Raw genomic sequence first — 144179 nt, 5'->3', positions numbered from 1 at the left:
TTTATTTCTGGCATTCACACCTACCTGTAAAAGATAGGCCTAATATTCTAAAAGAAACCGACCTTACAACAGGACTCTCAGTACCCTTACCAAAGGATAAATGTTTTTCTTTCCCTTTCATCCAAATTTTTCACATATTGCTTAAATGCAGCAAACATAGCCCCTCAATGACATTAGAGAAAGCGATTACAAATTTCTTTAAATGTTTAAAAATGTTTGAATGATTGTGGGTATTTTTTTTTTCAAAGACAAAAGAAATACTTTGCTTCACCATAGCAAAATCCCCAAACTGAAAACACCAGAGGGTTTTGTGATGGGGTGGTGTGGAAGAACCTAATGTGTTAAGCATTAACCAGGTAGGGGGGCTCATTGCAACCGGAGAATACCTCTCTTTAGCTCCCCGAGTGCGCTTTATGGTCGGGAGAGCATCCACTTGATCTTGGCTCATCCATTTGTGAATTTAGACTGCCAAATGACATCTTCTTGGAAGTATTTCAATATGAATGTGAGCTCACGGAGGTGATATGTTGAGTTAACCTGGTTTTGTTTATTTTGGTCTAGAGTGACCTGGTTTCTTTGACCAAGGCTTCTCAGCAGTGTGGCTAAAGTGGCCTTAGAGGCAAATCTTTGAGGTCAGAGTCTTCCGGATTGATAGAAGCATTGGTGAAGATGACTAAGATAGAGGGTTAACAAAAGAAGTTTACTTAAATTGAATTAAGAAGACCTTTCTCATGGATATTCTTTCAAATTCAGTCTGCTGTTTACTATTGATTCACAAGGTTAATATCTAACAGAGATTGCGGTTATTTAAATGAAAGGACGTGTGAGATTGGTGATGGTGGTGGTTATAATGATGGTGGTGATGAACATGGTGTTGTTGATGATGGTGATGAAGATGTTGATGATGATGGTTGTGATGATGATAATGATGATGATGATGGTGGTTATGATAATGGTGGTGGTGATGATGGTGAAGGTGATGATGATGACAGTGGTGATGGTGCAGAAGGTTATGGTGATGGTGGGCTGATTAGGGTGTTGGCAGAGGTATTAATGATGGTCGTGATGATGGTGGTGGTGTTGTTTGGAATTGGTGATACTAGAGGTGGTGGCAGTGGTGATGATGATAGTAGTGATGTTGCCGGTGTTTGAGGCAGTGACGATGGTGGTGGCAAAACTAGTGATGATGGCAAGCAAGGTTCACATCTAGTACAGATAGCAGAGTGACGGTGGTGATAATGGTGGTGATGGTGATGATGGTGGTGATGGTGATGATGGTGGTGATGGTGATGATGGTGGAGATGGTGATGATGGTGGAGATGGTGATGATGGTGGAGATGGTGGAGATGGTGATGATGGTGGTGATGGTGATGATGGTGGTGATGGTGATGATGCTGGTGATGGTGATGATGGTGGAGATGGTGATGATGGTGGTGATGGTGATGATGGTGGAGATGGTGATGATGGTGGTGATGGTGATGATGGTGGAGATGGTGATGATGGTGGTGATGGTGATGATGGTGATAATGGATGTAATGTGAAAGTGGTGGTGATAAAAATTGTAGTGGGGCAATGATGGTGGTGGTGGGATGGCGATGATGATGGTTGTGGTGGTGGTGATTATGGTGATGGCAGTTATGATGGCGGTAGTGGCAATGGTGATGGCAAGTTTAGTGGTGGTGGCAATAATTACAATAATGATGTTCATGGCAGAGGTTAAAGTGGTGGTGATGATGAGATGAAAGTGAAGATAATGTTGATGGTAATAATGATGATTACTTTAATAATATTCTAAAATACAATGAAATAAATGTTACTTTCTTTGATATTGATAAGAAATATTTCACAATTTCATACACTGATAGGGAAAGTAATTGCATATCAATGAGATGTCCGCCATTTTCGTTATTATTTTAGGCTTAACTTTTTATGTTACATTCCTAACAAATGCTCTGCAATGAAATTATTTCAAAATCCTTTATTATTGATACCTAAATCATTTATCACTTAATTTACAACTTCAATTGCTCAACTAAACTGTTATATAATTCTAAACTTCAGGAATATTCAAGGAAATGCCTAGAGGCTCTATTCTCTGTGAGCACAGCAATAACTATAATGCAAGACACGTTCAACTAATTACATTTGATGGACAATACATCTTGGCATCCACATTAATTACGCGTATCATGAATCTATCAATTACTTAGTATTCATAGGGGTGTTTTGTGTTTATATCAGCCCACCTTCGTGATTTGATTACATTAGGATCGAGCCTCTCATTTCTTTTTCTTGAGCTTATAAGGGGGTGGCATTTATTCACTCTGATGCATTAGAAATAGGACTAATGGTGTGTAAATAACTTTTTTGCTGATTTTATATCAAGGAAAAATAATACTTTCTTTGGCCAAATATCTATCAATCATTCTCAATTAAAACTAGGAATAAGTATTTCTTTCCAATACAAAAATGTTGAATAATCATTCTTTCATAAACAAAATAAAAAACAATTATTACTCTCTATCTTCTATAGAATATTGTTTTGTTTTTTTCTGATTTACAACATAATAATTACAAAACTTCAACATTGCCCCAAGTTTTCAATTCAGAGGACATAACTGTACTGCATCATTGTCTATTTAACATAAATAAATGATGCTGAAAAATAAGAGAACATGTCACTTCTATTTCATACATAAAAGACAGGGAGCGTGCGTGGTTGAGTAATGTGAGTTATAGTCAAGTTTTACGTCAATATTCAATCAGAAAAAGCCATCCAAGAATGATATAATTTTCAAAAGATTGCAAAAATACTTCAAAGTTGAATCGAACCCAAACAGGAAGTTGTTTTTTAATAAACTATAAATCAAATGAAAAGATCTAAAGAATCAGACTGACAAAAGTTTGAAATACATGTACATTCAAGCAGCTAATGTACATCTCCTCCTCACCCCCACCTACTATGCGTGTGAACACTACAATATAATTTGTTTCCACACGAATGTCTCCACTTGCTATTACTGAGAGAGGCCTTTAACCTCGAGAGACACGGAACCCACACGCAGACAACGATCGACTTGTTAGCAAAGCTGACATGAACAAATGTCTCATGATTACCCGACAACATCCTTCCATCGTCTTCGCTTCTTGTGAAAGGTGGCCGGTAATTTTCTCCGGCCGTTTGCCGACAAGAAAGAGGCACGCCAAGCATCTCTCCCATCAACATTCCAAGACGGGGAAGGGGTAACGAAGGGGGAGGTGACAGGAATGAGTGATGACCTTGTTATTGGGGTCAATGGTCCGTGAGAAGTTATCAAAGATCTACCAGCTTTTTTCCAAGTAATTAAAAAAGCAATTTAAAAAAAGTACCATTTTATTGGCAGTGAAATCTCCCCTTGATTTCCACATGTGATATAATTTCACTTTGAATGATGTGCATTATAATGGCTAATTTCAAATGAGTCAACAGTCTAGTGATTGGTTTTACAACTCTGAATATTTATTTCCAGCAGAAGCTTCCCTCTAATCTGTGACATTGTCTGCATTCATCGAGAATATGAAAAAAAATAAAATAAAATCAATTGATGTAAAAAGTAAATATCTACTAATGTTTCTTATTTCAAACTAAATAACAAAAGCCTTGAAAAATAAAAACATGAAAAAATTGTTTTGGTATTATGAAGCATTGAGGCCCAGTAATTTAGTCTACAGACTATAAAACAGAGGGTCATGGGTTCAAAACCCAGCCATGGCATGTCTTCCTTCAGCATGAAATTTACCCACATTGTGCTGCACTCGACCCATGTGAGGTGAATGGGTACCTGGCAGGATTAATACCTTGAATACACCAAGCGCCATAAGCAGCTAGAGAGCTAACGCTAGGGTGATATACAGTGCGCCGTTGAATAGGCAACTAGATAATCTGCATCTCAATTCTCATAAATACTTCATATGTTACCTGCCACCCCAAAACCAACAATACGTCAACCAAAATGAATATTTAGTTTTTTATCGAGCTTGAAAATTCACTTCCTAAGCTTTAAAATGATATATAATATGTTAAAATTGACCAACAATAACCATTACAAGTACTAGTTTGAATGCAGAGGATATTCAGCAAGAGCTTAAAATATAAGGAGAAAACAAGGTTTGAAGTCTGAGGTTCACTCAAGCATGAGATGTGCAATCCTGTGTAATCTCAGTGAAACTTCAAGGCAGTCCGAAAAAGTAGTGCCCAAGAAGCTCTTATATCTTTTCTTTTATTCAAATTCATGACTTCAAATTTTCATGGTATGAAGAAGAATTGCTCTTTCAGATAAGCTATTTTTATAATTTTGGGTTTTTGAAGACCAATTTACTATCTTGGCAATTTATAGAGAACCTTACCTGGCGACTTATTGATGGTTTGGGGGTGGTAGGTCACATATCATTATATTTCTAGAGGTCCTAAGCACCGTTTTGTAGCAACACATTAAACCTATACTAAAAGGATATAAAGCTAATGATAATAAACTCTTTATCTGAAACAAGCCCAGATATCTAGGGAAAAATTTAGAAGCATCATATGATACATTCAGCATCTAGCTTCTCCAGGTATCTCAAGTCCCTAGGTTATTGACTACTCAGCATTATTCTCCAAGTACTCATAATTATCCTTGTTTCCAAAGCCTGGTGCACACTTCAGGATCCAATATGACAAAATTTATAAACAAATCATATTTAACATCAATTGTATATGTTCCAAGAAGCAATATGATATCATTTGAAGTTCGGCATAATGGCAGGAATACTAAAATCATTATTCTCTTCTTTTTTTATATGATAAAACCAATTATGTCTATATTCATTTTGATAATGTATGATAAATATTCCGTATCCATCTATTTAGTCAAGTTTGTTTTTAGAAAGTATAATTTAATTTCTTAAGTAGTGCGTCATTATGCAATTGATTATTATATATTATTGTACTTTTTTTTTTGATAAGATTCTACGATTGAGCCTTTGTATGTGAATGAATTTTCAATAAACCATTACCATTCTGCTTTGCTGCAAGACATGTGGAAGAAGTAAGGTCCAAATCGGCTTCAAGTTGCAGCCAATGATGACGTAATTACAATATGGAATTGAAATTGCTTTTATTCCTACAGGGAGGTTGGAAATAGACTGGTATTTTGATTTCAGTATTCATACCTCTATTCCAACTTTGATCATTAAGATTTTTTAAGGTTAAAATGTTCATATCAGATGTAATTACAGTTTCTTTGACAATCGGATCACCATGTATCGTATAATGTGCACTGGGTTTTAGACAAGGATACACTTGCATGAACCTGTCCTCTTGCTCTTCTTTCACTGGTATCAATGGACATGCACTTTGGCTCTCAAAATCTCTTCAATGACTGGAGGGTTGACTCTCATTAGGAGTGTTCTTAACCATGAAGACGGATATCCTTTTATTAGCATATACAATGAATGCACGACAGTTGTATCCTAAGGTTTGATTACTTTGCCAAGCTAGTGTGATTAACATCTCTAATGCCTCTAATCATATAGATATTGCTCTAACTATTCGGAAGTTAGGGTATGTTAATAAATATATTGCTCAATGCAGAGGCAAGAGGAAAAAGAAATATGCTTCAAAGGATCAATTTTGCTTGACTTTGTACTTGGCTGCAGGTATGTGAAGGTTCCTCCATATGAGAATTAGATAACTGCAGGGCGCCTTTGTAAAGCAGTTTTAAGAACTGAACAGGCCTACCCTGCAGTATAACATAAATAAAAAAAAATAAATAAATAAATAATAAATAATTAAGTAGTCATTGAATTGACAGTAGCTGATCTCTACCCCCCCCCCCCGGCCGGCCGGCCGGCCCCCCTTTGTCACCCTTTCTCCCGCTACCACTATCCTTCCCTTCTTTCATCCATCCTCCTCAACCCCCCTTTCCTATCTGTCTGTCTCTCTCCCCCAGCTCCCACCCTCTTGCACACACATAAACACTCTTGTTTTTCTTTTACCTTTTCTATCTTTCACTCACACACTCCCCTTTTCTCTAAATATCTCTTAACCCCATTTCTCTCTTTTCCCTTCCTTCTCAGACCCCTCCCTTTCCTCCGACTCCCTTCCCTTCCTACCCCACCTCTTCCCCCATCCTCCCTCTCTTTCTCTCTCTCTCTCTCTTCCTCTCCACCCCTTTCTTTCCCCGTCTTCCCTTCTATTCCCTATACCCCTCACCTACAATCTCCCCTTTAAACCTTGCCCCATCCCCTCAAACCTTGCCCCATCTTTCCCTTCGGCCCCTTAAACTTGCCCCACCCCCTTGCCCCTTTAAACCTTGCCCTATATTTCCTTTTGCCCCCCCCCCCAAACCTTGCCCCATCCCCCTTCAAACATTACCCCATCTATGCTTTCATCACTCTCATCCAAGAAGGCTACGCGGTACGCTTCATGTACTTTAGCATGGGTTCCTCATCATGGACCTGTAAACATCAGATCTAATAGAAATCCCATAAACACTGAGATACAGTCACACCATCGAAACGGACTCCTATCCGAACCAATGATATGCCATTAGAAATAATGTAATAGCTTGAACGGTCTGGAGTCAGTTTCAATGGCGTGACTTGGCACTAAGAGGACACCAAGCTACATATATGAGCTTCAAACCAAAGACATCAGTTGTGTGTTCATAATGCTTTCCATGAACAACCGCTATATGAATCATAATATTGCTCATGAAGTTAATGTAAAATTAAATATGGAATGCCAAAATGGGATCCTATTCTTATTTCCATTGGCTAAATACGAAAAACGCCTATGTGGATCAGTAATTTACTTTAAATATACATCTACACAAACATTTTAGTGCTTGTTAGTGTTACCATAGTTCAAATAAAATTATTTGAAAAATAGTAGACATCTTTTATGACAAAAAGAAAAACCTTTGACTTTCATACCGTAGCACTTGATACTACAATTCTTTGAAATATTGTTAGTAAATGTATAAACGGATATAAAAGACTCCTCGTACCCCTCGCTAAACTTATAAGAATACTGGTAATGACTTAAGAGTGTATGACACACATTATGAATTTCTATTATAATAGTGAACCATATAATTGTATTAAATGAGAACACTATCTATACTTGAATGATAACAAAACAATATTCAGAAAAATAACTTATAAGAAATCAATTACATTTATCAAGCAAGAAAACAAAGCGACAAGAAAGATTTTAAAGAAAGGTAGTTGTTCGGATTCTTGTGGAATCGTTAATTCTCTTTATATAATGTGCAAAAGGATCATATAAGCCAAAACCGCAGAGAAAGGCCATCACCCTAAGTACACCATATTTCCTGAATGCCGATTCTACAATTTATTTTCTTCAAAAATTGCATGTATGCAAGTAAAAAGATGGCCTAAACACCTAAATGTACATACAAAATAAATGGCTTGTATAGTGTAGTCACTGAGCTTTGAAAGAAACTCCAAGTGCTAATACTACATAGCAAGATATTTTACTCTAAGCACTTCCCTACACAGGTGAGCCTTTCACAATGACTTTAAAAACAGGAACAGATTGTGCCTTTCTTTTTTAATGGGAGTTGGTTTCATAGTTATAGGGATGGTCCAGGCTGGAAATATTTATATCTCAATAAATAGAGTAAAATTCACAGAGCAAACTGCTGATAATTTGATCAAAATCAGATAACAAATAACAGTTATTGAATTTTAAAGATTTGCATTATTCCGGTGAAAGAGTTCTAGGCATGTCTTTATTTATATTCATTAGATGGGCTGATGATGTCATATCCCCACTTGTTCTTTTGTATTTTATTAAATGAAATTAGGTTTATTCAATATTTTTCTACCAAGAACTAAAACAATTGGATTGACAACACTGATTAAGTGCATTAGTTATCTATTGCCGCAACTTATTTTATAATAATGGAGAAATATCATTTACACATGTATGAAAAAATGAAACATTTATGATTTCATGTAACAACATAAGAAAAAGGAAAGTGGGGATGTTACATCATCAGTCCACCTAATGAATCATCAAGATGATGTGCATATAACTGTTTTCACAAAATATTGAAAAACTTTAAAATTCAATAACTTTGTAATTTGTTATCCAATTTTGATGAAATTTTCAGCATTTTGCTCTGTAAAATTTACTCTATTTATTTAGATATAAATATTTTCAGCCAGGACCATCCCTTTAAGAACTGCAGAGTTGAATTCACTATCCCCAAGAGTTACCTTTGTTTCACTGAAAGGTATTTTGAAAAGGAATCCCCCAATTGAACACCACATGTTATGTGAGGTTGGTTGTATTTTCAGGAAAAGCATGAACAGGGAAGAACTAGTTTTCAAATTTAGATATGCAGATCCCGTGTCAAGATGGAGTAGCTGAAATGGCCCTTGATGGTTGAAGGAATCGCCAGAGGAATTCATGTAAATACGTGGAGAGCTCCCACTTTAACCTACAGCTGCCATCCCAACTCGGTCTGAACCCATTCACACTTGGAAAATAATCAGGAGTGTGTCACAATGCCAAAGTTCACATCAGTGCAGAACAGACTCTATACCATACTTAAAACTAAGCATACAGAAGCTGATATCAGTCTATGTAATTCAGAATCGATTTCATCAGAAACATTCCAATTTAATACAACATTCTTTCTCTCCGCCTGCTCCTCCTTTCCTGGCTCCTCCCCTCCCTCCTATATATCCCCCCTCCTTATTTCACTACCTTCTCTCTCTGATTTCCTCTACTTCTCTCCCTTTGCTCCATCCCTTTTCCTTCTCATTTCCATGTCCTTATCAAGACATTTTTTTTGTTTTAAAGTATTCTTTTAATGTTCCAGTGACATTTACAAACAGCAATGAATTATGTATACAAACATAAACTGACAAATAACTTCATATACATAAAGGTACCAGTAAAAATAGGTAGGTCATAATCAAATCAATTCAGCTGGTCCATTCATAATTTCATTTCACTGAAAGAAAGATAAGAACTAAAATAAGTTTTTAAAAAATGAAAGAAAGAAATCCACACCCATACATCCCGCAAAAAAATAAATCAATCGTATACAGGGCGAGAGGATGTAAAATTTTAATGTTCATTTGGAAAGTGATGACCCTTTTTTTCTATTGCTTGTTAAATTTTTCTTGAGACCAAACACCCCCTTCAAAAAATCTTTGATCTGTGGCTGTTATCTCTCCTTTTCTTGACCTCTCCTCTCCCCCCCCCCCCCCCCCCGGTCTCGCTCCCCTCGCTTCCTCTCTCTCACACACACTCTCTGTCCTCCTCAACTTACTCTCCACATCTAAGTCATCCTATTATAATTTTCATTTAATCTTATTCTTAGGACTTTATTTCATCATGAGCTTCTAGATATCAATCTAGTACCAGAAGGAAATCCTGCAGGGTGGATTCTTAACCAGTAATACTATTGAATGTATCACCCAGGGGATATGTCAATTTTGCTGCCAGGAATGCTGTATTTAATAATAATGTTTATTTACCCAGGGCAGCCACTTCAGTGTCTGCTCTACCAGCCGGCCCTGCATAACATTTGGGCCTACTGTAAAATAATTTACCTTATCAAACATAAAATGAAGACTCTTTTATGTATTTTTTTTTCACTTTTATCTCTTTTCTCATTTCTTCTTTTAATCCCAATTTGTCTACATCACCTCATGATGCTAAGAATGTTTGTTTTGATGCAGATGAGGTATATTGATAATTTTGAATTGAAATGATTTTTAAATGTACTTTAACAATTTGTAAAATATGGACACGAATAATAAATAAATAGATACATAAATAAATTGATAAATGAATAAATACATAAATGAATGAATGAATGAATGAATAAATAAATAAATAAATGAATAAATAAAATTCTACCACTGACCTCTTCTTTTATTCAGAATGGTGTCAGGAGTGGGATTCCTATCAATTTCCTACAGGTCAAGAAACTCCATTCAAGTCATCTAATTTTCATCAGATTCCATTTCTGTCTAATCGTGCATACATAGCATCTTAAGTTAGATCACAAACTAAAAGCAGTTTGTGTTGAATAAAAATATCATGAACCATGAAGTCCAATAAACTGAGGACAGCAACAATTCAGATTCTATGCTCATGATCTTTTTTATGGGGTGGAAGGATATTTATCATATTAATCTTGATCATATATATCCCATGCAAGTAGGGACCAAGCAAATGAAGCTTCTAAGCCAGGGGCCCATCTTACAAAGAGTTGCAATTGATCAGATCAATCGCAACTATAGAAAGCCAGCAATGCACACATCTGAAATGCATGTTTGTTCCAATACTAGTATTCATCCATTCATCATTTTATTGAAAATTTGGTGTGTTCACCTTTGTTTACAAAGGACATTTTGCAAATTTCCTGTAGAAAAAATTATGACGCTGATGGATTTCCATAGAGTTATGATTGACTGGATCAATGTAGCTCTTTGTAAGACGGGGCCCAGATACCAGTATAATAATGAAGTACACTGTTATTGAATGTTCAAAGTATGATGAACTAAAGAATAGAGAAATGCATTCAGAAAATCAGCGTACATACACCCTTAATGCCACACACTCAGCGATAGTATAAACCAACCGGTCTTCAAAATGATCGGGCTCATACCTGATGCATACGGCGGCGAAGTGGTGGTGCTATAATGTGAGTATATAAGTAAAGTGAAGCGCTGTTGTACATGCATGCTGCTCTATTACAAGTCAAACAGCATGCATTCATACTATTGATTAATATTGACATATTGTTGAGCAGGAGTTGGCATGCAGGATAAGTTCCGAGGCAAATGTAAATGTTGGGTGTGAACGGTTGACCTGAGAATGCGACAGACATTTCTAGTCATAAAATGCCCATTCTATTTATATACAACAATGCTTGTACTGGTGATATCAAAGGAGGAGGACAAGAAGAGAAAAAGAAGAAGGAGGAAGAAAAGGATGGTGAGGAAGAGGGAAAACAAAAGGAAGAATCAGAAGAAGAGAAAGAAGAGAAAGAAGAAATAGAAAAAGAAGAGAAGAAGAATAAGAAGAAGAAGAAAAAGAAGAAGGAAAAGGAAGAGACAGAGGAAGGGGACAAAGAAAAAGAAGAATAGAAGAAGAAAACAAAGAAAATGAAGAGAAAAAGTAGAATAGCATCAATAATAACAATAAAAAGAAGAAAAAACTGCAACACGAAGAAAAACAAAAGATGAAAAAAAGAAGAATCTATAAAAAAAATTATTTGAAAACAATCGTACAGTGCAAACGGATACTATGAATGATTGCATTTGGCATTTTCTTTTAGAGACAAGTTCAGAATATAAAAATAAAGTTAGAATTAAAGTCAACATCATCACATAAATTTATGTAATTACCATGATTATCATCATCATCATTATCATCATCACCATCATCACTATCATAATCACTATTATCATATTATTACCATCATCATTGTTATCATAATCATTCCATAATGATCATCAACATCATCATCATCATCATCATATTGTCTGTTTTTTTTTATCTTATCATGAAATTATAAAATAAAAGTCCACGTCTGTATTGTTATTAACATCACTATTGTTTCAACATTCATCATTATATGTTATGATAGCTTCTCCTCTATTCATTTATACTTCATTGGTTTCTCAGTCCTCACTGATCATTTCATACTGTAACACAATTGAAATCAACAACATCAGCTCAAAGTTTAAAAAGGGCATTCCCAAATCCTACATGAATATGGCATTTATTGATACAAACCTGGATCTCCTCTCTGAAGTACATTCAATCACCAGCATCTCATTCAAATCACATTATTCTTCCCCTCAACAATGGGGTACGGGGGGAGATTAAGTGGGTATCTGCAAGAGACGTCACTTTCATCGGGAGGGGGCACACAAAAAATTACCATAGTTTATTCAGATAAATAAGCAAAGCCGATGCTGGCACCCAGACTTGGAAGGGGCATGATTTCACTGCTTGCCCCCATGTTTTTTTCCCTTAGATACCCCACTGCCTAATGCCCATTAAACTGTTATCATGGTGGGATATGATCAGTTTTTATTTCAGGATATAAGGACTAATTGTTTATCTGAATGGATAATCTTCAAAGAAGTTATAAAAACAGGCCTAAATGGACTTCAAAAGGTTGATCTCGTCTCCTTTTATTCCCTTTTTATTTTTTTTGTGGGGGGGGGGAGCTCAACTTGATATTTGGGAGCCTGGTGATATGCAACTCTACACATGAAAACGATTTCCGATTATGGAAACTATATTACGAATAAGAAATTTTAATGAAGTCTTTACATTATAAACAAAATTAACTATAAGACATAATTCATTTCAACAAATATTCCAATATTCTAACAGTCAGCAAAAAAAAACATAAGAGACATTTTCTGGAGTACTGTCATCTATTGCCTTTTTTTTTAATTCCTTAATGACCAAATTTGGAAATACATAGAATCATTTACGTGCAGTTTTATTGAAGAAATCATACATTCTTTTTTCCAATTTTGCACATATATGTGGTGATAATTTGGAGCACAAAGCACTGCCTTCAATGATAATGGAGCTATGCTGCTACATGTAATGTAGTCATGTACATGTACATTGTTCTTTTAAGCCTGTCTCTGAGGGTGTATAAATGTAAATATATGCACCTGATAAATTGCCCCGCTCATCCATACCCTTTTAGACGCCAGGTTTTTGCGGTTCATCGCCTCAAAAAATAGAAAGCTATGCATTTAATAAATGCCATGAACTGACATATCTCAGCTTAAAGGTACAAACAGTGACACCTGTTAGGCGTTTTGAGGGCATTTCGAGTGCTCAATTGTCAGTTAAGTAACATACAATGTATCAAGGAAAAGCTTAAGAAAGGAAGAGAACATTTTGCCTTCTTGCCGTAGTTAATACATCAATATTGTCTCAAAAACAACTCAAGCGTTATCCAGATATGATGTGACAAAGCTGAGAAATAAATATCAGAGTTCAAACATGGTAAGACAAGTTGACTCACCTATGCTAGTAAATGTGCATTGCATGGTTTAAAATAATCCAAGGCTTAGTACATCATGTACTTGGACAGTGTTCTAGCTCGAGACTTCTTGCTGATGGGTGCAATATCTTGGCAATAGTACCTTTTTTAGTCTCAGATGTCTTAAAGTAGCCTAAAGTGAATAAACTGTAGGTAACAACTATCCGACATTGGCAAATCTTTGAAAATAAGCTAACAATCAATATAAGAAAGCTTATTGTAAATTATGAAAATGAAACAAGATTAAAGACATAAATTAATGTATGTACTATTCTTCATTGCAAGGAGTTGTGTTTAAAACACTTTTCATTTGAAATTAGCGGTGGTCCAGAATTAGTCTTTATCGTGATGTGTAGTGGTCAGAAACTTTATCAACAAACTTGATTGGTCCACTGTTTTTGCCACCTTGCAAGAATGAATGTTTACCTCTAAAACATTGTATTTTGATGCCCCTTGTTACACTGAATTTGTTTAAATTTGAACTGTTTAGCCTTTCAACTTGTTTTAACTTGAAGCAAAGTAATGCAAGAATGATCGATTTTTATTGATCTTGTTCATTGAGCAAACCACAACCATGTTATTCAAACAAAATCCCAAAAAAAATCAAATGTATTACATGAAATAATTATCTTATCTCAAAATTCACAAAGTACAATTTAATTGTTATATCTATCTCACAACTCAGAAAGAAAAGAGAGTTATTACTTTCTTTTTACATAATTACTTTATATGTTATACCCTATGTCATTATCAGCTTTTTTCTTTCCATTTTGAGCATCATGCCCTCCCAATGTTGAATGAGTGTGCATATCACATCTCGTCTTATCCCAAATGTACTTTTCTCAGTTGTATTAGGTTGACTTAACTCTGCGCATCATCAATTTACGTGATCTTAGGAAGAGAGATTATTTTTGGTTTATTACCAGTGTAGATTATGGAGTGGGCGGTGGAAATTACCGACATCATTTCATGCGCTAACGGAGAAATGAGCTTTTCATGTTTTCTCAAAACATGAAGATAGTAGCGGAAGATGAAATGAGGCTCCTCTGTCACACAATAAACCAGAAGCTAACATACTAGGATTTCAACCGATGCCATACACATCTTCTGTGAAGTAGTTGGACTTTTGGACTCCAAAACCATTTGCAATAATTAAATCATAATATCTTATAGAAGATACAAATGAATGAATCATGACATAACAAGAGTTCTTACAATGGAAAATAGAAGCAAACAATCCCATATAATCTTCATGCAATACAATTATTAAAACAAATGTTACTGAAATGTATGCGAAAACACCACATAAATGCCAACGATCGATTCTGACACCGCAGCATACATACCACAATGAATTTATATGGCTAATTAGGGCCCTCGGAGTGGCTTATTCACGACACGCCTGAGAGGAGACAAGATGATGAGGTAGCTGGAACATTATTGTCAACCATGCATTGGTAATTAACCTTTACAAGGGACACAGAAGACATATTTAGGAACCGGTGAGGAGTTTCGGCTGGATTCGGACATGCTAACTAATCCATGCTTTCGTCAATCCATTCACCGAGAACACTTATACACGTGCTCAAACATCCTTGTTCCTAATTTTACTGCCCTTCTTTTCATGACCTTGCTCTAGACTTTTAAATCGGTTCTTAATCCGACGAAGCCTTATGGTCTATCTGCTCTCACTAATGGTAGCAAATACTGATGTGAACTTCCAAGAATGGTCAATGAAGCTTATACAGCTCTAATCTAGGCAGACTCTAAATAAAATACCATTATAGATTGATTTGAAGTAATGGAAGAAACATGTTTTTTTCTCAGAAAACTGAGAGGCATATTCCAATGCATATGATTACATTAGTTGAACATTTTTTACCAAATGGGTTTCATCTCATCAAAGGACAAGGACTCTTACATTTAATACTCTAATTTGCTATGAAGAAGTAAATTCAAATAATGTTTTTTAGATTCTCACTTTTTATTGACGTGTGTATGTCCCCTCAAAACAAAAGCAAAATTATAAACTTTATTCTTGAGCTTACAAGGGGAAAATCAGATCAAATCAAATTGAAATGTTTATGACATTTTATGAAAAGGGTTGTACCTTATAGCTTGTAAGAACATGAAAAATGTATCCTTTTAAAATGCATCAAAGGTATCAACATTTTCCTGCGTATATTTATTCAGTACTACACATTTATTGTGGGCCGTTTTATTTCTCAACACTTCAATATGATGATAGCATCAAGAACGTGCTCAATATATCTAACAGCATTAAAAAAAAAAATCATTCCTCTTTCCCTTCTTCTGACCTTGCTCCGACCAAAACTGCCTTCGTCTGAACACAGCTTTTGTGAACTGGCTTGGAATTTGGACAGAACATCACATAATAGATTATCTTGTCACGTAAATATAAGGGTAATTTTTCCAAAGAAATAGAGTTACTGGATTTATCAAGCCAGCACTGTTATCCCACAATCTATCTACTGACTTCACATCTACCCAAGATTGTAACAAATACTTCCATGCAATCCATTATTTTCTATGGTGGAAAACAATTCTTTAATTGTTTGGATCATATTTATAAAGGCATTAATATCAGTGGTGAAAAGAAATACCAACAACTTCGTTTGTGATACTCCACCCCAAAACCAACAAATCTCAAGGCAAGGTTCTCTGTAAATAGCGAAAACTGTCATATGATCTTCAGAAATTAAAATGAAAAAAATTAATTTATCTGAAAGAGTAATTGTTCTTGTTATGCAGTCAAAATCTGAAGCTGTGAAGTTAAATACACAAGATACAATATTTTCTATGACACCTCTCATTCTTGAACATTTCACTGAAATTGCGTAGTACGTGCACATCGCTTTAAACCTTACCATCTCCTTATTCTTTGAAGCTCTCTTCTACACTCAAGCAAGTACTTGTACGGTTTATTATAAATCAAATTTTACAAGTAAAGTATCATTTTAAAGCTTGGATCTTACTTTTTAACCTAATTAAAATCTCTAAATTTACTTTTTGGCAAGTCATTGATGATTTGGGGGATGTAGGTCACCTTCATATTTTGTGTTAAAATACACCTCAGTATTCTCTGATGAAAGAATAAGTATTCTATTAAAAGCATTCTATGATGAATTTATAATTTATTATTTTATAATTATAAATTATAAAATAAGTTCTTTTTATTAGAAGAGAATGATACACCTGAGTTTGACATCTCCACTGTCAACAAAGTACTTTGTTTCAGCTTATAAAACCATGTATTAACAGGGCTCAAGACTGCAACTTATCTAGCCACATCTAGGCAAGGGAGAGATGGAGGAGACCGAAAGAACAAGATGATAAAAGATGTATCACACTTCATCTCTAATTCACTTTACCTTAGTCTGCGATCAATCCATTGGAGGCCAATGACAAACGTATGCATTGTCTGCCCAAAGCAGGTGTGGGTATAGCAAACAACCCTGTGGCACTTCACAGGTGATATATCCCATAGACTATTGGCTCTTTCTAGTTTAATACAGGCATTGTCAATTAATTGTCACTGATATCCAACAAAGCAGTTCAATGTACCTGCCACAAGGACTTATATTTTTGATATTTTTTCATAAGCTACGCGTGTGAAGTAAATCTCCAACATATTTATTCCTGGTATTTTGAAACTTCAATATGGGTGCACAAGGACCTAATAATTTAGAAACATATATCTCCTACACACATGTACCTGTCAAATACGATATTCAAGCATCATTTTAAGGAGGCAACAGAACTTATTGCATCCCTGGTAGAAAAACATCTCCAACATATATGTCACTGACGATAATCATATTCAAAGTTCACTATAGTGGGAACATCTAGTCAATTAAATTATGAAGCACTTTGAATCTGCAAGGAAAGGGTGCTCTAACAAATACTCCATCATGATGGATTCAAACAGGTAGTGGTGGAGAACCCAACATGTGCCTGTTAGAAAGATTAAAAATTCAGACAAAAATAATGAATAAAAATAATATTTAATATCTAGGGAACACATTCCAAGGTAATCAAACTTCATCTTCAGCCTGAAAATTTGGTATTTATACACTTTGGATGTCGAGGAAATTAGAAGAATGTAGAAAATTACAAAGGTATTTAATATAAGGTGGCACAAAATAAATAAATTCATTCATGTCAGAAAATAACCACATGGTAACACTTGATGGTAATGTGGAGGAGTAAATACCTCAACTGATGATGTTCCAGAGCGAAAGATTTTAATCAACAACTTGTGGATTCGAGGATGTTGCAATTAGCCCACTCATTATATATGTATGTGTTGCAATCACAGATAGATGTTATCAAAAGTTATACATGCCATATGAGCAATATCAGCAAAGGCCAGCTGATACCGATGGAAATTGATTTCACCATGACAAGAAGGCAAATTAAAGCCTAACGAGGTCACAGATGAGCTACCAGATTATGAAATTACCTGATTATGGTTATTGCGTTAATTTGTTTCACTTACCTGCCCAGTGGTGTGTGTTATAACCAATATGTACGGCCCTAATTAAGTTGGGCAATCACTGCGCGATGTGTCAAACAAGCAAATCAAACAAAAGGGGGCCACGTAAGTGCTATTATATCTCATCTCTGGGAGCTATTGGCATGGCATCGGAAAAGGGCTTACCAGTATCTCTTTTTTGTCCTGGCATCATAGTAGAAGTTACAGGCCTTCTTCTGCTATTATTCTGTTTCATTTCTTGGTTTCAGACTCTGTGAAATTACAATTGTTTGATACTCGTACGTAGATTTTAAGGTTTACTTATGGTTAATGATTCATGAACACTTTCATTTTGAACCCATTACCAAATAGATTTTTTTCTTCTTCTCTATTATCCACTTACCCCCCCCCCCCCCCTCTCTCTCTCTCTTTCTCTCTCTCATCCTATTGCTCTCTTTCCTCTGCTCCCCATTTTTCCTTCTCTCTCTCTCTTCTGTGGATTCAAATTAATTAATTCATTTACGGTATCGCATTATCATGGTTGTGAAATTGATATATATAGTAAAAAAATATCTGAGGGCCTACAAAATTTTGGAATTTCAATAAAAACCCTCCTTGTACAATTAAAAGGCAATGATTATTTTACAATTTAAACACAGGTCAAAGCCGCATTCATAACACAGCTATACATGAAAGATATCAAATATTTGATTACATTCTGTATATGTTCAAAACCCAGGCTACATGGTATGCTGAGTCAATACAAGCTGTGAGAGCAAGGGTCGTATTTATATTTAAATGTACACTCACTGATATTAAAGGGTACATAAAATGTGAAGTTTATTTTCATATCTTTCTAAAATGTATATTTATTGCACATATTCACTGAGGTGGTACAGGATCATACTTTTCTTCTCACACACAAAAGTTGCTTTGATTTTTTTTTTTTTTTTTTGGGGGGGGGACTTACGTTGAAAAAAATTATTCTTCCTTGTACAAATTTTTGAAAAATGTTGATGTGTAGGCCTATAGGCCTAGATTTGGAAATCAAATTCTGCCTTGTTCAGTCTATTTAAACTGCAGATCATTTTTACTGATCTTTATTTTTTCAAAGGGCACTTCCTAAATACTACTCAGTTGTACCAATAAAGTAAATTTCATATCGGAGGGTGGGGGGCAAAATGATAACCATTAACTACAAATATAAATTAGATGAGGAAGGGGCTTCATGCCCTTCCCTCCCCCATTTAGGGGGGGGGGGCAAAGTGCCCATATTTCCCAAATCCTGGCTACACCATCGAGTTATGGCACTGTCAATAAGTGTCTGTGTCAATTGAATCACAGGTGTTATTCAACACCCCCTCTAGCCCACCCCACCATTTAATCAATTTATCAACATGGTGGGACGTAGGCTTCATATTGCCATGCACACTCGGCATTGCTACTCTGCATAGAATCCAAGCATTCAGGTACCAAGTTCATATGCAGTTAGAAATGGGGCGATTCCATGGTTCCATATTTGCTTTGACAGTGACGATGACTCTCATGGAAAATCCACATATATAGCAAAATTTAAACTTTTCTCAAACCTGAAACCTTATCTTAATCCTCGCATCATTCTGATCAAAATCCAAATCATGACCCCAACCTTTTGTCTACACTTAAGCCTATGAAGAAATTAAGACAGACTGACCCAAACATTATCTCAGGAGTGAATGTCTGGAACCAATTGCATGAAAGTTACCATGAGTGCTCTTTGCATACTTCCATAAAATTGACTGGTAAAAAGAAAAGCAAAATACAAAACAAAAATGCAAACTCGAAAGGTCAGTATCAAAATTACATTGCAACCGTGAAAGTGTCCAGTGAAGAAGTAGAAGTCCCTAATATCCATACAATGTAAACAATGATACATACTATACCAGGACAAAATTTACACCATATTAATGAATTATCAGAACGATAACTATTGCAACAAATCATACATTATCACAGTTTCATAAAGATATTTCTTCTGTTTTCATTCTTGTATTATGACTTCTTTGATTTTTTGTTGTCAATATATCTTGATTGAATTTAAATTTGTATTTAATTGTTATTTATTTATATTTTTTGTTTGAGTTATGTTATTATAATTATGTTGAACTTACATATACTTTTCATTATCTTTCTGTTTTGTTGCAGTGATGTATATGCACATGTTTGATGAAAAACAGCCAAACGGCTGATGGCAATTTTTTTTCATTAAAACAAACAAACCTACAAATCAGTGATAAATCACCATTTCACTGATGGGTTGATCATTTATTATACCGTAATCAAAAAATGAAAATATGTGGAAACATTTTCCCAGTATCACCTCAATGTAAAATATGAGGGTATTTGTTTTAGATCAGTAACTACATGTATGTATTGAGCTATCAACTTCACATAAATGTGACAAAACCAATCAAATGCATAGAAAACTACATTTAAAAATACAAGACTATTTCCCAACAGTTAAAAATCACCTGGTCCAGTAAACATATACTGGAAACCAGTAAAAATCTACTGGAAACCATTTATTGGACCAGTAACACCAGTTTGATGAAAAACGATTTAACTGGTATTACTACTTTGCTTTAACTGGAATGCAATTGTTTGAACTGGTCTCCAGTTGATTTTTACTGGTCCAGTTAAAAATCAACTGGCCCAGTAAAAATATACTGGAAACCAGTAAAATTCTACTGGAAACCAGTAAAAATTCTTACTATTCTTACTGGTTTTTCCTTCTGGGACATGTAATTCTATGATTCCTACCACATGCATAGTTCAGATCATTCCATGATTGTATGTACCATGATATTCCTGAACAATCCCGCATTCCCTTCCAGCCCCGAATATAATTACTATCTGATGGAAGAAAGCCTGAAATGTACAATGTGTCAAGCTTTCAGGTGTTAACACACACACATTCAATATACATTTCAAAGGTATAACAATGCTCCATCAAATGTTGCATACCAATTACACATGTATGCTAATCGAATCACGCAGCTCTATGGATGATGAAAGAAGGGGTTATGTGACAACGTGTGAAGCTTCACAACGCTCACATTCATGCCGCTCTTTGCCGACATCGTAGCGCATTTCCCCCTGCTCTCGATCATAAACCATTTCCCAAGGTATCGTCTTGATGGTTTGTGCGTAGGCGATGTCAAACCTTAGCATCAATCATCTACCCACCTTCAAAGGAAGCCTGCATCCTTAAAGGAATATATCACTTTTTTATGACTTGCCAATTACTTTTCCTACTCAGATATGTGCAGATACCACATTATTCATTGATTTTAGTATTTCAGTTTTTATGAGACTATATACACTCTAAATTTCAAGGATTCAATATACATACAGATCGGCTGTGAATAGTGACCAGATGAATATTTGGTTTATTTCAATCATAAAGATTCATTTTTAAATCACAAAAGATTTAAATTAGAATCTTTTAGCTTTACATGTAAATCTACAAGGTTTATAACTAAATCTAATATTTTGGCTGGTCACTATTTACAGCCGATCTGGATATAATTGAAATCCTTGGAATGTAGATTGTACACCTGCAGTCATTAGTGATGATCAAAATAATGCATTTATAGGGACAGTGATTTTCCGCGATCGCGGAAAACGGACGGAATTCACGGAAAGGGCCTTTTGAAACGGAAAGTGGCATTTCAAACGGAAAATCACGGAAAACGTATTTTCCCTCAAAATACACAGAATAGCAACAGAAATTACTCCAAAATCACAGCAAAATGAGAATATTAAATGGCCAAAAAAAACCAGAAAACACGATCTCACTTCGCTACTATCATGACAATTCACACATCGTGACTGCACTCGACATCAGCACACTCGTTTGTACCCCGCACCGTACCCGTACCCGGCCGGCCGGGTTGGGCTTCACATGCACACATATATCGTTCAACTACATGTACACGGTCGTGTGTTGCTGCCCTCTACGTTTGAAGATGTAACAGCACGATATCGTGGTCTTAAAATCCAAGATGGCGGATTGGGGAAAAGCCGTTGACTGATGATAACGATGTCCAAAAACCCCCAAAATTATTGATGAAATATCATTTCACCGTGAAATAATGCTAATAATATGAAAGGTGAGGATGTATGCATGCAAAATGGGTGTGTAAAAATATTGTATGCACCCGCATAGATCCGATTAGAACGGATTTTATTGTGTTGTTGGTACAGAAGCAGATACAAATTTTGACCAGTGCGAGTGTGCGTGTTGTGATTTTGCTATTCAATGTGTAAACGGAATTGTCACTTTTCCGTGTGTACAAAGTCTATGGGGAAACGGAATTTCCGTTTTCTGACATGCTGAAACGGAATTTGAGATTTTCTGAAACGGAAAAGGCAATTTTTTGAAACGGAAAATCACTGTCCCTACATTTATCATTACAGAAGAATAAAATAGAAAAAAAATCTAAGAATATTTATCATAAATATCATAGTATGTGACATGAACAGTAAATTGTGACTGAAAGCCAAACAAATAGAAATTTAGAAAAGGATAATGAGACAGTGACTATGTATTTGGTATTTTGAATGTGAGGAATGCTTTAACACACCCATTGAAGTCCTATAAATGGGCTTTCAATATTCTCTCTAATAGTCTAAATCTCCCATATGTATGGTTATAAAGAATGGACATATTTTCCTTTGAAATTTTCTAGGCCACAGTTTTTCTTGCAAGGTGAGACAAATAGATGCCATTTAATGTCCCTTATGTTATCCATCCACCCACCATCAAGAGGAGAGTGGTATATTTCACTAGGGGTGCTGTCATTACCCCTATTCTAGAGTCTTAATGGTTTATGACAATCAAGAGACAAGGACTATATGTACCAGGATTGCATGGAATACTGAAACACCTTAAATGGAGCCAAGATGTAAATAATTAAGTTATATTCTACTAGATGTATAAGGTCTTTGAAGAATAAACCTAATTTGCTTTGAAAAATAGAAATCTTGTAGGCTAGTTTCTCTTGTGAGCTGTAAGAGCTAGTAGACACTTGTTTTGTCCTTGTCCATCAGCCTTCCAGAAGGCTGGTATAAATGGGGGCACTGGTATTACCCTCATTCCAGTATCATAATTGTTTGATGACAATGATAAGACAGGGACTTCGTACTAGCGTGTTAACACCACCAATGAACCAGCATAATGACATACAAATACGTGCATCTGTTCACGGCACGCACTGATGCGGAAAGATGTCCCGCGGAGCTGACAGATCACTTACACGACCCTTCATGGGTTTTTTTACAATCGTGAGAGGGAGAGGGGTAGATGAAGAGGGAGGTAAAGAGATGACTGAAAGAAAGAAATAAAGAAAGCGAGAAAGAGGGAGAAAAGAGTAATGAGAGAGAGAGAGAGAGAGAAGCAGAGAGAAAGACATAACACTTTACATCTTTCATGCTCAAAAGAGCAAAGCGGTAGATGAAGGCAGAAACAGAGAGAAAAGTGAGAAAAGGATAAATAAGGAGCAAAAGATGGGTGTAAAGTGAGAGAGAGAAAAGGAGACAGAAAGGAAGTATAAAGAAAAAAAGAGACAGGGGAAAGGGAGAAGAAAAAAAGGGGTTTTAGGACAGAGAGAGAGAATAAAAGATAGTGAGAGAGAAAGAGAGATAAAGGATGGATTCAACCAGTGACAGAACCAACATACTATAATGAATAAATGTTTAAACACCCATATTATAAGGGTATTTACACATTCATTGTTGGTTCTGTCAGTGTTTTAAATTTTTTAACATATATGTTCTTTAAAAAAGATAAGATATAAATAACGAAAAGACCCCCAAAAAATGAATGAATTATTCCTAATTTTGCCATGACACATACAGCTATCATATCACAATATGAACCTACACCATCAACAAGTACCCTACGCTACTCACAAAATTATTTTTAAAAGTGAAGAAATATTTCTATAACATAAGATGATAAAATTTCACATGTAGTCATCAATCTTTGAATCTAAGTTTGAGATACAGCTAAATTATAATGAAAATTATATCATAAAAATGCCCTTTAAGAATACTGGTAGTTCATTTTTCAAATTACCAAGATTTGCATTTACAACATAAACATCAGTAAGACATAAACTTGTGCACAACAATTGTATTCCATAATGCGGGCCGTTTGAAGCAGACTGGATATATAAGGATATATAAACTTACCAAATTTGACATCTGACGATTTTGCTGAAAGTGATAGATAAGAATTGCTTCATCATTAATTTCAAAATACAATATCTTCAAATAGGACTTGTCATTAAAAAAACATGTTAGTTTGGATGGACTTATCATTAGAGACTACTTAGAGGGATTACAGCAAACATATGAAACTACATTAGTACATCTAAGGACCATTGCATTTCATATGGGACCTTTTCTGCCAAGAAAGAAAATTGAGGCTTTATTGCAATCTCGATTCAGATTCATTAGAGATAATGCCAGTTTTTACAATCTCAAAATGAAAATCCAGTAAAATTGATCACCCGAGTGCTTGTATGTACAGTAAAATATATGTTCTGAGTGATTTATTTCTTGCAGGAAATATGTAATAGCTGAGAAATGAGCTACATAGGTATAGAATTCCAACCAGATATTTTTTCCAAGCAATACATATAATGCACTGTCCCAGATGTGCTTTTCTGTGTGGGTGATTTTTACTGAGATTGTGTAGATCAGTATGGATTTCATTATTTCACAAAGTTAAATCTACATACAAAATCTAGATCTACATGTACAATTATCTATGGTGGCAATTAACCATGATTTTGCAAACTTTTTCATGGAATAATAGACCAGTTCAGAGTTATCTTTTCTTTATTAACTATGGGCAAATGTCAAAACATGATAATATGTAAAGCATGCCTGACATATAGCAGGATGCAGAAATTGCATAGACCAGGTGACTAGGATAGCACTTTAATGAAACTCTTTAAGAAGGTATTTGTTGCATTTCTACTGTGAATGCACTAGCATGTTGCTATTAAATGTACTTGGCAAATTGTGAAATACTCGTCACTAACAGACGCGGTGTTGGCTTCAAGTGGATCTATAATGAAAAGCACAATTCAAATGAGTATATAAATAATTAAGAAATCAAAGCTGGTGCTTATCTCATATAGTTATGACTTTCTTCTGATCATGCGCAGAATGGAACAACAAACTGGGGCCCGTCTTACAAAGAATTAATCCAATCATTCGCAACTATGGACGGCCAGCAACGTCAACATATAAAATGCATGTTTGTTCAATTTTTTCTTCTAGATATGATTGTATATCCATAAATTAATTGATTTCTTGGCAATTTGGTATGTTCTCCTTTGTTTAACAAAGGACATTTTGCAAATTTCCTGTAGAAAAAAAAATATGACACTGATGGATTTCCATATTTACGATTGATTGGATCAATCGTAATTCTTTGTAAGACAGGGCCCTGGTGTACTGTTGCTGCAACTACATTCCTCTAGCTTTGACCAGTACAAGGATCTTGGGAATAAAATATCAAGGTTCTATAAATAAGACCAATTTGGTAACTAGACTTTCTCCTTTACACACAATCAAGCTAATACCACTGTCGTACAGTATCTTATGTATCTGGAACTCTTGATAAAATTTCTTATCACCACATTCCTTTCAAATAACCAATTTTTATGTTTGCAATTCTAAAAATTCATGCATTTGCTATAAACAGTACCTTTGGTTAGAGCTGGAGGACTGTTCACCACATATTCTTTTTGCATGAAGCTTTCATCATCAACTGCTAAAGTTCAATGACAAATTTGCTCTCAACCAATGAGAAGCCATCATAACAGTAGCTTGAAACTTGCCACTGAATACTACTTCAGATGAAACAGGGACATGTACATGTAAATCTACTGATAAAAAGACATGATTGATGAAATTTATTGACGATATTAAAAGTCTTCTGAGAATTGCTCTATCTACAATATTCAGGACTTTGATTGAAAGAGACATTCTTGTGATTGGCCATGTGATCATTACTACCTGGACAAGAGGAAATTAGAATTTCACAGGAATGAAATCAAGCTATCTGTCATCATCGTTTGACCTATCAATCGCAAGACCGTTTGGGAGTGAACTGGAAATTGGAAATTTGAGCAGTCTGAAAAAAGGTGACCCCCCCTTTACGACTCCCTCTGGCCTTGGCTAACACCTAAATGTGTTTTTAATCAAATGACACAAAATCGTTTAAAAAGATCATCGATTTTGCCTCTAAGCTTGTTTACGCTTTATAGAATTGGACGAAAATATTCTTACTCCCCCACCCCCTCACTCTCCTTCAAGAGGAACAAAAAGCCCGGACGATGAAAGAGACAATCGGTCTGACTGATTTTTTAATTTCCCTTGCTGGGCATGATGAGCTGGGACAGATGGACATCATTTGGTGTGAGACGGGACTCAATATCCCACACGCAACTGTCTACTCCTACGACCAACCGATGGATTTCCAATCAGGGGGCTTAGGCCAACGAGGGACCTGTCGGCGAAAGGATCGCGCAGCTTGCTTTCCGATCAAGGACCTGTCACCAAGAATAATCACTCAATTAAAGAAGCAGTCGTGACCCTGTATAATATTACCCTCATCCTCTTAATGGGGAGATGAATAGGAGCTCAGAAATTTCCATCTCAAATACCCGACTGCATGAAACCTGTTTGAGGGGCATTTTAGAAGAAAAGGGAGGGGATATAAAAAATTCAAAAGGGTTTGAAAGAATATATATTAGGGAAGGACAAAAATATTCTACTTAACCTGCACTAAAAATGAAATATTTTGTGGTTAGAATGTATTAGGGAAGAATAGGCCTATATATTAGGAAAGAATATATATTAGGGAAGGACACAAATATTCTACTTAACCTGTACTAAAAATGAAATATTTTGTGGTGACAGACATTCTGCCTTTACAGACTTCATTGTTAAGATGAAGACCAACAAAATCTTTTACTTTCATCATTAAGGAAAAGAAGCAAATCATGACCTATTAGCTAATCAACCATTCTTATAATCACCAAATGGATTGTCTTAAAATGGAGACATGGTATTTCAAAAAATATACAATGTGAGGTTCTCAATAAATCAAGTTTTGATTTAATATTCATTATTAGACAGATCAACTATTTACAAAGCATGAAATGTGTTACATGAAGTAGCATATATATTCTTGATACAAAAAAACTTTCTCAAAGATTGGCATTTCAATGGAAAGTATTAAATAACTGTGCTTAAATTGTGGGAGATACCCCTTCCTGATGCTAACATTAAGCCTATCTACCACTGTGGCTGTCACAAACCAGTCCATGAAAATCTGTTTTTACCAAACATAGAATTTCAGTAAACTACAGAACAAAGAATTTCAAAGAGTAAACAATTTTTTCAACATCAAAGTGGACTATCCTTGGGTGGAAGTTTGGAAAAGAGGTTTCAAAAATGCTCACAGAGTAGCAATAAGAGTAACATATTTTGGCATTTCCAATAAATATACAGAGCTAGTAAACACCAAGGTAGATACATCTACATGATAATCCAAACTTGTAATTAATTTGATTTTTACTGCCTTAAACAAAATATTTCAAAAATAATCATTCTGAGGAAAACAAAAGTAATTGAGAAACAAAAAGTACCAGAGTAATGGAAAATAGACAAGATTTCACTTACATTTTTTCCCTCACAAAATGGTACTTCGACTATATCAAGTACGCCCACCCCAACACGAAAATACTAAAAAAATAAAAACAGTAATTAATCTATGAAAATAATCAAAATAGTCTATTTTTCTCTTGCCTGCAATTGCTATATTTAGTCTTGTAAAGAAACAAATTTATCAATCTTCTCCAAATAAGTTTTACTTCGATTGGACTTCTACGAATGAGACCTCAAAATCAATTGCTGACCCAGAATTCCAAATAGCTCTCAGATGAACTAGGTTACAAGACCAATCAGATTTATCAGCTGAATAATAGCTCTCCAACTGAGAATGGAAATAGATCAATTGAATAAATACACAGCATGTAATCACCATGCTTATTAACAACAGGTGAAGTGTATGTTAGCATGATCAAGCCGAACACCCCCAACAGTCTCACCTGCAATACGCAATTCAAATTAGCAGCAGTGTTGACTTTGACATTAGAATATCAAACATTTTCTTAAATGTAATTTATTGGGACAAATTATGTGAAAACTTCAGACAATCATACCCTTCACCTATCCTCTAAATTTCCTATAGCCTACATGCTAATTATAAATACTAATGTGTGTGGAAATTTATTTTTAAGTGTGAATAAAATCAATTTGATGCTAAATAGAACTTCTTGGGTGGGTTATTGTTGATATATTTTGTATTCATACTCAAGATCTGCTTTGTAAACTTAATAAAAATCTCAAAATTGATTTAGCCCATTTAGTGTTGCTTTTAAGGACAGTCTTATTGATTATGAAATAAAAATTTTCATAATGATAACTGATATGGTATACAAATATACAATGACACTTGAGGATCTGGCTAAAACTATTCGCATCGAAGGAACATCATATAGTACTATTCTCCCGATGGCCATCGGCCCGAGGGAGAATAGTACTATGTGATGTTCCTGAGTGCAAATAGTTTTAGCCAGTTCCGAGAATGGGTCATTGTATATTTGTTTTATACCCCTTCCACTCATATATATTCTTCATACGATATTCTTCGTTGATACCCGACTTTTACAGCCAAACGATTTTTAATAAGTCGATGATGGAACAATCGTTGAGAAAACAATAAGCCTTGCCGTATTGATGTCTGTTCAGCGAGCGCACCTGGTTAGTGCAGCTCGCCGAAAGTTTCCCATGGCATGCAGTAGAGAGTACCGTTTGGCTGAGCAGCGCTCTGCTCGCATCGCGCCGCACAGCTCGCGAATCGAGTAGGGGGCGGGGTCAAAAAACGTATAGTTCACTTTTTCCCTAGGGAAAAATGGACTATGCGTGACGTCAGCAAGGAAAATGAACTATTTCATGGCAAACGTTTATCGTAGTAAAACTATTCTTTTTCTCCTTGTGTACACTCTCAATACAACAATCTTAAGTAAGGGATATAATACTAAATATAGCAGTGAAACTATATACTATAAAAATAGTACTTAGAAAATAGAAATAACAACATACTACTACCAATTAAAAATGATAATAATAATAATCAATGTCATAATTACAATAACAATTACAAAATCTAAATACTAAAGATAATGAAATAATGATAATCATAAATTCATAATTATGATCTTTGTTATCATCACAATTTTTGTTGATAAAATAATTGAAAGTAGGCCTAGATAAGTTAGGTAACTGTCCCCATTCCTAAGGGGGCTATCAAATGGGATTCTTTGACAGTGTAACATATAAAAAATGGGGTCCATGTCGAATAAATTATTGTTTAAAAGATTCCCCCACCCCGTTAGCATTTGTCATAATGGATGTTTCTTTGAATAGAACCAGGAATCAATTAGATCTTCTTCATTATAGGCCTATTCCTTTAACCTGGTATCACAATAAATAAACTACAATACATCTAATTTGCATACATTACTTGTTGCTATGTTGTGCACTCCTCTGGATTCTCAATTTTATCAAGAACAGTCTTTAAATCTTTGTTTTAAAAATATGTCAAATTTGAAAATGTCAGGAACTTATCTTGTCTTGAAAAAGGAGTTTTCCAGAGGATTGTCAGACATAGCAACAACTAATGTATGCAAATTGTATGTATTGTAATGAATTAATCATTATACCAAGTTAAAGGAATGGGCCTATTTAGGATTTTCAAAAAATTAAATGAATGCCTGGTTCCATTCAAGGGAACATCCATAGATTTGAATCACTTAGTTACCAATTTTCTATTCTTTACAATGTAGGGTGCAAATTACAATAAGTTTATCCAAACATCGTCTAAATTAGAAAATATCTCTTAATGAGCTAATTAAACTCATTGGAGACTAACTGATTTTGCTATGGACTGATTGATTTTGTTATGTTTTCCATACTCCAGCCTGCATTATGTGGGCTTAGTCTTCAACAGGTTAATGTATCAGTCAGTCTCTCTTGGGTAGGCCCTGGCCCCCCCCCCACTCCGGGGTCGGAGGGACCGCATGCGTGTTCCCAAAATGTTCGGTAAAGGGGTACTTTTTTTGGCGAGACAAGTCCGGCCCGTGAATTGTAAAAAAGGGGGTGATTTGACTTTTCACCCAAAGATTTCTTTAAAAGGGTTTTTTTTTTTTCTCTCTCTCTCTCTCTTTGGACTCCTTCAAAATTTAAAAATCTTTCTAAGGTATAGAGGGTACCCATGCAGCCATATTAGAGGACAAGCAATAAAATCCTGTGCATCACACTATGAAAAGTCATTGTTTTCATGGTTTTGCTATTGTTTTGTCCTCCATCATGACATCAAGGAACCTCTTTGTAATGACAGGCTTACCTGAGATGAAGGGGGGGGGGGGTTGTCTGTCCTGAGATAGGGGGTTGGAATGAGAGCTCACCTGAGATAGGGGGTCATTGAGCAGTGTTCTGGATTTAGGGGGGTCTCCAAGGCAGGAAAAGCCTGCGAAAAGCCGGCGAAAGGGGGTACAGAAATATTGGCAGACATGAGATAGGGGGGTGCTTTCAAAGGGAGGGAACGAGCATAGGCTTACCCTAAATAACACTGAGTGGGGGGCCGGGGGTAGGCTACATTTTCCCCCGGGGGGGCACTCGACCAAAAAAGTGGTAGGGGTATGCCGCGGGCGAGACAAAAAACGGGGGCCTTGGAGCGGGCTAATTGCAAAAAGGAGGGTCCTCGGAATGGGCTTCGGAACTACAAATGTTTGTGAAAACGGGGGTCCTTGGAACGGATCGCCAGCGTGTGATGAGTGCATATGCATCCCTATGGAACGGGCATGCGCGCATGATGCAGCTAGCGCGGCCTCCGCCGGGTGCGCTCGCACAGAGGCGGCGATGGTCGGACAGCGCTCTGCGGCCGCTTTTCACCAAAATTGCAGCTCCTTGTAGCAGATCAATGCGACCGGAATGGCATAACGAAAAATATGCGAAGCTTTGGAGCGGATTTCTTTCTTCTTTTTTCTCGATAAGAAAATGCCATGCTTTGGAGCGGCTTTCTTTGTTCTTTTTCTCAATAAGACAAAAATGCTATGCCTTGGAACGGAAATTTTAGTGTAAAAATGGGGGTCCCCTCCGCAGCACATACCCACTATGCATTATATACTGAGTGCCCCCCCCCCCCCCCCCCCGGGCATATTCCAGAAGTTTTCTTTCTTAAGAACCAAAAACAAGACATTCCTTTTAACTTGTAGATTAATAAATTCAGTTATAATTACTTGAAATGTAGTTTGCAAACATGAGGTGATGCTTGGCCATGTCTAATGAGCCTTTACTAATCTTCTAAATTTATTGTCAGGAATTTTTGTTTAAAAAGCTCTGTATGCAAAAACTGAATATGCTAGTAAACATCTTTAGTTTTGTTTGTATATTTCATCATACATTCTTATCAGATCAAATCACAATAAGAAAAAAAATGGGCAATAAAAAAAGAGAAAAAAGTAGATTTAGACCTAACTTTCTACTTTCAATCTCGGTAAGATATGAAGTAAGAGTTAGAATTTTGTTAAATCAGAAGAGGGGAATAGAGTAAGAGAGAATAAAATGAACATTTTAACTGACAATACAATTATCGTTGTTTGTTTCTTAAAGGACAAGTCCACTCCAACAAAAAGTTGATTTGAATAAAAAGAGAAAAATCCAACAAGCATAACACTGAAAATTTCATCAAAATCGGATGTAAAATAAGAGTTATGACATTTTAAAGTTTCGCTTAATTTCACAAAAAAGTTATATGCACATCCTGGCTGGTATGCAAATGAAGAGGCTATGACGTCATCCACTCACTATTTCTTTTGTATTTCATTATATGAAATATGAAAAATTCTAATTTTCTCCTCATTGTCAAGTGATACAATGATTATTTCCTCCCTGAGCATGTGGAATTAGCATTGCTTAATACTATATGGTTAGGTCAAGTTGGTCCTTATTGTCAAATCTATAAAAAATGAAATATTGTATAATTCAATCAATAAAAAACAAAAAAAATAGCGAGTGATGGACATCATCGACTGAGTCACCTAGTTGTGCATATCACTATTTTGTGAAAAATAAGCGAAACTTTAAAATATCATAACTTTCTTATTTTACATCCGATTTTGATGACATTTTCAGCACTATGCTACTGCTAGTTTGATTTTTCTCTATTTATTCAAGTCAGCATTTTCCTGGGGTGGACTTGACCTTTAAAGGGTACACCGAAACTACGAATGACAGGTAGGCATACATAATGTTCTGAGAAGTTTTCATTTCTCAATATTATTATTTCCTCCACCGAAACAGATCGGAGTGGAGTGACTCTGTGACTGTCGGGTGACTGCGTGTCACGCAAAATCCCTTTCCGATAAAAACACACGTGCGCTTCGCATCAATAGGCCTACCGTACAGACAGTGACCATTGTGCACCTGCTGTATCGGGCAACGATCATGAAAGAAAGAAAAATGATAATTTCATATCAAATTTACCTCCATACGGCGGGAGACTTGGGCTCTCTTCCTGGTCCACACGCTGAAAATCCTTGTTGGAAGGCCTTCCAGGCATTTTTTTCCTCACTTTGAGCTCTAACTCCATATATTTCACCTAAAACTGCATCCACATTGAATTGTCATGTCTCCGTTTGACTACCACGCTGTGCACTGCACTAGAAATTGATGAATCCTGTGTAGCGCTGCATTGACTTGTTTTCGTACATACCCGTACTGACTGTAGTCTGCTACGTCAGGTATAAATTTATCATAAAAAGGCAGCATCGAGATAATTAATACCTTCAAGAAAATCGTATTTTTGGTCATAAGACTCCAAATGATTTTTTCCTGCCGGGGATAGGAGTAGATGACCCCTCCCCTTCCTTCCACCACCACTACCGCGGCGCCCACACCCCTATACGGGACGCGTACGCATACGGGACACATTCCCGCCTCCGACTTTTGTAAAAATTTTCGTAATTGACTTAATATCCCAAAAAGTGAAAATTAAGCCCATCTCCCTGATTTCAATAGTCAGTTGGGTTGTCTCGCCCTGACAAATTATCTTGGCCCCGCCCCTTATAATCATGATAATCTATAAGATTAATTTCCTGAAGCTCGTGATTTATATCGTCTCTCTATCACCTTAGGGCACTATTCGAAGAACTTAAGCATGTACACGAACAGGGACGGGGTTACAGGGCAGGGGCTGCTGTTAATATGATTTCTCAAATGGTGGAAAGAAAAAAAAGAGCAGACACAAATTTGTGAAAATTGTAAGAGAGAGAGAACGAATAAAAGAACATCAAAAGGATGAATATCGGTCATGTAACTTTACAGGCCTATTAGGCCTACTCCCGTAATTTAATTGAAGAAAAACAGGTCATCTTGCTGCTCCCTCTTCTTATAAAAATACAATTACGCCGCCCCATGTCATTTGATGTCTATGTTATAATGTGAAAGCCTATCAAAATTGTATACTCATGTGAATCTTAGTTTAAAGATTGCCGCATTTTACGTTCAAGCGGTGGGCCTTCAGTCTAATTTATGAGCCTCAAGATATGTGATGATGATCACAATTGTAGTTATGTACCGCCCGGGCGGTGCAAGAGTATTTTCACAGGCATGACAGGGGTGGTAACTTAGATGAGTAAGATGACCATAATGATCCAGGCGTCTACTTTAAGTCCCTTCTTTATTCCCTTTTCTCCATCTCTTTCATCTTTTAATTATATCAGCGTTAAAAAAATATTATTTTCCTTTTCACTCTATAAAAAACATATAAAGAGGGGGACACAGCTTACAATTAAGGCATCTCTTATTGATCATGTTGATCTTGGATATTTTGTTGTGCCCTTTCTTGAATTTTCACAATTTTGTGTTGTTATAAAGAAATGTGATCCAAGAAAAAGTGGCCTTCCCCTAAAATTTTCGAGATTTAAGGCCTGTGCCCCCCCCCCCCCATGTAGGGCTAGCTATTATAAAGGTAAAGGGTGTCATGTGTCATACAATGCAGAGGAGTTCTACAAAACGGGGCTCCTATCAAATTATCTAATATATTTCATATTGATGATAATATTGAATTTGCGAAAGCCACACTTGCTCCATTATCATTCCAAAAATCATTCAACCCGTTGTTATTCTTTTTATAGGTTATTCTGGGGGTGTACTTTGCACAATTCGAAAGGCCCAGTCTGTTTATTTCATTCCGGGCTTTCTACCTTTGGTATTCACGCAGATTCCATCTACAAAATCTGAAAGAAAGGAGGTCAATTTTCACCGAAAAGGCTCATCGCATTTTGACCTTTTCTATTACGGAGAATGCCCCAGGAGACAGGCCGTTCGAACTAGCTTCGCACATGCTGGGAAAGCAAAAATGGCGGTCATTTTTCAAACACATTTATTGTTGTGGCAATCGATTTGGCGGCGATCTGACATCGTTTGGTTTCAAAACAATAGCCCCTACTTTCAAACGTTGAAGCATTGATTTCAGAGATTTAATTTGGAAAATATTTGTGTGTGGGTGGGTGTGTAATTTTATTTGCGATTCTTATGTCAAATGGCACGTGCGCAAATTACTGAGAGCGTTCAGGTTTTCAGTTTCGTTTGAATATTAATAGGGAACAGAGACAAAAATGGAGATTAACCCCCCCCCCCCATTCCTCTATACAAACGAAACCACAAAACACATATTTTATCTTCTCGTTCGTTTGTTTTGGTAGATAATTTGCAGTGGAATCAATTGGAAGCCACTAACCTCGTTGCACATAGGCTGCTTTAAAATTTTGTCGAAATATGACAGGATGAACCACCACCCCCCCCCCCTCCCTTGCCAGTTTTATACTGCAATACACACGCATCCGAGTATAAACTTTTGGCCCATGAAGCTTCAATAATAAAAAAAGTCAGGAACCAATGTTATACCCATTTCCTTTTCACATCCATACTTGTCTCGAATTGCGTCTAAATTGCAATCTTCTACACACTTGTAACAAGAACTTTCATATTTTCATTTGATTCCTACTTTTTTTTAAATATATCTTTCTTTCGTTTTTCTTTTCTTATTTCATTCCCTCATTTGATTATTTTGTTATATCATTTGTATTTTGGTTATCAAGGGGGAGTTTCTTCTGTGACAAATCATGTGACAATATTTGATTGTGGTTTCAATTGACTAATTAGATATAGCTTATTTTAAAAAAAATGGAAACTTGTGGTAGCACTCTAACAATCCATTTGATTGCCCGCGGGACTGAAGATGGGGACATGAAGGGATCTCATTATTTTTTGTTATTGATTCATTCTTTTTTTGGTATTTTTAAAGATCGATAACAGATTCTACTTGTGTAGCTTCAGTCCGAGATGGTGTTCAATATATATTTACTTTTATTTATGCAAAAAAGGCTCCTTTTTTCACTCGTTTCCGTTTCTTTCTTAAAAAAAAGTACTAGTTTCTCCTTTTCTACCACTTTCTTCTTCCCCTCTAATGAAACAATCATCTACTTCTTTATTCTGTCACTGAAGATTGGATTACCTTTCATTTTACCTTTCATTATCCTATTACATAATTTATTCAATTAGGACTCATTCAATGGTCATTATTGCTGTCAGAATTGAATTTGTTTCTTTGTTCTTGATTTTGTTTTAATTATAAATTCAATTGAAACCAGATCCTTTCAGTACTCTTTAACAATAGTCAGAAAAAAAGGAATGGTTAACCAAGCCCACTGTTTTGCCTTGGTTAGTCTCTTTCATTCATTCTTTCTTTCACTATCTTTATTATCGTCTCCTTTCTTTCTCTCTCTCTCTCGCATTATAAAATAATACACTATACCAATATCTCTAACTTTCATCCAGTTACTTTGGTCGAGTGTTTCACTAAGCAGTTTGAAAAGTTACCAAAGACTGCTATAGAGTACTTAACATTGAACCCATAGATATTTCCCCACGTTCAAACTATAATCACATTTTATACAATTTCATCAGGAGTATTTTTATAACTGCTTATTCTGCTCACTCATTAAATTGTTTGGAACTTATGGCCCGAATTCACTAAGGTGGTTTTGAGAACTGTTGGTCTATCCCATGGTTTATGCAGATTTCATGTATGAATTATGCTTAATTTACCACATACATTGAAAAAATGTCCAAAACTGATGGTGCGCTTTTGTCAGTGTGCCAAATTGACACTTGTTGCTGTGCTTATTCATGCTATTCTATTCACGAGTCCACTGTGATGAAATGAGTCCTCTCTCCAAAACAGTGGACTCATGAATAAAATAGCGTACTTAACCATGGCAACAGGAGTCAATATGGGGCACTTCAGACAAAGCTGTGCATCAGCATGGGACATTTCTTATTATATGTGGTAAATTAAGCATAACTTATACAGGAAATCTGCATAAACCATCGAGTCAACCAATCGTTTTCAAAACCTGCTTCATTAATTTGGGCCTATGAGATCACCTTCATGCTACACCCTACACGATCCAAGAAAATGCAAATTACATTAATTCTTTTCAATTCATTGTTTAATAAATAAGTTATCATTAACAAAGAACTATTCAAGTCTTCATATGTCCTACTTCATTCAAGATCTTATGAGATGTTGTATATTTTTATTAATAACTGATAAGTAGTTGATCACGAAATACATGATACATACACATGAAAATTATGATATTCACAATACGGAGGGGGGGGGGGGGTGGAGGGAGGATAAATTTTCTGTATGAGGTTATTTATCTATTTCTATTCATGGGACTCTGTAAGCTGGAGCAGTGTTCTACACTGACAAACGAGACTGATAAATGTACTAAAACCCTTTTCCAAAAATTCATCTATCATAAGGAATGAATATTACAATTATATCAAAGATATGAAGTAGTTTAGACAGTCAAGAAGTGGTTCTGTATAACAAAGGTCAATGAAGAAATGGAAAGATTAGAAAGGAAAAGATTCACTTTAATTTGCTCAGGGGGTTACAGTTACTCAAAAGGAAATTTGATTCAAAAATAATAATCCACTATTATGTAGCGCTTGATTCATCCAAACGACATCTCTAAGTGCTTTATTCTATGAAGAAACACAGTTTGATTTTTTTTAAATGCATTCTAGCATAGCTGTGGCAAACGCTAGCTTCTTTAGCCTTGATGGGTTCAGACGCCAATATCCTATCCATGGTCTACATTATTGTGTAGCCATTGACGAACTGTTCAACAAGCACTCTGTCTAGTATCTTCAAAGTTTTCTGATCTTTTAAAGCGTTCTACTGAAGCTGTGGCAAACCCTTGCTTTATGGGTTCAGTATCCCATATCCTATCTATGGTCTGCATGAGTGTGTAGCCATTGATGAACTGTTCAGACAGCTTGCTGTCTAGTATCTTCACAATTTTCTGATAACTTTAAAGCAGCAAAACTCCCACCCTCTTTCTCATTGTCTACATGGCTTCACTCCCCGCTATCATTGGTTTGCAGGAGTGTGTAGCCATTGACGTACTGTTCAACCAGCTCCTCTGTCAAGTATCTTCACAGATTTCTCACAATTTTAATGTATTCCGTCGTAGCTGTGGCAAAATCCTAGCTTCTTTAAAAGAACCTGAAGAGTTCAGTCCTAAACATCTTTAATCGGCATGAGCGTATAGCCATCGACGAACCGTTTTGCAAGCTCTCCATTTAGTATCTTCCGTTTCATGATAAACTCAATACACACCAGGTAGCTGCTGCTGCTGCAAAACCTTGCCTTCCTTCTTAGTGATTTACAGGTTCACTCCCGCTATCTTTGGTCTGCATGAGTGTGTAGCCATTGACAAACTGTTCAACCAGCTCTCCGTCTAGTATCTTCACGGTTTTTTGATAACTTTAATGTGTTCTAGCGTAGCTGCAGGAAACCCCTAGCTTCTGAAGAGCCTGATGAGTTCATTCCCCACTATCTTTGGTCTGCATGAGTGTGTAGCCATTGACGAACTGTTCAACCAGCTCCCCATCAAGTGTCTTCATAGCCTTCCAGTGCAGCTGCATGGCCTTGCCTTGACTCCCCTCTGGATGGGTGATTTCATGGCGGATGTAGGCCAACCACAGACCTACATAACAAGAGGTGAAAAAAGATTCTATATTTGACATCTTGGCCATGATTTATGATACAGTTATCAACAGGAAGCAAAGAGTTATAAGCTACTGAATTGTCCCATTTGATTAGTAGAATTAATTTCATTATACAACATTAGCACGGGTGTATCAAAGAATGATTATGGGCCTCATGGGATTACATTCAGATTTATTCATTTTCCGTTCAACAAAATTAGATCTCAACTCTAGTTTTAGTTGAATCTTAGAAAAAAAATCGAGTGCATTCTCTTTTTAACTAGTAAATGTCATGAGAAAGGCACCCCCAAGACGGTTCAAGGACTTATCCTCAGAATGAAAAGGGAAAATAAATGTCTCTAAAAATACTAATGATGAATCCTGCTCCATATTAAGAGGGTTAAAGAAAGTAATTATACCTGGCGAAGATTCTCCAAATTCCTTTAGAGCGTCGTCATAAGCCTCTGAGATCCTCTTTGCTTTGGGAGTGGGCTAAATAAAGAAAATGAGACAAAGACGAATTCATGAAGAAATTAACAAAGTGGAGAGGAAGAGAAAGACTATATTCATATTGCTCAGAAGTCCATGGCAATTTTACAATCCTAAATGATAAGTGAAATTAATCATAAAAATACACATGGTACAAACATAAACAAATTTTTTTATGGCAAAATGGAGCAGTGCCACATGTTGACATATCACTGCTGAAATTTCATTTTGTAATAGGAAAATATTAGCAGAACTGGAGTAAGAAAGGGACTTGTTCAGATTTGTACTGGCTTATGCACATGGCATGCAGACGATTCTCAGCATATATCGATAAGCTGGGGAAAAAAGTTAAATCATCACCACAAGACCCTATTCTCCAAAATCTCCCAATATTCAATGCACCGTCGTAATGAATACCTTTTTTCATTTCATGTTATAAAGCCGCCAAAATAAAATCACATTGCCCGGATGGGTAATTTGATTGGGCTGATAAATGAAAAAAGAAAAGAAAAAAGAAATATCTGGTGACTGTAACACAAAGCTTACCAATGTCTAGAACATTTTTCTACGATTGATTGCATTGACAACAATGAACAATCATGAAAATCAAGCTTACGATCAAATGCTAACCTTTGTATTGGGACCTAGAATATGCATTAGGACCCATTTAACATCCTATCCAAGGGACAGAAAATGACATAATTCTTACCTGTGCTTCCTCCAGAGCAATGTATTTATTGAAGAATTCTTCACTAAGGGGCTTCTCTGTGGCCATCCTATCAATAATAAAACAAATACACAGTTTTTTATCAATTTTTTTGCAAAGAAAAGTGTCCCGAGAAAAGGGTATTCTCTAAGTTATATTGAATACTTCCTTGGGAAAGATCAGATTTGGTTAAAAAACAAAAAAAACATATTGAACATCTTTAATCTTGACAATGATACATGTAGTTCACAATCAAGTCTTTAGCTTGGAATAAAAAATTATCTTAAAATGCAAGCCTAGACTATACATGTACATAGGACTATAACGTCCATGCGCAGTGAGTCGCCATCGGCAGTTTTCAACCTTCAATTTTGCAACAACAAAAAAATTCTTACCCAAATCTTTGTATCAATTCAATTCAATTCAATTCAATTCAATTGAATTGAATTGAATTGATACAAAGATTTGGGTAAGAATTTTTTTGTTGTTGCAAAATTATATTACCTTTGAATATCCTTCTTAATCTGTATTATACAATGATTTTACCACATTTTAACTATTGTAATATTGTTTGGGGAAATTGTTCTGATTGCCATCTGAGTAGATTAAGAATACTTCAAAAACGTGCAATAAGAATTATCACAAACTCTAACCCTCGTACACATACAGCACCATTTTTTGCCAAATATAAAATACTCACTATAGATCAAATTAATAATCAACAAACTGCTATATTTATGTATTCTTATTACAATAATCTCTTGCCAAACTTTCTTAATAAATGTTTTGTACAAAATAAATCACTTACTGGTCGTCTAACCAGACAAGCGAATGATCTCTTTATTCCAAATTTCAAATACACATTTTCACGAAACACTATTCAATATGTCGGACCCAAACTTTGGAATTCTTTATCAAATGAACTCAAACATTCCCCCACACTCCTGTCTTTCAAACGGAAATATAAATTTTACCTTCTTACTACTTAATGTAGTTTTATATTTGCCTCTCCCCCTTTATTCGTATTTTACTTTCTCTTGCTTTGTCTGGGGTTTTGAGGTCTAGTATCTTTTTCTTTTTTTTATCCATATGTAATTTGTGTATTCCATTTATTTCTTTCATTGGGGATTGACCTTGATAGATCAATATGGCCTTTGTCAATCCCCTCCACATTTTGATTATTTTATGTCTTTTTTATGTAATATATTGTAACTTTTTATATTTGTATTGTTTATTATCTATGTATGTATTCAATTGTAATTATATTGCATGTTTTTTACTCAATATGTGGAAAATAAAATTGAATTGAATTGAATTGAATACTTTTGAGTAACTATTGAGACCAAATTCGCAACGTGGGGGTATGCGGTTAAAATATTTCATAATGCTGTTAGTAAAAAAAGATCAGTTTTGCTACATTCGAATACAACTCAAATCTGTACTATTAAGAGGAAAAGTAAAATCTATTCATGTCAAGGACCAACGTCAGACGTATGTAAGTACCGTGTTAAACCCATATCAGCATTGAATGCTAAGATGAGGGAAAAGTAATGTCATCATTTAAAGGTCCTTGATACATGTAACCCAATAAAGCAAAATGACAAGTTGAAAAAAAATGAAATAAAATAAAATCTGATCAGTGAATGAGCTAGGGAAGGATAAGTGTGTCTTCTTTTCTGTTTTAAGCGGATGCCACATTTGCATGGTTTCATACAAATAAGATGAGTGTTTTTCTTTTTATATAAATTGAAGTACAGTGGCAAACCTTTTACAATTGGTCCCATATATACATATCCCGGTATGTGTATTTGTTGCTCATCGCGTTTCTTGACGTGTTGTCATATGTGTAACAGAATCATCACGACATTATGTAATGTTTCACTGAAGGAGTTGTCATTCAGGTAAGTTTCTCCTGAAAGATTTGTCCTCCAAGAACTCTGTTCCATGAGTGATGTGTTCTAGCATGATGCCCATCATATTAGGTATTCTTCAAATAAAGTAAAATAAAAGGCGAGAGGAATTCAATCAGTATTCTGAAACATTACCTCTTATAAAGCTTCCTTGCTTTTCCCACTCCCTTGGCGAGAGCTGTCCATTCAAGGTAGCGGATCTTCAACGGCAGTGAGATGGCTCGGTGCTCCTTTAATCCAGACTAAATGAAATAAAGAAAAAAAGGAAAACCACAGAAAAGTTTATAAACGTTTGTGATAAGTAGTTCCCAGTAAATTAAATTATAAAATAAAAGGAATGCTGGTAAGTATAAAAGCCTATTAGTTATGTGTTTCATTAAGCTTAAGCTGTTTTTCTGTATTTTAAAGATGAGCAACTTGAAAGGCAAAAAAAAAAGCAAAGTGAATTCATCACTTCATCTAAGATGAAACATAACTACAGACTTATATTCACATTATCGGTTACAAGCATTTTGAATGCAAACTATCTGTCTGTTGTCCCAATCGAATTAAGATCATTGGATCCTTTGGTTGAACGTAAAGGAAAGCCATTGGGCAACTGCTTCATTTTCAAGTAAATAGCATACAAGCAAAGAAAAATGCTAGAACTTTACTCAGACAAAATCAAAGTACCGTGTATATCCCATTTCATCACCATGATATCAGATGAGGGAAAATTAGTGTCATCATTGTAAAGTTCATTAGTGCACATGAAGAGCAGTAATTCCAGCTATAAAATTACCTCATATTGGAGATAGAGATTTGAGGGAGGGTTAGAGCACCTCTCTTTAATTTTATTCCTACAGATAATCAAGCCCAGAATTTATAATGATTCTCATTTTATATCTGTGGAACTTAAAAGATTCCTCTGCAAGCTATACAGACCTTTCTTCCTCTGTTTTGAGAGAGAGAGAAATAAAAGGTCTTAACCCTAAAAGGACTGGGCTATTTGAGATGTATTGAGGACTTCTGATCTCTGCCGCCGTTCGTACCAAAATTTGGCACGCACATTCTTTACCACATAAACTACAAGACAGTATGAAAAAAAATTCTGAATTATTATTATTCGTGAAAAACGTCATTTGCATATTTAACATACAATTTCAAATCAAATTTTCTTCTTTTTTTCCAGATGAGCCATTTTCAGCATGACATTGTACGTCGCGAATTTGGTCTCAAATATTTCACGAGACTTCAAAGAAAAAAATCATACAATTTTGCAGCGCTATCTTTTTGCGTTTCGGAAATAACGTGCGAAGCATTAACCCCCCAGTCCTTTTAGGATTAAAAGGCCATCCAAATGGGATTTATCATCATTTCACACTTAACTCTGTGAAATAACCCCTGGACTAAGACAGTTTAAGCCAACCAAGTGCTTAAACAAAGTTTCTTACCTCAAAGAGATTCTCTATCATATCAGTGTCATTTGTCAGGCACCACTCCAAACCAATGTTCCAAATGTCCAGAGAATTCTATGAAAGCACAAAAATAAATAATCAATTATAATTGATGCTTGGTCCCAGTGGCATAAAAGTTACTATCATGGTTACTTTGCTGTCCAATGGTAACTGCCATGGTAACGCTGATGAACAGCCAATCAGAATCAAGGATTCCATGCAAGCTACCATTGGATGGCAAAGTTACCATAATGACAACTTGTATGCATCAGGGCCATGTTACAATAATGCAAATCAATATTGATCCCATCTTCAGTGGCTTCAATACAAGGGCCTTTCTTTAATTTGCAAAATTATTCTGACATAAAACTGACTTTGAATTTTATCTTTACCTTTTTCCACACTTGGCATAGAAACATCACGATCCAAAAGGTATAATACTGAGTTAAAAGCTTCTCCAAGTTAATCAAATTGAGCCTTATGATTGGCCAACTGCAAAGCTTACAGTATGTTTATAGCATTTATCACTGATCATAAAGGGTATGAAATGAGAACTATAACATTAATAAAGCTGGTCAGAAACGTGTTCAGATTTGTACTGGCTTAATGCACAAGGCATTCATATGATTCTCAGCATATATCGATAAGATGGGGAAAAAAGTTAAATCATCACTACAAGTTCTGACCAGAGGACCCAAAATTCAAAAAGTTTTTTTCCAACACAGAAAGAAAAAGAAAATATTCCTCTCGTAATTAATAGGTAGAAATTGAGTTTATACAGCATTATATCAATTGGACTATGTGGGCTAATAGTACTATTTCATTACCAAACCTAGTCAGATCAAACTATACAAAATGTTACATCCAACAAAAAATAAGAAATATTTGTGTTTATACACAGTATATATATATATATACTTCAAAATTGCCACATTTTAAACAAAATCTTTTTTGGGGGCTCTTCCTGTTCCCTCCCCCTCCCAGCCGTTTAGGGTTAAGGGAAGTTGTAAAATAAGTGGAATAGTACTATACATACCTTTGATTTGACATGAGAGATAGCCAGGTCAAATGTTTCTCTGACCTTTGACCTATGACATTCCTCATCTCCACCTGAAAGATAAATAAATGATAAAATTCAAATCACATCAAACAGCTTTTAAGCAATAAAAAGTCTCTTTTCTGGTTGTCAGAATGAGTAAGCTAATTGCCAATATGAACAAATTAATTAAGCCCAATAGCCAAATTTGATTGAAAGTTGGGTTATACAAACTAAAGAAAGTTACACCATGAAATACAACCAAAGATATGCATAGTTTGTTCAATCAATCATAAAACATTCAACACACTAAATGCTCCTTATATTGAACACTCATATTCAACACAGAAATCCGGAGCATGTATTTGATGGTGCTTCTTATTCACTGTGTATAGTGACAGTTCTTGAAGTTACTTATTCATGAAGAGGTTCAACATGTACATCCATTTATATGGCATATGTTGTCATTCATATTTCTTCAAATTTCTCAAAATGGTCACTTCAAGATGGAGAACTTGGTAGCGAGTTTATTTGAATAACATGGTGGACATTTAAGAGAAATATTCAGTGTATTCAGCAGGAAAGAATGTGATGATGCTAGAGGATGGGATCAAGGGATAAAGACACCCTTGACACCGAAGGTTCATCATGTTGATCTTCCTCCTGAATGCATTCATCTCATAAACATGGTGGAAGTTCAAGAGATGCCAAGAAAAGGAGGGTCTACGGGGGTGCTGCGACATTTGCCCCAGGTTTGATTTCATCTAAGATGTAGGGTTAGGGATGCAATAGGGTTCTATGTTAGGTTTAAGTATGCAATATGGTTCTGTTAGGTTTAGGTTAGGGTGTTGAATCCAAGGTTAAAGTTAGACACTTCATTAGTGTGTGGAATTTGTAGCGGAGTAATTGTTGTCTGATGTCATTGAACCAATAAGTGGAGGGGGGGGGGGGGGTGTTGCAATAAAATATATGCAATAAATTGCCAAGAAAAAGGAAGATCTGGAGTTGTCATGAAATGTGGGCATACGGTAAGCCCTTTAAACATTTATTCATATTTCTTGATATTAGGAAATATAATTCTTGAGATCAAGAATTCAGTTCTGGGTAGCGTTTCATGTAAGGACTTGTTGGACGTTTCATCTGACAAGTCTAGTTTTATCCGACAGTTACCATAGTAACTTTGCTTCTCAGCCAATCAAAATCAAGGAAAGTTGTCAGAACTGACAACTTTTCAGACAAAACTGTTGATGAAATGCTCCCCTAGTCAATTCAATTTTGATCAGTTCAAGAAATAAATTCTTGATTTTAAGAAATAGGAATTAATGTTAAAAGGCTTGGTACCGTTCTATAATCATTCAAAATAAAACAATTCTGGGGGCAATTCTGCGTTATAAATAACTCATTAGGTGGCCTCATGGACAAACAACACTTTTACTCTTATAACATCAATTTGACCCAAGATTCAGAGTTCATATTCAGGCTTTCAATTATCAAGATAAGGAATATGTTGTCATACCTGGATCAAACGAAACTGCTTTAGGAAAGGTTGATAATACAATATTACCACCTAATTAAATTTACACACTAACCGCAGCAAATGTTTGAAGCATGTTACATTAATTGCTTTTAATCAATTTTTCTTTAAAAAATGGTTTTATCTGCTTGCCACTTACCTTCCACTCTCGTTTCAATGACCAAGATCAACCTCTTGATCCATAGGTCAAGTGACCTTGAATGAACTTCAGTTGACCTTACGCTGACCTCCAGTGCCCTTTCGAGTAACCCTAATACCTTCAATGTCTCCACCTGGAGAAGAAATGCAAAAATTATAAATGAACATCCATAAATTAAAGACAGAAGCGGATATATGAGTTACTCGTACCAGTGTCACATATTTGAAAAAGAAATATCTATTTCTAAAAACAATATACGGTACTTACCATAATCAAAGTGATTTATTTTCAGTTTTGTTATGCACATTATAACTGAACTAAAGAATTTTTTTGGTTCCATAGTATGTTATGAGTAAGGGGAAAAGAGTCACATCATTGGCCTGTTGCATAAGAGATATTAGCGTCGTATCTTTGCCATCCATCGTTATCTTTTACAGAATCCTTAATTTTGTTTGCCTGTTAAACATTGTTGCCACAGTAACATAAAACATTGGATGACAAAGTTACTATAACAGTATTAACCCGGCATTGTTCTGCTACAAAGCTACATGTATTACATATTAACCATTTGGTTTTTGTATGTAATTTTGTTAGTTTATATTAGTAAGTGAAAATTACTTGGTCCGGATATCAATCGCTAAAGCTCATTATAACCAGGCATTGAAAGCTCATGAAGGGAACAAATTACTACCCTGTTAAGGTGCTTTGCTATTCAAAGTGATAAGAAAAAAGGAATGACTAACAGAATATCTTCATTAGCCTTGGCACATCATCAGTGACAAATACAACATGCTTGAAGTTGAGAACTCATTCAGATTTGTACTGGCTTAATTTCACATGGTTATCAGCATATATCGATAAGCTGGGGAAAAAAGATCAAAATCATCACTATGAGTCTCTGCTAATAGCATGAACGAATGTATATTCTGTACCAAACTACTATAGTGTCAAAATATATGGACTAGTGCACTATTACATTTTCATTATCTAGGAGGCTAGTTACCCAGCAAGAGTAGGTGATTGCACAGGTCTATTTCAAAAGAGTTCGCTATGCATGATACGATTGTTTATTTCCTTGGGAACTCACCCATTTCATGTACATGTCTTCCGTAGGACTGCTCGTCTTCTCTGCAGATTCAAACACCGCCAAAGACTTCTCAGCCCTCTAAAAAAGACAAACATGACAAGAATTTAACTCATTGAAATTATATTTCTTCATTCATATTGCTAGAAGTTTGAAATTGTTGAAAAGAATGGGAAAAGATTGCAAACAGAAAGAGACAATGGTTTTAAGAAAAATTAGATATTAAGATCTATGGAGCATTTAATGAAAAGTTTTATCAGTTATTTTCACTGACTAATTTGCTTTCAGCCAATCAGATTTAAGGATTTTCAGGAGCTTATAACATTTGTTTGTGAAAGCTACTGACAAAACTTTTCATGAACGCTTCCTGGACAGTTGCTTTGAGAGAAACACTTTCCAATATTCGTTTTTCATAGACAAATACATTTTTCTAATTTCTATTGAGTTATAATAATAAGCGTATTGCTCTTTGGAATAATTTTTTACGTAGCACCTTCATGTAAAATGCAATTCATAACTACAAGTGAAAAGAACTCAAGAATTCTAAGTGGTTTCTGTGCATTGCCTCACACACCAATCATCAAAATGGAATTCTGAGGACCAGTGAACGATGAGGCAATCCAAGATTTACTGTAGCATCCATCCCTTAATGGACTTACCAATTAAAAATGGCCGCCCAGTTACACATAGGATGCTGTAATTATGATTAACAGAAAATTCAAAGTACAAAAAATATAATGTATTCAGAACCCTTATACCTATGCAGAGCTCTACACAAAAGGAAAAAACTAGACATTTTCTATCTATCTGCAAATAATAAAAGGAATTAAATATATTTGAATACCTCAAATTGGCAACAAAGTTGTAAAAGAATTCACAGATTTTCAAATGAAAATTTCAGGATTCACAAGTGGCAAAACCTTCTGGAAAACATGACCCCATTTTCATTTCAAAGGAACAAAATGATTTGAAATCCTCAAATAAAAAAAAAAATGCTCTTGCACTAAAAATTCTATATTCTACCCTGGCAAGAAATTTATGCAATGCTCAGTATCCAATACATAGGCTACATATCAAATATACAGAATACACTTAACGCAGCAGTTAAAGAAATCATTAGTGCTAATTCAAAGAAATTTTTCTCATAACAAAGTATTGAAAATAAATACTGACATCAAAGTTAATACATTACCTTGCTTTGGAGGTCATCTGAACCATCAAGGTCAAGTCGCTCTAGGCAGGTATCGGCATAGTGAGACCATATCTCAATACCAGAGACCTTCTCAAGTCCTTGGTAAAAGATGCTATGACAGTGAACCTCAGACAACCATACATCATCTTCGGTACCTGTAGTGATGAGAAAGCATTAATTTTTCAATTTGATTATTATATAGTCCATATGTTAACATGTTCTATGCCCATTATTATGGGTGATATCTGTATCTAGATTGAAAATATCTTATCCTCACTGCTCTTAAATCTTTTGAGATAGTATGAACAGGTGACTCATTAATTTTGAGACGATAGAAATCTGTTTGACTTACACAAGTTTGGAAGATGTAAATATAAAACACACGTTTGCACATTCTGGGGCCATAACACAAAGCTTGGCAATCATCGTAAAAGAATATCTCTACGACCGACTGCATTGACCACAATGTACAATTAATTGTGAAAATAAAGTGCACGATCAATTGCTAACCTTTGTGCTATGGGACCCAGTTCAGAGAAATGCTTCGACTTGGTAAATTATTTGACATACAGAAAGTCAACTTCAACAGAGTTTACTCCATCAGATTATCAACTAAAAAAAAAAAAATTTCCAACAAGACATAGAGCCCATATCACAAAGCTTAGCAATCAGTGTAGAACATTTTCTTAAAGGGATGGTCCGGGCTGAAAATATTCATAGCTTAATAAATAGAGTAGAATTCACGGAGCAAAATGCCGAAAATTTCATCAAAATCGGATAACAAATAAAGTTATTGAATTTTAAAGTTTAGCAATATTTTGTGAAAACAGTCATCATGAATATTCATTAGCTGGGCTGATGGTGTCACATCTCCACTTGTTCTTTTTTATTTTATTATATGAAATTAGGTTTATTCAATTTTTTTCCTCCAAAAACTAGAAAAATTGGATTGACAGCTGATTTAGTGCATTAGATATTTATTGCTGCAACTTATTTCATTATAAGGGAGACAAATTATTCACACAAGTATGAAATAATGAAAAAATTATGATTTTATGTAATAACATAAGAAAACGGAAAGTGGAGATGTGACATCATCAGCCCACCTAATGAATATTCATGACGACTGTTAAAAAAAAATAATTAAACTTTAAACTTCAATAACTTTATTATTTGTTAACCAATTTTGATGACATTTTCGGTATTTTGCTCAGTGAATTCTACTCTATTTATTAAGCAATGAATACTTTCAGGCCGGACCATCCCTTTAACGATTGATTGCATAACTACAATGTACAAGTAATCTTGAATATCAAGCGTACAATTGCTAATCTTTGTGTAACAAGCCCCTGGTCTGTACAATTTGCTTCATTACACATGAACTTTGGGGTTTCCTTTTGTAGATTTCATGGGCATGCATCATGAGAGAACTCATTCAGATTTGTACTGGCTTAGTTTCACATGGTTATCAGCATATATCGATAAGCTGGGGAAAAAAGATCAAAATCATCACTATGAGTCTCTGAACTACATGCACCCTCAATGCCTAGCCCAAATAATGGGTATATCGACTTCATAAAAAGAATAGGAGATTTATGACATTTTAAAGTTGTGACATTGTAATTGTGAGCAGCTCTCCCCGATATCATGTAATATAAATTACATACTTTTTATTGAATATTATGGCAAAATTAAATATTTTCTATAGAAAGGGGTATGAAATAAATTGTCTGATCATATCCACCCCACAAAATAAAATCATGTTCAATTTTGTTTAAAAAATGACATTTCGGGGGAATGTCAAGGACGTCACAAACTCAGTTTAAATATTCATAACTTTCTTCTTCTTTGACGGATTTACATCAAACCTTCAATATTTTTCTTAAAGGGCCCAGCCACTGACAAATCATGGGGAAATTGAAATTTGCAAAAGGCCAATTGACTTGCATAATATAATCCGTCCGTCATGAGCGCCCGTCGGACTAATGCGATAAAAGTTCAGACAGCACGAATTTGACCAACCTCGTGATGGCTATTTACTTCGGATCATCGCAGTTCCAGTTTCCAACAATCCCAATTCCTAGACTCATAGCAGGTCTCTTGATTGCTAAACCAAAATAAATAACATCTGTGAAGTTACATGTTTCAAAGTGAAAACACGCAGTTTACTTCTGGTTGGTTAGTCTACAAACTATTGCTCTCCGAAAGACCTCCCAGACATGCCGGCGTCTATTACATAACACCCCCATCGCAGTCATGCAGCCGAGTGAAAGAATTGAATCCCTTCTCTGTTCTGAGATAAGCCTTGATTTCCCCATGATTTGTCAATGAAAGGTCGCTTAAAAAAAAAATTAAAAAAAAACTTATTGTCTTGGTGGCTACTTCTTTATTTTCAAATTCATTCCATTATGTTGGTTCCCATAGATAGTGAGTGGGTTAACATTGTAATATCTAAATTTCTTACCTGAATCTACCAGATGACGCCTAGCCAGAGCTTTCCATGTGAGATCATTATCTGGGTGATCCCTCTGAAGACTGATGAGGAAGTAAACGGAATCAAGTATAAGTAAATCAAGAGAAAGAGGTGGTTACTGATGACTGGAAGAAACATTTGTACATTTGATTCTTTCGACAGGGTTCGAACTATAGTATGCACCTGAAACAAAATGATTCAGTCAAGGGAAGAAATAATTCTCAATAATCTTTTCTTGCCTTGGGAGGGTACCAAGAGTTAACACAATAGCCTGAATAAACAAATATTAAAATAACATCAAGGAGGCTTAAACACCCTGCTAGATATTTTCAATCTCAGTCTTTTAGGTATCCACATAGCCCACTCTTTTTAGTGTTAATTAAGTCTAAAGAAGAACTTGCTCAGATTTGTATTGGCTTGACGAATCAAACAAATCATCAGCATCTTCGATAAGATGGGGAAAAAAGATTTCAAATCATCACAGCAAAGTTCCTGAATTGCAATATGGAAGGTCAATTTTTTTTCAAGGAGATCAGAAATAGATATAAAACAAGAAAAGTTTTAATAAGAATGAAGAGAAGGGACTAGCAAAAGTATAACCATACAAGCTTTGAGAGAGTTCAGGCCAGTGGACGTTTATGAAAGTTGTAATCACTAATAAATTGTCATTATCCAGTATGTTACCACAGTAGCGGTCAATCAACATTAAAAAATAGTTTTCAGATCTATTAAGTTACATCTTTTTAGATGACAAATGCTCATGAAACGCCTCCCAGGACTAGCAGTTGGAGACTTTTGGAATTTGAGGGAGGATTCTTGGTTAGGAAGTGGTAGCAAATAGTAATACAAGTTTTTATATCTGGTTTAGTCCCAAACTTTGGGGGGGGGGGGGGGGAGGTGGCCTCACACTCATAGAAATCACCCTCAAACAGTACAATTAGAAACAAGAGGAATAATTACTTACTCTTCATAGATCGCGTTCTCTAACTCTGAGGTGAAATCAAAACATCGCACAACAGGAATGAAGGAAAGTCTGAATCCAATATCATCTAGATGAAGGAAATAATACAACAGATTATAAGGAAGTGGCAATATAAATGAGAGAGATGGAGTGAAGTGGGGTGGTTGAGAGAGAGAAATTAAGAAAAAGGTGTGACAAAGAAGATGGAGAGATGAAAAGAAAGGTGTGACAGAGAGAGAGAGAGAGATGGAGACGGAATGATAGAGGAAGGAGGTATAATATTTGTTATTTTAAAGATATGTTTTATTTCTGGGCCCCTATAACACAAAGGTGGCTTATCAAGATCATTGTTGCATGCGCATTTTGCTCAGTAGAATGACTAGGAACCAATCAGAATTGTTCTTTCAAAGCAGCAATCAATCAATAACCTTTGTGTTATGGGGACTGGTTATAAATCTGAACAATGGACGAGACTCTACATGATTGTGAATTGAGAGAGGCTGTCAACAATGCACCTCAGAATAGATGTAAAACGCTCATCACTGGAATGAAATAATTGTGACTCAATTCTCAAACACCCCTTGTATCCATGTATTGATGGGGTGACTAGCATACATACGAATAGACTACACACATTTTGGAAGAACTTGTTCAGATTTGTTTTGGCTTTATTTCCGTAGATTTTTATCAGCATATATCGATAAGCTGGGGAAAAAAGAATTAAAAATCATCATTACAAGTTCTGTGAAAGTCACAGTTCAAAGAACTTCCCTGTAAAATTTTTAAATCGCTGACAAACTATGTCCCGTTATGAACATAGTCTGAATCAATAACTTATCATCCAGAAATAAAATAGTTTGCCAATTAATCGCTTCAGTTTTCAAGAGGAACAAGTAGGTCATTACTTTTCTGTTACTTCAAAAAATCCTGACATACATGTAGAAGAGCATTCATCATTCTTATCTGAAGTGGAAAGTCATTATCAAAAAATTTCAAGATCACTGAAATTTACAACACTGAAGTGAAATCAACTTGATAGATCAATCAATCGAGTCTATATTGCTTGACAGGTCACTTGCCCACTCACCTGGAATTTCTTTGATGGCAGTGCTGTATACTCGCCTGGCCAATTCTCCCCTCATGAGGGCGTCCTCCAGTTCCGACTCCTCTGGTTCAATCATGGTTTGTTTCAGTAGAGACATTCTTTTCCTCAGCTAAAGGAAATCAACAATGCCAGAAAATTACAAAGAAGTCCCTTCTTTATATTTTTTATCACAAACCTTAACACAGTTTAATTTTTTAAGCACTGCTATCAACAAGATAATAAATAAAAATAAAATAATATAGGATTTGTGTAGCGCACGTATCCACCTTGCTAGCTGCTCAAGGCGCTCCTATATTACCCCGGCTGAGCTAGTCTACCGATTCTGGTGTGCGTTTGAGGAATTACTTCCTGCCGGTACCCATTTGCCTCACCTGGGTTGAGTGCAGCACAACGTGGATAAATTTCTTGCTGAAGGAAAACATGCCATGGCTTGGAATTGAACCTACGTCCTTCAGATTGAAAGATGGGAGTCTTAACCACAAGACCACGACGCCCACAATAGTTGATAAATTGCATGAAGTTTTGATCATTCATTCAATTCAAGAACTTGTTCAGATTTGTTTTGGCTTATTTCCATAAATTCGTATCAGCATATATTGATAAGCTGGGGAAAAAAGATTCATCAACATCATCATCACAAGTCCTTCATACCTTCAACATTGCTACAAAAGCTTCAACATTGTAAAATTACAAATACAACAATTTCAAAATACTATCAAGGCATAAAAAAAAACATTAAAACCAGCACTATCCAACCCATGTATCTTAAATTTGTTTAAAATATTAGGGATTTTTTTTTTATTTGTTTTGTTTGTAGATAAAGATGATAACATACCTTGTCAGCATGAAGGAGTTCCATTCTGAAATACTGCAAGGAAAATTAAGCATGGAATAAAAAAGTTAATTTTCAAAGGTATACCTAGAAATATTAAGCCATTATAAACTTATGTATGCCATAAACTTGAAAAAAAAAGGTATATGACACAATGACAAGGAAAATTTTGCCAATATGTCCATGCAACATAAAATGAAGAATATTCTGATAATTAATGTGAGCTTGTTCAGATTTGTACTGGCTTTTGATAGCGAGTTTATCAGCATATATCGATAAGCTGGGGAAAAAAGTAAACATCATCATAACAAGCTCTACAACAAAACACAAGTCAACTTATTTATATTTACGATAATGTATTTTACGTACTACCAAATTTTTTAGTGTTTTACAACTAGTACGATTCTTCACTCCATGCCCTGAACTTGTACTAGCTTCAGTAATGACGAAAACTTTTCACTGAAAGCACATTATACATTTAACATGCAATCTCATAAAGCTACAATATCTCTTTGTCAGTTATGAGGGTTAACATTACCCAAACTTATGGCCTAGAATTTAACTATTTTCCTTTTGCAAAATGATCCACATTTTATTTTTCATTTAGGAGTTGGGGGAGGGGGATCAAATGATTGTATCATGTATTAGTGTAATCATTCATAACTGACCTCTGTCCAGAGTTTCTGGACCTTTGGATGATGTCGGAGAGAGCGGAGGAAGAGTGCTCGAGCATTTTCCCCAGAATTGTTCTCCTCCAGCTGGAACTTGGCAGCCATGATCCACAGACCTAGGGCAGGATATCAAGTAAAACATTTTAAATACAAAAAAAAATTGCCCCTTCACAACATTTTCAATGTGTATGATCATTCATAACCTTAAAGGTCAAGTCCACCCCAGAAAAATGTTGATTTGAATAAATAAAGAAAAATCAAACTAGCATAACACTGAAAATTTCATCAAAATCGGATGTAAAATAAGAAAGTTATGACATTTTAAAGTTTCGCTTATTTTTCACAAAACAGTGATATGCACAACTCAGTGACATGCAAATGAGACACTTGATGTCCATCACTCACCATTTCTTTTGTTTGTTATTGTTTGAATTAAACAATATTTCATTTTTTGCAGATTTGACAATAAGGAACAACTTGACTCAGCCATATAGTATCAAACAATGCTAATTCTACATGTTCAGGGAGGAATTAAACGTTGTTTCACTTGACAACGAGGAGAAAATTTAAATATTTCATATAATAAAATACAAAAGAAATAGTGGATGACGTCATAAGTCTGCTCATTTGCATACCGACCAGGAACTGTTTGGTGAAATTACGCAAAACTTCAAAATGTCATATTTTATTTTTCATTCGATTTTGATGAAATTTTCAGTGTTATGCTTGTTGGATTTTTTTCTTTTAATTCAAATCAACTTTTTGTTGGGGTGGACTTGTCCTTTAACCACTTGACTGCGTAGCACGTAATATTACGTGCTGGGCGAGCGTACGATCTGTGCGAGGCACGTAATATTACGTGCTTGACCTATCTTCTGTTTGAGGCATCAGCACCGCGCTGTTAAAGCCCCTACGATAAAAACAGCGTGTGTATATCAAATTTCTGACTATGGACGCCAGATGGCGCCATTCCAAAAAAAGTTATCAAAACTTTTGCAGTGATTTATAAATGTTTGTATTCACTCTGCCATAGTGAAAGTGTACGACGCTCAGTTCAAAATGGCGACTCGCAGTGGAGAAGTGAATCAGAAGGATTTTGAAGAAACTTTTGACAATAGGAGTGATAAATTTAGTGAAAGATCTGGGTCAGAAGGGGAGGATGATTTTATTAATGGATGTTGGAAATAGTGATGTGATTATTTAGAATTTTTTCCCCAAAGTTGCTGTCGGTTGTAGTCCCAAATAGATCTAACTTGTTAGTCCCATTCAGTAGCACCAGGGGGGTCAGTGCGCATTACAGCCTATAGCAGTCAAGTGGTTAAGAAGCTAAAGGAATTTATTTTGGTACAATCATAAAAATGGTCCATAAATTACTGGAACAAAAACAAAAAAAAATCAAAATACTTAATACTTAATAACCAAAAATGATTTTAGAAACATTTGAAAAACATTGTTTTTGTCCAAATACTGGCGCACATGAACTGCATATTTACAGTATTATTACCATATTACCAGATCCCCCCCCCCCCCCTCCATTCTCGATGCTCCTCTAACTGATATATCTTCATAGCTTGTTAATTTTTTTTTCTTTCTTCCATGTTTTCTTTGTTTTCAGTAACTTATTATTTATAATATAATACTTCTTTGAATAGTGTATAAGGGAATTTATTTTACGAGCCACATGGCCTTATTTTAGTGTCCCTTTTTTCATTTTCAACTTAATTTTTTCTACCCTTTCTGTCTTTTTGATTGGAAGGCATTGTAGTGATATTCTGTAATTTCTTTTGATGTATTTTATCTGTATCAATATGTATATGATTGCATGCATTTTACTATATTGTAATGACCTGTTTTTATGTGAATATGAAAGTAAATGATCAAACAAATGATAACTTAGTATATGCTGCAGTCAACCAAAGTGTGGAAAATTACCAGCCTATCCCCACTGCAGGTTTAACCCTATCTAGGCTGGGGGGGGGGGGGCCTCCAAGGCCCCCCCCTCAACGAGTCGCACAATATTTTCGCCGCGCAAATTTTTTTGACCGCGATGCTCGCTGACTTTTTACTTTCAAGTCTTGTGCAACTTTTGAGACCAATTTTGCTTCACCTGGGTATGCGGTTCTGAAATTACGCAACGTTATGTAAGTGCATGTCAGACCAAAAATTGCTCAACACGTGATTTCGTGTACAAAGTCAATGTAAATTGTGTTTTCAACCAAATATCATAAATGTATGATTATTTTTAGTTTTGCTGGTCTAAATGAATGTATTTTATGCTGTTTATGATCTTAGAAGAGTCCCTAACGAATTTCATTGAAAAAACAATGAAAAACAAAGGGTCCAAAAAACAAAGAAATACATAAGAAATTGCAAAAAACAATACATAAGAAATTGATCTGATATCACAATTTTTTTCATGTAAACTTACTAAGAGCACCACAAAGAGTTTTTATGTCAAAACTTAGAACATTTGGAGCTTTATTTAGGGAGTTAGAGGAAAAAGTATGATTTTGCATGTATAATTATGCATAAATTAGCATAATTACTTAATAACAATTCGCATGAAATAAATTACTATACAATTTTGTAGATTATATCCCAGACAACCTGCATGCCAATTTTCGGCGCGATCGGCGGCCGAAATCTCAGGGGGGGCCTGGGAGGCCCCCCCCCCCCCGCCATATGAACTCCCAAAATACCCCGGCCTAGATAGGGTTAAGGCTACTGGCTCATCTGCCCTTTCAGAGCAATAATGGAATGAAAGAGAAGTTGCACAAAATTGTTCAGATTTGTACTGGCTTAGTTTCACATGGTTATCAGCATCTATCGATAAGCTGGGGAAAAAAGATAAAAATCATCACCACAACTTTGCAACAATTCTCTACATCAAATAAAGGGCATTTTACTACGTACACAGTTTGTGGAGCATTTTGAGACATAGAGCAAGACAAATCAGAAAATGTTCAATGAACAGAATGTCAAGATCTGTGTTATAGAAAGAACTCCTATTATCAAAGACAATACCCTTATAGATACTGCACCTGGGTATATGGAGAGCCATGTGTGGGGGGTGGATTTCATATCAGTAACCTATTTCACTGGGCCGAAGTGTTCCTTAGTTGATTTTATACAGTGAGGGAAACTTTTAGATTCCCCATCCATGGTTGATGTTAGAAAGTGCATACATAGAAATAAGCTGGTAAGTAAATATGTGATTCAACATTTAAACTATAGATCCACTTTGCTTTTTTTCAGTTAATTGCAAGTATGTTTCTATGTCACCCAATCAGATATTAGAAAACAAAAGAACAAAAGAAAAAAGAAATAAATAATACCTGGATTATTAGAGTGAATCTTCAACATTCTGGTGTAGAGTCTATTCATCTCCAAATATCGGCCCTGACATAAGAAAATAAAAGTGATCAAAGAGACTACATGAAATGAAAGATAAATTTTTACTCTATTATTTTTTTCATATCCATAAGTTTCTGGATGAAATTGTTTTTCTTTGTATTTATTTTTCCAACTGATGGCAGAACCATATAGACAAAAAAGGCCATACGTAGAAAAGACACAATTTTGTTTTCCTCACAATCTCGGTCTGAAATTAACCCCAAGAGTCCATATGTGGAATCAAAGTTCAACTTGCTCCTTGACTTCAAATAGGAGGGAAAATTACAAAATGCCACAAGTGGAACCAAAATTCAGAAGTTTTTAATTTAACAGCAACCATTGTACAAAGAAACTGCAAAACAATCGGGAATGTCAACTTTCTATCAAAATGGTAATTTCAAAATTGCACATTTTTATGTCATGGGACTCTGGCTCCACAAGACAACGCGCATCAAATGGATTTGTAAAACTGAATGATTTTTATGAACTGATTGCGAAGATAAATATCAGGGAATAGTCATGGCTACCAAATTGGATTAGCACCTTTGGTCAAAAGAAAAAAAAGCTCTCAACTCCGTTCTGTACAGTCCTATGTAATAATTCTGCTACACTCAAAGACTTTTTGTGTAAAACTTTTTTTTAAAAGGGGGAATATATGCAATGTAATATCAGTAAAATCATTCCCTGAATGCACTTATATAATTTGGAAAAAAAAAACAATATCATGACTACTCTCTAAACTTATTGTTTCCATGGCCATGATTCTTGCAAAAAGACAGGGTTCCCAGCTTTTTGAAAAACGAAATTCCCTGATGAAGTTTAAAAATTCCCTGATAAAAGTGATAATTATTTAAACCCATTCCCAGTTTCGCACGTTTTATATGTTGTTGCAGTGAATTACATGTATTTTCACTATGAAAACAATAATGTAAAACTAATTAGTACCACCATAACCAGTCATTCAATGGATATTGTTTTGATATGCAAAAAAAAATATAACAGAGTCTGACTGACTACCGTGCTTTCGACTTTTTTCGACTTTTGGGCTGATAAAAATTCCCTGATTTTTCTCTCATTTGAGGCATTTTCCCCTGATTTTAGGTATTTTTAAAATCAAATTCCCTGATGTTTCTCTGACTGGAAAAAAGTAAAACAATTTCCCTTATTTCCCCTGATGGGCTGGGAACCCTGATAGAAGAAGGAATATAACAGGATAAACTTTGTTTGGAGATTTTGTTTCCAATTATTTTATCACAGATAGAAATACAAGAGTACGTCTTTCTTTGTGAAACTTGGCCAAATGTCTTACCCATTTCTTGCAGAACTGCAGATGGGACATCCACACCTTGAGGTCTTCTGGAAATTTGGTGCACGCTCTCTGGACCGAGAAAGAAATTTAGATTAAAATTTTATGAATGCAAGTCATTTTTCTGCAAATACAAATGAAACGGTTATGCCTGGTATTCAAGATCTGTGGGAACGTGTTATACAAGAATGTACTGCTAACTCCAAATGACCAGCAAATGTTTCATTCAAATCAGCCCCCAACAACATGATTTTGTCAATGAATAACAAGTAGATCAGTATTTAACATGGATGATTTCAAGTGCTGACGATGTTGCTATGGAACACCGAGCACAACACTTAGTTTAAATAAGGCTGGTGAAGGATCAAATTATAAGAGTACATGCATGTCATATCTATGGTTGTTCACGCTAATTGAAGTACTATAGTTAGTATTCAATATTGTCGGCCAAACCAAATACCATGGTTTAGTTCGAGTATCATTTTCCATAAACCTCAGCTTTCCCCTAACTTTATCATAAACATTGTCAGCGATTATCCTTTTATATCCCATTATAACAAAGAAATATAAACTACTGGAAACAAATACCCTAAAAAAGCGATGGATGCGCGTGATGATGGCATTCTCTATTTCTTCCCTCTTGTGAAAGTAGTTGTTCCTCTATGGAGAAAGAAAGTAAACAATCGTCGAAATAGAATAAAAAGACAATAATGTCATAATCTCTCTCACTGACCTCCAAAAAGTTTGGGTTTGAAAATATGTGTAATTTCAAAAGAATTTCTTTTTTCACATGTAATTCAAGTGTATTTGATATCTGTAAAAATTACATCAATAGTTTATGACGGCTTCCAAATGACTTTTTTCCCCCTATCAAGTACAACAAAAATCTAGAATATGGAAGTGGTGGAAGATGTTTCAAATTATAATATAAATAAACCATTTTATAGTTACTTCATGGGCATTTTGGGTCAAATGACCTTTCATTTCTTTCATTATGACAGGCAGATTTCAAAGCAAGATATTATGTAAGGCTTACATAGCAGGATGAAGAAATTGAATAGACCAGGTGACTAGAATAGCACACCAGTGAATGCTCTATGAAGCTATGTGTTGCTTTTCTACTTTGAATGCATTAGCATGTCGTTATAAAAATATACTCGGCCAACTGTGAAATACTAGTCGCTAGTGGACATATTGTTTTTGTGGATCTCATGAAAAATACAATTCAAAAGAATAAATGAATAATCAAGACATCCAAATTTGTGCTCATCTCATTAAATATTACACCACCATGTCACTTTAGTACCAATTACCTTCTGATCATGCGCAGAGTGGAACTACGAAATGGCTCGTAAGACAAATTGATAAAAATGTGGATATAGGGGTGAGATTTTGGATTTCTATTCTCCCGTTTTCACTTAATTCATGATTTCATTAGGCCCTACTGTAAAACCTACCTCTCTTCGTTTCTTGATCAGTGCCAAGATGTTGATTTCATACTGGATAAAAAAGGAGGAAAAATAAGACGTGAGCTCCATTAAAAAAAAAAGCTTTTTAAACCAGTGACAATTTTACAAGCTAGAAGTAGAATCATTGCATAATTGTATAAACTCAGAGGCTTTTAATAAATTGCCAGGAATAGAGTCAAGTTTGAATTTTTAACAGAATCAGCCTTTAAAAAAAAATCAATGGCTACTTGATACTAGAGTATAAATTCACATGATACACCTTTAATGAAAATGAAATACTAGTTAATCAAATGACCAGCACAATTTCAGAACATATTTTCTTTAGTACCAACTACCTTTGTTCATATTCTATTTCTAAAGTTTAGAAATATTAGAAATAGAATATGAACAAAGGTGCCATACTCCACTCTCACACCTGTATGTATCTCAAGAAATCTTCTTTCCTTTTCTTCAGTCTTCCGAGACGGTATTCATGAGCAGTCCTCTTCTTCACAATTGCTCTGCAAAAAAAAAGGTAAGGGAAACATGGGTTACAAAAAAAAGATTAAGATCTTCATTTTTGTGTGATACTGATAACATTTTTTTTGCTTGTCCAGATGTCTAATTCATTTTGGTCGAAATAACCTTACATTTGGGATCTTTTTCTTTTTTTTGCTTGGCTTGCCTTGTCAAATTTTCCAGCCCCTGATCCCCCCTACATTTGGGGAGAGATTTCAACCCTTGGAAATATCACACATTATCCCGCAACCAAATTCTGGGCGGCGTGTCCGAATACTGGGCGGAAAACATCTCCTTCTACATCATGTTCTATCAAAATAAATGTACTATCAGTATCACCACGATCACCAGCAATTTTGTTAAACATGATTATTCAATATATGAGTTCGATAATCTGAAACTGAAAGAGGACATTTTTTTCTTTCTCCTGTCCTGGTTGGTGGATTTACAAATAATAAGGTAGGTATTTATTTTACTAGCAATTTCCCCTCAAGTGTCCGAATACCGGGCGCGTTACCCTACCGACCGTCTGTCCCTAGTTTTGTTTTTTTTTAGCGTGCGCGTGGTGGCTGGCGATGGGCCGGTCGCCCGGTCGGGCTGCGGGCCCGCTGCAGCTGCGGGGATGAGGGTTTCGAATTCGAGCTTCCGTTGGGCCTAGGCCTACTTACTTAATTTCAGATTTTGTAAAGAGTCCTACGCGTTCAAGCTGCTCTAACTCCGCTAGTGTTTCTTCGATATTTTGATGAACGAATTCCGCCATTATTGCTTCTCAAAAACTCAAATGTCAGCACAGTGAATGAAGTTTAAGATTTAAATTACGTGGTGTCTGTGGTACATGCCGTTGCGACGCCACGTGGTATAACTTGTGCATGCACTTTGAAGAATCGTCTAGAAATCTAAAATCAGCTCGTCCTAAAGGCCCATTGAAAGGGGGAAAAGATCGGTATTAAATATTCCGGTGATCGAGTGTTTTCATTGACTGATTTTATTTGGCATCTCTTCATCCGGTGTCACCATATACTAGTACATTAGCATTAGAAACAATAGACTTGCACATGACAACCCACGAAAGTTTGAAAGCCTATTTCCAGAAGAATGTAAAGAAGAAAAAGAATTGAATAGGAAGAGACTAAAATGAGGAGAAGAAGGAGGCGGAGCTAGAGAAGAAGATTCGAAGAGAGGCTAAAGAAGAAGAAGAAGAAGACGACGAAAAGAGGAAGAAGAACGAAGATGACCAAGAAGAAGGAGGAGGAGAAGAAGAAATAGTAAAAGAAGAAGCCAAAAACTACTGGAAACTTAAAAAAAATATTAGATCTAGAGGTCAGGGGCGTCGATCCGATTGGGGGGGGGGCAAAATCATGAATCAACGTTCCAAAGAAGCTCGATCACACAAAACGAACAAACTCACCCACACACACACATAGGCCTATATTATATATATATGCATATGTATATATATATATATATAGGTATCTAAAAGAACAATAGATGCGAGCGCGAAGCGCGAGCTGAAAATTTTGATATTTCGATCTGAAAAAAATGACAGTTTAATGGACGTTTTTAATAAAGAACAAGATATATATCCAACAAAAGATTATTGCAAATCCAAGCAGGAGTTCTTTTGAGGTTTAGAACTGAAAACAGGACATTCTATTCACTTATTTAATCGTGAAAAGTATGGGTTTTTGCTACAAAAATGATGCGAGCGCGAAGCGCGAGCTGAAATTTTTTATATTCCAATCTTAAAAGCGGACATTTTAAGCACGATTTTAGATAAAGAACGAGTTATTATATTTCAATCTCGCTTGCTGATTTCTGTGTTACATTACAATCTTATTTTATTTTTGCACATGTGGAATTATTGGGGGGGGGGCAAAACGATATGTTTGCCCCCCCCCCCCAATATTTTCATTGGTGGGGCGATCGCCCCTCCCCCTGCCCCCCAGGATCGACGCCTCTGTTAGAGGTCAAGTGCACCCCGGCCGTGAAAAATGTTGATTTGTACGAATAGAGAAAAATCTAACAAGCATTATGCTGAAAAATTCATCAAAATCAAATGTAACTAAAGTTATGACATTTTAAAGTTTTGCTTATTTTTCACAAAACAATGATATGCACAACTCAGTGACATGCAAATATCTCATTATGTCTAAAACCAACATTTGGCATTTCGTTTTGGGAAAGTTTATTTCATCCAAAGTGTGAAAAAAAAATTGCCCCGATTCTAAAGGATTTTATTCCTACAATTTTTTTTTTATTCTGGGCTATATATAATAGTGGGAAAAGTTAACTTTTTGCTTCCCAGCAAACTCAGTGAACCCTGACTCTTATTATCAACCATAAGCTATAACTGGGCAGAGGCTATACTTTTTTAAATCAAGTTCTTTCTCCATTATACCGTTTCCCTTCTTGATCCTCTTTATCTCTCTTTTCTCTTCTTTTTTTCCTTTTCCTTCTCTTCCTCTCTGAGTTTCGCTATCTCGTCTTATAGTCTTCCTTGGTGAATCATTTTTTAAAGAATGTCGTCAACCTGACGTCAACCGCTTCTCATTTCGTTTTTTCCTTCACTGTAAAAAATATTGGGTACAATTTTAACCAGCACGAGGGTAATTATGTGTCCAACCATTTACCGAATGCGGGAAGCATATACGTTAAAAAATAAGCAGCAATTACTTTAGAATGGGCAGTAGAAAATGATTAAACTTCTCGATTGGACGATTATAAAAAAGATATGCAGTTAAAGGTTGGGGATCGAGTAGACGTATGGCTAATAAATTGAAATAAAAAAAACAAAGCTCTATTATAATGACATAAAGACACTTTTCCGTCAATAGTAGGAGAAATAATTTTGATTGCTTTGTAAAAAGAATATGTCAAGGTATATTTACTATTCTAAATAAGAAATCGGTGAGAAAGAGACTCGAAATTTTACAAAATATTCGTGTTAAAAGCATTGTCCTTTATTACTAATAACAGGAGCAATAAATTTGATTGATTTGTAAATAGATTGTCAATGCCTATCTGCTACTTAAAAAAAAAACATAATTCGGATGCCGAAAGACGAGACTCGAATTTTTTAACAAAATTTGACGGAGTTAAAAGCGTTGTCTTTTAATGCTAATTTTAGGAGCAATAAGCTTGATTGATTTGTAAATAAATTAATGTCAAGGTCGATCTACTACAAGACTCGAAGTTTACAAAATTCGAGTAAAGTACTGTTATATTAATGTCATTTCCTTATATTTCATTAAATGATTTTAGGGGCATCAGAGTAAAAGTGATTTACGTGCGTGACAGAAAGATTTCGCAAATACGTGATAAAAGAGTGGCTGAAAAGTAATTTATCTATTTTATTTATTCATGTTGTATTTAACAAAATTCGATAAAAATTACAGTGGAGGGTAGTCCGGTTCAGTTATAAAACTGTTTTACAACGGAGCCCTCCACGAATAAAAAGAAACATAAACATGATACTAATCAAAAGCAGAACACATACATAGTAAATGAATAAATAACAGAAAATGAATATCATGAAATAGATAACATAACACAAATCATAATTTGAATAAATATTGAAAACATAAACAAAAACACAAAATAAAATATAAACAAAAACCGTGATTAAGTGTGGCTACACGTGGTATACCCCCCTCCCTCCCAAACTAGGCCAGGTTGTGAAAGTTTTTTGAAGTTATTTAGGGATTAGAGGTTTGTACGGACAATGGTAATTTATTGAAAATAGAATTTGCAGTGAATGAGAATGATCTTTTTTTGTATTCAGATTTAGGGTACGTATGGTATATTTGTAGACGATTTTGGGCAGAATGTCTATAAACAATGGGTCGTATAACAGATAATGGTTTCAAGTATTTTGGTGCAGAATCATTCCAAATTTTGTAAATTAGAATACATTGTTGGTATTTAATCCTCTGTTCAACGGATTGCCAGTTGAGTGTAGTTAAGCGAGTCTTTGATAACTAATTCCAATGTAATTTTGGAAACTCGGGGCATGAATTTCAGCAAAAAAACACTACTACTACTACTACTACTACTACTACTACTACTACTACTACTACTACTACTACTATACTACTACTACTACTATACTATGACTACTACTACTACTACTACTACTACTACTACTACTACTACTACTACTACTACTACTACTACAACAACAACAACTACTACTACTACTACTACTACTACTACTACTACTATACTACTACTACTATACTCCTACTACTACTACATACTACTACTACTACTACTACTATACAATACTATATACCACTACTACTACTACTATACTACTACCACCACTACTACCACTACTACTACTAGTAGTAGTACTACTATTACTACTACTACTACTACTACTACTACTACTACTACTACTACTACTACTACTACTACTACTACTACTACTACTACTACTACTACTACTACTACTACTACTACTACTACTAATACTAATACTACTATACTACCACTACTACTATTACTTTTACTATGCCTATGTAGAACTACTGATACATGTAGAATAGAGTTGTCCCGACCCCTACTTATACTCAAACTTTCTAACAAATACCTGTTTCATCCGTTGTGATTACTATATGATCAGGGTTATTGTAATTATAGGGAATTATACGGTAGTTATAATTTTGTGTTTGGCACTCCACCTGCATTGTTCTATCTAATATTGTTTGTGGTATAGCGCCATCAAGTGGTTATTACTCGATCTATTTCGTACACAAGATACAGTAGAGGGAAGCTACGGTAGATAGCGTTTTGCTTTTATATGGGCGGACAAATTTTTCAACGGCTTTTTCATCGACGTACCTCGCCGCCGATACGGTCCCATCATCCGTGCGCGATCCGTGATCGAGATCGACCAGTGGCAGCGCAGCGCCTGGGAACATCTGAACATAAAAGCCTGAAATTCGAAAGCTGTAACTTAAGTTGAATCGGACATTGTTCCGTGCTGAAGTCTGTGAATCTTCGACAGTTTCAAGATCAGATCATCGATCAGAGTTTCCGTTCATCTCCGACTCCGAGAGACCATCCTCGACTGAATCGCAAGTCTTCTCATTTCCAAAAAAAGGCCAGGCACTGCACAACACAGTCACACAAGGATTAGGGGCCGGCAATCAATCACTGTCACTGTGTCAGTCAGAATGGATATCTTCAGTCTAGTAAGTTTTTATTAATTTTTTAAAAACTCTATTTAATAAAAAAGAGTAGGCCGGCCTAGGAGTAGGACTAACGTGTTACTGTTAGACAATCTAACGCAATCTCTGAAAGAGTTCCCCACCAAAAATAACAAAAGATTAATAAGACTTTACCGTAATATACTAGTAATAGTTCCGGTTCGTTCATTTTTCTATCATTTTTTAAATTTTATGATAGCGGTCCCCAAGTCTGTGCACCTAATGATTTGAGTTGAGATTTTATTTAACATGAATTTCTTTTCATTTCATAAAACCTTTCAGTTGATTGATACGAGTTAGTGTGCCAAATATCTCCTAAAAATTTAAATTAAAAGAAACATAAGGCGTATGATTTTCTTGGAAAAAACCTCATTTTCAGATTGAACAAAAAAATGGTGCCCCAGGGCCCATGTCTGCTCACCCATTCACTTTGCACGCGATCAGGGGATTTTGATGAAAAAGTCTCCATTTTGAGGCCGTCACAAGAAATACCCAAATTTCATTATTTTTCCACCATTTTGAATCGGATTTGTGTATGTATTGCATGTGGAAAGTTTATGTTCATTGCGTACCGGTACCTTCCTCTTTTAGTAGAATAGCGCAGATACGCGTGTGTGCAGACAAGGGAGACTGCGCAGACTTAGGGGAACTTGCCATCTCTTGCTTACCTTAGTTGGGACTCGAACTCGCCTCGTTTTATCTGCAGTCAAGATCTCTTCCCGCTATGCTAGCGAGAAGCGCTGATACCAGAAGGGGTATTTTAACGATTATCAGCCAATTGTTTGACTAGTCTAGACTCACAGACCCAGGGTGCTACATAACTTTTTTGAAGCACTTGCCCAGTCGGGCAAGTAAATTTTCAAATAGTTGGAAAATACTTGCCCGAATATAGATTTCACTTGCCCGAAAAAATCCTTCAAAACAAAGTTTTATTGCTTCAAAACAAGTTATAGCCTTATAGTTTTACATACCATACCATTGACGGCTTTAAAAATACATTTTTCAATATGACTACTGATGTACCTTGTAGTTGTATTTCTTTTTTATCTTGAACATCATGACAAAATAAATGGTAAATATGCTCTTTAATTAATTTCCTAATGTCATATATTTTCCATATATTTTGGAGGGGACTAGGACACACAATAAAAAAAGGGGAAATCACTGAAAATAACCAGAGAAAAAAAATTAAGAGAGGGGGAGAGAATGAAAGAAAAAAAGTAAGAAGAAAGACAGAAAGGACGAAGAAATAAAGGAAGAAAGAAAAAAAAGGAAAAAAAAAGAAATAAAGAGAGAAAGAATGGCTGCGGGGAAGAGAAAGATGGAAAGATAGAAAGAAAGGAAGAAAGAAGGGAAAGGAGGATGGAAAGAAAAAAGAAAGAAAGAAAAAAAGTAGAAAAAAAATGAGAGGAAGAGAAAGGAAGGAAAGAAAGGAATGAATAAAAGGAAAACAAGAAAGAAAAAAGGTAAACAGAAAGGAAGGAAAAGGGAAAGAACGAAAACGAGAGAAAGGAAAGAAGGAAGAAAGAAAAGGTATAAGGATAGATGGAAGGAAGGAAAAAAAAGAAAAGAAAGATACAACGAAAGACAGAAAGAAATGAAGGAAGGAATGAAGGAAAGAGATGAAGGAAGGCAGAAAGAAAAAATAAGGAAGAAAAGAAAGGATGGATGGAAAAAAAAAGAAAGATCAAAAGAACAAAAAAAAATAAAATCAGAAAGAAAGAAGGAAAGAAAGGAAGAAAGGAAGAAGGAAAGAAAGAAAAAAAATAGAAAAAACTTGAGGGGAAGAGAAAGGAAGGAAAGAAAGGAACGAATAAAAAAAGAAAAAGAAAGAAAAAAGGTAGAAAGGAAGAAAGAAAAGAGAAAAAGAAAAGGTAAAGGATTGATGGAAGGAAGGAAAAGAGAAAGAAAGAAAATGAGAGAAATGAAAGAAGGAAGATAGGAAGAAAGAAAAGGTATAGGGCCTATAGGATAGATGGAAGAAAGGGAAAAAAAAAAGAAAAGAAAGATACAACGAAAGACAGAAAGAAATGAAGGAAGGAATGAAGGAAAGAGATGAAGGAAGATAGGAAGAAAGAAAAGGTATATAGGATAGATGGAAGGAAGGAAAAAAGAAAGATCAAAAGAACGAAAGACAGAAATAAAGAAAAACAGAAAGAAAGAAAGAAAGGAAGGAAGGAGAAAGAAAGAAAGGAAGGAAGGAGAAAGAAAGAATGAAAGACAGAAAGGAAGGAATGAAGGAAAGAAAGAAAAGAAAGAATGAAAGGGATGAAGAAAATAAGGAAGAAAAAAAGACGGGAAGAAAAGGTAAAGAATGGATGGACGGAAGGAAGAGAGTAAGAAAGAATGAAAGGAAGGGGAAAAAGAAGGAAGGATTAAAGAAAGAGGTAAACAAAGGTTGGATTGAAGGAAAAAATGAAAAAAGATAGAAAGAAAAGAATGACAGCTATAGTAACAGAAAAAATGAACAAAAGGAAGGAAATTTAAAAAAAGAGATTATAAAGAAGGAAAGATAGGCAGAAAGAAAGAAAATAGAGAGGAAGAAAGCTCAAACTATCCAGTCATAAATAAATAAGAAAATTTATCAATTTCCTTGGCTAAAAAAATAGTTACGAAAGAAACCATGTTTATCAACATACACACAAATGCATATGTGGGACTGTCAAACAATGTATTTCAGTGTGTGCGATACAGACGATCATTCGAAACCCGATCTTTTTGAAGCATAACAGAAGTGAAAATTTCTCCTTTTACTGCTTACAAATAACAGAGCTACCCCAATTTTTAGGAAATATGGACATTACAAGAATTTTCATTGGTAAGAAATTGAATTTTGACAGTTCTGTGGGAGATTTCTTCCAGAGCAAACTTTGTTCGTGCAGGACCGTACTCCGTAGAAACTTAACTACCGGTACATGCATCGGCTGCATGGACTAGGCGCTAGCTAGCTAGGTATGCTATACTGCCATTGACTCTGTGTGTGTGTGTACGTCTCTGAGCTGTGTGTTTATTGCAGAAAATGGCGCAAATTTTTCAATTCGAATTATAAACTTTTTTGAAAGAAGAAATTAATGATATTGCTCTTTTTTGTCTCTTTTTCTTTTCTATATTTTGATGGTGGAATATGGGGAATCTTTCTAAAATATAATTTTCATAGGAGAATTTTGCTTGCCCTATTCGGGCAAGCAGTTTTTGTCTTTGCTTCAAAACACTTGCCCGACTCTAACTTTTACTTGCCCCGGGCAATCGGGCAAGCGCTTATGTCACACCCTGAGACCCTTTACTGACTAAATAAACTGATGATGATGTCTATTGACATTTACTCGCACTATCATGACTATAAAGCTACGTATGTAGATCCTGCTCGAAATTTGACGGAATACAGTCATATTTTGGTATGTATTTCCACTCCCCGTTCTATATTCTGTTTCGAGGAGTTTTTAAACATTTTTTTTTAATTTCTCCTCTTACACAGATGCCTCTCGATCTTTTTCCTTTCTTCCTGATTTTCTCCCTCCGATGTATTTGGAGATCAGCCCTATGAAGGCAAATGAAGGAGTTAAGACAGGACAAGTCAATTATCATTGTAAAGACAATGTTTATGTAGTTTAATCGTGTCTATATGCAGGTCCTGAGCATGTATCAATAAATTTCAATCGACACATATGTTGTATTTCAGGAAATCATTAGCTTTGTTGTATGGTTCCGATCAAATCATCAGAAAAGACAGCACTTGACAAAGCAGCTCTATTGAAAACTGTGGAGAATCCTGTGTGATATTGAGTTGCTTATCGCCCTTTTGTACATGTACATGTATATGAAAGAAGTGAGCGACTTATTTCTGTCTCATCTTGCATTAATGTACATGTAGTTTCAGGTCTCTTGATTAAGGTCATAGGTCATTTAGGGTTCAGTGAACTTTGACCATGTTTGGGGAATCAACATTAAAATCTTAAGTTAACCAAGGTTAAGTTTTTGAAATGTCATTCATAACTTTGAAACTAATTGGATGTATTTCATGAAACTTGGACATAAAGGGTAATCAAGGACCTCTGATCATCTTGCATGCGTTTCAGGTTACATGAGCAAGGCTAAAGGTCATTTGAGCTCAATTAGCTCTAATTATTAACTGAATTTGTTGTTTTTGTGAAAAATTATTCATTTTAGGTGAAAGAAACAGAAATATTTCATTACTGTGGAGCCATTATGCAAGATTACCATCTTTTTCCCACATTGATTTTGGTCCCATTTTTCTGCGAAAATTGATTTTTGACACAAATTTATCTCTAGATACAAGAATAGTTCTTATTGTATACAGTCTATTCTTAAAGTAAATTACAACAAGTTTATTTCAGAATGTTTTTTTAAAGTACAATTAAGTATTTGCCTATAAGCATTGTACAGGACAATCTGAGAGTCCTGTAGACCCTTCATCATGTACATTTGATCACAATAAATCCAATGTCATTCCATACTAGTCTGCAGGCATAGACCCTGATTAAAAACTTCAGTCAAGTGTGTCTTTACAAAAGACTAGCACATACATGTACTTCAATTTGGGTCTTCAGTACACAAGTCATAGGCTGTTCATTCAGACCCCTAAACTTGAGTGAAGGGTTTGCACAGCAAACCACTGTAATTCCATGCTTGTTCAATATATTCTCTTTTGAATGAGCGCACCAATAAAAACTAAAGAACAACAACAATAATATGTAAAAGATAGAGATCTTACAATCTACAGTCAATTATAACGCCGCAGTATAACGAGATAGTTAATTGTTACAAATTACAACAATAACCAGGAATTACTTTAATTGTTAGACAAAATTGTTTATAGACAAATAACAACAATAACCAAGAAGTCCTTTAATAGTTGACAATAAACAGACAGTACGCTAATAATCTTCATGAATGCAAAGAGAATTCTGATCAGAACTGGTAGGCAAAATAATAATAATAATAATATTGAGCTTTTATATAGCGCTTAATACAATACAGTTTCTAAGCGCTTTACAATTTAAACAGAACGTGAATAAAACAAGTACAATATAATCAATTTAAATAGAAACAAAGTATGAATATAAGTGTACAATTTTAAAAGGTAATTAATGTCAATCATTCATATAAACAACAAATCAATAAATGAAATAGAAAGAAAATAACAGATAACTGGTAATCATTAAGTGAAATTTACATGAAGAGGTAATGAAATATCAATCATATATTAAAAAACAACAAATCAATAGAAAGATAAAAATAACTGGTCATTGCAACAGCTTTCTTGTTTTGTTGATTAAAAAGATGGGTTTTTAGTAGATTTTTAAATACATCGACAGCAGGAGAATTCTGAATGTGGGCAGGGAGATTATTCCAGAGAGCAGTGGCACACACCGAGAAAGCACGATCACCTTAAAATGTTTTATAGATCACCTTAGAAATCACTGTTGATAAATTGAAAGGAATTTTAAATGTATTATAGCAAAGCAGGATAGGTGAGCACCCAACCCATGGCAATTAACCTTGTTTCATATCTAGGCTAAAACAAGGGTTGTCATGTACACTTTGCAATACATTGTACGTATGTAGGTTAATGCATAGCATGTTTTTTAGAAACATTAATTGAACACATTTTTACATCACCCGGCTGATTGCGGGTAACCAGGCTATCACAATGCTGTATGGCCATACTAAAAAGCCAATAGATCTATGGAAAATAGACAATTTTGAAGACAACTGGTATACCTGGTGGGTGTTTCATGAAAGTTGTCAGCACTGACTAAATTGTCAGTGCTGACAATTTCAGTGAAATCCTTGGTTTTGATTGGCTGAAAGGCAATAGCCTCTGACTGTTACTATGGTAACTGTCGGAGAAAGACAACTTGTCGGTGCTGACAACTTTCATGAAACGGCCCCCTGATGTCACTCAAAGAAAGCTTTGCCCTTGCATGCATGTAATACAGTAGAAATGTATGATTTACTGGTACTTGGTCTATTCGTATATCCAGGGTATTGATGTATACAGTATTACGTACATGTCTGTTGTAATGTCTGTCAATGTAAAGAATCTTCCTCTACCGGTACCTTGAAATTTTCTTGCCCTATCTATGTACTGTATGGGTGCAGGATGGGGCTTTATTTACACCTACATTTACATGTAATTGCATATCTACTGTACATGTGGATAAGTCAACCCTGATGTTGTTGAACATAGAACTATGTAAAAAAATGGGTGAGAGAAAAATAGAATACATTTATTTATGGCCCGTATTCTGAAAGCTACTCTGGTCTAAACCCTAGTCCCTAAACCCTAAACTCTAAAGTTGTGGTTTAAGTATAGATAGCCAACTGTGACAGATATCTCTATACGTCAGCTCATTTGGCACTCAAATTCAAATAAACATCGTATCTCCAAGTGCATACAGAGACAATCTTCCTGTACCTTGAAAATTTCTTGCCCTATGTACTGACAAATTCTCGTCATGGGTGCAGGATGGGGCTTTATTTACACCTACATGTAGTTGCACATCTACAGTACATGATGATGTGGATAAGCCAACCCTGATACTGTTGAATATTGAAATATGTAAAAAAATGGGTGAGAGAAAAATAGAATACATGTATTTATGGCCCGTATTCTGAAAGCTACTCTGGTCTAAACCCTAGTCTAGAGTTGTGGTTTAACTTTAACTATGAATAGCCATTTGTGACAGATATCTCTAACAGTACATACGTCAGCTCATTTGACATTCAAATTCAAATAAACATCGTATCTCCAAGGGCATACAGAGACGGTTTTGTCCCTTGCCTATTAAAGTCTTAATATAGGCCTATAAAGTCATTGAGTGTATAATTCTAGCCAGTACTACATATATTGTATTGATATTCTGTTTTCCTCTAAAGTCAAGTCAACTATTCAGTTTTCAGAATTATAAACTTCGTTCCTTGAGCTTCCTCTCTTATTTCATGTACTTGTACAAATATTCATATCTGTTTTCATGTACTTTTGTTATATATTTTCTATTAAAAAATTACTGTCTTTAAATGTTTTGAGTGCTTTTAATCAATTGCCTTGTCAGTGTCTTACTCTTTGAATTAGATCTGCTATAGCAAGGCTCGACATTAGCGGTGGCCCGGTGGCCCGGGGCCACCAGAAATTCACCTCGGGCAACCATTATTGATAAAATGTTAAGTTTTGGTGGCCCGAATCGGGCAACCAATAATTTTCAAAGTAGCGCAATTTTTCTCCCGATTTTGCACGCATTTATCAACTTTCTACAGTTCAAATTGCAACCCAGTTCGTCATGCGCCCTTTTTGTTGATCTACACACAAATACACTCACACAAAGTTTGCATATTAGGCCTACAGCTATAGCATACAGTAGCTACATGTATTATCCAGCCAGCCGCGCTGGCCGGCTGGCGTGAGCTTTGCATGAAGCCACTGCATACAGCTGTGCTCTAGATCTAGCTCAGCCTATTCAGACTCAGGGAGCTGCGATAAAAAATGTTGCTGCTAAGAAATCTTCCACAGAACTTTGAAAATCTGAGTCAAAGTCACATTTTACACCAATGAAATGACATTCTACAGTCTATATTACGAAAATTTGGTGTACCCTGATTATTTGCAAGCATTAAGAAGAGGAATTATGACCTCTCTTTTGACTACAAAAGACCGATTTCCAAATGAATTAATACACATAAAAACACATAGGCAAGTACATCACAGTCCCACGTGTGCATTTGTATGTATGTTGATACTTTGTTTCTTTCGAAGCTGTGTCTTTTCTAGCCAAAAATAAACAGACAGTTTCTTTCTTTCTTGTTTATAAATGACTTCTTAAACCACTCTTGAGAAAGTAAATACTTTGGGAAGGCATTTCATTGATATGAAATGTGAATTTTTCCAACATTTTGGCAAATATAGGGAAGGACTTTTCTCACACTTTTTTTCCAGATATAACTTTTGCCGTTTTCTTCTTATTTTTTTTCTTTCATTTTTTTTACAGTGGTTAAACCATTTATACCCCTTCCCATTGAATATGCCTGATTAAGAAATATGTTTCTACTGAAAATAAAATAATACAAACTAAAGGATATAAAAATAGAAATGTGCCATTCCCAGAAGGTAAGTGAAAATTATTTGCTTGGCTTTTAATTATATTCCAGTCAGAAAAGACTGTTGCCACAGCTGCTAAAAAAATATTCGTAATGGCTTCTTAATTTCCCCCTTTTCCCATGTTTATATTAATTTTGTTTTATTCATTTTTCTTTCACTTTCTTTTCTTTTTTTCTCTCTAAATTTTTTCTTTTCTTTTTTTTCCCTGTTCTTTGTTTTTTCTTTCTTCATTTTCTTTCTTTTGTTTTATTTCACTTATTTCTTTTATTATTTTTGTTTTCTTTTTGTAATATACTTTTTGAAAATTATTTTCATTTGTTTCCCCCATTTATGCATTGTTCTAATTTTGCAGCATGTTTTTCTGTAATTTTCTCCTGCTATAATATGCTGCAAAAGAGAAAACGGAAATAAACTGGATTTGGGGCCTGCATAATCTAGGTTTTAGGATTGAAAGAGGAAGAAATGAAAAACCATTGTTTTGTATATCTATCTGAGTTTGCTACGCACTATTTATTTACTTTACCATTATGAGTGTGTGTCTATAGGCCTACGGAGATTTTAAAAAAAAGTCCACACAACCTGCGAACAATAAAATTCATTTATTCTCTTTCAATCATTTCATTTTTACAGCGCTAGAAACAATTTATACATGTATTTTACCACAAGCCGATTAGCAAAGTAAAATAACAGCAAACAAGGTTTACATACAAGATGATAAAGTGAAAGTACTTAGTGGTAGTGGCTGCAGAATTAATATTTCAGAAGTTTGTTTTATTAATTTTTAATGTGTTTCTTTATATTTTTAGGGCCACCAAACTTTAATATCGGGCCACCAAAAAAAATTATTTGATGGTTTTGGTGGCCCGAATGGGCCACCACCAAAAAAAGTTAATGTGGAGCCTTGCTATAGATAAAAATTTTCTCAAGCACAAATCATCTAATTAGATGGCTTTATCACATTTAATGGAAATTGTGCGCAGGAAATCAAGAGTAAAAATCATGGGTAACCATGGAAATGAGTCATATTATTTTCCTTTTCTTTCATTTGTGTTCAAATGATATCTTGTGGCATTGGAGAAGGGAAGTCTTCTTTTGAAAGAAATAAAGTCGAGTTTCTTGACATCATTTCCATTGATAATGATGTCAAACATGAGTCATATTGGTTGCATCACATTTTACATTCTGTGACTTCTGACTCACAACGAGACTACTTCAACGTACATGTGCCGGTCACAGTATGATCACATCAGGGCCCTGTTGCATGAAAGGGTAATTTGCCAACCAATTGTAACTACCATGGTAACAATGATCAACAGCCAATCAAAATCAAGGATCCCGTGCAAGTTACCATTGCATGGCAAAGTTACCCTATTAGGTGCAACGGGACCCAGGAGTGTGACTTCATTCAGCAGATAGTGATATTCAATGACTAATATTTTGCCCTGAGCCAATCAGATGTAAGGATTTTAGTAGCTTATAACAGATGTAGCCAGTCAAAATCACAAACTATTTGTTGAACATGAAATGCTCCTCAGGTCGTAGCGAATTCTAAATGTTTATGAATCAGTAGTTTTTTTTGGGGTTTTACGTTGGGACTTGTGGATTCAAAACTGACTCTTGAATCATTACAAGCACATTTAGCCCTAGTATGGTTGTAGTGGAGAGAATTTGTCCAACTAGATCCAATTTCAGCTCTGATGTGAACAATGTACAGTATGGTATCTTGACAAATCATTCATTAGAAATAGCATACAATATTTTGTAATGCTGAAGGTCTCAATGCATTTGATGTCTTTAAAATATGGCAATAAGATTATTTCTCCAATTCAACTTAGGCTATACATGTAATAGTCTCCTGTCTTGAAATGACCATTTTCTTGGGAGGGATCTCCTAAATGATACAAATGTTGAAATATTGGAGGGCATTATAATGGTAAACTGTATGCAAAAACTTATTTGTGAAGGTGTCGTGTGAACCCAACTGTTGTACAGCATAGTGCATAATGTACACTTGAGTCCAGGGTCATGACTTGTAATGTTCATCAGAAATCAAGGCTGCATATGACAGTGCGTGGCCCTGAAAGCAGGATTGGAGTAGCAGATTAAGATCAGTCGTGATATGAAAAACAGCTGTAAGAATTCACATTCATGGGCATTGGGTATTAATTAATAACAAGTAAGAAGTAATCTGTATCTTGGCTTTATCAGAAATCCTGATAGATTGTTGTCTGCTAAATGACCCTCTTGAAATCCATTTTTTGTCTGATCATTTTTATTTCATCATTAGTTGAATCACAAACAGTAGCAATGTCTGATAATAATTCTTCAGACTTCAGCAAAATCAACAAAATAGAATATCATTAATATTTTCAGTGCAGTATTTTTTTCATACCAAACCAGACAGTTCATTTTTTCCTCGGGGGGGGGGGGGGGGGGGGGGGGAGTGGGCACTATTCCTATTCACAGCCTACTGACTAAAATAAATCTACAATATAAGATAAGCATTAAAAGGGAAGTTCACCTTGAAGAAAAGTTTGTGGTAAAAGCAGAAAAAAATAAATATTTATGAAGGTTTAAGGAAAATCCGTTGAAGATTAAGAAAGTTAATAACAATTTTAAGTCTTGGATTTGTGACGTCATAAATGAGCAGCTGCCCCATATTTTATGTAATATAGAATGCATGAATTTCAATTTTTAATGGTTCCTGATGACTTATTTTCGTTTTCTATTCATGATCGGGTGTGATATGAATCGTTTATTGATATACAAAAGGTACAATAGTAACCATTTTCATTTTGAGAAAATGACTTTTCATTGATTTTTTACCATTTGCTGTGTAGGAATGCTGCTCGCATATGACGTCATTAATCAAATAATTAAAATTCTAATAACTTTTTAATTCGTTGATGGATTTTTCTCAAACCTCCGACAATATTTTTTATTACTTTTTCTGCTATTTTTACAATGAAATTTTTGTTAGGGTGAATTTCTCCTAAACATTGCAATGGAAGGAATTTTCTGGGGCTCCTTTTTTTTTTTTTTTTTAAACTTTTCGGGGCTCTTTTAATCATTTTGGGGCGAAATTGCCCCTCTTCTGCTCCAAACTCTGCTATGGTGAATTTCCTATGGCTGTATATAGCCTAGTCTCCACATTCAGGCTCTGTATTATGAACTACTACTGTAGTACATACTGTACATGTGTATATACAAGGCTCGACATTAGCGGTGGCCCGGTGGCCCGGGGCCACCAGAAATTCACCTCGGGCAACCATTATTGAAAAAATGTTAAGTTTTGGTGGCCCGAATCGGGCAACCAATCATTTTCAAAGTAGCGCAATTTTTCTCCCAATTTTGCACGCATTTATCAACTTTCTACAGTTCAAATTGCAAGTCAATTCGTCATGCGCCCTTTTTGTTAATCTACACACAAATACACACACACAAAGATTGCATACAGTAAACTATTATCCAGCCGGCTGCGCCGGCCGTCTGACGAGAGCTTTGCATGCATGAAACCACTGCATGCAGCTAGCTAGCTGTGCGCTAGCAGACTATTTAGACTCAGGGAGCTGCGATACGAAATGTTGCTGCTAAGAAATCTTCCACAGAACTTTGAAAATCTACGTCAAAGTCACATTTTACACCAATGAAATGCCCTTCTACAGTCCATATTACTAAAATCTGGTGTAACCTGATTATTTGCAAGCATTAAAAATAGGAATTATGACCTCTCTTTTGACTCAAAAAGACCGATTTCCAAATGCATTAATGCACATAAAACACATAGGTGAGTACATCACAGTCCCACGTGTGCATTTGTATGTATGTTGATACTTTGTTTCTTTCGAAGCTATGTCTTTTCTAGCCAAAAATAAGCAGACAGTTTCTTTCTTTCTTGTTTATAAATGACTTCTTAAACCACTCTTGAGGAAGTAAATACTTTGGGAAGGCATTTCATTGATATGAAATGTGAATTTTTCCAGCATTTGGCAAATATACGGAAGGACTCTTCTCACACTGTTTTTTTTCCAGATATAACTTATGCCATTTTCTTATTTTTTTTCTTTCATTTTTTTTTTATAGTGGTTAAACCATTTATACCCCTTCCAATTGAATATGCCTGATTAAAGAATATGTTTCTACTGAAAAATAATTATAAATTTTCCCCATTTTTTATAAATTTTGTTTTATTCATTTTTCTTTTGTTTTTTTCCTCTAAATTTTTTCTTTTCTTTTTTTCCCTGTTCTGTGTTTTTTCTTTCTTCATTTTCTTTCTTTTGTTTTATTTCACTTATTTAATTTATTATATTTGTTTTCTTTTTTTAATATACTTGGTGGTAGTGGCTGCAGAATTAATATTTCAGAAGTTTGTTTTATTTATTTTAAATTAATGTTTTTCTTTATATTTTTCGGGCCACCAGACTTTAATATCGGGCCACCAAAAAAAATTATTTGAAGGTTTTGGTGGCCCGAACGGGCCACCACCAAAAAAAGTTAATGTGGAGCCTTGGCTATAGGCTATCGAAAATGCCTCATTCTGATTGGATAAGAGAAAATTTGTCAGTGAAAATCACTAACTCGATACTGTACATCAAGACCTCCCAAAAGAATATTCAATTGAATTAATTGATTTTATTACAGTACATGTATGTTTTTGCATTGTGCTATATTTTTAGAAAATATTGATTGAGGACTTTCTAATCATTTTATTTCTTGCAGCACCTTTAACACATCCATCTTCTGCTACCCCTAGGGAGTGAAAGGGAAAAAAGAAAGGGAAACCACTTTCTTGAGAAGTCCCCTGGAGGATCCCACCAGGAGCAGGGATTCAAGATGCAAAGTGAGGCCTCCTGCATGGAGCTGGCCCTGGAAGGTGAGAGGTTATGCAAGGCGGGGAACTGCCGAGAAGGAGTCCGCTACCTGGAGGCTGCCGTGGAGGTCGGAACCGATGACCTTAAGACGCTAAGTGCCATCTACAGCCAGCTAGGCAACGCCTACTTCTTCCTTGAAGACTATGGCAAGGCCCTGACCTATCACAAGCATGACCTGACCCTAGCGACGTAAGTACAGGAAAACGATCATGGCTTGTCAAGGCACCTTGTCAAAGCTCAAAGCTGCGTCTTTCCGCAGGGATCCAGCAACCGGCTTTTTGTTGACAATCCTTGAATTTCATCATAGACAATATAATGTACATGTAACATGAATGCAGGAAAGAAGCATCGCTCCTTTATAGCAGGGGTCCTGCTAAAACACACAGTGCAGACTTTTGACAAGTTGCCTAACTTATAGTTTACAGTAACTTTAAACCAGTGGTAAGAATTGCTCAGTAGCAAATAAAAATACACTGATTTGCAAGAATAAGGCTATTGACCACAGTTTATAAGTGATTGAGAGGCCGTAGGGTCACATAACACATCGTAAAGAAGCAATAGGTCATTGCTGCTGAGTGGTGTTGCAATTAGGGCTGAGTAAAAACGTTTTCCCGCTGTTCAAACGACCGTTAAAAGTGTAAGCGTTTTCATTTTGACAAATGGCTGATCTTGTAGGGAAAATATTAATTTTGCCAATGTTGCTAAATTTTCTTATTGTGTCTTTACCTCCATGAAATATGACATGAACTTAAACTGTTCTTTCAGAATGAAGAAAGAAGGGAATATACTACATTTTATTGGTAATTTCCAAATAAATCAAAATAATTTAAGGAATAGATGGGCATTTCATAGAAGTTAATATATGAATTGTGAAAATTCAGCAACTTCGGAGGAAGCTTTTTTTTAAAACCTTTTGCCGGTTAATCCTAACCACCAGATTATTAATAGCATTCAACAATTTTTCAAAATAAACCTAATGGTCCGTATTCTGAAGTCGGGTTTAATTTAAACTCAGGTTTAAAGTTGTGGTTTAAGTATGGATAGCTAATAGTGTCATAACTCAATACAGTATGATTTCAATGTGTCAGCTAAGTTTTCTCTCAAATCATTCTTAACTGTTTCTTCACCATGAAGAGTTAGAAAAGAGTAGGCCTGGGACGAATGTCATTTTTCCCATTTTAACAATCATGATGTGTGGGTTGTCATGATTGTAGCGAAGTGAGATCATGTTTTGTGGCCAGTTAATATTCGTATTTTGTTGAGATTTTGGATTAATTTATGTTGCTGTTCTGTGCATTTTGAGGAAAATATGTTTTCCGTGATTTTCCATTTACAAAGCCACTTCTCGTTTCAAAAGGCTGTTTCTGTGAATTCCGTCCGTTTTCCGCGATCGCGGAAAATCACTGTCCCTACATTTCATAATCGACAATATTTGGGTTATATCGTGTTAAGGCAATATATCTATATAATCACAATACCATTATCAAATATTAAATGTTTTTGCAATATTGTATAATTTCGATAATATGACAATGTCAGGACTAAACCTTTTGTCTCTTTTTCTTTGTAGCTCTATTGGGGACAGACTTGGAGAAGCCAAAGCCAGTGGTAACATTGGCAATACACTGAAAGTCCTTGGAAAGTTTGATGAAGCCATCTGCTGTTGTCAAAGACATTTAGATATATCGAGAGAACTCTCGGAAAAGGTAAGGATGATTGTATTAATAGAGATTTACCTTATAGTTTCATAGTAATGTAATAATTATATTATAATAATCCATAATTTATTGTTCAAAATAGAAATCAGAAATGGAAATCCCCCAAATTCATTTGCCCAATTGACCCTCGGCCCAGCAGTCCTAAATTGTTTGAATGCCAAACAGGGCAGCAGCAACTCCCATCTTTTAATGTCTTTTGGTATGATGCTGCCGGGGCTTGAACGCCAGACCTCCCGGTTGCGGGGTGGATGCTCAACCAACTGAGCTAACACACAGGTGATTTCATTTACCCAGGGAAGCCACTTCTGCTTACAAGCGTGATATGTTCTCCCAGTGGACCCTGCATTACATTATTATTATTATTATTACCCTTCTCCATTTATAAATTCCATGCACGTTCAGTGACTGAGAAGAAGGTAGAAGCTCCCATTTTGTAAGTCTTTGGTATGACTCGGCCGGGGATTGAACCCACAACGTACTATTCATGTGGCAGATACTCTACCACTGATCCACCATGTCCGGTGACCATGACCATGTGCCTTTTATAATACCCTGTTAAGGCTGTCACAGTGCACTAACTATATAAAATCATAATTAAGAACTTTTTGTTATTATGACTTCATACCACTTTTTGTTGCAATTCAAGAGTGGATTTGACATGTTTGCCAACAAAGTTTGTAAGAATCCATATCACCGTCAGCAGATACAGTTACGGTAATCCAAGCTCAAAACGTCTCTGCTGTGATTTATATAGCATTAAATTCTGAAATGGAATACACGCAGTGCATGTTCTCTGTATCCTGTGCACTGAGCTTATAGGCCAATTAAGTCCACCCCAGAAAAATGTGGATTTGGATCAATGGAGAAAAATCAAGAATAACAATGAAAATTTCATCAAAATCGGATGTAAAATAAGAAAGATTTGATTTTTTAAACTTTCGCTTATTTTTCACTAAACAGTTACATGTGTATTTGCACAATTTAGTGATGTGCGAATGAGAGGATCGATGATGTCCCTCACTCACTATTTCTCTTTTTTTAATTGTTTGAATAGAATATTTCAATTCTTACAGATTTAACAATAAGGAATAACTTGACTGAACCATAAAGTGTTCGAACAATGGCAATTCCACATGTTCAAAGAGGAATAAAACTTTGCTTCACATGACAATGATGAGAAAATTAGAATATTTCATATTTCAGATAATGAAATACAAAAGAAAAAGTGAGTGAGTGATGTCATCATTCCCCTCATTTTCATGCAGACAAGGATGTGCATATAAATGTTTTGTGAAATTAAGCGAAAATTTAAAATGTCATAACTGTCTTATTTCATATCCAATTTTGATGAAATTTTCAGTGTTACACTTGTTGGATTTTCTCTTTTTATTCACATTAACTTTTTGTTGGGGCGGACTTGTCCTTTAAAAGTCATCATACTCATTGAATTGTTTTGGCAATTCAAAGTAAGTAATAATTGGTTATAAAAAGCATGATAATCAAATTTATTTGTTTGTCTGATGTACATGTACTTTTTGTATGGATGCATGCAAAACTCTCTGTCCCAGACAATTTTTATCTTATTCAAGGAGTGTTAATACTAGGATACAAAACTTGTTTACCAGTATATCTTGGTGAGAATATTCACAATGATTCACAATGATATACTTGTGTATTTTGTTCTATTTGGCTGAAATGTAAAAACCAAGACCTCATTACTAAGCTGTTCCAGCCTTCAAACGAAATTATTCATGATGGTACTACACAGGGGAAAAATTGATTTTTTTTTTTTTGGGGGGGGCTCCATTTTCAATTTTTTGTAAAATTTCAAGGGCTTCTTTTCTACCTTTCGGGGGCTACTATTTTATTTCGGGGGTTCACTTTTCGCAAATACGTTGTACAGTATATTGTGAGACCCAGGACGATTCGCCCATCCTGCTTGTTTACAAATTAATTTAATGTTTAACTCTGTTTATTTAATTGCTATTTATTTTTTCTTCATTATTATTGTTAAATGATTATCTAGTTTTTATTATTGTTCATAATTATAAATCTAATGTTTATTTGTTATTGTTTGTATCTTGTGTATTCAATTTTGTCCATCAAATTGAATAGGACAAAGTTTATCAAATTTGAACAGAATTTGTACTTCGAGGAATCGTTTTCTTAAGTTTTAATCTTTTATGTGATAAAAACTCTCTTGAAAATTATTTTATGAAATATTGAATGCATTGCTGCCTGACAGCTAATGTCAACATGTCAACTTATTTTACAAGCTGAGCTAAGCCTACGACAGTGCAGTGCAGCCACTGAACGTAGCACAGCTCACAGTCAACCATCACTGCAACATAGGCGGTGTGAATCTGCATTAGTGCCAATACGGTACATGTATACTCAGGCACTGACAATTACTCACGGAAAAATCCCCACTGAAAATCCTAATTTTGGCCTTCAAATTGCGGGATCCATGGCATATTTCCACAGCACCTGAAGGCTTAGTTCAGATTTAAGAACTGGGGTTGGCGAAAAATACGGTAAAAAAAAAAAAATTTGTTCAGAGTTCACAATCTCATTTTCTTGCAAATTTAAGATGGTATCTTCAAAATGCAAAAAAAATAAAATTTTCACTATCAAAATTACAGAGGGACCGTGTGCTTTCCAGCCGATTTGTGGCCGCTGAGCTAGCAGTGCAGCGCTGCCTAACCAGTTATTGCTCACAATTATTTTGCGGGCGACTTTCAGATTTAATGCCGCCCCGATAGCATGATGTGATGAGCGTTGTGGCCCAGTTGATTAGTATTCTGACTTTGAAACAGAGGGCCGTGGGTTTGAATCCCAGCCATGGCGTAATTTTCTTTTAACAGCAAGAAATTTATCCACATTGTGCTGCACTCAACCCAGGAGAGGTGAATGGGTACCCGGCAGGATTAATTTCTTGAAATGCACTGAGCGCTGAAAGGCAGCTCGAGCTAAAGCCGGGGTAATAATAATAATAAACATTGCTCCTCAGAATAGAATATTTCTTGATAGATGGCGCTATATAAATACCTATGATTATTATTTGTATTATGATTTTGGGTTTATTATGATTCCGGGGCGAATTTGCCCGCGCCCCCCCATGATTTTTTGGTGTTACTAGAAGGGGAAATACATTTTTTAGAACTGAATTCATTTGTCTAAAAGTGGTCACAAAATCATGAAAATCATTTTTCAACTTCAGAGTGTCATTTTTGTTCAAGTCTCCAGAGCCATTTTACAATAAAAAAGAGAATGATATCACTTGTAAATTTCTATTATTATTTTATATATGCATGCTGAATTTGAAGTTATTGTTTGTTGTGTTTCACTGGGCCACCTGTATCTTATTTTAAAATTCACAATCCTCATCAAAAGTCTTTGAAAAGGTTTTGTACAATGTAGCTTGCATTTTCATCTATACATTCATCTATACAGATGTATTTTATTTTGCAAGAAAGTGAATTGAATATCATTACAAATCTGTGCATATTTGTAATTTGTTTGTTTACCTTTGTAAAACTGAATACATTTTGATGATTGATATGCAGATATGCAGAAGTGTTTCATAAATGCATGGATAATGTCTGCATATCTCAATATAAATGAGTGGTCACTATTATAAAAGCACTCATACCAGAATGAAATCTAAAAAAAACTGTTTTATAATCAAAATATGTTACATACATAATCTTTCTTGAGTTAGTTACAAGTATCTCAACCATTTATTTCAAGAGTGATCAGAGAAATGTGGTTGCCTTGGTGATTTCTTTTTCCCCTCCTGTACTGAATAATTCTGAGAGGGTCATGTACATTAACTATTGGGTGCTACATGTATCTTAATCTGTTTTCAATCAACTACTGTGGCTTGGTAGTTTATTGTCGAAATCTAAATACATAATTGTCACTTATTATTCAAACATGTTGACTTGATATGGATTGAGCCATTTAAATTCAACAAGATAATCATAATCTGTGAATGTTGGTTGATGTTTATGTACATAATACATGTATACACATGGTCTTGTTGAATATTTTTCAAGGAAGGAAATGTCAATTTCATAGGAGGTACCATCCATGCGAGGGTGTGGGGGGGGGGGATTTCCCCTTCCATGGTAGTGACTTTATTTTTCATTTTCCCCTTGAAATGGTGCAATCTGGAGCATACCTCGGACAAAAAAATTAAGCTTCATACCTGTTCTTCTTTGTATTACACTGTTTTACCCATAATACTTAAAGGAACACATTTATTGTTCAATACATGTACATTCATATTAATATAACCATGGACCCTACCACAAAACATGATATAACATACATGTAAACAATCATAACTTTCCATCACTGACCTTCATTGTTCTCTTGCCAATTATTGTACAGGAAATATCATTGTACATTTTGTATGACAAATTTTTAAAAGTTTTAATTCACTGAGATGATACATGTACTGTACATAAAACATGTTAAGCTTTGGATGGGGATTTCCAGGGCTCCTCTTTAGTTTCCAAGGCTTTTTTTAGCATTTGGGGGCTAAATTGCCCCCAGCCCCTCAAGTTGTCCAGACAATATTAAAGTTAAATTTTGTTGTTGTTCTGTGGTGTATCCGCAGGTAGGAGAAGGCAGGGCGCTGTACAACCTCGGCAATGTGTACCATGCTAAAGGAAAGCATGCTGGGCGGAGCGGGCATCAAGACCCGGGAGACTTCCCTCAAGAAGTTACAGACTGTCTCAAGCAGGCTATACAGTTTTATGAGTAAGTATTGACAGAATTATCTTGTCAGCATGGATGCCCTTCCTTTCACAAACCATCATTTGTGGATTTTTTCACTCAGCAACGTACAGAGGATTCAAGAACAGAGGAAATGTATTGTCTAATGAACATCCTATAAACAAAGCACACCAAAAAAGAGTCTTTGTCGAAAATTGGTGGATCAAAACAGGAGTTGAGTCCTTGATTCTGGACACGTCGCAGAAACTTTGGACAAAACTGTGTTCCGTTTCATTAATTTTTAGCAAAGACCTCCTACATGTAGCTGTTCTTTGTCATTTGACAAGCATTTTCAATTTATTAATCACGGGCTCGTCTTACAAAGAGTTACGATTGATCCGATCAATCGCAACTTTGGACGGCCAGCAAGGTCAACATCTATTATGCATGTTTGTCCAAAATGTTTTCTAGCTATGATGAATATTCATGCATTCATTGTTTTCTTGAAAATTCACTGCGATTCCCTTTGCATACAAAGGACATTGTGCAAATTTTTCGTAGAAAAAATTTATGACATTGACACTGATGGATTTCCATAGAGTTACGATTGATCGGACCAATCGTAACTCTTTGTGAGACGGGGCCCTGTTCTTGAATCCTTCGTTCGTCGCAAGCGAAAACGACGTACAGGCAAAAGCTAAAATAGCATGCAGTACATCCATGAAGAGTATTGGTAAATATGTAGAAAGTCATGTACTTTATAGAACAATGCAATAATTAGAGGCTCTTTGTGTTGGGGATATTGTTCTAATTATCTCGTACATATACCTACAAATAAGGTAACCACAATGGGAGACAGTTTTTTTCCCTAAAACCTATAATGAAATTACAATAAATACATGGTAGTTACATGTATCAGTCCCATCTATCTTGAAAATAGCATCATTCACTTTGAAGCATTTATATCTATAGATAAGTAATGTTTTGATATGCATGCCACAACCATAAAACCTATTACAGAGCAATCAATCAGAACAGGGGTGGATCCAGGTGTTTTGGAAAGGGGGGGGGGGCACTCTTTACCGAGGAAAATTTTGACAAGCAAAAAAAAAAGGGGTTTTAACCACAAATGAAGGGTATTTCGTCCACGAAAAACTTTGACAAGCCAAAAAAAAAGAAGGTCTTCCCTTTAAAAAGGGCGGCACACTTCTGTTTTAACAGCATTTTTACATACAAATTTTAATTGTGCCGCTCAAAAGGGGGGGGGGGCACAGGCCGGCTGTGCTACCCCTGGATACGCAAGTGAATCAGAACTACAATGTTACGAAACCATTCGAGGTATGGATGATGGATCGATTGTTAAATGCCATAAATCTGTATTCCTGCTTTTGAAATGTTTTAATGATGTGACACATTCTTGTGTAACTACATACAGTAGTTCCGAAAGAGCAGTACATCATGTGTTGTCTATCCTGAAATATCAATAATTGTGTTTCTTTTGTTATTTGAGGCAAAAAATACATCAACATTTGTACTTTGCTGTCGAAAGAAAGGAAATATACTTTGGCAAACTCAGTACAGTATTAATAGTTGCAGAAAAGGAATACAGGCGCACAGTGTATAGGATTGCAGAAAATACATTTTTCTTTAGGGATTGAATTGGTTAACCTTGGTAAAGTTCTGATACCGTTTCTATTCTTATGGGTAGAACAAAGCCTACATGTACTTGTCCATCAAGATTTGTCTTCGTTATGGAAATATGCAGAACTTTACATCCTGAGAATAAAATTGAAGATAATTTTCTCATTTTTGTCTTGCCTGAACAAAGTTCAGTAGAGACCAAGTTATCACTTTTCTTTTTTGTCAGTCTAGTCCGTTGGGCTGTACATGTAGTCTGTTACAAAAATGTTATTGTTCAACTTGCTCTCATTTCTTTATTTCTGCATCAGTCTTGATCACACTTGTTCAAATTATTCTTTGGTAATATTGTTGAGGTTGATGGTGTCAAAGGTAATATGTAAGGGCCAAAAGGTCAAGTTTTTTTAATTTAAATTGTTCTCATTTCTTTATTTCTGCATCAACTGTGTTAACACTTGGTGCATCCTTGGGTAATACCATGTGTGTTCATGAGGATGGTGGGGTCAAATGTAATCTACATACCACATGTACAGTAGGGGTCAACAAGAGGTCAAATAATCTGAGGTCATGTTTATCATTTACTAGTATTTGAAGTCTTTACTCTTGCTCTTATTTCTTTATTTATCCATCAATTATAAATATTTTTGGACAAAAAATCATTGGGTAAAACATACATTATGTATCACACGTGTGTTCATGAGGATGATAAGGTCAAAGGTGAGCTAGGGTTCAAAAGGTCATATTGCGTATTTGTAGACTTATGGTTCGTGAACTACCTTTTTTATGCTGCTAAAGCTTGTTATTGGGAATTTATACATGGAAGTGAAAAATTAAACTGAAAAGTTTATTGTAATCAAATAATCATTAAAACATGAGCATATTTCATTTCAAAAGGCATTGTATATTTAGTTTCAATTTCATACTTGAAGAAAAAATGGCTACTTCATGTATCTGAGAGTACTTTGATTTTACGTTCATCACTATGATTTTCATTGAGTATACAGATCCTGGTCGCAATTGGTCATTATATTAAGGATAGAATGATTGATATTGATCACAAATCACTATTTCTCACATTTCTAAATATACATGTACTCTCCATTCGTAATTTCTCATAAAAAATTCAGTATACCACCCTTCTTCTGACTGGTCATCCAATGTTACCGGCCCATATGGGGAACGTTCTCTGTTTCGTTGCCCCCATTCCTCTGCTCAGGTTTGCATCTTCTGTGAGGGCGAATATCCAGCACAGAGCCAGGGTGTCGGCTCAAGTTATGCGATCTAACGTTACGGCAATGTGTACCAAGCACTGGTTTTGCCACTTAACATGTGAATTGCACACATTTGAAATGCCATTTCTGAGCCTGTGTAAACACGGTCTCCATGCGGCGTCCTATCGGACCACTCAGCTGTGCCTTGATTGTATCTCCGTGCAGAGCACGACGTACATGTCGGTCTGTCGGAGTACCGGTAGCGTGGACGGTGTTTTTGATGAGTGGGTATGTGAAGTTAAAACTATGTTAAAAGCCTGGATGTGCATGCATCAAGGGTACATACTCAAAATGCAGATTTAGGTCGATCTCATGAATATTGTCAATTACTAATGATGTTTCCCAGCATCTGTAAATCTTAGACACTGTATTGTTGTCAAAAGTTAATGTGGTGGTTATTCTTTGGCTTGCAATGATAGCCTATGATGTAGATGTACTTACTGAAAGTCTGTTTAAAAAAATTTAATGCTTTAGTATTACATTTTGATACATGTTCATGTACATGTATGTACATGATTTTAAATTCAATTTCTATTCAAGAAATGAATTACATACATAGTTACATGTATACCTGGGGAGCGTTTCATGAAGGGATTTTATCCGACAAGTCCTGTTTTATTATGTCAATTACATAGTAAGAGTACCTCTCAGCCAATCAGAATCAAGAAAAGATGTCAGATCTGACAATTTGTCACACAAAAATGTTGATGAAACACTCCCCAGCAGGGCATTTTAAAAATTATTTCCAATATCCATATTTTCTTCACTCTCAAATAGATTTCTAGAATCGATAATCGATAGAATGAGCAATTCAACCATTGCCATTCCATTAATCCCAAGTAAATTATGTTCATTTTTACTATGCAAGTAAAATATGTTAACTTTTACTATGATATGAATTATGAACAAATTAAAGCTTCAGATATCTGTAAATTTGATATCTAGTATTGATGAAAATCCATCTCATGTGACAAAAACTTTTGTCTTGGAAACATGTACATGTACTGATGAGTGATAAGTATATTCTTATGTACATCTGGAACACAAAAAAAAATTCATGTCAATATTGTTGAACTGTTTGTAGAAATTTCACTGATTTTTTTTTTGCATTAGCTATATGTTTTTAGCTAAAGATGCTCACTCTTGCATATTAAAGCATTTGTACAGTATGGTACATTCATAAATGATTGAATTTGGTCATGATTCACTCTACATACACATGTATGCAAACACATCAAGAACATCAACAAGTTTAACATGAGAACACACCCCTAAAATTGAATGATGAATTGTAAAATGCTGTGCTAACATTTCTTAAAAAATAAAAACACAACAATATTAAATTTCTTAATATTTTTGCTGGTGTGTAAACAGACCTGTTTTGAGGAAACCGCTATCTATTCATCTTCGGATTCATATCTATTCGTTTGAAATATGAGTATGGTTCCACTGGCTTAGGAGATAAACTTGATCCTTCCAGCACATGCGGCTGCATACGTTTGACTGGTAATCATTTCTCTAGCTTACTGGCAGTAGGGTGTAATTGAATTGTACATGTATATCAGTTGTGAGAAAGGAGTAGGCTTGACATCCGATATAAGCTTGTTAATTAATGTTTTTTCCATGCAGATTTGATCATATTTTTTATTTGCTTGCGAGAACTGCAAGAATGAACATGTACATGTAAAAGGAAAATGTACATTTTTGTCCTGCAAATGTTCAGGTAATGAGCTCAATTTATCTTGAAAATGAAATGGAAAAGAATTTGTAATGAATCCTACATGTAGTAAGGTGCTTTCATATCTGACCAATCACATAATTACCAGGTATATTTTGCTGGTATGTATGAATTACATTAGCAAAATTTATATCCCAAAATAAGGTAACGGGAGGTTAGTAAATAATTTTAAAAATATGATAAATTTAAAGGAATTTCCCCAAGCTTGCAGGGAGGGTTTCTAGTTCGATACAAAAACTTGAAATGTGCAGAAATTATCTTTTCTAATTTTGTATGGGTGTGCAAACACTTTTTTCTGGCTCATTAAACTGAAAGAACTTTATCTCATTGAGGTTAGTGCAAACACACCAAATGAAGTATTACTTTGAGGCTTGACATTCTTGGGCTTTCTGTACATTTATTTTTTTGTATACATGTATATGTGATTGAGTGGTTATGGAAGAGCCTAGTCCCAAACCTCCAATCAAAGGAGTTCAAAATGAGATGATAGATTGTAGTGGCTCATGGAGAAAGAGAAGTCGAATGAAAATTGGTAAAACAAACAATACGTGTAAACTGTCAGTGTCATTTCAACCATACTAGTCTACATGTATACCGGTACATGTTGATTATCGTATGGCTGTGGAGCATATTTATGGTCAAGTATAAGAGTCACATACTGTCAAGCCTTTGATTTTCACAAACAAAACTTGTACTAAAGCAATAATCTTTCTCTTTTATTCTGACAGACAATTTCTTTGCCACCAAAAGATGAGCATGTTGTGCGTATGTGAACGCCATCATCTCACTCTATACACATCAGGCAATTTTTTTTTAAATTTTTATTTCACTTTTCACAACCTACTGCCTCAATAAACTGCAACATTTGGCTTTAATAACACTGCATTGATTGGGGATTTTCCAGGGCACTTGATAGCATTTCGGGGGCGAAATTGCACCAAGCCCACATGCTTTTTCCCACCTGAAACACATGAAGATATTAATTGTTCATTATTAAGACCGAATGGAGCTACTTTTCTGTGGCTAAGTAATTGCATGCATACATACATGGTTTCAGCATAAGTTTTATAAAAATTAATAGAGGAAGAATTCAGATTACCCACTAACGATGGAAAATATCATGCTGGAAAACTCTTCATTGTGTATTAAAACAGTTCTTCTCTTTCATAATAACTGGTGACTCCACCCTCGTTAAAATTAGAATGAAAGCTGGAGAAAATGAGATAAGGAATGAAGTTGCTGACATGTTGTGTAGAGTTTGAAATAAACCAGAAAATGAGGTAGTGTCAGGCAAAAAATTGATATTCTTGGGCTACTGCTCATGAATGCAAAACCTAATGCGTACAAGTCTGTATCATTTGATTAACTTCAACATGGCAGTGAATGGGGTTCATCCAGGGCACTTCTGAGCATTTTTGGGGCAAAAGTTCCCATTTGATCCCCCAACCTGGTTTATAGTGCTGTAATGATGTAAGATCTACTTCATTGTAAATCACAAATTGGCAATCTGGTTTCTGGGTCTTTCTTTATGTTGAACTTACATGTACTGTACATGGACATGCATGTAAATGTGAGAAGCTTTAATATAGAAAGTAAGAATCTTCAATGTCTTGTGCAATGGCTTATATATTTATGAGAAATATCCATGGTTACTGTGCACCAGCCATTAAGAAAAATTATTATTATTATTATTATTATTATTTTTTTTTTTTTTTGGGGGGGGGCTAGTTTTCCCATCCTACTAGCTGAATCTGGAACATCAGTGGAGAAGCTTTATGAATATTACTGTGAATGGAAATTTTCCAGGGCCCTTTTGAGCATTTTTTTTTTTTTGGGGGGGGGTGAAATCACCTTGAGCCCCTAGGTAATTTTTCCCTGATGTGCACCTTCATGTAGAACAGAGGAGATTTTGGGTTGGATGCAGAAGGAATAGTTCACTGGTTGCCCTTCCCTTTCATTTAAATCCTTTGAAAAGTCTGCTTCTATAAAAAAAAATTGATTTGTGTATAGATTATTTATTTTGATATGTATGCATTCATTATTCATTGATGAGCACTGTAACCCCCATTCCAGAATACATACATGTACTCTGATTCCTATAACAATACCCCCACCAAAGTTAGCTTTTACTACCCTACATTTGATATGAATCCTACATGTAGACCCTTAAAGGTAAGAGATACATCATGTACAATTGATCGTACAATTAAGCGCAACTATAAGCCTATGAAAAGCCATGTACAAAAATTTACAAGCAATTGTACATATTGATCATATCTCTTTGTGATTAACACGCCCTGAAGCATCCAATGTACGTGTATACCTATCTTCAAACCATTTAAAGGCGAGGTAGGAATTATAAAGGTAGAGTATAAGGACATTCAATCAAGATTCTCCTTTTGACGTCAGCCGGGCCCGGCTGCCCGCTAATGTGCACACTTGGCAATCAGTAAAACCTAATACAATTATGTTGTCAGTTTCTGCTGCTACTCCCCAATGATACATTTGTGGATGAATGGACATTCGCCTGCATAATATATGACCTCAAGGATTGCTACAATATACAAATATACCGGGTTTGAGAAAGAATAGTGGAAATATTTTGATCCGAGGTTGGTTCGGCAATTACTGTTTTTCCCGAGGGGCGCGAACCCCGAGGGAAAATAGTATCATTGCCGGACCAACCGAGGATAAAATATTTCCACTACACTTTCGAAAGAAACGCCTGGTTATTTGTTATATCCCTTCCATAATTATTAAAGTTTGAACAAAAACATTGGTAATCTAGTCCTAATTGGCGTATCTCCATGATCTGGACAAAATCTAGATCAGCTTCACTCTAATTCAAGACTTGCCTGGTGGAGGCAGTCCTTTGTGCACTGTGCCCGAGTGATTGCGTGGTTTTTAGTCGGACGCAAAATAGTATAAAAAAAATTCTACTCTGACGTCACGAACTATTTTGATCTCCAATGAATTTCATTTTTCTGGTGAAATTATGATTAGTCTCGTAAAGGGCTCTCGACCAATCAAAAAATTTTCAGTAATGGATATAATTAAAAATAACACAGAAATAAGGTTTCCTACATGTACATCATGTATGTTTTCCATTAAGAATTCATTGATTGAATTGCTGTTGTAATGCTGGGTTATAGTTTGTACATGAAAATCACTTTCTCAATACAGCACATCTCATGTATGGTATACATTAATGATATTGGTTGAGTGATTGATTGGTGGGGATTTTTTTACCTGGGGGGCGTTTCATGAAAGGACTTGTTGGACGTTTTATCCGACAAGTCCCATTTTATCCTACAGTTACCATAGTAACAGTACCTCTCAGCCAATCAACATCAGAGAAAGATGTCAGATCTGACAACTTGTTGGATGAAAATGTTGATGAAACACTCCCCTGATTGCTAAGAAAGCATGAATGCTTGTAAGCAAGCAACCAGAGGACCGACGGCTTAAGGTCCTCTCCGAAGGACCTGGTAATGAGGATTAATGCCTTACCAAAGGGCACTAGCTCACCAAGTGTGAATCGAACCCAGGTCACCAGAATACGAATCCCCCGCTCTACTGACTGAGCTATCGCGCCTCATTGAACAATGCCTACTTAGCTTATTGTGTTACAGTGTATGTACGCAAGCAAATAAGAGGCTGAATATGCAACTTTCTATTTCAAAAGTACATGTACCGTCGATTATATTCCACTGCACGACTTAATAGATTACATTACAATACAGGTCTGGTCAATTCATTGTGCTAAAATGCGGGTGTAATACGCATAGGGCCAGGGCTAGGTGAATGCGCACTGCTACTGCAGATATGAAGCAACCAGCCTGGACTTCAACCAGCAGGCCAGCCTTGCTTTATATGGCTTCTTTCAATCTTTCTTAACCTGCCAGAACCTCGAAGATAAGCTTTCAAGCTCATTCTAGCACTCGCAGGCTTATTACACTCATAAAGCTCCCATTTTATAACTTTGGGGACAAACTAACACGTTCATATCTAAAGATGATCTGTAAAGTCCATGGGGCCATTTCATGAAATTGACCGTTGTTATAAGCTACTACAATCATTTCACCTAATAGGCTCAGAGCAAATCATTCTTTGAAAATCACTGTCAAAACCTTTCATGTAATGCTCCCCGGCATGTTTGATTGGCCTCAACGTCATGCCCGTTGACCTTCAACATTTTCTTGCTCTTTTGATTTTTTTCTCATTTGGGCAGTGAAATAGAAATGTGCCCTAAAGAATAGTGCTCTTGCCCTATAAAATGGGGCCTGGTGGGTGTTTCATAAAGCTGTTTATAACTTACAAGCGACTTTACAAATGACTTGTGATCCTTCCTTAAGAAAAAAAATCAACATGAAAGAAAATCTGATGTGTATCACTTACCCCAAAAAAGGATCACCAGTCGTTCGTAAAGTTACTTGTAAACAGCTTCATAAAACATTCACCTGGTGGGTGTTTCATAAAGCTGTTCGTAAGATAAGAGCGACTTTAAGAACGACTGGTGATCCTTTCTTTTAGTAAATGGTATACACCATTGGCGATGGTTTAGCGCGTAAGAAAGGTTCACCAGTCGTTCTTAAAGTCGCTCTTAACTTACGAACAGCTTTATGAAACAGCCCCCTGGAGGGTTTCACTGGTGGGTGTTTCATAGAGCTGTTTGTAAGTTAAGAGCAGCTTTAAGAACGACTGGTGAACCTTTCTTGCACGCTAAATAATCACCAATGAACAGTTAATGGTGAATATTTTTTTTTATTTTTTTTTATTTTTTATTTATTTATTTATTTCTGCATGTCATGACAATGTACATAGTGTGACCATCACAAAATTGATTACATTAAATTTTACATAATTACATAATACTAATGTATAATTATGATGATTAACATAACATTAACATACTGTAGAAGCTGTTATTTTCGCGTACAGAATTTTTCGCGAATCGCGGGGGTCCCGACATTTTCGCGGGTTGTTAAATTCGCGATCGGAAGATGTAGACAACATTTCCACAGCATTTAAAAGAAGCAAAACTAGTGCTAATCACGTGCAAATCACTTCTCCTCAAAGTTTCCATGCTGATGTGTCTTTTATACATAAATATGTCCCTGTAAAAACAGTTACAAACTGTGGAAAAAGGTGGTTTAAATTTCAATTTTTTTTACCTTTAGATCTGAAAATTCATCATGCCACAGTTTGATCTGTAATTTATACGGTTAAGCAATCTTTAGAATTTGTGTTTTGTTCTATTAATTTTTCAAAAAGTTGGTAAAAGTGCAAAAATGTGGAATTTTGTGAACAGAATCTTCACCTCTAAAAGCTCTGGTCATGTGACTTATGAATATTAATGAGTATGCAAATAGCTGCCAATACGTGTGTAATATAGTCAATCAGATGACAAAAATATCAAATTATTTCATGGAAAATACATTTTAATATTACAATGAGTGTATAGATATTGATAAAATAATGTTAGAAAATACTTTAGGCTCTGATTTTGTTTGAGAAATTAAAAAAAGTGAAATTCTAGCTAACTTTTTGAATCACTAACTGTACTTTCTAAGCCTTATTTTTTGTACATATAGAGGTGCATATCTCCATTTTCTTAGTATACAGTATGTTTTCAATAGCAAAACTTTGCTGTTGGGGACATTGGCACTGACTAACAATTGTGTCAATATTTTCGCGTGTTGTTAAATTCGTGGCCGATCGGCAATTCGCGAAATCCGCGAAAATAAAACCCCCGCGAAAATTACAGCTTATACAGTAACTGATTATAACAAGGTTGCAGACATGCAGTGGTATGACAAAATAAGCAGATGCTTGAGCTGTTGTCAGACCTTTGGATATATGAAATACATACATGAATATAAAAACAATACTGAAAAGTCAAAACTAACGATTACACAAAGAGGGGAAAGAAAAGAAAAAAAATCATTTACCACAAGAAAGGATCACCAGTCGTTTGGAAAGTTACTCGTTATTAAACAGCTTCCTGAAACAACCACCTGTATTGGATAACCTCCATGTTCAAATAGAGCCACAGGGTTGTATTCACTTGGTCTACATGCAGTTGGTCTTCTCAGATAGTCTAATACCACATGGGCTATTCGGAATCGGTCTACTACATGGCGCGATAGCTCAGTCGATAGAGCGGGGGATTCGTATTACTGTGACCTGGTTCGATTCCCACTTGGTGCGCTAGTGCCCTTTGGTAAGGCATTAATCCTCAATACCAGGTCCTTTGGAGAGGACCTTAAGCAGTCGGTTCTCTGGTTGCTTGCTTATAAGCATTTATGCTTTCTCAGCAATCAGGTAAAAAATCACCACCAATCAACATGTACATGTATTAGAATGGGAGCCCAACTTTAATTTTATAGTCTAGGGCCCAAATGGCCTAATTTCCACTTAATCTTTTCAGTGTTATTGCATTTTTTATGAGGTTCATAAACAGTTGGCTGAATAATTTTAATACTCAGTTTTGGTTTAATAGCATTTCTGGTTGTTAGAGAAAAGCTTTCAACTATGTCCTGTACAGTCCTTCATAATAAAAAAATGAGCACTACTTCAAGGAAATTTTGTGTAATGGTCACAAAAAATGTGGAGCAAATTGCGATGCGATACTAGGAAAATTATCCCCCTGCAGTTCATCTAATCTAGACCAAGTGGACTTATACTATAAAGTGAATATTAGACAGAATGGGAATAGTCCTTCTCAATACATGACAGAATGATAAATGGGCTACATGTAGGTCTCCCATATGTTTAGTAGATGAATGGGTCATAGACGAGCTCTAGGATTAGATGGACCAAGTGAGTGACCAAATGGAAAATAGGCTATTAAAGCAGGTACAAACCAAGTGGCAATGTATCAAGAAACTGTGTATTCTACAGATATTACAACAGGGGAAAAAATTACACAAGGGCTGAGGGCGATTTAGCATCTGAAATGCTGAGAAGTGCCCTGGAAAAAAAAAAAAAAGGGAGCACTGAAAATCCCCATTCATTGCAATGTTAAAGCTTTTCCAATGTTGCAGATTTAGGCAGACAGTAGGTTGTTAAAAGTAGCCCCTGAAATTAATAAAAAATACAGACTGGCTAAGCATGCATCGGTATTATATTTTGCACTTTTTGCAGTCTTCATCAGTATTAGAGCTATTTATGTGCACATGAGACAGCAGATTCTTCTTTCAATCAGCATTTTTATGAGGTATACATGTACTGTATCCTCTAAAAAATGTAATCCTCAGAAAAAAAATTGTTTCATCAGAAAATTTATTTTCATAAAAAGCTGAAAGCAATTGTGCATCGTTAAATTAAGTGGAAAGGTTGGAAATCGAGTTGAATAGCTGATGAAGGGCATATTAATTGATATATACACTGTAAGGTTTATTTCAGGAGCAGAATTTTGTTTTTGAAAATATACTTTCAATTCCGGTTCGTGTGACTTGCATCGTTCATTGTTCATTTGATATTTCTTTTTATTTTCATTGCAGTGTGGGAATCTTGAGTACGACAGCACTGAAATATTTGATATAATTGAATTTCACGGTTTGATTTATTGTTTTGGTATTAAGGAATCTGTAAAATGTTATAGTACTTTACCATGCCTGGATGATACTAATTAAAGACTGTCAATCAATCTCTATGGTGATCATACCTTTTGAGGTAATGATCACACATGCTTATTTGCAGTGTAATTAAAGAAGCCATGAATAACAAAGTAGTGCACTATAACAAAGCAACGTTTTCTTGCTTGCTATTTACATGTACATATAGCTCCATTAATTCCATCTTGATACAAATTATAGCACTTAATACTGCAATTATTGTCTGTGAAAATGTCAATGTTGGTGCAATATTCTCGACTTGTTTGTGCCAATGACGCAACACCTACATACCTGTTATTTATTGAAGTATTGAATTGAATAACAATAAAAAAGAAATGTCATATTCAGTAGATTCTTAACTACTCAATATTTCTCCGTATGTTTTACTTCAATTACGGCTGGACTGCGTATTGTTAGACCATGTTTGAATGTAGTCTGCGGGCACAGACCCTTGCTCTTCGCATAATGTATAATGGGAAAAATACATGGGCTTGGCAATTTCACCCCTGAAATGCTCAAAAGGGCCCTGTGCAATCCCCATTCACTGCAATGTTAAAGGTTAAAGAAGTTAATTGCAGCAAACAATTATTTTATGAGAAAGCTTTTAAAATTAAGATTAATTACATGTACGTGTACCACTATATTATCATAGTTGGTATATTGAAATCAACTCATCTTTGAGAAATCATGAAATCTTAGCTTAAAAATGTAAATTCTGATGATAACTAACACAAAAAGGCATACGGTATGTGGGACAGTGAATTAATATTGCCTGGAAAAATTTCCAACATTTTATGGACTTCCATGCTTATTTTGCTTATTTCTCAGCAATCACACATTTTGTCCAGAGCCAATTGGAACATATTTTTTTATTTATACATGTACAAACACTTGGGTGGTCATTTCATTGGATTCTGTTCAAGCTCATTTTTAGCTCGTTTCCATAACTGATTTTTATCTTGAAAGCTTCTCCAATGTTACAGATTATACATGTAGTAGGCTGTGAAAAGTAGTCCACAAAATGATAAATAAAGAACTGCCTGGTGCAAAATGCAAAGTCTGAAAAAGATTCCCTAAAGTCCTGTTTTTGTTTGACACACACATACATATAGGCCCGAATTCACAAAGGTGGCTTTTAAAACCCATGGTTGAGTCCATGGTTTATGCAGATTTCCTGTATAAATTACGCTTATTTTACCGCGTATATTAAAAATGTCCAATGCTGATGCGAGCTTTTGTCACAGTGCACCAAATTGACACCTGTTGCCATGGTTATCCACGCTATTTTATTCATGAGTCCACTGTTTTTATTCATGAGTCCACTCTTCAAACAGTGGAATCATGAATAAAATAGCGTATCTAACCATGGTAACAGGCGTCAATTTGGCGCACTGACAAAAGCGCGCATCAGCATAGGACATTTTTTATACACGCGCCCGATATGCGCTAAATTAAGCGTAATTTATACAGGAAATCTGCATAAACCATGGATTCAACCATGGGTTTTCAAAACCACCTTTGTGAATTCGGGCAATAGGGTTTAGAGCCTAGTCTCCACTCCAGACATGATTTTATTTGTTAAAGTGTCATATTTGTGTCTGTTATTGCAGACTACATGATGTGGCATGAATGCATCTTTGGAAATAAATGTACCATAACGTACATGTATGACCACTTAAAAAGTCTTTCATAGGAGAAAGTGGTGAAGGCAATATTACTTCAGAACGCGAGTATTGTGTTGTGTACGTGTTTTTGCCTGCAGCTAATTGGTCTTCCAATATTCCTCTATTGTTCACTTCCATTATCTCAGTCCTTGCTTTCAAATGGGTATTGATACACTTAACTTACTACATGTAGTCATTTCATTCTCTACTGCCAGATAGGAAATGAGTTATTTTCACATGTAGGCCTACCTGTTCAGTAAAAAAAAGTGAAAAATTATAAAAAATATAACCATAAACATCTCTTTGAAATAAATGAGAACCTTTGTTTTGCAGTGTCCAGGTAGATTCGCTCCTCAAAACCCCATTTTTGAATTGTTATTATATATATTTTTTTAAGTTTCAATGTAATTTAGGAATATTTGACCTTTTTTTAAATTTTTGATTGATATATTTTTTTTATTTTATTATTATTATTATTATTTTTTTCTTGGGGTTGGGGGTTACCACTATAAACATGCTCACATTACAGATTTCCATTTAAGTATACATGGACCACGATCCTTGCTCTTGGGATAACCAGAAAACAACGATCATTCAGCTCACAACGAAGTATGCGTACCCTGCCCCTAAAATGCGCAAATTCCATAGAAAACGTGTATTTTAGCAAAGCCAGCAACTCGGTCGGCAAACCGTCGTACCCACAATGCATTCACTTGGAATGGGAAGAGTGATGCGACATTTTGCTGATAGCGTGTATTGAAAATGCGGTCAGTGTTGTTGTAAAACTTCCTACATTACTTTTTTGTACAGGAAAAATCGAAACCACTTAAACCAAAATTACATGCTTGTAGCTCTTTTGATTCGTGGTTTTGTGTAAATGTAAGGATACCAATGTCAAGCGATTTTCTTGGTCTTCCCTACCATGTGTTTTTCTAGCATTGAAAATCTTGTTAGGCTACGTGACAAAAGTGTGAATATTATTATAAATTTTGAACTTGTTTTTCTCTAAAATGGGTTTGCACTGTCGTATATATATGACGGTTTGGATGACTGCTGACGAATTGTATGAATGACCTGAATGACCTGGAGGTGTTTCCTCCTCAACATTTTGGTGCGACAAGTTGTCAGACCTGACATCTTTCTGTGGTTCTGATTGGATGAAACGTACTGTTACCATGGTAACAGTCAGATAAAACGGCATTTGTCTAATGAAATGTCTGACAAGTCCTTTCATGAAACGCTCCCCTGAATGGCCCCTCTAAAGAAGACAGCTTAACAATTGATCTGGAGCACCAGCGTAGGAAAAAATGAGGGCGACGGGCGATGTCGTCCTCATGAGAGCCCAAATAGCCCCTAAAATTCCCCCAAAATGCATGCTTTGGGGCAACCATTCTTAGAGTGGCCCCAAGATCTGTCACCAAAAAATGTTCAAGATTATCAATATTCTTAATATGGCAGTATTTGCATTCACTGCATAATCGCTTGTTGCCCCTAAAAAGTAGCCTTAAAATGAAAGAAATATGCCCCAATTTTCTGCAATCGCCCCAATGTGGACAAAATGTTAGCCCCTAAAAAATAAAAAAAGATATTTCCTACATGTAACCTGCAGAGCACCCTTTCATATTCTATCACCATAAGTAATGGTGATACAATATACATACAATATATGTTGCGCATTCATCTGCATCAGGTGAGATAAACATCTACAGTACATTTCTTAATCATGCACAAACCTTCGACCCCACTAACCTGGTGCTGAGTAAATGTTCTTCAAGCGACAAGATCTATCTAGCGACTGTTTGACTGTGATTGCTAACGAAGCAATCTTCTGAACTGGGTCAGTGGCAGTCTAGGAAAATAGTTTGAACATGGTCTCGGATTGGTATCCTTAGTAAGCTTCTAAAATCAGGTGGGGATTCCTTTAATATGATACTGTAGGTTTTTCTATGACCAACTGCTTTGCCATATTTCAGTAGTAATCAGTACACATTTTTCTACATGTATGAAATAATAATATAGGATTTATATAGCGCATGTATCCCCCTTGTTAATTGCTCAAGGCACTCCTATATTACCCCGGCTAAGCTAGTCTACTGATTTCGGTGCACACCGCTTTTTGAGGAATTTCTTCCAGCCGGTACCCATTTACCTCACCTGGGTTGAGTGCAGCACAATGTGGGTAAATTTCTTGCTGAAGATTAAGACGAGAGTCTTAACTACTAGACCGTGACGCCCCGTTACCCCTGCTCTAAAAAATTAAGTATAAAGCTCCCCCTCCCTGTTCTAACACAGGCAACTTTCGAAGACCTTGTTAGATGTTGAAAAAAATTTACAAAATAAAACCAATCAATATTCAAGTCACTCTCACAAGCTGTTCCGAAGTATCCTTAAATCAGGATTATCCCCTTCTTTTTTTATTGAGATTTATTGCTCAGTTTGAGTTTGTGTTACCAACGAGACCGCGCCACTTGATTGCCTTGCATCCTAATAGCAACCGACAGTAATGATGTCTCTAGAGCTCATATTAGACTGCATTGATGGAAAATGATGAATCTTTCCTTTTGGGAGGAAGCGGGGATGTCTCGCCTCTATCTTAAAAGCTTATTCAAAATGTAGCTTGGTGCGTTTTCAGAAGAAAAAAAAGCGAAATGGTCAAAGGTGATGGAAAAAGATGTGCTCTGTGAAGCAAACAAAAGGCAAGACTAGCACTTATGCAAGTCAAAGTGTAGGCCTACATGTATATTGAGCTACCAAACTAAGAAAGCGTCTTTAAATTCAACCGACAAAATTAAAATGTTAATATTGAGAATGAGATGAAACTATTCTCACAGTATTCTTGTGCATTTTTACATGTACATTGTAAATGTCATCAGAGCCATTTCACTGAATGTGCTACAGGAGTAAATACCTTTTCAATTTTAATGCCGTAAACTGCAAGAAAATATATTGTGACACATTCCACCTATTTCATCTTTAACAAGAGAGTGATTATGAAGATCTCTCTCGGACCAAAATGAACTAAAATTCTAGTTAATTTCAGTCCTATATGTAGACATTCATGTTAGTAGATGTAGTGTAACATCAGCTTTATCCTTTGAAGTCAATAAAGAAGGGAATATTCTTCAATTACTAGGTAATGGTAATGTTTTTTTTATAGAAATCTTTATACCCCCATCTCACTAGATGGCGATTCTGCTGCGTTCGTGGCTTGTTCTTTTCAATCTCTCCGTCGTACCTTGATCTTTTCGCCACCATCTTCCAGGTCGCCACAAAATTTTGAACATGTTCAAAACTTACGTAGCAAGAGCGCGGAGGTGCTAAAGCGCATCACAATCGAGTCATGAGCGTATTACAAATGACATATTCGTAGCTGTAACAGAGCTCCAACGCATAAAGCGTAGTCGAAGCGCATTAAAAGCGGCACCGATCACCCGTGTTTTCAGGCCTGTTCCAAAGACAATACTGCCAAGCTGCTTCTGTTTACAAGACGACTGCCTTGCGCTCGACACGCTTCACACCGCTTCCACCGCGACGGTTTCTTCTTTGGATGGCATGTGGCACACGTTCTCAGCCCGCTGGAGGCATTCACGTTGTACTTTTGCTGCGCCACTGATGACTGGGCGGCGATTGCGCAACGACCGTCCACGCTGCTATAAAACGCAGTGCCGATGGTGGCGGATTATCACATTTGCAACAGATTATGAGGCGACACCACGACGTTTTCAAACATGCCTCCCAGTAAAAGACCATAAAAGGGAAAGCTGCCCAAGCTACCCCTGTTAGGCCGGCGTTCCAAGAGGAAGAACAAGAGGTTATGGTGGTGGTAGAGGAGGAGGAGGTGGAGGAGGAGGTTCCATCCTCAAGAAATTGAAGAATGAGGCAGTGTCCTCCATTCTTTGTCATCAACCTGTTGTAATGACCGAATTTAAGTATTCTTTCTGCAGACAGCCAGGATCGGACCCAGTATTGTTTTGGCCTCTTCCTCCTCCTCCTCCTGTCCTTGTATTCCACTTCTAACTGATGTTGTTGTAGAATGCTAAGGTGTATAAGTCCAACCAAATTCTGGACATCCATCTTGGTCGGAGGTTGGCAATCGACTGAAGAATGTCTCATATGCAGCGATTAATATGCCGATTGCTTGAAATCGTTCCAAGAGCCCATTGTGAACGTAACACAATTACTCCATTCGTAGCATCACCGTAGCGAGGTCCTAATTAGCGTATGAGCCTCGTTGTACGGTCACTTTGATCGCAGAAGCAGCGCATCACATCTGCCTCGAATCGTGGCAAGAGAGTGGCAGTGCTGTACTATCAGAGTATTACCATCGCCTTCAGTGGAGGTCGGTCGCAGTGAAGTTGCAGTGCAATCGCCTCGCAGGCTAAAAATAGAATTCGAGGACGATTCTGCCAGCTTTGCGGGATTTACACAGATCGCCATGGTCGCTATGATCACCTTCCTAGTGAGATGGGGGTATTAGTAGCCAAAGGCTGAATTGCAGAATCTTTTACAAGTATATGATAATAAATTACCTAATTACACAATGCTTTAATAAATCAAATTCCAACTATAAAATCAAAATGATTTCAAAGAAGTACATGTATGTGGTGTGGTGTGGTGTAGTGGTTCTGACTCTCGCCTTGTAAACAGAGGGTCGTGTGTTCGAATCCCACCGCGGTCTGGCGTCCTTTGGCAAGGCGTTAATCCACACTTTGCCACTCTCGACCCAGGTGCTAAATGGGTACCCGGTAGGATGTGAAAGTCATTGTAGCTTGTCCGGTACTGTGTGCGCCTCACCGGCGACTGACTGGAATACTCCCCAGGGAGTGGAGGATGTGCACACATTGTGTGCGGGAATGACTGATTGAATCCGGTGACCGGGGTAATAATATATCTGTAAAGCGCTTAGACACGTCAACCGTTCCGATGTATTAAGCGCTATATAAAAAACGGATTTTTATTATTATATTATTACATGTAGATAGCCATTTCATGGATATTAAGGTGTAAAATGTAAAATTTCAGAAACTTTTGGGGAAGGTTTATTTTTTTTCTTCACTTTTTGCTGGTTAAGCCATATCACCCATTTAGGAATAGCAGAATGACTCTGGTTTACTTATAGAAGAAGTAATTCTGAAGTATGTACTGGGCCTTTTCCCCTTGGCATCAAGGAACCATTTTGAATTATTTCAATTTCAATGTTTAGCCTCTTACTTGTGACAATTTGAGTTATTGACCCACATAGAACTAGAATCTGTTGAATTTAAAATGATCCAGTGGGGACGGGGGAAAGGCAAGAGAAAGAGAGATTGGGTGTGTGTGTGAGAAAGGAAAATAATAGAGAGAGAGAGTGAGAGACAGATGGAGGGGGCGATTGGAAATATCTTCATGGGTGTGACATGAGAGTGGTTGTATGTGTGTTTCATGTGGATGTAGCAGAGAGTGGACATCGATGAGATAGAGAGGAGAGACACAAAGAAAAAAGAAATGGCAAGAGAAAGAAAGAAGAAAAGGGAGGGAGGGAGGGAGAAATCTTTGAAAATCTTTGAAATCAATTAATACTTTATTATCAAAAGAATACATAATAATAATTGAAAGTCTGTCCTTTTGCCTCTGCAAACAGTGTACTGCACCTTTTTAGACTTTTACTGAACTCTGATGTAAATACTGTCCCAGTCCATTAAATGTTACCAAAAAAAATCATGTATTTTTATGCAGTGTTTGCCTGAGAGGATAGTGATTCCTATGTCTTTTGCTTTTCTTTATTGACAGAGCCAACCTAGCAATAGTCAGGGAGCTCGGAGACAGGGCGGCGCAAGGAAGAGCCTGTGGTAACCTTGGCAACACGCATTATCTTCTTGGCAACTTCGAGACGGCCATACAATTCCACACAGAGGTGAGCATATACAGGGAATGAAGCTGACAAAAAAAAATCTAGATAGGAAGGGGCGGAAGAAGCACTTGAAAATTTAATCTCCGGCGTGCTTTTGACATCCCAGTTAATATGCCAAGCGATGGTGCTTGTGCTGCTGTGAAATGCTGCTCAGAAATTTCAGCACTTCTAATGGATGATTTCTTTGTATTGTTCTCTCTTTTTCCTCTCACATTATCTTTTTATAATTTCTCATCTTGCTCTATGATCGTCTCAGTTTCTGTCTTACTCTATGTCTTTGTCTGTGACTATTTCTCTCTCCTGCTCTTTCTCCAACTCCCACCGCTCTTTTTTTTTCTTTGTTCGTCATAATGCTCTTCATCTCGTCCATTACCCCTTTTTCAATTGTTCTTTCTATTTTTTTCATCTCTCGCCCTCTCTTTCTGATGCCTCTTCTCTCTCCTCTTCTCCCCCCCCTCCTCTCCCTCCACTTCACTTCTTCACTGCGTGGCCTTGCGTGTTCTAATTCCCCTTCTGCTTGAAATTTTCTCTACATTACATCATTCTACAGAATGGGCACTCTTTCAGCATGAAGATATGCCATAATTTTTTAGCCATTTATTTATCTTAAAGTGTGTGTAAAGCTTTGGTAAAGGGCCACTTTATTTAAATTCATATCTTTCAATTGTGTAGTGGCTTTTAAAAAAATATCTTGTCAACGGTTGTGTCTTTGCAAAAATTTAAAAGGTATCACAGGCCTAAATAATTTCCCATAGACTTGTGTGTTAAAGTAGCTCTTAAAAAAATTCATAAAACATAAGGAGGATATTCAAGGGTTGAATGTTTACTACCAGTTGATAGGATATATGTCTGACATTCCATATCTGACCAGAAAAGGGTACCTCGACCGTCTCGTTTTAGAAATAAATTGGTATTTATGAAGACTACACCTGACAGGATCAAATTCATCACCTGAGAGAGTAAAATGGCCCTAGTTCTTCCGCCAGCAAAAAAATAGTTCCAAAGTAGTGATATATCTTTCCAATTTGGAAAAAGGAAGTTCAGTAGGTACCTTCCCTAGAATCAGTGTCATACCCCTTTCATAAACCCAATAAAACCCAATTATGCGGCTAATAGTAGCATAATTTGGTCGTAAAATCAGAGAAGGACAAGAGTTATCCGCATTATTCTGATGCTGCTATTATCCGCATAATAGCAGCATCGGGACAAGATTTTGAGTTTATGAACGTATTTCCAAATAATGCGGATAATTGCCATGGTGCGGTCACAAGGTCACCCTTTTCCAACACATCCGCATTGGAGGGGGCGTGTCCAGTTGTCATGACGATTATCCGCCTTTTTCAGGACGGGCGCTCGTAAAAATAATGCGGATAATTTTTGGAGTTTGTGAACGCAAATTTTATTGAATTATCCGCATTACTCTTAGGCAGCTAACTGGAGGATAGGTTTTATTGGGTTTATGAAAGGGGTATTAGATTGTTCCAAAGTAGTGATATATCTTTCCAATTTGGAAAAAGGAAGTTCAGTAGGTACCTTCCCTAGAATCAGTGTTAGATTGTCCATCATATTCATTCATTTTTGTCAATCAGCAATATCAAATCTCAAAATTGAGAATGGGTTGGCTCTAATGAATATCTTTTACCTGCCAGATGTAATTAGGCCCGAGAATTCAAAATGGGATTATAAAGGTATTTAGCTCCCCTCTTGACAGCAATGTCAAAGCACCTAAAGCTAGGGCTGAGATGTACAGTGCGATAAAAAAACAGGACAGATTTGAAAAGTCTATAAAATTTTTGTTTCAAATTTTGATGTCTATATTTAAGTGTTATAGGTGCTCTGAAGTCTTATCTTTCAAATGCCATTAAAAAATTAGTTATGTTCATGCTTGAGCGGATACAGAATGTTTTTGTCTGGGGTTAAAAAGGAGGCTTGCGCCAAAATGGCATAAAATGATAAATATTATGATCGGACTTCTTGCTAATCAGCAGACTTCCTCTTAACCTTTTCATTATCTTTGACATAATTTTTTAATTATGCGGTCAAAATTCATTTTCAAATCTGTTTATTTGCTTGAATTGTTCTCTTCCTGTTACTTTTTAATATGTTCTCTTTTAGCTTTGAATATTCCTTCTTTAAGCAAAAACTAAAATTTTCAACCGAAGTATGGGAGAGCGTGGCATGCAGATGGGCAGGGGCTCAGGGGTGCCCCCCCCCTTCAATAAAAAAAGAAAGTAGAAAGGAAATAAAAGGAAAGATAGAAAGTGAACTATGATTTATTTTTTAATATTATGTCAAAATCTATCACAAAATTTGATATTTTAATAAAAAAAGCAGAAATTTTTCATTGCTCGCTTCGCTCACTCATAACTTTTTAATACATTTTATCCAATCTGTCATATCTAGCTCCTTCAAAATTGACTCAATACATCATTGCTATTGAAATTGAATCCTTACCTGTTTGTCCTGTTAAGCACATAATTTAACTTGGTCAAGGAATCAATAACCCCCTGAAAATAGGATTCATGTTTTTTTAAAGGTACCATAACATACATGTAATTCGTTTCACATAATAAAATGATTTCCCAATTAATAATGCAAATCTTCTTGCTTGGGTTGACAAAAAGTCTTCTTTTCTTACTTATGAAGGAAAATTCAAAGGTAAAAGAAGTTTAAATGAAAAAAAAACAAAATAATTCAAGTAAATAAATAAATTTGTAAATGAAATTTGACAGCATAATTCGAAAATCGTGGCAAAGATAATGAAAAGGTTAAGAGGAAGTTTGCTGATTAGCAAGAAGTCTGATCATCAAATTTCTCATTTCTGCCATTTTGGCGCAAGCCTCTTTTTGAACCCCCTACAAAAATGTCCCGTGTTCGCTCAAGCATGAACAATTTTTTTTTTTTAATGGCATTTCAAAGATGAGATTTCAGAGCATCTATTGACATCAAAATATAGATGTCATAATTTGAAATAATTTTTTTATAGACTTTTCAAATCTGTCCCGTTTTTGTCTCGCCTGCATAGCAGAGCGAGACTATAGGCGCCGCTTTTCCGACGGCGGTGGCGGCGGCGGCGGCGTCAACATCAAATCTTAACCTAAGGTTAAGTTTTTGAAATGACATCATAACTTAGAAAGTATATGGACCTAGTTCATGAAACTTGGACATAAGGTTGATCAAGTATTACTGAACATCCTGTCTGAGTTTCAGGTCACATGACCAAGGTCAAAGGTCATTTAGGGTCAATGAACTTAGACCATGTTGGGAAAATTATTTTCAAAATCTTAACCGAAGGTTAAGTTTTTGAAATGACATCATAACTTAGAAAGTATATGGACCTAGTTTATGAAACTTAAGCATAAGGTTAATCAAGTATTAGTGAACATCCTGCTCGAGTTTCAGGTCACGTGACCAAGGTCAAAGGTCATTTAGGGTCAATGAACTTTGGTCAAGTTGGGGGTATTTGTTGAATTACTATCATAACTTTGAAAATTTATGGATCTAGTCCATGAAACTTGGACATAAGGTTAATCAAGTATTAGTGAACATCCTACCTGAGTTTCAGGTCACATGACCATGGTCAATGGTCATTTAAGGTCAATGAACTTTGGCCGTGTTGGGGGTATATGTTAAATTACCATCCTAGCTCTGAAAGTTTATGGATTTAGTTCATAAAACTTGGACATAAGAGTAATCAAGTATCACTGAACATCCTGTACGAGTTTCAGGTCACATGACCATGGTCAAAGGTCATTAAAGGTCAATGAACTTTGGCCGTGTTGGGGGTATTTGTTGAATTACCATCCTAACTGTGAAAGTTTATGGATCTACATGTAGTTCATAAAACTTGGGATATAAGAGTAATCAAGCATCACTGAACATCCCCTGTGAGTTTCAGGTCACAAAACCAAGTCAAAGGTCAGTTAAGGTCAATAAACTTAGGCCATGTTGGGGTAATTGTTGAAGTGCCATCATAACTTTGAAAGTTTATGGATAGAGTGAATGAAATGTGGACATGGGTGTAGTTGACAGTCTTAAGTCTCCGTTCAAATGTCATTTATGGTCAATGAACGTGGTATTATGTCATTATATGAATGATGTTTTTGTGAATGATTATTTTATAGTAGTTTTCAAAGTTAGCACTGCCGCTATATTAAATTGCGTAATGCAGGCGAGACTGCCAGAGGCGTTCCACTTGTTTTTTATATGCACTGTAGTATAATTTGGGATTTTACATTATATCAATCATCAGCAGCAACAATGGCTACATCTATGAAACAGAAGCAGCTATGAAAACATCAATTATAATTAACAACAACAATAACAGCAGCATCATGCAACAGTTGCTTCAATAAAAACAAAAACATAAAAAAATCCACTGTACGCATACAGATACAGCTCGATTTCAACCACAATTATAAGATGTGCTCTAACAGCAACAAAACATTGAAACAACAACACCATCACCCACAAAAATGGATGACCCATATGGCTTGTACCACAGCAACTGGTGTGGCATGAGACAATAATGGATTACCATAATACAAAAGTTAAGCTCTCTTAAAAGTGTTCCGCAGCCCACCTACATTTTACTGAGAATTACCCTGATTACTGGTGTATGTGCTAATGCATGGCTTATCTTCCTTGTAGAATATACATGTAGTTCCCTGTCTTGGTAGAAAATGATTTATTGCTAGCAGTACTTTACAGACAGCATATCGGTATGCTAATGTAGGGTTTTGCATTCATGAATTCTCAGTACTGGATTGAAATGCATTAGCATTTTAAGCATTAATCACGGTGTATTTACCGTGCAATACATTGATTTTGTCGGCCGTTTTTCAAGATGCCTGAATATGAGGTTGCCTCCAGGGTAAAATTTTATCATCCTTGTGTAAAGAAGTAAAGGCATGTTTAAAGATTGTTGTAGAAGTACTGTTAACACCTAATAGGCTGTTAATTTGGTCTGAAATATTGTTTGCTTGTGTTTAATAGGTTTAGTTAATGTGACACTGGTATATTACTTTATCAATGTTCAAACAACTGTGTTTGTAAGTGATTCTCGCTTGATCGGTACATCAATGTTTCTGCTTTATTTCTGCTTTATTTATATACAGCATATCTATTTATATTTTTGACATTTTATCTATGAAAGAATCACCATCTCATTTTAATTTTCTCAGTTTTCATTGTGAAGTAAATGCTATGAATGCTGTACACCGCATAAACTAAAGCCCCTGATGGGTTAGCATTAAATATGCACTCTCAAAAAGAACTAATTTACATTTATATACCTACACCGACACAATTAATTTACAATCATCTGCACATGCTAATACATGTATAAGAAGAGACTGACATTAATTATTCATTTTTGAAAACATTTATTGGTTTTCAAGAATATTACATTTGACAAGTTGATGTGAGTACGAGTCTAAATGCTCCAAATGATGCTTTTGGGCAATTCCATGGTAACGGAATTACAAATCAGAGAATTTTGGCTGTTATTTTTGCTCACAGCATCCAGATATCTCAATATTTTTCAATTTTCTAAACTTAATACTATGCATGGCCACTTGTGCTATATTCTGAACCAAGATTTTTAGAAAACCCCTCACACTTTCAGATGTGAATGACGGATATGTGCTATGGTAACGGAATTACCAGAGAAATGAGTCACTTTGCAACCCAAAGTTTAGTAAAAGTTTCTCTGAAATCTACAACACACTAGCTCCAAGCTAATGTCTGATTCAATTTATTATAATGTCAACTTTATTTTGAAAGTAATTTATTCACAAATATTATCAACAAATTTTCGTGATTGGTCTTTCTTTTGGGGAAGTACATGGTAACGGAATTACACATAATGGTAACGGAATTACGCCTCTGACATTTGAGAAGGAAAATGTTATTTTTAGGCATTTATGACTGAAGAAATGCCTCAATAAAGCTTGTTTATATATTCTTCTCTGATACTTAACACAAACTAAGTACTTTACGTCTATAATATCAAATAAAATACAAGTATATAGTATGTAATACGTGTCTCTACCATAAATAAACAGAATTTTACAAAATATTAGGGATCAGTGGTAATTAAATTTTAGTACATTTTCAACTTCAGGGGTATTAGGACTTACTAGCCAATTTTTGCCTCCTGTACTGATGAAAAGAATTATGCAAAGGCCAAAAATCATCACTAATACTCATGGTAACGGAATTACATGGACTACAGCCAAACAAGTAAACATGAGGAATTTTACAAAAATTGAGGACAGCATGTGATCAGATCTGCATATTTAGTCAAAAAATTGTGTAGATGGTAGTTTAAGATATTCTAAAGTCTTGGAATATTCAAAAGAAACAGCTTTACATACCATTGGCATCTTAAAACAGTTAAACTGAAAACTTTCTATTTGGTTGTTCAATAAATGTACTAAAAACGAGAAACAATGCTCAAACCACATGAAAATAGTGTTGACATTCACATTTTGAAAGAATGTTGTGGACAACTAAGCAATAAATTGGTCCTTCATTAGTGCACCAATTAATCTAATTTTCTTTAAAGGTAAGGATTCATTTACTGTCTATATGTGGCTCACTGAGGACTGCAAATATAACAGATCTGTTTATAAAGTCAATATCATCTTCTGGACAGATGTATTTCCCAGATGTGACACTCTAAGAAACTGTAATGATTTGATGATCATAAGTCATATTCATGACCTGAGGTGGTTTTCTAGGCCATGATTTTTTATTTGATCTCTATTTTAAAATTTTATCTTTCATATAAAATATGAAAATTTATCCGAGATGAGTTTTTATCTTCCGTATCTAAAGATATGTGACAAAGCAGTGCCAAGGATGTAGACATGTCAATCGCATATCCAACCTTTGCATCACAGATGATGTGCCTGCGCCAATGTTCCTTTGAAGAAAAAAACAAACTTCTTATTGGGTGGAGGCTATTCTCTCTATCCTTTTTAATTTCAGCAATATTTCTAGGTCAATTCGCTCAAACTTTGAAATAAAAATAAAGGAAAAATAATAAATCATTTAATCATGAGAGTACTACTCTAACATTATTCTTGTACATGTAGATTAAAGAAATATTTCAAATAATTTGATTGACTAATATTGTCTTTGAAATGAAATGAGGTAGGAAATGTGAAATTGACTTCTAAAATAAAGTATTGTTCATTTTTTCAATTAAATCCCTGTAAGCACAGAATTTGATTGATGCAATCTCACTCATTTGCCGAACCTCATGGCAGAAAGGCTTTTCATTGGTTGAATGAGATAAGTGCTATAAAAAACAGCCTTTTTCATTGGAAATTGCTTCATAAATAGACATGTGTCACAGAGATAAAACAGAGATAAAATGGTTATTAGAATACCATTTTGGAAAGACCTTTAGGTTATTTTATTATATCACTTATTTCAATAGAGATAAAATATTGTATTTTATCTCAGACAAATGTATCTCAGAATACTACCACTGTCTCTTTGAATTTCTTTCACAGCAGAATGCTGTTCATTTCTACCCATTTCCAATTAACTTTGTCTTCTGTTATGTTGCTGTTCTCAGATGTTTTGTTATTGATGACACTGTTGGTCTCAACATTATCACCATCCTCTCCTTAGAGGAGTGTTCATTCTGTGTATCATCCTTGAAGGGTCATCGTTATTACTCACTTACTCCATCCATGAAGTACTGATTATTGAATGATGCTGACTTTGCATGTTTCTGAACATCCATTGCATAGGGGTGGAGAACAGTATTGGTTTGGTGCTAATTAAGACATATTGAATATCTTTGTCAAAATCCACCATACTTTGGGAATGTCATCTGTATCAAGATTTAGTATGATGTTTTTGGCATGTGGCCCTTGCAACATCTGCAATTTATGGATCTCACTTCAACCTTTTCCACTCATTACTTTTTACTGCTCGTTACACTGTTCGCCAATGCCATAGTCTGGTCCCTCACCATGGCTTGTTGCAAAAGAATCTTCCGATGCAAGGAGAGTTACACATAAGATATCGCTTAAATTATTCGGCAATTCCATCTGAAAAATATAGCCACTTCTTTGAAGCATAGAAATACTCCCAGCCATCCCATAATTTTTTTAACTGAAAAGTTCACTACAGCCTGTCGAGGGTGAGTTTATCAGAGGGTAGAGGCACTTACAAAAGAATTAAATGCCATTCTTTTCCAAGGCACACACTGTGAACATGGTCACTCCGTGATTGTGCGTCCAGTATTTTGGATCTCATTAGAACTGGTTCTTGGCAGTGCCATTTTTGGCAAAATCAATCTGGATGACAATTTTGTTTAGATCATCCTGCATATTATAATCATTCTTCTACTCCACCCCAAGAAGTGATTGCCCATTTATCATTTGTAAGGCATTCACCTACATTGTATGCTCCATCAATATACTTTATTAATGCCAATGTACATTATATTGCCTTTATTCTGAATGTTATACTGAATTTGAGCTTGCTGTCAAGTAATTGTATAATCTCATCCTGATTTGGAGTGTAATTACTAATCAGAAGGCATTTAATGTTCATAACTATGAACTAAAGCTAAGATATCAACATGCTAATGGAACAAAACGGGCTAACGCACACCCCTTAAAAGATATGATAATGGTAATTCCGTTACCAGAGTTACAACAGAATTAGAAATGATATTTAAAAAAAATGTTGCTAAGTCTTTAGTAAGTCACATGAAATCAGAGAATTCATAATTATATAAAATTCAAGTAAGGATTTAGTTCATAGGAAAAACTTTTTCAGTTTTTGGTAACGGAATTACATCCATTTTTGCAGTAGATTGCAAAATTTTCTCTGATAAATTTGAAAATACCCATGATAAAGACATTTGCTACTGGTAATTATTACACCTTCACACACAAAATTAGATGATTTTGAACCAAAAGTGTAAAACATTTTTTTAGTTACCAAATTTATCCAAAATAATGTAAAATATATGTTCTCTAATTGAAAATGGTCATCAAATTCAAAAGATTGTTCAGCAAAAACCGTAAAAGGTATTTGAAAAAGGTTTTCAGTTCCTTAAAATATAAGGTTTTGTGTAAAAAGGTCACTCACATTCAGATCCATACTATTAATTTTGAAATTTACTGTTTTTACCTTCTCCCATGTGGAATTGCCCTTTTCTCCTTCCTCAGCGGCTTGCTATAGCAAAAGAATTTGGAGACAAGGCAGCAGAGAGACGGGCTTATAGTAACCTAGGAAACGCATGTGTCTTTATGGTGCAGTTTGAAGTGGCTGCAAAATATTACAAGTAAGTATTTGTAATAATAATAATAATAATATAGGTATATTTACCTAGGGAAGCCTATTCAGTTCTGAAAAGTGTTCTCCCAGCAGGCCCTGCTATTATTATCATTATTATTTGAAGATGTTGTAAGGAAAATATTGCAGTGAATGCGTGAACAGAACAAACCGCCATGTTTGGCATTTAAAAGAAGAGTAAATGACTCACATGTTATTAAAATCAAACACTATTTAACCCTTTGCCTATATTATCTTGGCTTCCTTTTTGTGGGACTGATGTATATGCAAACACACTTTTCTGACAATATCTATCCACTGCCCTCAATACGAATTCATTATATTAAAAACTACCTTGATCTATAAATTGAAATTATATTAGTGAATATGACATTGGCCTTGAATTGACTTGTGAAGCATATTCCTGGATAGTCCATATAGTGATCTGTTTTTTTTTTTTTTTTTTTTAGCAGGCGGGTGAACATGTTTAAATCTGCTAATACATGTTCTCTTAGTACTCAGTGTATTTGAAAATCCTTTTAATTCAAGATAATAAAATGCATTATTTTGTTAGTGAAATTCAAATCACAATTTCATTAATTTCCTGTGAATGATGTCATTTGGGGCACCGTTGAAACTTGAAAAGTGGCAGTTTACTTTATAGGAGCTATGTGTAGATGATTAAAGCACAATGAGCATTGTTTGTGGGTCGTGGCCGTTTCAGGGTGGTGGTTTTGATGTAATTTTAAAATTAGTTTTGTTTCCTAATTGGATTTATATGTGTGACGGAAGGTGATGAATATAATTTAATCATTTAGGCTTGATGACTCTGAATGAAAGGAAGTGAAATGGCGAGATGCAAGAGAGAAAGAGGGAGACGGATAGGGGAGAGAAGGTGGGGGAAGGGAGAGGGTGTGTATTAGAGAGATGGAGGGATGGAAAAGGGTGAGAGGAAGAGAGAGGGGAGGAAAGAAAGAGATAGGAAAGATGGATGGAAGGAAGGAGCAAAACCAAAGAGAGTGAATGGTGGCAGAGAGGGAGGAGAAAAGGGAACTTGAAGGAGAGTAAGATGGAGGTTGAAGCTGACAGAGCTGGAAAGATAGAAGAAGTGAGTGAAAAATTGTAGAGATGGGAGAATGAGGGAGAGTGAATGATGGAGGGAGGACAAAAGAGAGAGAAAAAAGTTGAGAATCAAACAGACAATGGAAAAGAGGGAAACAGCGAGTGAAAAATAGTGATTGAAAATGAGAGTTTGAATTTACAGAACATTGACAATGGATAGAGGGAGAAGAAAAAAGAAAGAAATTGAAGGAGAGAGAGACAGTATTAAACAGAAAATGGAAAGAGGAAAAGAGCAAACTGTGCGCAATAGTGATTGGAAAAATGAGGGTTTGAATTTTAAGAAAGTGAGTAATGGATAGAGGGAGAGAGCAAAAAAAATTGAAGGAGAGATAGATGAAAAGATAGAAGGAGCGAGTGAAAAAAATTGGAGAGTTGGAGGAAGGAGGGTGTGAATTTGAAGAGGGTGAATGATGGAGGGAGAAGGAAAAAAAAGTGAGGAATGGAGATAATGAAAAAGAAGAATGGTAAATGTTTAAGCGATGCAACATTTTCCATTTCCCTTTTTAAAAGAAATTTTGCTAAGTTTCTTGATTATTTATTCTAAAAGCTATAAAGCATATTGCAACATAAAGAAAACTTAACTGAATGCAGTTTTCTAAACCTTTAACCATTTTGAATATAAATGAAATGAAATTATTTCAAAATTTCAATTTACAAATTGCCCTCTTTTATTAAACACATTTCGTTATTTATGTTGTTTTATTTTAGAGCATTTAATTGTAAATGTAAAGAACTGAGCAGTGCCCTTCAAAGTGTATTGTTTTAACAGTTTTAATGAAATGTTTATATGTTGTATTATGTATTGTTGCGTGACCACTAAGTATTCCATTTTTCATGCACAATTAAGAAGTGAATTGAATTGAATATTGATGTAGAAGTACAGTAGTGAGAGATATTGTATGGCAGTGAGTCCAAACTTCGCGGACGGTCATTATCTAAAAAACTAGCCAATATCCTTAAAATCTGACGTAATCAACGTGAAAAGCGACCTAAAATTACCCTTTGGTGTAAGTTTCTTTAGGATGAGTTCAGTATTCATGAAAATATTGGCAAAAGATCGGCAAATTTGTCACCGTTAGCGCCCGTTTGGAAGAAATCTGATATTCTCAACAAGCATCACGATATCACCATTTTGCAAGCAGAAATCATCAAAAATGTGAGTTAAATGTGGTACTAACCCGATTCTATAGCATTTTGCCATCAATCTGATATAAATATTTCACTTTTTGAGCTTGAGTTTTTGTTTAAATATCCACAAAAACTTTGGTCCGCGAAGTTAGGTCACACTTTTTCTGAACAGTTTTCCAGCACAGCGCGCATTGGCCGAACGGAATAGAATTTTGAGATCGCGATACCGGCGAATCCCCTTGACCTACTTTACATTTTCGTCCATGATTTTATAGTTTACGATCTTGCCGTCAATGTGGTTACTATTTTTTTAATTGGTTTTGTATAAATTATGAATATTATGTGAAAAATTTAAGCCTGATGAATATTTTTGAAAAGTGCGCGAAGTTTGGACACCCCATCATACTTTAAATCAGAGTACTGGTACTTTCTTTTGACACATTTATTCATAATTTACGCTCAAGAGTAATAATCATTTCTTTGAAAATGATGATATTCATGATAATGACATATTGCATGGAATAATTTGCCTGGTATAAAGGTATCACATCACAATTTGCTCATTTTATTAAAAGCTGCTGCTGCAAAAATGCAGAAAATTATTTTGTGTAGTAGATTTGTACATAGGACTGCATTCATTTACTTAAATGTCATTGCAATATTACCTAACATGGCTGTATTGCTCTGTATAACAGGACGAGTATATGTGCATAAAATTTGACCCAGAAAATATCTGGGATTATTTCACAATTAATGTTTTGACGTAACATCTCACTTAAATTCCTTATTGCATGAGGTTTAGGGATAATGCATCACCGCATTGGTCATATCACATTCATGAGACGTGGTCTATCGTGTATCAATAAAATTATGCCTTAAAAAATTGTTTTTACTAAAAGTCTCACTTAAATTCCTTTTAATAATGCGTGAGGTATAGGGATAATGCATCACCACGTTGGTCCATCAAATTCGCGAGATGTGCATTAGTCAATAAAATTAGGCCTAAGTCATGCCGAAATAACGATGCAAAAGTGTAGTTTTGGTAATTTATGTACTGTACCCTTTTGTATATAGTAATTTAAGATCTATTTTATAGAATTTTTTTTTTATATTTCTAGTTTTTCTGTACATGTATCTATAAGGAACAATTGCTGGGCTAGCACCATGAGCATCGTCAGATGGTGTGTGCTTAAAGACATCCCATTATTATTATTATTATTCAGAAAAATGTTTGTTTTCCATAATGGAGGGGGGGGGGGGAATGAGGGTCAGTCAGTCTGAATTTAATTATGATATAGACAATGTTTTACTACACCATTTACCAGGCTTTATGAACTCAATTTTTTTTAATGAAATTAAGGATGGTCAGGTTACTACTAAGAGATTTTTAGGCCTCAATCGCAATGTGATTTTTAGGCCTCAATCGCTATAAAATATCCTGTGCCTGAGAATGAATTTTAGTAAGATTTAAAGGCTGACAGGTAATGGTACAGTAGCTACTTGTATTAGAAAATTTGGCTAAAATGATATGCCTAGATTCCACAAAAGTCATCTTTCAGGATGTGAAACATTTGATATTGTAAGCAATTGACTTTCTATTATTCAAATTATAGTAAAATACCAACAGTGAGGGGCAGAGTCTATGCAATGTTCTGATCTTTTCTGCAGGGATCTTCCCATGTCACATTGGAACAAATTGTTTTATGGGAGGTTAACGTGTATGAAAGCAAATATTCTACAAATAACTTTGAAGTTTTCCATGGCAGAGAATGACTTGAGTTTGGGTTATAGTCATCTTCAGGACAACACAAGGCCAAGAAAGATAAGAATCCTCTTCATTGATTTGAATGCAGATACAGTTGAAACCTGACTGTAAACACCATCGGGGACGGGAAAAGTGGTCCTCATGAGGAGGTAGTCCTTATGGACTGGTTCTTCTGACATTTCAGTGGAAAAAATTGTCCAAGAGAAACCCAAACTGGGTCCCATTTCATAAAGAATAGAACAACAAATGCACAATTTCTAACAAGTTTACTATCAGCCAGTCAAATTGAATCATTTCAGTAGCTTTAAACGGTTATTGCAAATTTATTATTGTAACAAATGTTATGAAACAGGCCCAGGTCTGGTTGCTAAAGCAGGTTTGACTGCATTTTGAAATATATATATATACTTTTGTATTCTGTTAATTATTTTATTTCAGGAAAGCTTTGCATATTGCAAGGCAGCTCGGCGAATTGGCGATGGAGGCCCAGGCGTGCTACAGTCTAGGGAACACTTACACTTTATTACGGGAGTATGAGAAGGCTGTGGAATACCATGGTCGGCATATGGAGATAGCTCAAGAACTCAATGACAGGTGAGTTAAGCCTGCCGCACACTATGACACAATTTTTAAACAAATTTATTACTCATTCTGCATTAAATTTGAAAGTTCCTAGAAGTACAATTATTTCATTTTAAGTTCAGCATAATGCAATGAAGACCAAATTCAGAATTCTGCTTTGCTGCAAGCAATGTGGTGATTGTAAAGCCCAAATCAGCTACAAGTCGAAGCAGATACATGTAATCATTGGTGTCACTACAATTTGGAATTGAATTAGCTTAAATTATTCCTACAGGGGGACCAGAATTTCGAGTTAAGTATTCACACCACTATTCGTAACTTTGATCATTCAGATTTCATAGTTTGGAATTTTCATATCAAATAATATAATTTTTTTTTTTAAATATGATTGCCACAGATTGCGTAGTGTTCTTTGAGCTTTAGACTATATACTAGCACACACTTTCCTGTGGTTATGACTTTAATAGATAGTTACATGTGAACTTGGCCTGTCAAGACAGGATGAACGGAATATTTCATTGACTGAGGTTGATTTGATTTTTAAGCACATAAGGCATCCAAATCGAGATGAAATATGCATGCGGATAGCTTTATATCTAGAGCAAAATTCTGAAACAAAGATTTTTTTAATGAATTGCTTTAGAAAGCTTACAAAAATAAACTAATCATATTATATTATATTAAGCAAAATATTTAGTAGAACAACGAGACATTGTTAGGTTAAAGATTTAAACTATAAGTCATCTTTAGACTATGTAAAAGTAACAAAATCATACTTTTCCTTTAAGCAGTGGTTATAAATGCTCCTCGCTACCTATGCATTTTAAAGTCAATCTTCCAAAACTCATTTGATTACTCCTTAGAAATAGAGTTGTCCATATTATGTACCAAACTTTATCAAGTACATGTAAAGTAATAATTGTCTATCTTTCATTGGCCATGTCTTTTGAATTCTAGATGTCATTATAGATAATAAAAATGTGCATTTTTAAATGAATTTACAAGGAACATGGCTTTATGTATTCAATGAAGCTTTACTTTCTACACCACCACACACGAATTATCTCATGTAAATTGATTTAGTCTGGCTTAAACAGACCTGATTCTTTTGCTTAATGGAATTATTGAAATGTCAGCTTTTCTTTCATATAACACCTCTTTCTTCAAGTATATCTAAGCTGTATGATCAATGCTAGGCATAAAAACTAGTGTGTAGGTCATGTACCAGAAGCGAAATATTAGTGGATTGTCAGGTATTACGCGATCTGATATTTCATCAATGTTTTAATTATGCTTGTTCCAAATTGCCAAAATTATCACCCCTTTATGTGTCTGTTGCTGCACAAAGAACACTATTTATAAAAAATAACAATCAGACAATATAGATAGTAAAATTGTCTGTACACCCTAGTATTGCCTGTATCTTGGAATGATGCAAAGTTTAGATTAAACTTGATTCTGCAGTATTCCTATCCAATTTTGACATTTCTATTGTCATGACTTGATTTAACCGATTATTTATTCAATCTAGCTTTTTGACATTCACTGATTAAAGCTTTTATCAAGAAAAATAGTAACATTCTTGAGATAGTGTGCGAAACCTGATTAATGGCATTAATGGTTTAATTCTTATTCTGATAAAAAAAAAGTCATTGAAAAAATTTAAATGATGGTCATGTCACTTCAGAAATATTAGAATGTGAGAATAATAGTCTAATGTATATCACCATGTCGAGCCTGTATTAAATGTTTAGTCAAGCTTTAAATAGAATATGCATTTTTAAATAGTGAAAATTGCTAAGGAGTGTATACACTTCACTATTTTTTATTTATTTATTGATAATTGCCTTTGTTATGAATTTTTCTAAATAAGAAATATATGCTCCTTCCCCCTCCATTTTTCCCGCTTCTCCTTTTTTTGAAAATAATTCCCCCGTCTTCAGAGTTGGAGAAGGCCGGGCATGCTGGAGTCTAGGGAATGCTCATACGTCTTTAGGAAACCATGAAAAAGCCCTTCACTATGCAACTCTACATCTTCAAATATCAAGAGAGGTAATTAGCAGCGTTTTTTTCTCTTAAAATATTCACAAGTAATTAGCAGCTCTCTTCCCGAATCATAGTATTAACCTTTAATGTTGTCAGGAAATTTGCAGTTGTGTGGGAGTTATATACAATACAATACAATACATGTTACATTTATATATAGCATATTACATTGACATTTCAGTGCGCTTTACATACAACTTATCACGCAATACATTAAAATATAAACACAAAAGTAATAAGTATAGGGAAAAATACATACGTATATTAATATTTACTACATTATGAATAACTAACCAAGAAGAAAACAAAATGTCTTTAGTCTGCTTTTGAAGGCCTCAACGGAAAGAGCATCAGGGATTTGAGTTATGTTTGTTCAGAGGTACCACTGAGTGGCTTTGGCATGTAAAAGGATTAGCAGCTTTCACTGAAATTTGTTATTTAAAAAGCTATTTTTCCATTTAAGATACCGTAATGAAAATCCCCCAGGAAAACCATACAGTCAGTTGCACAATTTCCAGTTATTTAATAACATCTTTTATATGTACTTATTTTTCATAAATGAGTCTCCTGAGTAGTAACGCTTATTTTCATTTTTCTAAGGTAAGGGTGATTTCTCTTTCACAATTTTCTTTAATGTTGTACAGTAATTATGCTTTGTTATATATTTATACATATTTTTTTATTTTAAACATAAATCTGGAGAATATGAAATGAAAAAAAAAAGAAATGACTTTTTTCTACTACTTTGACCCCTCCTCCTTCTCCCCCTCTTTCTACTCCTGGCGCTCCTCATAAACTTCCTCTCCCTCCTCCCCTTCCCTTCCTCCTCTTCCTCCATCTCGTCCTCTTCCTTCTCCCCTCCTGTTCTCCACTTCCCCCTCCTCCTCCCCTCCCCCTCCCCCTCCCCTCCCTCTCCCTCCTCAACTTTCTCTCCCTCCTCAACTTTCTCTCCCTCCTCAACTTTCTCTCCCTCCTCCACTTCCCTTCTTCCTCCTCCATCTTGTCCTCTTCCTTCTCCCCTCCTGTTCTCCCCTTCCCCTCCTCCCCTTCTCCTCCCCTCCCTCTCTTCCTCCCCTCCGCTCCTCCCCTCCCCTCCTCCCCTCCCCTCCTCCCCTCCCCTCCTCCCCACCCCCTCTTCCTCCCCTTTCTCTCCCTCTTCCATTTCCCCCTTTCCCCCTCTCCCCTTCCTCCCCTCCCATCCCCTCCTCCCCTCCCCTCCTCCCCTCCCCTCCTCCCCACCCCCTCTTCCTCCCCTTTCTCTCCCTCTTCCATTTCCCCCTTTCCCCCTCTCCCCTTCCTCCCCTCCCTCCCTCTTCAACTTTCTCTCCCTCCTCCACTTCCCTTCTTCCATCTTGTCCTCTTCCTTCTACCCTCTTCTCCTCCCCTTCCCCCTTCTCCTCCCCTCCCTCTCTTCCTCCCCCTCCTCCACTTCCCCTCTTCCTCCTTTCCCTCCTCCCCTCCTCTTCCTTCTCCATGTCCCCTCTTTCTCCTCCCATCCCCTCCCCCTCCTCCCCTCCCCCTCTTCCTCCCCTTTCTCTCCCTCTTCCATTTCCCCTCTCCCCCCTCTCCCCTTCCTCCTCTCCCCACCCCCTCTTCCTCCTCCTCCCATCCTCTTGTCCTCCTCTTCCTTCTCCCTCTCCTGCTCCTCTTCTTTCTCCCCCTCCTCCCCTCCACTCCCTCTCTTCCTCCCTTTCCTCTCCCTCCTCCAATTCCCCTCTTCCTCCTCCCTCCTGCTCCTCTTCCTTCTCCCCTCCTCTTCTCCCCCTCCTCCCCCTCCCCCTCCTCCCATCCCCTCCTCCAATCCCCTCCCCCTCCCCTCCCTCTCTTCCTCCCCTTCCTCTCCCTCCTCCAAATCCCTCTTCCTCCTCTCACCCCCCCCTTCCTCCTCCCACTACTATTGCTACTCCTTTTTTTTGTTTTCCTCATCTCCGTCCTCCCACACCCTCCTCCTCATGCTCCCCTGTAACTCAACACAACATTTTTTACTCTGTTTTCAAGGTTGGAGATAGAACAGGAGAAGTCACAGCCAAGATGAACTTACAAGATTTACAAAGTCTCTTTGGTTTAAGTACAAGTGATATTAGGTAAGTAAAAGCCACCGCAAACCTACAACTGGTCCACTCTCGGATTTTGGAATAAATTGCATTTTGCTCATTTTCGGACAATGTGAATGAGGCCCATATAGATTGAAAGAAACAATTTTGGATTATTGGAAGCCTTTATTTTGGAGGAAAGGCCAAATTAATTTAAAATCGTGGCCAATCATACAATTGCTATAACGTCATTACGACTAGATATTGAATTCGCTTTTATTCTAATAAGGATTATAACATAGTCTCAGATTTGAACACATGTATACGTACAATAATTTAAAACATTAAAGATATTCTATGACTCAATAGTAGCATCAAATTCCACTACGTTCTATTTCATATCGGGTCGCAGACCAATCGTAAGGTGTGCGGTGGCCTTAAAGAACACAAAATGAGCATCAACTGGAAGTTGAACAATTCCCACAGTGATAAAAATAAAAAAACATCACCATAAAGTAGTAGTTGTATCCCAGGGTTAAAATCCAAGTAAGTTCCCAATTTTACAGGTTTAGTCAGATTTACCATGCACTTACAGAAATTACCCTAACCCCTTTCCATCTATTTTGCCCTATTTGATGTATCTCCCTAGAACCAAATCCCAAAGCATTTTACCAAAAGCTCTGGCATTGGATGTTTTATTTAATGTCTTGAGTTTGTTTGAAATAACATAGTATTCGGAATCAGGGTTGTCACTAGGGAATATTTAGTGATGTAAAATTATCACCTGTCACCTTTGCTATGGGGGTTCAGGGGGACGAAAAAAACATTGAAAATGTCGGTTTCATACTATTTTCTGTGTCAGTGGAGTAAATAGTGCTGGACGGGTGGGCATGATATTGCATTCAGTGCTGGTGGAGGATTCACCAAGGTGTTTGTACGTAATGAGTGACTTTATGAACAACTAGTGATCCTTTCTCAGAAGCTAAATCAACACCAGTGCAAATTTGCGGTATATCATTCACCACAAGAAAGGATCACCAGTCGTTCATAAAGTCGCTGGGAACTCATGAACAACTATATGAAACACCCACCTGGGTCCCGTAACACAAAGGTTAGCGATTAATCACTAATTTGACAGAGCAATTCTGATTGGTTCCTAGCCAGTCTACTGAGCAAAATGCGCATGCAACGATGATCTTGATTGGTCATTTCATTTAGCGATTAATCGCTAACCTTTGTGTTACGGCGCCCTGGTCATAGATTTTGAGTGGTGGGAGCTTCCAACCAATGCTGGCAACAGTAGTGACAGATACTATCAGTGATTTGTTCTGCATCAAGTAGTCCTGCCTTTTTGGCCCGAATTCACAAAGGTCTTTTTAAAAACCATCGGTTGAACCCATGGTTTATGCAGATTTCATGTATGAATTGCGCTTAATTTACCGCGTATATCGAAAAATAAAATGTCCAATGGTAATGCATGCTTTTGTCCAATTTATGCCTGTTGCCATGGGTAAAGCACGCTATCTTATTCATGAGTCCACTGTTTGAAGAGTGGACTCATTAATTCAAAACAGTGGACTCATGAATGAAATAGCGTACTTAATGAAAGCAGCGGGCATAATTTTGGTACACTGACAAAAGCACGCATCAGCATTGGACATTTTTCTAACATATGCAGTAAATAAGCGTAATTCAAAATAGGAAATCCGCATAAACCATGGATTCAACCGATGGTTTTCAAAACCTTTGTGACTCCGGGGCAATGTCTCTGAAGGCATAAGGGTAGGTTTAGGGTTGAGGTGGGATTTCTGGTTCAGAGAAATTTGAAATTAAGGGTTTTGGTAGCCAACGTTTCAGGATACGGTGGGGTTTTCCCCAAAATGATCTATTGATATTTGTTTCTAAACCGTGGAAATATATTGCAAGTAACATGTTTTTGTTTTATTTGTATTCGTCATTTGCAGTGATGTCAGTACAACTGTTCAAACCCCATTACAAGAAACTAAAGGTATGATTCTATAATCGTTGAGTAATCCATAGCCCTATCTCACAAAGAAGTGTGATTGATCCCACCAATCTCTACTATGGAAAGCCAGCTGCTTCATAATAATTTGTCTATTGGTGTATATACTTATCCACTTAGAATAATAATAATAATAGTATATAGCATTGTTGAGGCAACTATTATCTACTTGCCTGTTCAATGACATACTAGGTAGCATTAAGATCATGGTGATGGACCAAACAATGACAATGCACAAGTAATTGTCACATTTAGATGGCATTTTATTAAGAAAAGTAAATGCAGATTAGTTGATGGTTTCCGCTAGCTTTCCATAGTTGAGTGGAGTGTGAGTGTGATTTGATCAATTGCATCCCTTTTTAATCTAAACGGGGTTCCAAAAGAAACTTATCAAACTTCACAAGAGCACTACACAAATTCCACTCCGTCCAAATGAACAAAATTTTGACACATGCTAGCTTCAATAATCTTTACTAAGCACATGTCAAAAATGAAGAGATTGGTTCAATAATAACAAAGAGGCTGTAGCCCCTCAAATCAATTGGTTCCGGAATCCAAAGTCAGGAAATGGCAAAATAAAGGCCAATGAAAATGAGATTGGATTAAACCAAATGGTCATTCTTTGCTTGACTGCTATTGAGTCCATTCATGCATTATGCTTCTTTGTCTTCAATAGGTGTGTTTAAAATGTTAATTTTAACTTCCTGTAAACTTCTTAGTTATTGAGGCAATCAATGAAACATGCCGATAGTCATACTGTGAACATTAGTAAACTGGTGAGTTTGTTCAATCCCATCTCATTTTCATTGGTCTTTCTTTTGCCATTTTGTGACTTTGGATTCCGGAACCAATTCATTTGAGGGGATACAGCCTCTTTGTGATTAAACCAATCTCTTGATTATTGACATGTGCTTAGTAAAGATTATTGAGGCTAGCCTCTGTTAAAATTTTGTTCATTTTGACTCAGTGGAATTTGTGTGGTGCTCTTGTGAAGTCTGGTAAGTTTCTTTTGGAACCCAGTTTAGATTGTCTGCTTTGATAATCTCAGTAACTATTTGATTGGGAGTCACTAATGAATTGATACTTATTCTTGTGTTATTTGATCTAATCATTTTGATGTATCTTATCCCTATTAATTTCAAGTTCAATGTACCCATGTACAATGCTGTGCAGAGATATATTGTACATATGCACAGATACAATGTGGTGCACAAATAACATCAACTATACTTATGCAATATTGGATGAACTCAAGTGTTATATTGATGTCATATCTCATGCAATATATATGCTGATGAATATATCTGATTTACCACAGAAGAAATCCAATGTTATTATTATTACACATACAAACCCCTCTCCATGACAACAGCAATGCATTCAGTTAGCAAAATATGGATACATTTCTTGCTAAAGAATTTAAAAACTGATGTAAGATTTCATAATCATACTCATAAAAAAAAAATTTGTCTGACACTTCATGCTCTTCCCCTTTTCAGGTGCTAGACCCCGAAGAAGGAGAAGTATGGAGAATTTAGAACTTGTTGCTATGACGCCTGAAAAGGTATTTAATAGTATTACACCGACATCTCTTATCATTGTTTTTAGTGACAGTTGTTGTATTTTCATTCAGTGTACTTTTCTATGCCATTGAATTTGTGTATTTTGGTTGATTTGATTTGGGCAATTCCATGAAATTTGTTCATCAAGCACTTTATATACATGTAGGCTTATAGCTTCGATCTGAAATTATTTTGTCTGTTTTTCTAGTTCATGTGAAAAGTTTTAATGCTCTAATATTATCACGGCTGAAAAAGCTCATAAAGTGAATTAAGAATGGATAATAGTAAGGGTTGGATGCACAAAAAGGTTCATGATTTAATGGAATTGCTCTTTTATGTCTGTACTTAGACCATACTACAAAAAAGAAGAATTTGTTAGTTTTAATTAGAATTAGAGTTAAAAGTACAATTGTTGTGTTAGTAAATACATGTATATCTGTGCATATAATATACATTTGTCATGTTCATTTTAGTTTTGCATGCAGCCCGATGCAAACATTTCTCCCTGCTTTTTCTTCTTTGATAAAGAGTTTTTAAGCCACCATAACTTTCTTTTTAATTGTAATTTTGAAGCATATGAAATATTTGTTTTTAAATGATTGTTAAAATTTATGCATTCAATTTTTAAAAATTGTTAGAGCTCTTCATTGTACCATTTCATAAGTTTTCTTCAAAGATATAATGTGACTGGATATCTCAAAAGAATAAAAATTTTCACTATATTTTCCCTGCAAAAGCTTAGGCAAGCAGCTCAGAGATTTTGGATGTTATTACGGGTCATACCTGTACTAAAATTAAAAGAATTAACAAATTTAAAGAATTATGTGGACAATGCATAATTTTTTTATGTATATTTGTACAAGGCTATTTGAGAAAACAACAAAGTTTTATCTCAATACAAGTCCGAAAATAATATAACTTCGTCAAAATAAATCTTGAGATATGTGCTTTTTCCTATTAATAGGTAGTAGCCTTGAATATACTGCAAAGAAGTTGTCTGATCATATTGTTTATTTCAGATTTAATGACCATTTCCAGGACATATAACGGGAAAAGTGTCGAAAATGAAGATTTATTGAAAAAATTATTGAAAAATTTATTGATATTCTACTGTTTATTCCAATATTTATTCACCTCAATCTTCACAAACTTGGAAGATGTAATTCATTAAAAAATTTCTGTTTTTACAAATTTCATTTATCTCAATCTCATTGTCTTATTCTTTTTCATCTACATGTAGATTCATGTATTGTGTAATTTGATATTTTTGTCAATTAGTCATGCTTATATTCCAACTTCACTTTTCTCATGTGCCTTTGAAATATTTTCAATCACACAAAGTAATTTTCTTAGCGATTGTATTGTTTTATCTTTGATATTTTCAAGTACATGTACACTGTACTGTATGTAATTTACAAGCCCCCATTCACTTTTGTGAGTTTAATGTTTGTACATATGTACATCTTTTGTTCTCTTTAACTTATTCTCGCACACACTCTCTGTTCATCTATCTTTCTCCTCTTCTCTCTTCTCTCTCTCCCTAGCTCTTGCTCTTTTTTCCTTTTCCTCCTCACGGTATCCCTGTGTACTCTCATAATCACACTTGTTTCTCTCTCTCTATCTCTCTCTTTCTTTCACCTTCTCGCTCTTATGAATGTTTAATTACCTTTACACAACTCTCAAGATAATGTGTTGTCTTAAATTATGAGGGACCAAGGAGTCAATTAGTCATTTGCATTTTCATTCATTCATTCATTCATTCATTCATTCATTCATTCATTCATGTAGACTGTAAACCATGAATCAACTGAAACTGTGGTTCAGTTTACACAAAAAATAAAGTCATTTTCACTTTCCTTCACCACGGAGAAATCCTGTTCACCGTTTTCACTTGTAACATGAAACAAATCCTCCCAATCTCCCCACACCCAGAAAGCAGAAATCAACCAAGTCCCCAAAAGGAAAATTAGGCCGGGGAGTAAGATCAAATTAAAGAATGGCGGAGAATCCAAAGATAAGCAGAGCCTTAAGCATTCCAAGGAGCCAGTTAGCAGTGCCAAGAATAGTGCGCCCGCCCCGTCCAAAGCTAAAACACAGACCTCAGCACGGAAGGTAGACAACACCTCTGAAATTTGTATTGCTTAACCCCACTACCAATTTGTTATTCTTAACATCTATTAAAACAATTAACAATGATACAGGTAATATATAACTTCTAACCAATGATTAACACTGGGTTGCAATCAAGAAATCATTTGGATCTCTTCAAGAATCAAAACTTTAATATCATATTCTGTTTTTCCCGTACAGTGTGTAATGCATGCTTTGACTTTGCATTTGTTTGCATGCTTTGATTGTGCATTTTTTTTTGCATGGGTTGGTCCTATTTGTTTTACATTTAACAGCTGGATTTACTCATTCTGTTTTAGAAAGTATTTTCATTTCTCGGCTGCAAGACATGTAGTTTCCACATCTGTGTACAGCCATTGTTTTTTTACATGAAGGTGAACCCCAAAATGTAAAGTTTATAACTCATGCTGAGTGGATTGTTACAAATTCCAGTTTCTGCGCTCTATGAATTTATATATTACTATTATTATAAAATAATAATGAAAACATTTGTATGCAGAATATTGAGTTGTATGATAATCCATTTATCCTATGTTACATAAACTGATAATGTGGAATGTGTGGAATGCTAAAAAGATTAAGATTTATCTAAATATCCGTTATGGGACCTTATAAACCTTATTAAAAAGTAAAAACCAAGATTTTCAAAAGTATGAATACATTTTGAATGGTCAGTTAAACAACCAAAAAAAAAATGGTTTGTCATGAAATCATAGGTTTTGTATTGGGGTTAAAATGACTTTTTTTTTTATTATTCTTGATTAGAATATTGAAATGAATTAGCAATTTCTATTGGGGTATTAAGGTAATTTGTATGTTTTTTTTGAATATTTCCATTATGTATTGATGAATGATTGTAAAATATAAGGTTAGAAGTCTGATAATAATCAATTAATGGCATGGCTGATGTATTATGTCTTTAATATTTTTATGCAAGATATTAAACAGTTGTCAACTTTAACCTATTATATTAAACCTGGAATGATTTTCAACAGTGTGGTTTTAAGATTTAATTCTAATTATTTTTGCCATGGTGACAGCTATCACAGGCCTGGCTATCACATGTTTATCTCTTCACTTTGGAATACTCAAGAATTGTAACTTTATCATTAAAAGCAAAGCTTTTTCAAAAATATCCAATATTTTACATTTTCTATGCATGCAACGTTAGATTAAATGTCGAAATAACAAGAAGTGAGCAGATATAAAAAAGCAACTGACAATGTACATGTAGCATTATATTTTCTTAAAACTGTACATAAATTTCAATATCTATTACTCGTGGTAGAATGGTTTCAGATCATGAATGCTAATTTGGTTTATCTATTCAATATTTTTTAATGCCTTAACTTTTTGTGTTTGAGGAGAAATTATTTACAAGATGAGAAAGTGTACTATACTTCACCCATTAAAATTTATGAATACTGATTATAACTCCAAATATGATGGCAATCATTAAAAACATGTTTGTCAATATTTTTGCATAATTCATAACAATTTGTGGTTTAAAGAATTCCCTTGATTTCCAATTTAGGGATCAACACCATATATGCAATATTTTTTAAATATAATTTATTGTAATTATAATTATTCGTTATTATCATTATTATTATCAATATTGATTATAGTTTTATTATTATCATTATTATTATTCATTATTATTATCATTTTTTCCCATCGGTTGCCAATTTTCTCGAACAAACATTTTTTTTCTGACTTTTTAACTGTTGAAGATCCAAACATTTTCTTTGGTTGCCAATCTAGGGAGGTGAACCCACACAGATGCTAGATGATGCCGATAACTTCTTTGAGGCCCTCAGTCGTTTCCAGAGCAATAGAATGGATGAGCAAAGATGCTCGTTTGGCAGACTACAGAAGAAGCTAGCAGACGAGGAGGGAAATGGTGAGAGAATGATGATTTTTTTTTTACAATACAGACAACATTAATGTTTATCTCCATGCTGCTAAATAGTAAATCAATCAAAATATTCACAAGTTAATGTCATTAGTTTGTCCGTGCAACTTTGGAGAAAAGTTCAAAAGATTATGTTTGCTAACGTAAAGTGATGATTTGTGGTGCCAAGTATGAATGATTAATTTCAATTATAGTGGAAGCTTTATTAAAAAGTTTGTTTGAATAATCCTTCAAGGTAACGGCATCCTATGTGTAACTGGGCGGCCATTTTTAATTGGTAAGTCCATTAAGGGATGGATGCTACAGTATATCTTGGATTGTCTCATCGTTCACTGGTCCTCGAATTCCAATTTGTTGATTGGTGTGTGAGGCAATGCACAGAAACCACTTAGAATTCTTTAAATACGCTGTATTTTCTCAATTCTGTTTGAAAAATAATAATGATTGTGAATATGCTGGTGACTTGATAATGATGATGGCAAAGATTGTGATGATGATGGTAATGCAGACCTGCCGAACTGTCCTGATTTTATCAGGATTGTCCCTATTTTCAGCTTTCAAAATGGTCCAAGATCAGGACGTCTCGATTTCTGAAATTTCATGTAAGAAAAAAATATATGGGAAAAGTTGCCATAGACCCATTCATTTCCCCAGTTCTCAATACATCTTAATTCGCCCAGTCGCTTTAGGAATAAAGCTGGTAAAATCCAAGAGCTTCAGGGGGCACTGCCTTCTTGACCCCTGCATGGGCTCTGCCCCTGGAACCTGCCAGGGGCTTAGTTGGTCCCTTGGACCCTCGTCCATTGGTTGTCAAGATTTTGCATTTCTAAATGTTGGAAGGTATGATAATGATGCTGATGAGGTTGATGATAATGATGATGCTGATAGCAGTAATAATGAAAATGATAATGATGATAATTATACAAATTAAGGTGATGTTGAGGTAATTTTTTCTACCCTCAGATTGCCAAGTTTGAGCATGTACTCAGAGTTCATTTACTCTGACCTATCATCCATTTCATGTAGGATTACCCGAAAAGGAAGAACTCTTAGACGAGATCGCCAAACTCCAGGGTAGCCGTCTCAACGAGCAGAGGGCATTCTCCGCCCAACGGTTACCAGGGCTACCGGGTCTGAGGGCCAATGAAGACGTTGTAGGGAAGCTATTAGCCAAAGGAGATCGAGCTGAACCAGATGATGATTTCTTTGAGATGATCATCAGATGTCAGGTATGGTGGCAGTACATGTTGGGGGTTTTCTAGTTGGATGCTGATGTTCACGCTGAGAGCTGAATCAGGTTGCCTAACTTGGCATGGTGGCTCAGTGGTAGGGCAACTGCCTCATGAATTGGAGGTTGTTAGTTCAGTCCCAGGCTTTAGTCATACCAAAGACTATAAAAAGGGGTCCTTTGCTTTTTGTCAGGCAGGCACCCAACATATTTGAACGTAATAATTTACCATGTTATGCAGGCGAACTAAATGCCTGGATCATGGGGTGGAAGAGGAGGGAATAAAAGAGGACCGGGGGGGGGGGGAGATGGAGATGAAGACAGATGATGGAGAGAAAGAGGAGGAAGAAGAAGTAGAGTTTATAACTGCTCATACTCCCTGTAGCTTACAGTCATCTTTTTGTATACAATTTGGAGCATTTTGGCGCAATGGATTCGTCTCTGGACTTTGAAACCGAGGGTCTTCGGTTCGAATCTCAGCCATGGCGTAATTTCATTCAGCAAGAAATTGATCCACATTGTGTTCCTCCAACCCAGGTGAGGTCAGTGGGTACCTGGCAAGATTAGTTCCTTGAATGCACAAAGCGCCTTTAGCAGCTAGAACGAAAGCCGGGGTAATAGATTGTGCGCCATTGAATAGGCGACTACTAGTAGATAATCAATGCCTCATAAAAAAACTTTATGTAACCTTTTCCTCCCAATCTATCCCATAGGGGGCCAGGATAGAGGACCAACGCAGCACGTTACCCATACAGGTCCCCGCCCCCACCGTCCCAGACGAGGACTTCTTCAGCCTGATCCAGCGCATCCAGTCCAAGCGCATCGAAGAGCAGCGAACCATACCACCGTGGGAAAAGGGTGCAGAAGATGATAAATGAACACCTTGTCTAGCACGTCCATCATTTATACTAGCCCCATTCACACTGCATGGATAAACCACCTCAAACTGTTAAAATGATTATGGGTTAAATTGTGAGTGGGAATAGACCACAAGGCGTTTCATGGTATGAAAATGGCCATAAAGACCTCGATGCCCATGCCATTTTGTCTTGCATAGGGGGAAGGGGATTAGCCCATTATAAACCCTTCCATCAAGAGGATTAACACTGAATGGATATATTGGTTCTTCATGCACTTGCAGCTCCTCCTCAACATAGGATGGTTGATATCATGAATGAATATTGATATTAATTGAGGTGATTTATTCATCGAGTGTGAATGGGGCCTAATTCATACTTTCAATGTCTCAGTGATGGTATAGGGAATCGTGTTTGTCAGGTTCTGTGATTAATAGTCCATTCGTGTGTGTGTGAGTGTGTGTGTACATGTGTGTGTCCCAGTGATTGGAGCTGTTTATGGAACCCACCAGTGTTTGTCTAAGACTAAATGGAAATGCTCTAGCCCTTATTCTGATTATTCTGAGGTTCGATTTAAATTCTGGTATTTAACTTTTGATGGCCAATTGTGGATCAAATCTCTAACTCTAGTAATACATGCTCAATTTAGCGGCTATCAAATCGTTTGTTCCTGTCAAGGAAGAATAGTTCCTTCAACATTCAAGCATGCAGAACAAGTGCACTGAAATTAAAAAATGCAATGTTTACAAAATTTGGACTCTTTTAGCTTCTCATAATTTTACCTCAGAGTTAAGACAATATAGCTTTTTAAAGTTAAACGGGACTTCAGAATACGGGCATGTGTGTTCATCTCTCACAAACTGATAGTATTTGTTCGTCTTTGAAATCTAATGTTTTCATCTCACTAATTATCTCTCGATGTATTGATGTGTATAAATGAATTCCTTGATGATGACTTATGTAATGTTTATTTTTGTTTAAATTAAGCAATTTCAATTTAAACAGCCCCCTTGCCATATGATTAATTACGGTTTGACTGTAGTGGTCTCTTATTTGATATCCATGAATTTATGTTGGAATTGAAAAGGTTGAAAGAATCAAAATTAATAAATGAATTGGACATGCTCACGCATTAGTTAGGCGCTTAGATTAAAAAATATTGAATGATTTTATACTGTCACATTTTAAATGAACCATTGATCATGTTTAATCTGTACATCACCTTTCATTGTACATTGGGTTTGTGCCTGTGCATATTAGCAGCATTTAATATCGTTTTGTTTCTTTGAGAATTTAACCTACTCTGAGTCTACATAGTTTTGACTGCAGTGATGAGTATGTAGTCCCACATATTCAGAAAAGTGTGTGCAGTTATTGCTTAAGTCATATTACGTGTATATCATATGAATTGCTGATACTTGGACATTCAGTGTGTAGGAACGAGCAAAGACACAGAGGCTGTTCTTGTATCCGTCCAGTATTGCTCACCAAATATGTACCCAACTTTGGCATTATTCATTGGTCATAATTCTACTTTTGTGGGGATACATGTATATGGCAGACAATGAAAGGCCCTATCTGTTGAATGTCAAAAATTTTTATCGGTGAAAAACTGATATATATACAAATCAAAGGAATACAATCGTAATTCACTGGAGGGCAATTCCATGGAATATTCAGACTTTTGGTACGTCGGATCCTTTTTTTTTCCATGTTTACTTTACTTCACGAAACTGCTCAAGCTCAGTGAATAGTCGTCTGGACTTTGAACCTCAAGGACCAAGGGAGCGTTTCATGAAAGGACTTGTCGGACGTTTTATCTGACTGTTACCATAGTAACGGTAACTCTCAGCCAATCAGACACAAGGAAAGTTGTCAGATCCTACAAATTGTCAGACAAAAATGTTGATATAATGCTGCCCAGGCTTTTAATCTCACCATGGCACTTGTGATTTTTGGCAAGGCGTTTATCTACATTTGCCATTCTCCATCCATGTGTAGTAAATGGATACCCGGTCGGAAGGAATTCCTTGAATACTCAAACACCCGATCAGGGTCGCCTGCTAATTGTGGGGTAATAGTATGCAGTGCTTGGAAACATTCTAAAGCGATAAAAAAATGTTGCATATTATTATGATTATTATTAAATATTTTAGAACTGGATAAAAAGAAGATAAATACTTGAAATGCTGCAATCCTCTTTTAGAATAATGATTTTCAATATGGACTTGATTATTATCCAAGAGCATTGAAATAGCAATATGAATCCTATTCAAAACTGAATGGATAGTCAGTATATCCCCCAATATTAAGAGAATACGTGAAATATCGTGACTGAAAAGCATGTTATTATGGAATAGTAAAGGAAAGATCAAACACCACCCTTTTGTCAATGGTAGCCTACCAGAATGAGTCATTCCTTGACAAATATTTTCATATAGGTTTGTTTTTTAATTTAAATATTTTTTAGAAATGTATTTGACAAAAAATTTAAGAGGTGAATATATGGTGTTGTGTGTGTACTTGCTGATAATTTTTTAAATGATTGAATTTTATAAACCTTTGTCCTCTTCTTAATTTTCTATGTGAAATCATTTTTATTCAAATAATGAACCAAAAATACACAATCGCTATTCCCTGTTGTCTTTAACATGTAAATTTCAGCGGAAATAGGACCAAAAAATAATTGTTTCAATCATGTTGTACTACATTATTGATATTTATTCAAATTCCGATATTTCACACAAGAATGAACTCCTGTTTATTTTATGTAATATCACTTTCATGAGGCAATCTGTTCAATGCACTTTACGATTTGTTTTGTAAAATCATGAAGTAATGTGAGTTTTGTGTTACAGCTCAATATTCAACCCCATTGATTTTTTTATGTGGAGACATTTTATATCTTTAAAGTTCAATTTTAGTACATTTAGGTGGAGGATACTGCACAAGTATATGCTCAAGATTTTGCGATTGTGTTTATTTTGGGTAATTTTAGGACTTTTGTTAACAGCAAAAACGTGCACTTCTCATAGATTCCTGAACAAAGTGAATGAAAAGGTAACATAATGTGCAAAAATGAATTAATGTTTTTTTAATTTATGCAAAATCTTGAATATTAGCTTATAAATTAGTTCATAAATGTGTCATATTCATCTCTTTATCTGACAAAGTTGGAAGTATTTCTGGGAAATACATGTACATGTAGACTACAATAGAATTTATGGTATAGAAATTTGAATTTAATGCAACTCTTCACTACTGAAGTTTGTAGAGTCCCAGAGGCTTTGTCCACGGCCCATAGGTTGCAGTAGGCAATGTGTTAAAGGTAGCATTCATTATTTCAAGAAATAAGTTAAGGATACATTCCTATTGCGGTATAATAGTGAATTCTGAAACAATTTGGCAAAATTAGTAAACATCCCATTTCAAATAAGTCTGAAAAGAATGTAATCGTTCAGTAAAGTGTTTGTGTCTTTGAATAAACGTAAATTAAGCATTATCCCTATTTTCAGTTAGTTTTCATTATATTACACCATTTGCCTGGCTCAAACATTGTAAGAAGTTTATACTGTGATGGTATGATTGCAGTTCAGCGTAATTTTGAAGACTTTATTCTTAAAATTATTGCTCATTTTATCTACTTGAACTGACATCAAGTATCAAAGATACTTCCAATCATATAATTGATACCGCTTTTTAGATTTGAAGATGAATTTCACACTCGAACTATCCTCTACCCAAATTACTGGAGCTGATCAACGTATAGTGACGTAATAATATTTTTTATTTAGCAAATCACGGTAACCATCTCTCATGCTTTATATTCTTAAGTTTGTTTATAATACCATGTAAATTCTGTGTGTATATAGTGTGTGTAAAATTTAGCTAATTGCTGTGTAGTTTTAGAGCCAGTTGTAACTCTATTTGTATATAATATGTGTGTGTTTGTAATATAATTGTACAGTGTGGTTTAGAAAAAAAAATGATTGTGTAAAATTACATGTCTATGACTACATTCACGCCTAAGATGTTATTTTATATTTTATGCACTCGAGAGTACATGCAGGAAATTCCATGCTGCTTTTATAAAGCCTTGTTTTGAATTTTTAGGAAAGTTCTTGTGCTCTAACAGTTAATTTATATGAAACAAGCCTTCATTGTCACTGGTAGTAAAGACGTCAAACTTTGTTCGTTCTTTGTTTTCTGAATCCATCTCACTGCCCTATTTTGGTTAGGAACGGCTTATGAAATGTTGCGTTTTTTAAACATTCATATAAAATGTGCAATTGTTTAAAATCAATCTGATCTATGGCAAGCCAATGATGCCATCTAGAAGGCATATACTCTGTTCCTTTGTTAAAGGACAAGTCCACCCCAACGAAAAATTGATTTGAATAAAAAGAGAAAAATCCAACAAGCATAACACTGAAAATTTCATCAAAATCGGATGGAGAATAAGAAAGTTATGACATTTTTAAGTTTCGCTTAATTTCACAAAACAGTTATATTAAGCAAATCCCAGTCAGTATGCAAATGAGGAAACTGATGACATCACTCACTATTTCTTTTGTATTTTATTATATGAAATATTCTACTTTTCTCTTCATCGTCCTGTGAATCAAAGTTTTATTTCTCCCTGAACATGTGGAATGACAATTGATTAACATTTCATGGTTCAGTCAAGTTGGTCCTTATTGTCAAATCTGTTTATATTGAAATATTATATATCTTAAACAAGAAAAAACAAAAGAAATAGTGAGTGAGGGACATCATCGACTCTCATTTGCATGTTATCGAGTTGTACATATAACTGTTTTGTGAAAAATAAGTGAAACTTCAAAATGTCATAACTTTGATATTTTACATCCGATTTTGATGAAATTTTCAGCATTATGCTTGTCTGATTTTTCTGTATTGATTCAAATCAACATTTTTCTGAGGTGGACTTGACCTTTAAAGAAGGATCATGCTGAACAATCAACTTGATTACCCGTGGATGAGTATGCATTATTCTAGATAATGAAATATGGCTTTCCATAGTTTACATCAATTTTAATCAATTGCACTATATAATATTTTGCCGTGGTGATTTTATTTTATCAGATTTTTGCACTTCCATGGCTTAGATTGTTGCCAAATGAAGAAAATGAAAGTTTTAGCTATTTTAGGATCATGATTCTAAAACAATGAAAGGATTGATTCCAAAGAGACCACTCTGTGGTCGTCTAACACAAATTATACTAAACTCGATGAACATTTAGATAGAAACTTCTGTGTAATGTTGAATATTAGGTCATCATGTGTGAAAACTATTATGTAATATATGTAATGACAAAACAGTTGTATATCACCTTTTCTATTATCTTGAAATATGACAAAATTAAACCATAATCAGATGTACTTGTAAGTGTCAAAATATAAAATCTGTGGTTGTGGAAGGTTCATGTTGTTATACTTGTTAAATATGATGTTGGGATGACTTTTTCTGAGTACGAACAATTTTTGTCAACCACCAAATTTGTATACTTCACTCACCGTTAATATATTTTGTATGTGATACATCGGTGTATTTGGCCTTCGCAGAGCATTTTATGAATTGAAGTTAATCTTTAGCTGTGGTAAAGATAAAGGAAATTTTAGGAAGTTAAGCTCATCTTATGTAAGAAATAATGGAATGAAACTGAAATTGTGCTGCTGGTTTTGATTCAAAATCTGATATTGCTTTAGGTACAACTTGGTTTGCATAACGTACATCGCAAACATATGCTGGAAACATATTTGTCTGATCTCCTAGGGCCCGTAACACAAAGGTTAGCGATTAATCGTATGCTTGATTTTTACGATTGATTGTACATTGTAGTCAATGCAATCAATCGTAGAAAAATTTTCTATGATCATTGCTAAGCTTTGTGTTACGGGCCCCTGAATTCATTTATCTTATTTAAAGTTATATTTCATCCACTTTGATTCGGCGCCAATGTTTTCTCTTTATCACAACTAGAGATTACCTCACTATTTTGTGTTTTTTTATCATGTCAATATTCTTATCAACAATAATTGTCTGTTTTGCAGTTTAAGAGAGTCTCTGACTCTCTTAGTACAACCAACGACACAGGCTTCCATATTGTGTGTATTTTGACGAGGTATTGGTGATATTTTTTGAGAATTTTCTGAATTTGCAATGTTATTTCAAGTCGTGTGATGGTGGTGATATTATGTGTGTACTGGAGGGAGCTGTTCAACTTTTAGATTCCAATGAAATATTTGAGTGATTGTTTAGATATACAGTAGTGGTAACAGCTTAAATGGATAAATGAAATACATTGTATTTGTATCATGCACTAAGAATGACTTACTGAGACCATGTGAACTACAAATGAAAAACCCTTATCTGTAGTATTGATATCCCACAAAAGTATATAGCTGTACTCTAAGCAGCTGGTGATGTCTAATTTTGATGGCCAAAAGTTTTACGAAAATTCACACTGAAGTTTGAATTTCACTTGTTACAAGCATCTGTCCTCTTTTTAGTAAAGCTACATTGTATCCAATATAAACAAGTGATGTTTATTTCAAAACACCCATTTTATTCATTGATCTTTATAATGTATTTATGGCTAGAGGTAACATTCTGGACAGTATCACTTTTATTTCTTCTGTTTTTTTTTTTTTTTTTACAAATTCACCTTCTACATGATCTGCATTGTGTAAAATATTCTCTTTTTTTATTATTATGTCATTTTTTATAGATGAATTGACCAAGAATGTGTACATTCCTGTAGAAAGTGAGAATTTGGCTGTAAAATCAATTCAAATTCACGTTGGAAACTTAATTGTTTTGTGTTACCGATTTGGGCCCAAGTTCTAGTTTGCTTCACTTGACATGTATCTCATATCATTGAATTTGCTTGTCTAGGCATGATGAGACATTTCCATTTTTCATTGAAACTCTATTTCTTTCTCTATTCCGCTTTCGTTTCCTGTGTCCCGTGATCTTACCCATCTACTTATCTCTTTAAAATATTTGTTTTAGTCTCTCCCGCTCTCCTCTCTCTCCTTATCCTCTTTGTTCCAGGACATTTGCCCTGCTCTAAATTCCGCACACTAATCAAATGACCAACTTCGACCCTGGGTTTAACAGTAACACTATACCCTCTCGTAAACCTAACCCTAAACCTAACATGAAACCCTATTGCAACCCTAATCCTATCCCTACATCTTAGATAATATTAAGCATGGAGCAATTGTCACTGGAGCAGATGTCGTGTCACTACATACCGGTACTTATCTCTTTGAATATTTGTTATAGTCTCCCTTCCCTTTTTCTCTCTCTCCCTCTTCCTCTCATCCTCTCCCACCCCCCCTATCTTCTATCTTTTCGTATCATCTTATATCTCTTATTCATCCTTTACTAACATTGTCCACTGTAGAATAATACAGCTCCCTTGAGATAAGTTGAAACATATTTATGTATTTGTGGGACTGTACCTTTCTTACGAATTAAAAAATCACCACACGTGTATGTAAATAGAATAAACGCAATGTCCTTTTAAATTGGGTGTTTTAATACCCTCCACCATAGGTTTATGGACACGCCCAATATTACCTTCCGTGCACATCGCACTTGTAAAGAAAAATGTTACTTCACAATTACAGATTATGTATTTATTATAAATGTACTGCTTTAATTATAAATTATAATCACTCTGTTGAAGAGGATGGATGTTCTCTGATATCTAACTTTAGAAACTAATAATAAAAAAAAATCATTTGAAATGATTGATTTTCAATGAATGAATGTGTCGTTTTGTCTTTTATACGTTTAAGCCTAATTCAATGCAATGCTAGTTAAAGTTAATATTTTGATATTTGTATTTGTGATTGGAAGGTACCAACTCATTCACTGCACTCTGAGACAGAAATACTGTAGTATTTTTTTTAATTATTTGTAAAGTTCACAAAGTACATTTATTTAACATTTAAAACACACATTTTACAAGTTTCACCGTTCAGATGCACCTTTTGTTTATTGTCTAATTCATTCAATAATTAATTCATATCATATTTGGTTTTGTTTGAAAAAGTTTTATTAAAACAAACAACAACCCACATGTCTGCTCAAAAGTTGCATTGAATGGAATTAACAACTCATAAAATCAATTTAAATACAGAATGAAACAAAGTCAATGGGATACAAATTCTATATAATAGTAAATGATCCACCTGTTCAAATTATTTTATATTTGTTGAACTGTGCTAAAATTTACACAAATTAATGTTTAGGCAGTAGTTTGGTGATTTCACTAACGATTATTTAAATGGATTAAAGTAACCGTCATATTTACTGTCTTCAAATTGGCACCACTTGCTAACAATCATTTTTTTTTGTGGGAAGGATTTTATTTAGGCGCAAATGTTATATATTCATAAAATATCAAATTTGCGCTTAGAAAATCTAAAAGCAATCTGCATTTAGGGGCTGCGGAACGGTTTTGAAAGTGGGGGGAGGGATGAGCCAAGGGGGGGGGGGGGGCGCCTGGCCATGCAAAAAATCACAATCAGATGGTAATTTTTATGTTTTTGGACATGGTTTTGGTAAAAAGAGGGGGGGGGGGGAGGGGCTGAAGCCCATCCAACAACCCCCCCTCCACTGGTTCTGCAGCCCATGGTATTAACTAGGTTGAGATTTCAACAGCCTTTGTTGGATCAACCAATGCATGCATAAAGCATAATTACATCAATATAACATAACTGTTTAATGTTGTCCCTTCTCATGTTGTTGGATATTATACACCTTTGCTCTTATTTTGTTATATATTTATGTTTGTTTTCCTATCCAGAATGAGTATTTTCTGTTAACTTGTTTGGCGGGGTATTATTTGTTGGGTCATTTTGTAAATTTTTCTTCGTTTAAAAAGAAAACAAGATATACCATTCAATTAATATATATATAGAATATGTTTATTCAAAGCGAAATCTCTGGCCTATATTTGGGCCTTTGTTGGTGCAAATGATGGCTGGCCTGAGGAATTCTAGCTTGGTTGAATGGTGTATCTTATTTTATTTTTACTTGCTGTACATGTTTTCTTTTTTTTGCAAGGGGTATATATGAAAGGTTTATTTGTCCAAGTTGTATGTTTCTTTTATTTGAAATGATTAGGATACTTTTGTGAGTTATTACCACTGTTCTCTTTTAGCTTATGACAATTCACTATTTTTTTACAGGCCTTCCTTTATTCAGATGAGAACATACATTATTTTTACAAGTGGGCTATTCCATAACACTTACTTAGTATAATATGCATAACTTAAGGAATGACTTATGACCCTTTATTTATGGTAAATGATCTAAATTTCATTGGTGTTGATTTAACTCTCAAGAAAGGATCTCCAAAATCATGCCTAAAGTCGTGCGTGAAGTCATCTGTAACTTATGAATAGCTTTATGAAACACCCACCAGGATATGTTTAAAAGACTTGTTTTCAGATTCAGATTAATTTATTGGTCCATATTAAAACAAATAGAAAGTTCTTTTCCACTGGCAGTACATACAATAATAATATAAAGTATATAAATGAACACTAAGTCGCGTATAAATCAGAAAATATTTAAACATTGAAGGAATATAATTGGAAGGTCTATGTTATATATGTTTGTTTATTTGTTTGTTTGTTAGGTTCTGGTACATCCTGTGTGTGTTTCTATGACTATGACACTAGCCACGCTGAAGGAACAGCCTGCTGCGTCTACATCAGACCGGTCCAAGAATCTCACCTTTGAACTTTGACCTTTAGTGTATGATGTGTGACTTTCATGCAGTCCAATGGAATCAACATTTAAAGGCAGAGGAATGAGCTCCCCCCATGATGTATTCTTATATATCCACCCCTGCCTATCAAGTCTGCGAGAAACTGAATCATTTCCATTTAATCCAGTTTAATTCAGATTAATTGTGATCAATGTAGTTTAATCAAAACAATCTTCATCCAATTGAATTCCACCAGTAATCCAACCCAATTGAATGGACTACTGTTTATTACAAAAATCATTCAAAGACAGTGCTTTCAATCAATGTGGTTCAAATTCATATAAAATCAGTCCATTCCGTTCAATCTGATAATTATGTGTTATGGTATCACGCTCGGTGTCTGTCTGTCTGTCCGTCCATCTGCCCGTCTGTCCGTCCGTCCGTTATCTTTTCCTTGTAAACACGATAACTTCAGTTTGACTTAACCTAGGCTCATATAATTTGGTGTGTATGATGCTAGCATGAATCCCAGAAAGCCTATTGATTTTGAGGTCAAAGGGTCAAGGTCACAGTGACATGCTTTCATCTTAACCTGTCGAAGTCCTTGTAAACGCGATAACTTCAGTTTAACTTAACCTAGGCTAATATAATTTAAGTGTGAATGATGCTAGCATGAATCCCAGATTTTGAGGTCAAAAAGTCAAAGGTCAAGGTCACACTGACATGTTTTCATCTTACCCTTCTGAAGTCCTTGTAAATGCGATAACTTTAGTTTAACTTAACCTAGGCTCATATTGGTGTGTATGCTGGTACTAGCATGGATCCCAGGAAGCCTATTGATTTTTAGATCAAAAGGTCAAAGGTCAAGATCACAGTGACATGTTTTCATCTTGCCCTTCTGAAGTCCTTGTTATTAAAGCGAAAACTTTAGTTGAACTTAACCTAGGCTCATATAATTTGGTGTGTATGATACTAGCTAGCATAGATCCTCTATTGATTTGAGGTCAGAAGGTCAAAGGTGAAGTCGCCACCTTCCACCTTTCTTGCTTGACCAATAACTCAATTTTCTGCGTTACAGGCGGGCGTATTATGTGCTCGCCTTAGCGACACTTGTGAAATTAAGCGAAACTTAAATATGTCGTAACTTTCTTATGTACATCCGATTTTCATGAGCTCGATCAGCATTATGCTCGTTTCATTTTCTTCATTTTTATTCAAATCGTTCTTTTGTTGGGCTGGACATGCCCCATAACTTTGTCAAATTGAGGTGAAAGGAGGGGCATCTGAATAATAGATTCTTAAAATTAAAGAGAGTAACACATTTTTGCTGTCAAATTAATGAGATCCCCTCTATTGTCCAGTTTTGCTTATAGGCCTATATTTATGCCAATCAAATTCTTAAAAATGCTGGAAATATATTTATATTTCACTTCTTAAGACTGTCAAGTTACCCATTGTCTAAGCTTGACTTGTCTATGTGTTTTACTATGTTTATAGGCCCTATGATAATAGCTATATACTTTTTAACATGAAAATAAAAATAATGTAAAGTAATTGGGGGTTTTATTGAACTACCAGAGCTCATTTTAGCCAATATGATTTATGGATTTCTTTTTTGGTTCCACAGTAATGGAATCAGTAATCTTTTGTTCCTGTGCATTGTGTTTTTTTTAAATTAGTCTTTACATCATTTCAACATTCATATTTTTGTTTATTTGAGCATCATGCCTTATAAAATTGTTTATACAGAATCTGTATGAGCTGTATGATGATTTTATTTCTGTATTGTCATGCAGGGAGAAAGGGAGAGAGAGAGAGAGAGGGGGGGGGGGGTAGATAGATAGAGAGATATGGGGATGGTATAGAGAGAGAGAGAGGGAGGGGGGGGGGGAGACCACGAGGTGCATATTAAAAAATGTATCACTCAGGATAGGGTGTAAATGAAGTGGGATATGGACAAAATGTAGACATGAGAATTAAAAAAAAAAAAAGGATTGAGTAGCTGACGGGTATGTGGATGAGGGGGAGGGGGTGAAATTCAGGAATTTAGGGGGCTGATACAAATTAATGAGGCCCTCGAAAGAAATTCTCACTTCACTAATTGTGTCAAATATAGTCGCGGCCTAGCTGTAAAAAATCTGACAAGCAGACATAAAAAAGATCATAATTAGGGAAATGCATTTGAAGACGAATGCCTATA

The 144179-nt window shown here is 35.5% G+C and overlaps 2 protein-coding genes and 3 non-coding genes across 7 annotated transcripts; 1 reads left to right on the top strand and 4 right to left on the bottom strand.

Moving 5' to 3' along the window:
- Window positions 1-36269: 36269 nt before the first annotated feature.
- On the bottom strand, window positions 36270-61096 carry LOC129277791 (U3 small nucleolar RNA-associated protein 6 homolog). Its single transcript, XM_054913962.2, has 20 exons — window positions 60742-61096; window positions 59991-60075; window positions 59564-59605; window positions 58695-58766; window positions 58110-58178; window positions 56743-56806; window positions 53405-53523; window positions 52740-52772; window positions 51887-52013; window positions 50803-50887; window positions 49830-49900; window positions 47366-47520; window positions 46177-46254; window positions 45090-45222; window positions 43417-43490; window positions 42378-42455; window positions 41080-41186; window positions 39038-39104; window positions 38259-38331; window positions 36270-37838 (listed from the first exon to the last, which is right to left on the bottom strand). The coding sequence occupies exons 1-20, from the start codon at window positions 60831-60833 to the stop codon at window positions 37675-37677; spliced, it is 1788 nt and encodes a 595-aa protein (XP_054769937.2). The 5' UTR covers window positions 60834-61096; the 3' UTR covers window positions 36270-37674.
- On the bottom strand, window positions 44001-44137 carry LOC129278435 (small nucleolar RNA SNORA57). The gene has a single exon (XR_008586267.2). It is a non-coding gene; the product is annotated as a small nucleolar RNA SNORA57 (small nucleolar RNA).
- Window positions 52957-53052, bottom strand: LOC129278439 (small nucleolar SNORD12/SNORD106). The gene has a single exon (XR_008586271.1). It is a non-coding gene; the product is annotated as a small nucleolar SNORD12/SNORD106 (small nucleolar RNA).
- LOC135156916 (small nucleolar SNORD12/SNORD106) lies at window positions 56182-56278 on the bottom strand. The gene has a single exon (XR_010295971.1). It is a non-coding gene; the product is annotated as a small nucleolar SNORD12/SNORD106 (small nucleolar RNA).
- Window positions 61097-64805: 3709 nt separating the features above from the next.
- On the top strand, window positions 64806-143730 carry LOC129277312 (G-protein-signaling modulator 2-like). Of its 3 annotated transcripts, none has more exons than XR_010295781.1 (16): window positions 64806-65268; window positions 78119-78459; window positions 79841-79976; window positions 84613-84755; window positions 104410-104533; window positions 113731-113846; window positions 118290-118445; window positions 120377-120485; window positions 122478-122563; window positions 124477-124520; window positions 126035-126099; window positions 128030-128209; window positions 129992-130130; window positions 131169-131371; window positions 132084-135511; window positions 135643-140024. XR_010295781.1 is itself a non-coding variant. In XM_064109967.1 (16 exons), the coding sequence occupies exons 2-16, from the start codon at window positions 78233-78235 to the stop codon at window positions 142009-142011; spliced, it is 1977 nt and encodes a 658-aa protein (XP_063966037.1). In that variant the 5' UTR covers window positions 64823-65268; window positions 78119-78232; the 3' UTR covers window positions 142012-143730. The 3 variants fall into 3 exon arrangements, 2 of the variants coding, with proteins under 2 accessions (XP_063966037.1, XP_063966038.1); XM_064109967.1 differs by lacking the exon at window positions 135643-140024 and adding an exon at window positions 141908-143730 and having other exon boundaries at window positions 64823-65268; window positions 132084-132228; XM_064109968.1 differs by lacking the exons at window positions 128030-128209; window positions 135643-140024 and adding an exon at window positions 141908-143730 and having other exon boundaries at window positions 64823-65268; window positions 132084-132228.
- Window positions 143731-144179: the final 449 nt, after the last annotated feature.

The sequence above is a fragment of the Lytechinus pictus genome, chromosome 15 (genome assembly GCF_037042905.1).
Source record: "Lytechinus pictus isolate F3 Inbred chromosome 15, Lp3.0, whole genome shotgun sequence".
NCBI classification, from domain to species: Eukaryota; Metazoa; Echinodermata; class Echinoidea; order Temnopleuroida; family Toxopneustidae; genus Lytechinus; species Lytechinus pictus.
This window is presented reverse-complemented; position numbering and strand designations above follow the sequence as displayed.

What these genes read in the sequence shown, in the direction of transcription:
- LOC129277791 (XM_054913962.2), bottom strand. Translation starts at nt 60,833, where the DNA reads ATGGCGGAATTCGTTCATCAAAATATCGAAGAAACACTAGCGGAGTTA. An exon ending in TGCAGTTCTGCAAGAAATGG is followed by an intron (nt 56,807 to 58,109) that starts GTAAGACATTTG and finishes TTCTTATGTCAG; the next exon opens with GGCCGATATTTGGAGATGAA. An exon ending in ATTTGGAGAATCTTCGCCAG is followed by an intron (nt 37,839 to 38,258) that starts GTATAATTACTT and finishes CTTGTTATGTAG; the next exon opens with GTCTGTGGTTGGCCTACATC.
- LOC129277312 (XM_064109967.1), top strand. Translation starts at nt 78,233, where the DNA reads ATGCAAAGTGAGGCCTCCTGCATGGAGCTGGCCCTGGAAGGTGAGAGG. An exon ending in GCTCAAGAACTCAATGACAG is followed by an intron (nt 118,446 to 120,376) that starts GTGAGTTAAGCC and finishes CCCCGTCTTCAG; the next exon opens with AGTTGGAGAAGGCCGGGCAT. An exon ending in AGATGATCATCAGATGTCAG is followed by an intron (nt 131,372 to 132,083) that starts GTATGGTGGCAG and finishes TCTATCCCATAG; the next exon opens with GGGGCCAGGATAGAGGACCA.